Source organism: Sorex fumeus, unplaced genomic scaffold (assembly GCF_029834395.1).
Source record: "Sorex fumeus unplaced genomic scaffold, SorFum_2.1 ptg000086l, whole genome shotgun sequence".
In the NCBI taxonomy this organism is placed as follows: Eukaryota; Metazoa; Chordata; class Mammalia; order Eulipotyphla; family Soricidae; genus Sorex; species Sorex fumeus.
In genome coordinates, this window is record NW_026606143.1 from 27,673,340 (window position 1) to 27,817,518 (window position 144,179).

The 144,179-nt window shown below is 41.7% G+C and overlaps 2 protein-coding genes across 5 annotated transcripts; one reads left to right on the forward strand and one right to left on the reverse strand.

Moving 5' to 3' along the window:
* Positions 1 to 21,356: 21,356 nt before the first annotated feature.
* CUNHXorf58 (chromosome unknown CXorf58 homolog) lies at positions 21,357 to 48,803 on the reverse strand. Its single transcript, XM_056131124.1, has 10 exons — positions 48,770 to 48,803; positions 48,399 to 48,644; positions 45,668 to 45,794; positions 44,302 to 44,401; positions 41,676 to 41,770; positions 39,550 to 39,661; positions 32,350 to 32,481; positions 25,267 to 25,496; positions 22,280 to 22,424; positions 21,357 to 21,639 (listed from the first exon to the last, which is right to left on the reverse strand). Exons 1-10 carry the CDS (start codon positions 48,801 to 48,803, stop codon positions 21,427 to 21,429), a joined length of 1,434 nt encoding a protein of 477 aa, XP_055987099.1. The 3' UTR covers positions 21,357 to 21,426.
* APOO (apolipoprotein O) lies at positions 48,746 to 119,523 on the forward strand. Of its 4 annotated transcripts, none has more exons than XM_056131195.1 (9): positions 48,746 to 48,940; positions 76,238 to 76,345; positions 77,640 to 77,762; positions 80,182 to 80,236; positions 85,019 to 85,114; positions 95,840 to 95,931; positions 100,524 to 100,604; positions 115,125 to 115,190; positions 119,274 to 119,523. In XM_056131195.1, exons 1-8 carry the CDS (start codon positions 48,932 to 48,934, stop codon positions 115,158 to 115,160), a joined length of 600 nt encoding a protein of 199 aa, XP_055987170.1. In that variant the 5' UTR covers positions 48,746 to 48,931; the 3' UTR covers positions 115,161 to 115,190; positions 119,274 to 119,523. The 4 variants fall into 4 exon arrangements, with proteins under 4 accessions (XP_055987170.1, XP_055987171.1, XP_055987173.1 ...); XM_056131196.1 differs by having other exon boundaries at positions 77,643 to 77,762; XM_056131198.1 differs by lacking the exon at positions 115,125 to 115,190.
* Positions 119,524 to 144,179: the final 24,656 nt, after the last annotated feature.

Below are 144,179 nucleotides of genomic sequence, written 5' to 3' on the forward strand. Positions count from 1 at the left end.
AATGAATTCAAAGACTGAGAAAATCTGTTCATTTATGTATTGACTTTTTTTTTTTGGCAGTACCAGGAACGAAGCCCAGTTTCTCTGCATGCGAGGCGGGTTCTCTACTGATGGACCACCTGTGTGGTCCTAGCGCCTGAACCAGAGTAATACGGCTGTTGGTGGGTCTTGTGTCGGTTTTCACCAGAAGCTAACTCTCAGGCAAGCATTCTAGGCAAGTAATTTATTCAGTGGGTGTGTAAACCAAACAAAAACAAACAAAACCTCAGTAGCAGAAAAGGAAGGTGTTCGGGGAGGCGTAAGCAAAGTCATTAATGAGTGTTATTAAGTCAGTTCCCATTGTGAGTGACTGAAGCTTAATGGTGCTGGAAAATTCAGAGAACCAGTCTCTCTCTCTTTCCCCCCCACAGCCTCCCTCTCTTACACACACACATACACACACACACACACACACACGCACACACGCACTCAAGCATATATACTCTGTCTCACACTCAAACACACAGTTATTCCACAAACAGCAGAGGAGCTGGGATAGTTACACACCAGCTTTCTTTCAGGCATTGAATCTGCTCCTGAGGTACACACATCCCCTGGTTCCTCCGACCTGTTGCATAAAAAAACTACTTCAGAAGGTCCTAAACATAGGTCAGTCCGCTCACCAAAATGAACAACAAATGAACAGTGCTTTTTTTCTTTTTGCTTTTTAGGTCACATCCAGTGATGTACAGAGGTTACTCCTTGCTTTGCGCTCAGGAATTACTTCTGGTTGTGCTCAGGGGACCATATGGGATGCTGGGGATTGAACCTGCTACAGCCTCATGCAAGGCAAACGCCCTACCCGCTGTGCTATTGCTCCAGCCCAGATGAACAGTACTTTGGCCCCAAATACTTATTCCTTTATCAGGTCTGGCATTTGTCTCTTAATTCACCCTCTTGCTTTTTGAAATAAATTATCTACTTAGGCACTGTGATTTACAAAACTGTCAATAACAGGGCTTCAGACACACAACATCCCAACACCAAATCCCAGTGTTACCTTCTTGTCCCCAGAGTCCCAAGGTTCTCTTCCACCACCCCCGTTGACTTCCTTAACAGGTATCTTTTGTTTGTTTGTTTTGGGTTTGGGGCCACACCTGGCAGTGCTCATCGCTTACTCCTGACTCTGAGCTCAGAGATCACTCCTGGCAGGTTCGGGAGACCAGATGAGGCACCAGAATTGACCCGGGTCAGCTGCCTGCAAGGCAAGTTCTTTATCTGTTTTACCATCACCCTGGCCCTGACAGGCACATTTTTCAGTTGAGTTGTTATAGCTTGGCTCCACTTTTTTTTGTGACTTTGTGACTCTACACAAACATATTTTAGAATCTTGGTTTCTCAAGATTTAGTATTTAGTACACCGCAATAGTCTTTTAATGGTGTCATTAAATATGAATATATACATATATGTATGTGACCAGAGGTTAAGTTGGAAGTGGAACTGTATGTGACCAGAATGGTAAAGGCTTGGGAATTTGGACAGAGCAGGCTGACACCTACCTTAGCAAGGAAGGAGAATAACTTGTTTTGGAGACAGAGAGAAATCACTGTCCAGAGAAGGACTGGTATAATTTGGAAGGAAAGTATGAATACCATGATTTAATTTATTCAAAAGTAACTCCAATTATAAAAATATATTCCTAAGGGCGATATTGTAAAATTTTTATCCAAAATAATACTTTAATGCTATGCAAAAATAATCTGTGAAAGCAAAAGGGACTGGCAATGCATAATATTTGCATAGGGCATTTTTATTCACTTCAATGCACAATTGAATATTGCCATCTGATCCTATTTTCTTTGGCATTTTAAAAAATAGTCATTTGTGCTAAACAGGAAAGTACTCAGAATGAGAAAAATAGGTAATAGATTGCTTGCTGAGAATAACCTATGGATTAATATTTAAAGTTTCTCAAGAGATGATGTCATAATAAAACTCCCCAGTACAGATAGTATAATAGCATTACTCATAGGTTTCCGGAAATGCTGATCCAACATCTTTTTAATACTAGAGGCTTTTTATTTATAGAAACCTGTAATAATTATTGATCTAAACAAGCTCAGGGTTATATTTGATTTTTTTTTGCTTAGTAGTCCATGATGGAACCGTATAATTTGTTTTCAATTTGGTTCATAACCACATATTGCTATTTTTACTTTTAGAAGTTTCTTGTACATATCTCTGCAAATGTTAGAGAAATTTGGAGAATATAATTTGACAGGTTAGCTTTAATGCCAAAGACTGTCATAATTTAATATTACCAGGGAGAAATGAATATTCACTTTCCAAAAAATACAAAAGGAAATGACTTCTTTTGGAGAACTTTAAAAATAATATACATGAATATATTAAATTTAATGTCATTTCTATGAATCATAGCTGAAAAGAATACTGTAAATTTATAGTCTGGGTCTGAAAATTCTGTGGTATGGGTAAATCTTTTCTTTGATATAATCCTGGATCACAAACCTGATCATCTCACTATACTTCCAAGCAAAGACTTAAAAATTGAGGTAAATTAAGTTCTTGTTACTAAACTTTTGATTTAATAAATCTAGTATATATAGCACAAAATGTTCACTAGTACATAAAATAATCTTATTATTTAAAATTAATTTTTAACTGGGGGTGGGGGTTTGAGCCCTTTCTGGTGGTGCTCAGAGCACTGTATGTGGTGTCAGAAATCAAACCCGGGTCAGTTGTGTGCAAGGCAAGTGCTTTACCTACTATATTATTTCTCTGGCCCCTACATAAAATAATTTAAAAGTAAATCAAACTTTTTATTTTTTTGTTTTTTGGGTAACACCTGGCAATGCATGGGGATTACTCCTGGCTTTGCACTCAGGAATTACACCCGGCGGTGCTTGGGGGACTGTATGGGATACTGGGAATCAAATCCGGGTTGGCAGCATGCAAGGAAAATGCCCTATCCACTGTACTGTTGCTCCAGCCCCAATTAAGTCAAACTTAAAGCAAGTTATCTATGGGATTAGGAAGATAGATCAAGTGGTAGAACACATGCCTGGCATGTGCAAGGCCCTGAGTTCTACCCCGGCACTACATGACCCCCAGCACCACATTTGCAGCCCTAGTGGCCTGAGCATCACTGGCCTGAGCACTGTTGGTTAGATCCAGGCTGTGCTCTGCCAGGTGTGGCCTGGGGACAGAGCACTGAAGGTTGTATTTCCTAAAAATAATTATCATCCAAGTAATGTTCACAGAAAGTGTTGATGTTTGATTTTATCAAATCAACTTTTCTTCAAGTTGTCAATATCATTCTATAAATAATTAGCACTAGTTGGAAAGACTGTTCTTGGTTCATTAAAGAGAAACGTTATGGAAACCATCAAGTTATAGAATCATATTTTTCTGTGTCTTCTAAAAATTATTATTATTATTATTATTATTATTATTTTGATTTTGGGGGGTCACACCCAGTGATGCTCTGGGTTTACTCCTGCTCAGGGAATTACTCTGGCAATGCTCAGGAGAGCAGTTGGGGTGATTGAACCCAGGTTGGTCACGTGTAAGGCATCTGTCCTACCTGCTGTACTATCGCTCTGACCCCCTGTGTCCTTTTTAGATTGATTATTTAAACTTACATCATGAAGAGCTCAGGGATGTGACTCAGTGATATAGCACCTGCCTAACATGCCTGAGACTGCAAAGTTAGACCCCCTGAATCACCCCACATCAATAGGTGCAATCTCCATAACTACAAGTGTGACTCCAGCAGCATTAACAACAGCAAAGGGAAAGGCAGGGGTGGGGAGGATAAGAATACAATAAAATAAATATAATAAAATTTCCTCCTCATTTTTCTTTTTACTATTTTCCTTCCCTTCCCTTTGCTGTTGCTGTTGTTGCCATGACCAGGGATCACACAATCAGGTGCAGTGCTCACACACTTTAGTTATAGTGCTCGCCAGGGGTTGCACATTTCAGTTTAGTGTGCTCCTCTGATTGTGGTGGTCGCAAGCTTGGTTGTGGTGTGAGAGACCTTAGTACATAACAATGCCATCTACATCACACTAGGCATGTGGGGCATTTCTGTGGATAGAACTCATGGTCTCATGTCTGCACTGAGTTATCCCCAGGGGTCCTCTTCCTTTTAAAAAATCCTTTTTTTTAAATTTTTTTATTTTTATTAGTGAGACATCATGAGGTACAGTTGCACACTTACAAATTTTTTGTGCTTGAGTTTCAATTATACAATGATCAAATACCCATCCCTCCACCAGCGCCCATTTCCCACCACCACGAATCCCAGTATCCCTCCCACCACCCATCCCCCCCAACCCCTTCCCCCCCCCCCCCCCCCCCCCCGCCTCTGTGGCGGGACATTCCCTTTTGTTCTCTCTCTATTATTAGGTGTTGTGGTTTGCAAAAGAGGCAATGGGTGACAATCATGTTTGGTCTATAGTCTACTTTCAGCATGCTTCTCCCATCCTGGGAGGATCCTCCCAACACCTTTATTTGGCGTTTCCTTCTCTATCTGAGCTCCCTTTTCCCCTAGCATGTGTGGTTGGCCTCCAAGCCATGGAGTAAAATTCCTGGTGCTAATCTCGGCTATTCTTGGGTGGCGAGGAAGGGACACACCTTCACTGTTGGTGGGAATGCCGACTGGTTCAGCCCTTTTGGAAAACAGTATGGACGATTCTCAAAAAATTAGAAATTGAGCTCCAATTTGATCCAGCAATACCACTCCTGGGAATACATCCCAGAGAGGCAAAAAAGTATAGTCGAAGTGACATCTGCAATTGTTTGTTCATTGCAGCACTCTTTACAATAGCCAGAATCTGGAAAAAACCTGAGTGACCGAGAACAGATGACTGGTTAAAGAAACTTTGGTACATTTACACAATGGAGTACTATGTAGCTGTTAGAAAAGAGGAAGTCATGAAATTTACATACAAGTGGTACTACATGGAAAATATCATGTTAAAAAATCCTTTATAGCTGTGTTTCTGCAAACTATGACATTTGAGGTCATTGTCATTGGTGCTTGCTAAATGTTACTGCTTTGTGAGGGGGAGAAGGTGGTTTAGGCCACACCTGGCACTGTTCAGGGTTTGCTCCTAACTCTGCACTCAGGACTCACTCCTGGTAGGCTAGGGGGACCATATGTGGTATCAGGAATCAGTTCCAGGTCAGCCATGTGCAAAGCACACACCTTAACCCCTGTACTATCACTTCCACCCCTAAATGTACCATTGCTAAACTAAGTTTGAAAAATGAGGTTTCCATATTAGTGGTTATACAGTTAATTATTCCTTTAGGAAGAAATTATTGCATTACTTCTGTGCTGCTATCAAGAGTTTGTCATTCATATATCTTATGCATAAGGCCTCATACTATTGGCAAGGAGTTCTAAGTTGGTGACCAAACTAATGTACTAAAGCCAGTTACAACAAGCTGTTCCTCCAAAAATAGCTCTGTGGCTGGAGAATGTGGCTCTAGTGAAAGTACAAACCTAGCATATACAAGGCCCTGGATCTGATCCATGGCACCACATGGCTCCCTGAGCACTTCTGGGTATGGCCCTGGTGACTCCTGAGCACTTTCGAGTGGCAATTGTTCCTGAAAAAGTTTCTTTTATGGGGTCACACCTGACAGTACTCAGAGGTTACTCCTGGCTCTGCACGCAGGAATTACACCCATCCATGCTCAGACGACCATATGGGATGCTGGGGATTGGTTCAGCTGTGTTCAAGGCAAGCCCTACCCGATGTACTATGACTCTGGCCCTGAAAAAAATTTCTGTTGTTTGGACTAATGAAAGTCCTGAAAACTTGCTTCATATTGTGCACAGCATCTCATTCAGGCAGGTAATATTTGTTCTATGTATATTTGCTGATTATTTTTAGTATGAATGTGATGTTTTATAAAATTAACAAAGATTGCAACAATCACAAGAATCCAAAGAAACGTACCTGTCTCCATTAAAATATTTTCATAGGATATAGCAGATACAATATTTTCAATTTAGGAAAAGACATTGAAAAAACATTTTTATCCTTTTTTTTGAGGAGTGTTAGACTATGCATGGTTGTGCTCAGAGCTTAGTCCTAGCTCTGTGCTCAGGATTCACTCCTGAAAGTGCTCACTGTCACTGTCACTGTCCTCCCGTTGTTCTTCGATTTGCTTGACCGGGCCCAGTAACGTCTCCATTGGAGACTTTGTTGTTACTGTGTTTGGCATATCGAATACATCACGGGTAGCTTGCCAGGCTTTGCCTTGCGGGCCAGATACTCTCAGTAGCTTGCCGGGCTCTCCGAGAGGGGCAGAGGAATCGAACCCGGCTCCTGGCTGCATGCAAGGCAAATGCCCTACCGCTGTGCTACCGCTCCTATTGTGCTAGGGATCAAACCAGGGTTGGGCACATGCAAGACAAACTCCTTAACTCCTGGGCTATCTCCTCAACCCCTATCTGTTTATCTTAACTTGAACATTAATACACATGCTATTTCACCCATGACATTCTTAGTCATGATTGTGAAGTTAGAAAAGGGAAGAAAAGTTACAACTTCTGTTGTTGTGATTATTATTACCAATGTAACCATTGACCCCACTATCAATTTACAAGAAACACAGATGGCAGAACCTACTGAGTAGAATTCAAGAAGCAAAATCCAGAACATGGGAGATACTACCCATGAATAATACAGGTTTATCAACAATTTTAAGGTGGTAGAGGAGAGAAGTATACAGGAAACCTACAGATAAAATTGTTATAAAAGTCATATAAGAGGCTGGAGTGATAGCACAGTGGGTAAGGTGTTTGCCTTGCACGCGGTCGACCCGGGTTCGATTCCCAGCATCCCATATGGTCCCCTGAGCACTGCCAGGAGTAATTCCTGAGTAGAGAGCCAGGAGTAACCCCTGTACATCACCAGATGTGACCCCAAAAGCCAAAAAAGTCATATAAAATAATAGGCACAATTAACCCAAGTGTTTATAGACACAGGCTTAGGTAATGAAACTATAAAGCAATGAAATCCTTACTTAAAAATCAATAGTATAGGGGCCAGAGAGATAGTACAGAGATTTAAGACAAACACTTTGGGTGTGGCCATCCCAGGTTGGTGGAGCACCATGTGGAGCACCACAAGGTCTTTTGAGCATTTCTGGGGTAGCCCAGGAGGCACAGAAGCACCCGTGTGGTTCTGATAATTGCCGGCACTGCAGGGACAGAGCAGCTGTACAGCTGCTGCACCTATATCGCACCACCTCCCTGTTGGCCAAGAATTTCCAGGAGGGGCTTCCAGGCCTCATGAGCACTGTTTTGGAGAGCACTCCTCAAATCATTAAGATAAGGGCCAGCAAAAAAGCGCCAAGGGGTTGGAGTGCATGTTTTGCTTGCAGGTGGCCTGGATTTGATACTTTGCACTGTCTGCTTACAGAGCACTGTCAACAGTAGTTTCTGAGTATTTCTGGGTGTGTTCCCCAAACCAAAAAATACTTATAACTTAAGTATGCTTACTCTTAATACAGGAGTAGTAGGGGGGCCGGAGTGATAGCACAGTGGGTAGAGCATTTGCCTTGCACGTGGCCAACCTGGGTTCGATCCCCGGCATCCCATATGGTCCCCTGAGCACTGCCAGGAGAAATTCTCGAGTGCAAAGCCAGGAGTAACCCCTGAGCATTGCTGGGTGTAACCCAAAAAGGAAAAAAATAAATAATACAGGAGTAGTAGGTAGAGAGCTTTCTGGAATAGTCATTCATTCTTTATTTTTTTTATGTAAAAGTACTGCTCCCCACATGCAAAGCATTCAGTTAGTTCATTGAGCTCTCTCTCTGGCCCCAGATACATATATTTTCAAGCACAAGATAACATAACACAGGGTTGAGAAAAGATGCCCAGTGGGGCACCATTATGTAGCATATTTAACCAGACAAATAAAATAGATTTTTTAAAAAAAACATCAAGATCAGGGGCTGGGGACATAATACAATGGTAAAGTATGTGCTTTGCATGCATTAGACTTGTTTTTGATTCCCGACACTGTAAAAAAACAAAACAAAAATCAAGACGATGAATCACACTAAAATGCAGAATAATAATTAGGCAGTGATGAGTTTTGAGTAACTACTGGTGCTTCTAACAATTGTTTACTTTATTGTAAATTTATACAATATAATTTTTAATAGTGGCTGCACTTAACCACTGACTTATGAAATTCCTGGAAATTTAACAAATAGCTTGAGCAAGCTATGAGCTGCTCCAGCGCACTCCTGTCTGCATTCCAACAATTCCCCTGCTTTCTGGTATTTCTGAAAAAGCATAGTTTTTAAAATGAAATGCATACTTGCATGGCATTTAAAAAGTCAAATAGTTCTACAATGATTGTTATAGAAACCCTTTGACTGCTTCTTTCTCTCAATTTCATTTAAAAAATTGAAGAGCTTCTGGTTTACAATACAGTCTAGGTTTCATGTCTACAGTTTTTCACCTCGGTGACTGTGTATACCATGCTCACCACCAAATGTCCAATTACCATCCACCATCAACCAAATGCCTTGCCCTCTTCTCTGCTTGTAACCGTCATTCTATTGTCAGAGTCTAAAGGTATTTTGTTTGTTTTGTTTGCATCTAAAAATTGTTTTGTTTGCTTTTTAAGAACAGCATCACAGATATGGTATTTGACAACATCATATGGTATTTGACTTTATCCTGCTGACTTATTTCTCTTAGCACAGTCCCTTTAAGGACCATCTGTGTTGTCTCAAATGGCAAGATTCCACTTTATTTTTATATAGCTGAGTTGGTCTTCCGTTGTGTATAAAGACCACATTTCTATCCAAGTATCTGTTGCTGGGCGCTCAGGTTGTTTTCATATCTTGGCTACTGTGACTAGTGCTGCAATGGACACTAAAGTCATGTAGGGTTTTTTTTTCAATATTGCATTTGTATTCTTCAGATAAGAACCCAGAAGTGGAATTGCTATATCATATTGTAATTCTAGTAATTTTTTTAGTTATCTCTGTAATGTTTTCCATTGTGACTATGCCAATTTACATTCCCACCAACAATGCAACAAAGATTCTTTTCTCTCTTGACTTTTTGATTATAGCCTTTCTAGCTGATGTGAGGTGAAATTTCATTGTGGTTTTGATTTGCATTTCTCTAATGATAAGCTACAAACCCTCTATTTTTTTAACCTTAAGGGTAATTATTTCAGTCCTTTTAACTGAATCTTTGTCATTTTTTAAAAAGACTAATTTTTTCAATTTAATTAAGGAACTGTGTTTTACAAAGGAATTGATAGTTGGGTTTTAGGCATATAATATTTCAACACCAATCCCACCACCAGTGTCAACTTCCCTCCACAAGTGTTCTCATATTCCCTCTCACCCCTAGTTCCCTCCCCATCCCCTGCCTGTCATCTTGACAGGCACGTTACAAACTTTCAGTGGTGGTAGCTTAAACCTCATGTTTTCAGTGTTGCTGAGTCTGTGTTTTGGATATATGGCTCTACCTCTCCCCCATATCACTAGTATAACTGAAATCCTCATGCCTGTTTACCAATTACTTTCCATTCTTTTCTCCCCCCTTGATTTCTTTCTTTCTCTGACCTTTTCCTCTCTAAACACTGGGGTCAACAGTGATCTGGTATTTCCCCTTAACTACATTTACTCACCCAGTACCACAGATAAGTGAGATCACTCTGTGTTTTTCTTTCTTTTTCTGGCTTACTTCACTCAACATAATTATCTTCCACTTCCAACTAGGCTGCAGCAAATTGCATGATTTCATCATTCTTTGCAGCTGCATAGTATTCCATTGTGTGTGTGTGTATATATATATATATATATATATATATATATATATATATATCACATCACATCTTCATAATCCATTCACCTGTCATTTGACACCTCGGTTGATTCCATATCTTAGCTATTGTACTGAGTGAAGCAATGCATAATGACGTGCATATGTCCTTTTGAGAGTGGTTTTATATCCTGGGGGTAGATGCCTAAAGGTGAAGTTGCTAGGTCATGTGGCAGTTCAATTCTAAGTTTACAGAGAACTCTCCATACTGGTTTCCAAAGGTGTTGTACCAGATAACATTCCTACCAGCAATGGATGAGAGTTCCTTTTTCATCACATCCTTGCCAATATAGATTGTTATATTTTTGATATATGCCATTCTCACTGGTGTGAGATGGAATTTCACTGTCATCTTGATTTGGATTTTTCTGATAATAAAATAAATGATGAATCTTCGCCATTTACCTACATTCCTCTACATTAGATGGTTCTCTTTTTTTCAATTTTGGACATAATCTACTAAATTTCCATTATGGAAGGAGGGCTGGAGCGATAGCACATTAGGGCTTGAGTGATAGCACAGCGGTAGGGCATTTGCCTTGCGTGCAGCCAGCCTAGCTGAGCCGGGTTCAATTCCTCCACCCCTCTCGGAGAGCCTGGCAAGCTACCGAGAGTATCTCGCCCACATGGCAAAGCCTGGCAAGCTACCCATGACGTATTCAATATGCCAAACACAGTAACAACAAGTCTCAAAAGTGGAGATGTTACTGGGCCTGCTTGAGCAAATCAATGAACAACGGGAGGACAGTGTTTGTTTGATAGTTTGACAGTACGGAAGATAAGGAGTAAACTTTCATTTCTTACTTACCTGCATAGTTACACAACACACATTTCCTATGCCTTCATGCTTTCCCTATGGTTATGTTGTAATTTTGGTTAGAGCAATAAATGTGAATGTTATTCACTACTTAAATATGTAATATATTGTGATTAGTTTTCCTTTCCAACTTTTTGGTTCCCCTTGCCGAAATTATTATTCATCTTATTTCCCGCATTTCTTTGTTTTCTTCAGACTCTTTGAGTTGGATAAGAGCAGTTAACCATTTCATCTTCCTAAAAAGTGTCTCCTGGAGCCATCTGATTGATCTCTTCCATCCTCGACTTATTTCTTCATGTCTGCAACATGGTTTTTATTTGTGGATCTCCCCATTATCTTAGGGCTTCTTTTTACCTCTCTTGCTTGGGGTCCCCTGTTTCTTTTTTTTGGGGGGGAGGTCTCCCATTTCTTGAATTGCATGTTTATTGTCTTTCTTGGTTTATATGCTTGTATTGGTCAAGCTATGGCCTTAAGAGTTTCCTAAGAAATATAGATGGGAGGTAACATTTCTACAGTCCTGCATGTCTGAAAAGGTAAAGGTAAAGGCCCTCCCGTTGATCGTCGATTTGCTCGAGCGGGCCCAGTAACGTCTGAAAATGCCCTTATTATTTGCTCACACTCATTTGTGAGCCTATTTTAGAATTCTATGTAGAAAATAATTTTTACCTGAAGCCCAAAACATTATTTTGCTGTATTTTAACTTTCAATGTTACCATTGAGAAGTGTGATCTTGATCCTTTCTCTAAAATGGGGCTCTCTTCTCTGGATACTTATAGGATCATTTCTTTGTTTCTTTGTTCCCATATTCTAAAATATTACAGTTAAATTTGTTTTACTGTTGCTGGAATTAGCTTTAAATTCAAACCTCTATATTTTTAAAAACCAAAGACTTCTTTTATTCCTCTTAATTTATAGATACCACATATATCATATAGAGTATTATACTTTTCTTTTTATTTCCTTTCCATTTTTTCTTTTCATTTTTTAAGTTTTGGGATCACATCTGGGGTGCCAGGGTTTACTCCTAGCTGTATGCTCCTGTATATGTTTTTTAAAAATTTAAGCTCTCTTTTATTCATCATAGTTTATAGATGTCACGCAAATCATATATACTACCATACTGTTCTTTTTCCTTTACTTTCATTCCCATTTTTCTTTTCCTTTTTAAAAAAGTTTTTGGGTCACACCTGTCAGTGTTTAGGGTTTACTTCTGGATGTATATTCAGGGACTACTCCTGGTGAGGGTCAGGTACCATATTTGGTACTGGAGATCAAACTGAGATTTGCTACATGCAAGGCAAATGCCTTAACCCCTGTACTATCTCTTTAGTCCTGCTGTTATTTTTTAAATGAGAGGCCCCCTTTTTAAATAAAAGCAGCATTAAAATTATGTTATTTATGTACAATTATTTTACAAGAGTGTGAATGTATGTTTTAGGAGCTAAATCTCATTTCTTATTAATTATCTTTTTCTTTTGTGAAGAAAGGTGGGTTGTTGTTGTTGTTTCTGGAGGGGGGGTCACACCCGGTATGCTCTGGGGTTACTTCTGCCTCCGCCCTCAGAAATCACTCCTGGAGATACTCAGAGGACCATATGGGATGCCAGAGATCAAACCAGGGTTGGTCGTGTGCAAGGCCAATACACTACCCACTGTACTATCACTCTGGCCCCAAAGCAAGGTCATTTTTATTGAGTCAAACTTGCTTAGAAATATGTGAGAGGAGAGATAGAGTGAAAATGTGTAAGAAAGAGCACACAGGGGCAAGAGAGTGCATTTGCTCTGCACACAGCTGACCCAGGTTCAATCCCCGGCATCCCATATGGTCCCCCAAGTCCCTCTAGGAGCGAGCCCTGAGAGCAGAGCCAACCCTGAGCAGCACTAAAAAGTCAATTAGAAAAAAGAAAGAAAACAGGCTTTTCCAGAGTAAAAACAAGCAAAGAAAATAGAGACAGGCAAGTGAGATAAGTGTATAAGGGAGAACATGGCTGGAAGAGCAAGCTAGTGATCTTATTTTAAGGGCTTCGTTTAGATACACTATTTCTTTCAAGTCCTTCACCCACTCCCTTCCCCTCTGTCTTCCATGCTAAAATTTTCTTCAGATCTATGGTGATGCCTGGTTATCTGCCCTGAAGAGGTAGGCACTAAAAGCCAGACTGGAATCTGGGCGTATCTGTGAGGCTAGTAAGTTTAGGCTTCCTTGTTTGTCTGCCCATTCATTGTTGGCCTTCCCTCTGTCAGACCAGTATTCTGAAGTTTTTGCCCTGGTTGTCTTCTAAAACCTCCTGGAGGGTGTAACCCTGGCTGCCAGCATTCCTGGAATCAAAGGGTAGAGCTACCAGGTAGGGCTCTCAATGTGCATGATGTAAAAATTCACTTTTACTTAATACCTGTTTTCACTAAAGCACCTGACCCTTCCTCGTTTCTTTGTGGGCCTCTGTCTGTATAGGCTGTGTTCTCACAAAGATGCAGGTCACATTGGATTAGAGATTATACCCTACTCCAGAATGACCTCATCCTGCTTAATTACATCTGCAATCATTCTGTTTCCAAATAAGGTCACATTCTGAGGTACCAGGCATCAGTACTTCAACATATCTTTTCTGGGGGATTGGTGGGGGGGACAGATAACAGTAGTGAAGGGATTTGGTGCTGTAATTGCCTCTTAAGCAGATTTTCTATAGCCAATTCCTTACCATCCACCTCTTGTTTTCAAAGGTTACCCACTGTAGTAAATTTCTTTTCTTTCCTTTAAACATATTTTATTTAGAAATCATCATTTACAAAATAGTTGACAATAGAATTTCAGGCATGTAGTGTTTCCAGATTCAATCCCACCACCAGTGGCCACATACCCCCACCAATGACCCCAGGTTCCCTCTCACCCCATGAGTTGTATCATTTGACAGATACATTTTAAAATATAATTATTGTAGATTAGGTCCTATGCTTACAGTAATGTTTGGCATAGTGGTTTAGATATATACATATGCTTCAACCATGTAGTCAAATTCTGAGTCTTCTAGGAATGTACAAGCTTCCAGCTATAAGACAAATAAGTACTGGGAATGTAGGATACATGATGATTATAATTATCATTGCTGTATGAATTACAGGGAAGATGTTGATTTTTAAAAAAGATTTTTAAAAAGTTAGTTTTATCACAAGAAATATTCTCCTTTTATTATATATGAGACTATGTGTCTTAGCTGAACTCATTGTAATTATTTCACAATATGTAAATCATTATGCTGCAGGCAGGCGGGATGGTACAGCAGTCAGGTGCTTGTCTTGCGGCCAATCTAGGTTTGATCCCCAGACCCCCATATGGTCCCCTGAACACACCAGGTGTGATCCCTGAGCACAGTCAGGAGTAATTCCTGAGCATCGCTGGGTGTGGACCCCCAAAACAAAAAAAAATCATTGTGCTGTATGCCTTGTATTTATACAGTGATATATGTGAATTATTCTCAGTAAAACTGGGGAAGATTCTCTTAACTATCATTTTAGTGGTGTTTCAGGGTACAACATATAATAAGATACAAATTCAAGCAAGTATTTTTGGTCAAAATTTCTCTTACTGGTATAATCATTTTCTCCTCCTCAAATGACATCTTTCATAATTCTCTTGAACCTCCAAACCCGCAATGAAACCTCGAAGGAAAAGAATTTCTCTAACATCTATATATTTGAATAGAGGATGACAAAGAGAGAGGGTGGAGAGAGAGATAATAAGATTTGAGATTTGGTTACGTCAAAGCCATGCTCTATTACACTACTTTGCCACCATAAAGTGGATAAACAAACATTGATACAGTACCTCCCCCTCAAAAAAGAGAATGGGTGGAAAGTGTGCTTATGATCAGCTAGAAAAATGTTTAAATTTCCAATGCAGTGAAAAGTACCATAATCAAGATTTTATACTAAGGGTATAATGTAATAAAATGGAATGACAATTTGACCTTTTGCTAATGAGAAAATGAGGGACTAAATATTCTGAAAAATTTTTCTGAAAACCCTTATCACTGCAAACATAGAAACCCTAGATAAACTAGAAGAAATAATTTTTAAGGAGCTGGAGCAATAGCACAGTGGGTAGGGCGTTTGCCTTGCACGCGGCCCGACCCAGGTTTGAGTCCCAGCATCCCGTATGGTCCCCCGAGCACTGCCAGAAGTAATTCCTGAGTTCATGAAGGAGTAGCCCATGTGCATCGCCAGGTGTGACCCCCCAAAAATTAATTTTTAAGGGGCTAAGGATATAACTTGAGTGGTAGAAAACATACCTTACACAAGTGAAGCCCTGGCTTCCATCTCCAGTGTGGCATGGCCCCCAAGGATGGCTGGGTGATGCTGGACCCCGAGCATCACCAGGAGTGGCCCTCACAACTAACAAACCCCCATATTTTAACAAGGTTCATTGAGCCTGGAAGAAGGAAAGTCCTCATGAATGAAGGAGAGAGACAAAGGGGTGGGGAAGGTGAGGAGAGAACACTACAGACTCAGGGTGAAAAGAGCCAGAGCACATTCCACTCCCAGGGACCTACTGTCACGTTCATTTGTTTGTCGTGGCTGGAACAGGTATAACATGGCAGTGCCTAGAAGTCATTACTGGATGTGACTGGGATCCCACATGCAAAGTATGCACTCTTGCCCTTTGAACAACCTCCTTGGCCACCCACTGATGGGTCTTAATGCCCTGGTGGTGGTGGTGGTGGTGGTGGTGGTTTTGTGTGTGTGTGTGTGTGTGTAGACAAGATATGGGACTCAGGGAAGATAGGGAGTTAAGACTGAGACTTCTGGGGGCTGGAGCAATAGCACAGCGGGTAGGGCATTTGCCTTGCATGTGGCCATATGGTCCCCCGAACACCACCAGGAGTAATTTCTGAGTGCAGAGCCAGGAATAATCCCTGTGCATCACTGGGTGTGACCCAAAAAGAAAAAAAAAAGATTGAGAAAACCAGAGTCTCAAAGGATGGTAAGGTGAAACTACATGAAGATGGATGGAAGGGAATCTTCCTCACGGAAAGAGTCAATCTTTAATATAAATGAAGTGCACTAAATTTAGAGAAACCAGAGAGATCGTTTAAGAGGAACAACTAAATTTGTAGTGGCAGAAGTCTGTGGAATAATAATTTCAGACTGCTAAGAGAAAACTACTGTCAATGTAGACTTTGATACCTAAAGTTTATATTTATAAACAAAGGGGAAATGAAATTTTCAGAAAAACAAAAACAGAAATATTATTCCCACCTGGAGGTGTTCAGGGTGGCATGTGTGGTGCCAGGAATCAAACTTGTACTTCCTAAATGCAAAGCAAGTCCTCCAGCCCCTTGAGTTCTATCTTTAGCCCCATTAAAGAAAACTTTAAAGAGCATACATCAGGATAAACAAAAATGATTACAGAAAGACAGATTTATGAACAGCCACTGTATCTACTTTGGAGATTAACAACAAGATGATGCAAATGTGTTGAATTATAATAATCCTTTAGGCTAGAGGCAGGTGATTAGCATGCTAAAGCAGTTGGATAGTTGGGGAGGATGGTATACCTATTGATTTTGACTTTAAGTGCACATGATAAAATTTAAGAGTATCACTAAGAACTGAAATAGAATGTTTAATTCTAAAAAATAGAGGTGAGAATCTGGAATTGAAAAAACAGAAATAAAACTGTAATGGGTGTGTGGGGGGGCGGTAAGAGATAGAAAAAGCAAGACAGCTCAAAAGAAAATGTGAAGATGATTCCACATATCAACAACTATCACTGTCACTGTCCTCCCGTTGTTCATCGATTTGTTCGAGCGGGCCCAGTAATGTCTCCATTGGAGACTTTGTTGTTACTGTATTTGGCATATTGAATACACCACGGGGAGCTTGCCAGGCTCTGCCGTGCGGGCAAGATACTTTTGGTAGCTTGCCGGGCTGTCCGAGAGGGGCGGAGGAATCGAACTCGGGTCGGCCATGTTGGCTGTGTGCAAGGCAAATGCCCTACCGCTGTGCTATTGCTCCAGCCCATAAAAAACTATAGTTATAATAAAGTGTTAAATAGCCTAAATTTAAAATAAACATCAGGCACACTGATTACCATAATTGACCTTCACCAGGACCTGAGATGTGTTCTTTTGGCATTCCCTTCTGGAAAAGCCCGTGTTGTCTTTTGCATGCTCTCACCCAACCCCAAACATCTTTTGCTAAGAAAATTTCTCTAAATAGAACTATTTTACTTCACTGATAGTCATTGTATTAAAGCAATATTGTAGGGGGTATGGTGCTGCCAGCAGGTCAGTCTGTACCTGTGAGGCGAGTGCATCAGCAGCCTCATGGTGTCTTCAGACTTCCAAATACCCCAAAATTTCTGCTGTGCCTTTGGCCAGACCCCAAAAACTTGGGGCAAAGTTTACCAAGAAAGTAAACAGCCAAAAGTTAGGTATGTGGGAGACATACCCACAAACCACCTCCGGCTCAGCTATATAATTGGAAGTATGGCCTCTCTGGTTCTTGATCAAACTGCTTAACAGCCATGATCCCAAAGACTCAGAAGCAAATCTTGAAACCCAACGGCTTTTGGCAGAAATGCGTCCAGTCCCTGCAGTACGTTACCAGCGCTGGGCCACCCAAGTTGGGAATAGGCTTCGTGCCTTGGCCTGTTCCCCCTGGTAGCCCGGTGGCCACCATCCTCCAGAAGCCACTGGACAGTCAGGTTTGGGCCCTCAGTGACGAGACACACAGGGACTCACGGGATGGGGGTGGAGCGGGCCCTTTCCTCCCCATCCCAACGAGACTCTGAATCGCTGCCCACAAATGGCCTCTCTGGCTCCTGATCAAGCTACTTAATGGCCATGATCCCAGAGATTCAGAAACAAATCTCGAAATCCAGCGGCTTTTGGCAGAAATGCATCCGGATTGCGCAGTAGGTTACTCTTCCCGGGCCACTCCAGGGGGGAAAGGGTGCTGTCCCTCCACCTGCTTTCCCTAGGCGGCTTGGTGGCCGCCATCTTCCAGAGGCCATTGGACAGTCAGCTTTGGTTCTGCAGTGATGAGACACGTGGGGCCTTACGGGATGGGGGTGGAGCTGACCCTTTTCTTCCCATCCCAAGAAGACCCCGAGTTGCCTCCCACAAACGGCCTCTCTGGCTCCTGATCAAGCTACTTAACGGCCATGATCCCAGAGACTCAGGAACAAATCTTGGAACCCAGCAGGTTTTGGCAAGAAATCCCTCCAGATTTAATTGTTAAAATTTCGGAATTTCAAAATCTCGTGGCCACTACTGCAGCCACGGGATATCATATGTTATTCATAACCAGCAATAGAAAACAAATTGTCTACTGTTGCCTTTTGGGCAGTTCTGAGTGTTGGGGTAAAATCCCAAATAATAATGGTGGGTCTGATGTCAAAATATTGTATGTAATCAAAGTAGAGGGAGTGTAATTTGGAAATCCTCTGCCCCACAGGTAGGGGGAGGGTGTGAGATGGGGGTATACTGGAGTTTTTGGTAGTGGAGTGGAACTGGTGAAGGTATGGGTGTTTCATTGTGTGACCGAGACTTAAACCCAAAAGCTTTGCAACTGCTCTCACGGTGATTCAATAAATAAAATTATTAAAAATGGGGAAAAAATAAAGCAATATTGTATTAAAGCAAAACAAAAATACTGTATTTTGGTTTTTGTTTATTTGGAAGCCACACTGAGTGGTATGGTACTCAGGGCTGACTCCTAGCTCTATACTTAGGGATCACACCTGGGCGGGCTTGGGGGGACTATATAAGATGCCAGGGATTGAACCCAGGTACACCACATGCAAGGCAAGCACCCTCCCTGCTGTACTGTCTCTCTGGCCCCAATCAGATAATTTTTATGTCCTAAAGAACCTAAAATAAATAATATTAGTTGGTCTAACAAACAAGCCCTAAAGAGCACTACAGTTCTATACAACAGTATTTAGTTCTTGCTCCTGTCACAATTCACAAAGTCAGGCTCCTGTTCTGACTACAGCTCTTTCTCTCTAGAATCTTTCAATTACAGCTCTTCCATCTTGGAGTTCATTGCCTAGAGTTACAACAAGGAAGTGAGAATATCAAAGACCATGTACAAATGCAGAGGTCGAGACCAGATGTGGAATATTTTACGTTTGTCCACATTTCTCAGGTGACCCCAATGTAACTAAAAAAAAGCTGGAAAATGTAATCCTGTATTCTCAGGAAGATGAGATGGAATTATTGAGCATTAGCTAGTTTTTGACACACAAAAAGCTTAGAAATATGAATAGACAGAAAAGGATATTCCAAGCAGACATTAACCAGCAGAAAGCAAGAGAAGCTGTTTAAGATGAAATGTGTTATTGGCAACTACATAAAGAGAAATGATTTAACTGACCACGAAGAGATACCAATTCTGAAATTATACATACACTTAATGAATATCCACAAATAATATAAAGCAAAAGTGGAAAGAATTATGAGAAACTGACAAGTTCATCATAGTATGGAATATATTGTTCCAGTCAATAATATCGCACAGAATAATAATAAAATAGAATATAAAAAACCTAAGTGCAACTAGCCAGCATGATCATAAGGACATACCAGTTACAGAGCATGCACATTTTTAAGAGTGCAAGAAACATTTGTGAAAACTTGACTACAAAGCCAGGCTCAACAACTTTCTCTGTATCAGTATGATGCGAGTCATGTTCTCTGATTACAGTAGAATTAGATGAAAGATAAATGACAGGAAAAAATGCTTTATGCAAAGGTATTCACTCTGGTATTAACTACAGTAGTGAAAAATTAGAATTGAAATAATCAATGACCTGGGTATGGTTCAGTAAATTATGCCTCAGCAACCCAATGTGTTATCAGGTAGCCATCAAAAATTATTTTTAAATGAACTATGTTGAAGATATAATATTACATGAAAGTTTTAAGTATTTTACATATGATTACAAGCATGTGAAAATGTGTGCCTTTTGGCAAATATTAGCAAATGAAACAGCTGTTATAGTATGATAATGATTTCATTTTATTTTTCTTAAAATTTTTTCTATGATGTAGTTACATTGTTTCTTGCATGTTAATCAATGAAAGGACATGATCTTTGTCTGGCAGCTAAAGTTAGGTACCTTAATATTCATTATTCCTTTATTCTATAGCAATAGAATTTTAGTTGGTTATATAGCAAGACTACACTCTCCAGCCTCCCTGTATCTAGGCATCATGATGGGATGAAACCATAGCTGATGAAATATGAGAAGAGTGTTCTTTAATGTACTTTCTCTTCCCTTTGTTTTTCTTCTTCTCCTTCCTCCCTGAAATCATCCTTAGCTGTTATCGCACACGCAAGGGATAGAGATGAACCCAGTATGCATTTGATTGCATAAGGGACTGCTTCCCAATGTAATGAATGAAAATATGTATAGCTCATGAGGATGAATACATGCTTTTCTGTTCAAACAATATCCAGAAGAAGCTCTGAAAACAGGAGGATTATCTGTCCTATTTTTGGAAATCAAATGAGGATGTATTAACATCAAAGAGTGAATGTTTGTATAATCGAGTGCAAATAATACACATTTACTGCAATATTCTTTATCACTTAAAAGAATGCTTTAGCAGAGATGAGATCCATTTATAAACTGCTTTGTCTGAGCTAAATCAGCAAGTAACCTCCAAATCTGAAATGTCAAATAAAATCAAAATTGCATTTTAAATAGCATGCTTTGTTTAATTATCACAGCCCCTGATAAAGCTTGATATAATCCAATGGCCTGGATTACAATAAAAAATATGTACCATATCAGGAATTAGAATTTACCAATTCAATAAGAAAATTGATAAATACAGCTTAAAAACAGTCCTTATAGTAGAAAAATTACCAATGTACATTAAAATAGATGCAACACTCTGCTTCAAGTGCTTATAATGTGCAGTAATGACTAGGTATGCTATATAATGCTTACGATAGCAACCAATTAATTTAATTTTAATTCAGACTAGGTCAGTCACAAGCTGTTCTGCAAACCAACATGTGCTTTAAATAAAAGGATATGGAGGCTAACTTAAGAACAGTCGTTTATTCCATAAATTCTAATACTTATGCTAAACATTTCTGTTCAGATAGTTTTTTTTTCTTTTTGGTATTGTGCTCATACCTGGCGGTGCTCAGGGCTTGCTCCTAGCTCTCTGCTCAGAGATTATTCCTGGTGGTGTTCAAAAGGGACTATGTGAGTGCCAGGGATCAAAATGAGGTTGGCTGCTTGCAAGGCACATACCTTAAAGTCTCAGGAAATAATTTATTCATCACTGCTTGAATAGAATTGTATAAGGCTAATTTGAAAGTATCTACTTGTAATATACAGTTTAAAATTTTGTCAGTAAAGGGCTGGAGTGATAGCATAGCAGGTAGGGCATTTGCCTTGCATGCGGCCACCCCAGGTTTGATTCCCAGAATGGGAATATATGGGATATATATGGGATATATGGTCCCCCGAGCACCACCAGGAGTAAATCGTGAGTGCATGAGCCAGGAGTAACCCCTGTGCAACGCCGGGTGTGACCCAAAAAGGAAAAAAAAATTTGTCAGTAAAAATTGATTGCACCTATGTGATACAAATAGTGCTAAGAAAAAAATGACACCACACATTTTTTGGATTGAGTTGTTTTAAGAAGTTGCCTTACAGTTTTCTAGTTCTTAACATGCATGTTCATTTGCAAATAGATTAGAAAACAGTGGAGTTTTCTTATGATTGAAGATTCCTTAATCGTTTAGTGGCATTTAAAGTTTTACTACTGAGCAATTTTTCGCACCAGTCAAGTAATTCCTTTTTATCCTTTTTAAAGTCCTCACTAGTATATATGGGATCTGTTGTAATTTCATTAGTTTTCACAAGGTCAAACGATGAATCTAAAAGGATGATTTGTTTCAAACTTGGTTTCTCTCCCAGTTGTATTTTCTAGGTAGAAACATAAATAAAGGCAGAATATGAATATTTGGTATTTTTAATACTCTTTTGTATTTATATATGACTGCTTTAATATTAGCCTCATTCAAAAAATTAATGGTAGCTTTTTTAATCACAAAGAAATCTATGAAAACACGTTCATTGTAAATATCACTATCGAGTGGGAGTATACTGGGGCACAATTGAAACTTTTGATAGAGTCTGACAAAACTGACTTCCGTTTTGAGAAAAGCCCCATTTGCAATGCGCTGAATCAGCTATACAACATGTAGGTTCCCTTTCCACGTCGTGCGGATAGGGAGCCAAAACATCTGGCTGGTCTTTATCAGAATAGTTTCCCATATTGTTTATATAAGTTTGAAAATATAGATTACTGAGAGGGATGTAGTTTTTAAATTAAAAAAAGACTGTCAGGCACCCTGATTTACAATATTACATCCGAACACCATCCCCTCCACCAGATTGTCCCATCCCAACCTATCCCAGCCCCGACTTCTGAGGTGTATACTCTCCAAGTTATACACCAAAGGTGTTTCATCCGAGAGCTTGTAGATTAGGAAAATTTTACAAAGAGAAGTAGAATTAATTACGTACTGTCCCAAACAATGAATTCAGCACAAGTGAAACTTACCATACTTTTCTTTACAGGAGCCATACAAGGTTTTTTCACATTTTTAGCTTCCTTTTGCGCATGCTTAGATTTATAAACCATGTATTTAATTTCATCGGCTACTTGTTTTGCAGGCAGTTGTATAAGAGCTGTTGGTTCAGTCACCCTAAAAATGTATTAAATAAGATTTTAAAAATAGCACAAAATAGACTTAAATGTAAAGCAAGTTCCAATTTTTTTCTTTTTGGTTCACACGCGGTTATGTACAGGGGTTACTCCTGGCTCATACACTCAGGAATTACTCCTGGCGGTGCTCAGGGGACCATATGGGATGCTGGGAATTGAACCCGGGTCGGCCACGTGCAAGACAAACACCCTACCAGCTGTGCTATCACTCCAGCCCCGCAAGTTCCAAATTTTGTCCAAGTATCTTCTAGGAAATATATAATTTCCCTTAGTACTTTGGGAAATATCGCATATAAGAAATTTTTAGTCAAAGCTATCATCTCTGCTTGAGTTCACAGCATACTTCCCTATCTGCGACTTAAGAAGGGGACATTTATATATCTATATTTTACATATTTATAAATTTTGCATTGCTCGAGCGGGGCCCAGTAACGTCTCCATTGGAGACTTTGTTGTTACTGTGTCTGGCATATCGAATACTCTCGGTAGCTTGCCAGGCTCTCCGAGAGGGGCGGAGGAATTGAACTCGGGTCGGCCATGTTGGCCGCTTGTAAGGCGAACGCCCTACCCGCTGTGCTATCGCTCCAGCCCAAATTTTGCATAATAGATGACATATTAGATTTTGTTTATATTATGTTTGTATTTATACCATAATATAAACATAATATATCGTAAGTTTTAAGATGATTCTGAGGGTGATGATAAAAATGATAAAACCTGGAATCTATTTAAAATTAGTTGTCCTGTAAAATATTAAACATTTTAATACTATTACTCACATAAGTATTACATTTCATTTGACTGGACTAAACCCTTTTTAAAGTAGTACTGGGCTCAGGTACGGTTGGTACCAAGTCTACTGTCCCTTTGGTTTTACCACTGCAGGGCACATAGTTCAACTTCCAATTGCCAGAACTGACTTCACCCTGAGAGTTTTCTTTAAAAACAAGAGTTCACGTGCAGGGAAAGTGCCCAAGATTTAGTATCTCCCATCCTAAGCAACCTATTAACCAATAACTGAGGAGTGTTGGTATATAAATATCCCAGTTCCCTTTTCCTCTGCAGGATAACTGAGTAACACTGTTTTGGCTGCTTGCCCTTCCGTCTTTCACTTCCCTGTAGCACTGTAGCACTGTCCTCCCCTTGTTCATTGATTTGCTCAAGTGAGCACCAGTAACATCTCCATTGTGAGACTTGTTGTTACTGTGTTTGGCATATTGAATATGCCAGGGGAGCTTGCCAGATTCTGCCGTGCAAGCGGGATACTCTTGGTAGCTTGCCGGGCTCTCCGAGAGGGATGGAGGAATTGAACTCGGGTGAGCTGCGTGCAAGGCAAATGCCCTACCCACTGTACTATCGCTCCAGCCCCTTCATTACCCACTCTTTAAAAAAATTTTTTATTAGTGAAACAATCATTACCCACTCTTATCATCGGTTCCTAGGATCACCTACTGAATAAATATGCATACTCAAACCATTCTCTCAGGCTTTATTTCTGGGAGATCCAAAACTAAGACTACATTAAACGGTCTTTAAGAAATGTTTTTACCTCTTGAACTGATTTATAATGTGGCTACTTATTTGGTGCTTTAAGTGATGCATTCTTGGATAATCATTAGCATGAATCCATAGAGTTGGGAGCCTAAGGGTTATAGACGGTGGCAGGGAAAATTACATCATTTATTTGCCCTTGGTGGTAATAGGGCTAAGTTCTATATTCAGTGCTTATATGGATGCGTTACAGAAAATCTATTTCATGATGACAAACTGTGCCCTACACCAGACCATCTGTCTTCTGGCGAATATATAGCCTTGATCATAAAGTAAACAAGATAAATGGTATTATTGGGTCATCATCGCTCATCTGTACTATTTAAAAGCTCCGGCAGGTTTGTGACAGAGAGCTACCAATGTTTTCTATCTGTACTAAAGGAGAATTTTTCATTTCAAATATGACTTGTGAAAACAGGATACCTAGGTCCTCTTTAGTCTCGTTATCTTTCTTTCCAAGAAAGCAAGCTTCATTTGCAAATAAAATGGCTGAGGTGAGCCGAGGAAGGGAAGCAAAGGGACTCTAATTGGAGCAGTCACATTCTGTCCATGTTTCAGTTCACAATATAGTTCGTGTCGCTACCACATGCATTTCTAAAATGTGACTGAGTCACGTGCTACCGGTAAAGAAGGGAATAGTGCCACTGTAATTTATATGCAATTTCTCCTTGGCAAGGAGAGCCAGAGTAACAAGAACAGAATGATAACTTTCAGCAGAGAAGGACACCTTCAGCGGTGTAAGGCCAAGGCAACGACAGGAGCCTCTTTGGCTTTTTTTTTTTTTTATGAAACCAATTTAGGAAAACAAAACTTTTTTCCCAAAGAGGCACCCTTATGCCACAGTCGACCTTTCCTGCCCTTCCTTCTTGCTGCCTTGGGTGGTTCTTGGTTCTTGGGAGCTTGCACCCCTCATGTGTGGGTTTGACAGACAACCACACTGTCTGGGAACTCCACTCCCCTCGGCACTGACTGGCGCCCACTATCTGCTCTAATTAGAGAGTCGCCAGCATTTCCACTCCATTGTTAAGCGTTTGTTCTATTTGCTGGCCTCTAGGCATCCCGAGCTCCCTATCTGGCTGTACAAGTTAGATCTCCAGGTACCAATTGTCCTTTTTGCTAGTGTTCTGTTTGCGAAGTTGCTTAAGTTTAAGCAATCTGCCCCAATTCAATTTTCCCCATATGCCCTATTACTATCTTTGGTAAGCTATTCAGCAGAATATGAACATCTTCAGAAATGCCTCTGGTATTGTAACCTGTGTGAGCGATCTTACCTCACTTCGGTAATAATTTCTAGCTGACGCTGATGCATTTCTTCTGACAGTGGTTTCTGTACCAAAAATTTCAATTGTTTAAAGAGACGACTTGAAAGAGTTCCAGTTTCTATGAAATTAATTATGTCATATATCATCATTGACTTGGGGATGTGTTTGAGCTCTAGTCTACGCCAAGGGTTATTTTTGCCACCACGAGATGCAGGAATCTGATCTAAAAGATTGGAATACTGGATGGGAAAAAACAGTAAAAAGTACTGGTTATAGTGCCAAGCATGTTTTTGTGTTTTTCTATGTTTCTGTGCCCCCCCCAGTGGAACCCTGGGGCCTACCAGAGCTATATCTGGCAGTGCTTGGGAGGCCCTGTGGAGCTGGGGGTTGATTCTGGGGCCATGTGCATGCCTGGCATGTGCTCTAGTTTTCTGAGCTACATCCCAGCCCACTAGTATGTTTTTAGACACATCTCCCAAAGTTCCTCTTATATACAACTTCCTTAAGAAAATATTTTTTTGGAGGGGGCAGGGAGATAACACAAAAGGTTGAAGGCATGCTTTGCATGTTGGAGGCCTGGGTTTGATCCCTTGTACCACACAATTCTTCAAGCACTAAAGGGAGTGACCCCAGAGTGCTGAGTCTCAGGCAGGGCCTGAGCACCACCGGTTGTGGCCCCCAACAAACCAAACCAAAGCAAACCAAACGGCCACCTGCAGACTGGGCTGAGCAGATGTCTCAAGGGGCTGGAGTGCTTGCTTGGCACGTGGGCGCCCCAGTTGTGATCTCCAATATTTCACGGTACCCAAGTACTGCCAGAAGCAAGGTTCTCTGAGCACTGCCAGGTGTGATTTCAAAACAAAATAAAACAAAAAAAAGAGTACATTTGCACAAACCTTTTTAGAAATAAGGAGGTTATCAGTGGTGCTAAATGGCAAATTTCACCTGCTTTAATTTGGAGTCTTTGGAATAGTTTTTAACATACAATAAGATCAAACACTGGGGCATGGAGATGTGGCTTAATTGGCAGAGCATAAGCTTTGCAGGAGCAAGGCCCTGGGTTTGATCTCTGGTATTGTTTGGTACCCTAGAACCACTGATGATGGCCCCTGGGACCTGAGGAGGAAGGAATCAAAAGATCTTATAAAAGTGAACTCTAAAGATCTTATAAACATTTACTTTAGAGCTGGAGCGATAGGACAGCGGGTAGGGCGTTCGCCTTACAAGCGGCCAACATGGCCGACCCGAGTTCGATTCCTCCGCCCCTCTCGGAGAGCCCGGCAAGCTACCGAGGGTATTCGATATGCCAAACACAGTAACAACAAAGTCTCCAATGGAGACGTTACTGGGCCCGCTCGAGCAAATCGACGATCAACGGGAGGGCCTTTACCTTTTACTTTAGAGCTAAGGATAGGGCAGGAGCCAAATGCTACTAGGAAATGGACAACCAGGCAGTTAGGGTATAACTGTTCCCATCCACAAATGCCCACACTCATATACAGACCAGCATTCCTTTCCTTGTGTTATTTAGGCATGTGCTAATTTCAGTCACCACTGTTTAGCTGAATAAGCCCAGTCCTCTAACAATATGGTTCACGTTTCAGTTACTACAGTAATAAAGAGTAATTTCACAAAGTGAAAACTCAGCAGTTAGCTCTTTTGTCCATACATCATCAAATATATGACAAATGTGCATGATGATTCATGACAAATCATGCTATTTCTCTCACGTATGTCAGTGAGCAGTCGTCAGGAGAGACGTGTTATTCAGTTCACACACAGCCAAGTGCATATTTTGTGACCTCTTTGTCTCCTAGTGAAAAACCCACATAGCATTTTATAAAAAAAAATAATCAAAAAAGGGAATGGGCCAACAGAGACAGAAAAGGTGGTAAAACTGCAAGTAAAATTTGAATCAATAGAAAATGGAGTTCTAGAAGAAACAGGTGCCATCGTTCACACAGAAGGTCTCAGAGTTCAATCCCTGTCAGTGAAAAGCAAACAAAAAAGCACTGAGAGGGTGAATGTCGAGAAAGACAATATGAGGGGTCTTTGATATATTGCTCTTCCGGTGATTCAGTCTCAGTAATCTGAAAGGCCACAAGGGCATGGAGAAGATGCTCGCTCTATGCTGTCAGGTATATGAGAAGAAAAGGGAAGCACGGTGCAAACAACCCTTGAGAAACAGCTTTGAGATTCACATCCCACATGACACACCTTTATACATGTACAAGTCAAAGGATTTTAGTATATTCTGAGCCAAGGGTTTTATTCCCCAATAGGGAGCACTTCTGAGTGAGCTCAGGCTGGCTACATTGGTGAAGGCCTTGAGGCCACACTGGCAGTGCTGGGGGTGACCAAGGATGCAGCCTTGGTGCGGGAGGGGAGGGGGCTAAATGATGCCAGAGTTCAAAGCTCGAGGGCCCTGAGCATGCAAGGACTGTGCTCCCCTCTTCTGAACTATCTCCTTGGGCCCCTGCATGATCACTTTGATGGTCCTGTGAGTTGAGCACTGCTAGTGTGAGTATGTTATTTCTGGAGAGTGGAGTAGTCGAATGAATAGACAGCTCCAACTGTCAGTGCTCGGTTCTACACTAACCTTGGGTAGGTTTTTTGTTAGTGGTGTTGTTTGGGGGTCACATTTCTCAGTGTTGAGGGCTTACGCCTGGCTCTGTGCTTGGGGATAGCTCCTGGCGGGGCTCAGCTGACCTTATGGGGTGTTGGAGAGTGAAAACAGGTCCAGCTGTGTGCAAAGCAAGCGCCCAATCTGCTGTGCTATCGCCCTGGTCCCTAACTTTTTTTTTTGCATCACACCCAGCAATGCTCAGGAGCTACTCCCAGCCCAGCACTCAGGAATTACTCCTGGCAGTGCTTGGGGGACCATATGGGACGCCGAGGATCGAACCCAGGTTGGTCGTGCAAGGCAAACGCCCTACCAGCTGTACTATCACTCTGGCGCCTAGTCGCTAACTTTCTATGACAAAGACATCTGTTTCTTTTCTGGCCCATATGTGACTATGCAAAGGACTTACTCCTGGCTCTGCCCTCAAGGATCACTCCTGGTGGGGCTTGGTGGGATCGTATGTGGTGGTGGGATTAAACCCCTGGTCTGCTATGTGCCCTACCTCTTGCAGTACTCTCTTCTCCCTCTCTCTCACCTATGTTTTAAAAAAACCTCTCACTTCACCTTGTTTTAATCATCTATTAGAGTCACTTACAAATTTGAAGACTGGAGGGAACTATTTACCTATCTATCTGGCTAAAAATCACTTATATCTCAATTCTTAAGAAGAGCTAAAACCTATTTGTGTCTAGAAACTGATTCAAAAGATGACAGCAATCACCACAGTTCTCTCTTCAGAAGTGTCAAACTGAGGACACCTTTGTCTCAGACACCAATTCTTTTTTTTTTTTCGCTGTCAGCTGCCACTTTATTTATTTATTTATTTATTTATTTTTTATTAGTGAAGCACCATGAGGTACAGTTGTAGATTTACAAATCTTTGTGCCTGAGTTTCGGTCATACAATGATCAAATACCCATCGTTCCACCAGTGCCCATTTCCCCCCACCCCCCCTCCCACCCTGCCTCTGTGGCAGGGCATTCCCCTTTGTTCTCTCTCTCCTTTTGGGTGTTGTGGTCTGCAAAAGAGGCATTGAGTGGCAATCATGTTCAGTCCATAGTCTACTTTCAACATGCATTTCCCCTCCTGGGAGGATCCTCCAAACACCTTTCATTTGGTGTTCCTTTCTCTATCTGAACTGCCCTTTCCCCTAGAATATCCGGCTGGCCTCTAAGTTATGGAGTAATCCTCCTGGTGTTGATCTCAGCTATTCTTAGGTATTGATCTCATATTTTGTTGCTTTATATCCCCCAGATGAATGCAATTTTTCTATGTCTATCCCTCTCTTTCTGACTCATTTCGCTTAGCATGATACTTTCCATATTGTACCACTTGTATGTAAATTTCATGACTTCATCTTTTCTAAGAGCTACATAGTACTCCATTGTGTAGATGTACCAGAGTTTCTTTAACCAGTCATCTGTTCTTGGGCACTCAGGTTTCTTCCAGTTTCTGGCTATTGTAAAGAGTGCTGCAATGAACAAACAAGTGCAGATGTCACTTCGACTACACATTTTTGCCTCTCTGGGGTATATTCCCAGGAGTGGTATCGCTGGGTCAAATGGGAGCTCAATTTCTAATTTTTTGAGAAACGTCCATACTGTTTTCCAAAAGGGCTGAACTAGTCGACATTCCCACCAACAGTGAAGGAGTGTCCCTTTCTCGCCACATCCGCGCCAGCATCGGTTGCTTTTGTTCTTTTGAATGTGGGCCAGTCTCTGAGGTGTGAGATGGTATCTCATTGTGGTTTTGATCTGCATCTCCCTGATGATTAATGATGTAGAGCATTTTCTCATGTGCTTTTTTGCCATTTGGATTTCTTCTTTGAGAAAGTTTCTGTTCATTTCATTGCCCCATTTTTTGATGGGGTTGGATGTTTTCTTCTTGTGGAGTTCCACCAGTATTTTGTATATCCTTGTTATCAACCCCTTGTCAGATGTGTATTCGGTGAATATCCTTTCCCATTCTGTAGACTGTCTTTGTATTTTGGTCACTGTTTCTTTGGAGGTGCAGAAGCAGACACCAATTCTTGGCACAGTCACTATCTGCAAGTATGTAACCTATGTCCTCAGCAAAGACAGTTGGCATTCTGAAGCTCTACTTAATTCCTGGTTCCATTCCTAATCATCTAAGACTCAAAAAAGGAGAAGGCTCAGTGAGTACAGCACTTGTGACTTGCATGTATGAAACTCTGGATTTGAGCCTTGGCATCACCAAAAGAAAATTGGGATCTTTAAGGTACTACATTACATTAATTTCATATTTCACATGGAAGCAAGTGTGTGGGCTATATAGTTATGGCCATATGTTATTAGGAACTAAAATTTTTGGATCTCTTATTTCTTTAGACTTTGTAAAATGGGAGCTAGTGAGATATTACAGTGGGTAAGATGCTTGCCTTGCATGAGGCGGGTGCTGAATCGCACTAGTATATATGGTCCCCAGAACCCCCACTAGGAGTGACCCCCGCAAACTGCCAGAAAACAAAAACGAATTTGTAAAATGGGGATACTAGCAATACCTACCTCTTAAGGTTTTTATGAGAATAAATGGGATTGGTATTAGATCAATATTTGCTTTTATTTTTAAGATATCTAATATAAATCCCGATTCTGCATTCCATTTTCTTTTTCTTTTTTTTTTTGGGTCACATCCAGCAATGCACAGGAGTTACCTCCTGGTTTTGCAGTCAGGAATTACTCCTGGTGGTGCTCAGGGATGCTGGGAATTGAACCTGGGCCGGCTGCATGCAAGGCAAATGCCCTACTTGCTGTACTATGGCTCCAGCCCCTGCATTCCATTTTTGCCACAAACTAGAAAGCTAAATGCTGCATTGAACCCCTTTCTTTAGCTTACCTCCCCATCCAGCATCTAGACCTACTGCTCTAAGTTCCTCATCTCTCGGCTCACAACCCTAAACTGAGCTAGTTCTCCGATATTACTTGTGCTTCAGACAAGAAGGCTCCTGCTGGCCTCTAATCCATTCCCTGCCGGTCTCTAAATCATTCCAGCCTGATGGATCCCTTCTCTCTTGAGATGACCTCATTACTGGTGCCCAGACTCGAGGAAAACCGAACACCTCTCTAAGGTTGAAGGCCCACCCTGGTAAGAGTACCAGCCCTCCAGTCTGACAGCACACCACACCCTCCCTGTTCACTCTTCTCCAGTCTGCAGACCCCCTTTTAGGCCCTGGAGCATTTTTTCCTGCTATAGAGTCTTTGCCTGGGGTGTGCCACCTGCTCAGCCCCAGGCTGATGCTGTGACACATTGTTGATTGCCTGCCCATCAGACACTTCCCACTTCTCCCTTGCTTGCCGAACTCTGACGGGTTAGTCTGTTTTGTTTTGTTTTGTTTTGTTTTGTTAGGAACCTGCAACAGCTCTGGGAAGGAGACCCCAGCACATGAACCATGATGGTTTAAAGAGTGAGAAATGATCTCATTCCCTTTTGCAGTAACTGGTTTAGGGGGAATACATGGTCTAGTCCTAATCAATGAGAATGGGGCCAGGGGAGGGGAGTATGTTGGGGAGGTCTGGAAAAAGATTTTTTTTCTTCTTGAGGGCTAGGAGTTCCCCTCTTGCCTTTGCATGTAACTGTGAACGTGACAGTCATCTTCTTACCAAGTGAGGGAAGCTAAATGCATGTTAGAGAAGCCAACCCAGAATTCTGATGTCTACTAGCTAGCTCAGGGACCCCCCACAAACACACACACACACAATCCAAGTAGAAACAAGTAGGAACTTCTTATAAGGAAAATTAAATAGCTTTCACAGTTTAAGCCTCTCATAGCTGGGAATATTTTGTTCCTTCTAGCAGAGCATTTCCACATCCTCACCGGGTCAAATCCCTGTCATATGCTCTCTTAGCACCATATATTCAGATTTGATGTTTTGATTTTTTATGGAGATAAAATTCACATAATACCAAATTCATCATTTTAATGCACACAGTTCAGTGCTTTTCAGTAAATTCACACTTTATAGCTCTACTACTTTCAAAACATTTCCTGCATCCCTCCAAGGAGAGCTCACATTCCTTAGCTCTCACTCTCCAGACACAAAAAGCCACGCGTTATAAGAGTCCACTAGTAGGAAATCTCCAAAATAGGCAACTTAGAATGGCAAAAGCAGATCAGTGGTGGACAGTGCCTAGAGGGAGGGATGAAGAGTCACTGCTAATGGACGGGTAGGACCGATTCTTCTGAGGTGGCAAAAACCTTCTGAAACCAGATGGTGGTAATGTTTACACACTACTGGGAATGTCCTTAATTACAACAGGACCACACACTTTAAAATGGCTAAAATTGGGGGCAGGGGGAGGTGTACAAAAATAAAATGTTCGAACAGTGAAACTTATATAGTGTGGGCTTTGCCCCCCAGTAAAAAAATAATGTATGATTCCTTCTTCTTGGAGAATAAGGGCCAGGAAGGCTTTTGTTTATTTTCAACATCTAAGTCTAAATTCCTTACCTGCATATAATCTTTTGTGGTGACAACGTCTACTTCGTCACTTATTTCAAACTTCTGGTGAACAAGCTCATCTTCCATCATTTGACAGTAAAGCTTTTTCTCCCCCACAAGCCTGTAAGTATCAGCTATTGCCTATAAAAAGAATTGAAAGTAGACTTTTGAAATAGAGGCACAACAGAAATAATTAGGCTTGTCCTTCAAGCCAGTGTTCTCCCTCAAACACTTACCTCGCTTGCTTGTCTCTATGCTTCATTACTTTTTTCTGCTCTGGAGAAGCCTGTGTTCGCTCTTGAACATGTACTTCTCTCTTTGTCTCTCCTCACATCTTTCTAAATAAATTTCAATAAAACTATCTTGCTTCACAAAAAATGATAGCGATAATTATCAGCACATGCTTTGTATATTTTTCCTAACAAATATGGCTCCTTCTTCTAGCAGCTTGCTTGTTAAAAAAAATTCTTTGTTTTCAAGGGAAAGATTCTATAGGGAGGTTTTTTTTTATAACCACTGGACATTTGTTTCCATATCAAGATAGTTTTATAATGTAGCTAGGGGAGCAGAGTCTATAATCATAGAGACCCAGTTTTGTCTATTATCTCCCCGAAAACATTTTTCTCCTTACAATACAAAACAAATGTACGATCTCATTCATGCTGTGAATACCAAGAAAACTCATACAGTTAATAAATAGGTTGCCGTAGGAACTGCAAGGAGAGGTGCTGTGTGGCAACTTTCCTGTATGTCAGTTTAGACATCACCCCAATTGAAAACATGCTTCAGGCTGCTTACGATCTCCCTTCTCTCTTTCGAGTCTTTCTTCTCAGTAATCAAGGAGTAGCAAATAATAATAAAAACAACAACAATAATAATGATGTTGTTTTCTCTCCCAAAGTGTTGCTACCTTATACTTAAGAAACGCAACTTGGGCTGGAGTGATAGCACAGCGGGTAGGGTGTTTGCCTTGCACACGGCTGATCTGGGTTCGATTCCCAGCATCTCATATGGTGCCCCGAGCACGGCCAGGAGTAATTCCTGAGTGCATGAGCCAGGAGGAACTCCTGTGCAATGCTGGGTGTGACTCAAACATTTAATAAAAAAAGGGGATAAGAAAAGCACCTAAGAGGACAGAGAGAGAATCACAGGCACCAGAGAGGTTCAAACCCTGTTTGGCCTACTTGCGCTACCCCCTTCATGTAAACGCAGCCTCCTGCTAAGAGCTATACATAGACTGTGAGTAGAGCCGTAAGTACTCACCACCCCCCGTAAGTATGTGCTGACTCTTCTAACACATATTTATATTACGTATCTGTGCTTTTGGCCACAAAGGGTATGCTTATGTGAAAGGCAGCTGGCGTCTAGGAAAATTCAACTATTTTGATTCCAGATTCCCTTTGCTTCTGTATAGCAGAATGTGGTATTTGTGCATGTATGGGCCTCAATGCTGATATGGCCCTAAAAGAGTGGTGGAGACAGCAGCAAAACTCAGAAACATTCCTTTTGATGTAACACACAATACAACAGCAAGCTTAGTGATTTTAAATGAGTTTTCTATTACGTTTCCTATTCTAATTTGGCATTTACCTTTTGTTTGGTTTTTGGGCCATACCTGGTTCTGCTCTGGGCTTACTCCTGGATCTGCACTCAGGCATCATTCCTGGCAGGCTCTGGGGACCATATGGGATGCCAGGGATCAAATCCAGGTCGGATGTGTGCTAAGCAAGCACCTTACCTGGAGTACTATCGCCCTGGCCTTGGCATATCCCATTTCATTTATTTTTTATTCTAAGCTTAGAACATACACATATGGAAAAGAAATGAAAATATTCAAATGGTTGTAGTTCTATTCCAAATGCACTAAATTGAAGGAAAAAAATACGATGGCACCTTCCTTTAGGCAGATCATTTTTGTTGCCATTTCATTAGTTGCTTTATACATCTAATGTAAAGGCACTATGTGCCAATAGTGCCTTCTTGCAATTAGTTCCCTGGGGGTTCTAATTAACCATCCTGATTCCCCATCCTGATTCTAAAAGTGAAGGCTGCTAGCTGTACACTAAGCGGGTCTGAAAAACCATCTAAGTTCTGGCTTGAGCACTTCTTTAGATGTGACATTTTACTTTAGCTCAAGTTACTCAGAGGATGTATTTACTGTCAGTTCCTACCTACTCTAGTCCACTCAGCCGCTGCCATCAACCTCTCCAAGTCCCAGTTTCCTTATTTGTGCAGTGCCTCAGCTGTGTGGCTCAGCTGTGTGAGGCCCGTTCCAGTCCCGAGGCCAAAAAAAACGCCAAGCCTGGCAGCACAGGGCAGGCTTGCTGCCCACTTGTGACAAGAATTTGAAAAAAAGTTTGCCCTCCAATAGCCAAGATGTTCTTTCTCAGAGTAAGGCTGGATAAGGGGAAGGATGGGAATGAAGAACTGGGTCCAGGAGAAAGGGACGGGGCAGGGTTGTGGGCTCCAGAGGCAGGTTCCATTCCTAGTGGGTGACTTGATGGGTCAGAGGGGGCATGTCTCAACTGAATAACTCCACTGAGACCCCATAGCCCAGTGGCTATATGCCAGACACCTACTTGGGCTTATCCAACTGCTCTGATAAGCCACTAGCCTGTCTGGCCGGGAATTCTTATTCATGAAGGTAGGAAGGGCTAGCACCCCCATGGTGGAGGTAGTTTGGTGGTTTGGAGCAGTTTGATCATGTACAGCCTCAAAACTCAAAATGATCAAAACTGGTTTCAACTTTGAAATGTGCATAGTACGTGGAAACACAAGAAGTGTTCAAGTGTCAGTTCTTCCCCCTGACAAGCCTCTCCAAGTTCCAGTCTCTTCACAGGCAAATCGAGAACAGCACATACCTTCCCAGAGCCACTGAAGGAACACTTAAGGCACAGTGGATAAAAAAATTTTTTTTTCTCCAGTGAGGAGTCTTGGTCAACTGGGCCAGCAGTTCAATGGAAGGGCCTGAGGATGAGCTCTGGCCCTGGGGTTCCAGGTTTACATGGGACAGTGCTTGATGTCCCCAAGGGTGGCACCCAATGATGCTTGGGGGAGCCATATGATGCCAGGGATCGGGACTGGAGCAATAGCACAGCAGGTAGGGTGTTTGCCTTGCACGCAGCCTACCCTGGTTCGATTCCCAGCACCCCATATAGTTCCCCGAGTACCGCCAGGAGTAATTCCTGAACGTAAGGCCAGGAGTAACCCCTGAGCATCACCGGGTGTAACCCAAAAGGCAAAAAAAAATGATGCCAGGAATTAGTCACTGTGCTATCTCCTAGCCATCTTGTGGCCCAAGAGATGGCGTTAAGCAGCATTCTTGACTCAGGAATGATTCAGCACGGTTAAGGCCCTGGATGTTGATGGGTATGGATGGCAGACACTTTCCTAACTATAAGGCTTCATGCAAGTTAATTTTTCCTTTTTAAAAAACTGCTTTGTTTTGGGGGAACAATTGGTAATACTCAGGGGTTACTCCTGACTTGTACTCAAGAATTACTCCTGGTGATGTTCAGGAGACAATGTGGGATGCCGGCGACCAAATATAGGTCAGCAGTGTGTAAGACAAGTGCCCTGTTCCCTGTACTATTGCTCTCGCCCAAGTTAGTCATTTTCAAATGAAGTCAACATGGAATCTACATTCTAGAATTTAGGAGCATTAAATGATAATGCACATAAAATATTTAAATAGTATCATACTTGATAGTGCTCAATAATGTTTCTCCTTTCTACAAAAATGCCAAGCCCTCAAAAAGACTGGCATCTGGTACCAGAGCGATAGTACAGAAGGTTAGGTGCTTGCCTTGCTCATGGATGACCAGGGTTTGATCCCCAGAATCCCGTATGTTCCCCTGAGCACTGCCAGGAGTGACTCCTGAGTGCAGAGCCAAAAGTAACTTCGAGCATCACTGGGGGTGACCCAAGAGCACAAAAAAAGAAAAGAAAAAAAAAGGCAGTGATCTTCAGTTTAAAGTAACTATTGAGGGGCTTGTGATATAACTATGAGGCAGAATGCATACTTTCAATGTATGAATGAGGCTGTGGATTTGATCCCTCCAAACCACTGAAAAAATGAAATAATGTATGTTTGATGTTGATTTTTATTTATTCGATTTGGGGTACATGCCTGATAGTGCTCATGGGTTATTCCTGACTTCTGTGCTTGGGGGACCCTGTTGTACCCAGGGTTAAATGGGGGTCTGTGCCATGTAAGGCAAATGCATTAATCCCTGCCCTGTATCTCCAGCCCTAATATTGATACTTGTTAACTGTCAATTACCCAGTGGTATTCCAGGCCCAGTTGGTGGGGATATGGACTTTAGGACAGTGACTGTCAAACAGTACCATGCACAGGGTCACTTAGGGGTCGTCAAATTTCAGTATGAGTCTGCATTTATAATATGTTCTTATGATGCCAGTCATGAGGGTCTGTAGATGATGCTTTGAGTAGCAAGGGTTTAGAATATTCTAAATATAGTTGTTGGAATAACTACAATAGCAACCTTTGGTAAATAGGCATCACTCTGAAAATAGATCATCGAAGGAGATAAGTGAAACAAGATCTGTGTTTTATACACATGACTATCCAATTGTTCTAGCACCATTTGAAAGACTTGGCATCTTACTGAAGTGCAGGTCTATTTTTGAATTCTCTATTCTATCCCATGGATCTGCATCTCTATCAATCACTGCACTGTTGAGATTATTGCAGCTTTGTAAGTCATGAAATCAGATGGTGCAAAACCTTCAAACTTTGTTCTTCTGCTCCAGTGTTCTTTAGGCTGCTCTATATCCTTGTATTGGTTTTGCTTCATGTGCACGTGTATATTATGGGTATATATGTGTATGTGTGTGTGAATACATGAGGAATGCCAATGAAAAATCAAAGGAAATGAAATGGAAGAATGAAGGAAAAGATGGGACAATAAAAATCTGTAAAACATTTCTCCTTTATAAGTGAGCTTAGATTAAACACTGGAATGGACCAAAACTGACTTGTTGCTTTCATCTAAAGAAATAAGCAAACTTATGAAAGTTGAAACTATGGGGCCAGAGAGCTAGCACAGTGGGTATCGCTTGTACGCGGCTGACCCAAGGTTCAATCCCTGGAATCCCATATGGTCCCTGAACCCACCAGGACTGGTTCCTGAGGTACAGAAACAGGAGTAACCCCTGTGTACTGCTGGGTGTAACCCCAAAACAAAAAACAAAAAGTTGGATCCATCTTATATACAGTTTCTACAAAGAGCAAAGAAGTTGAGTAAACTTACAGTGAGAAAAATTCATTTCTATGGGTATTCTACAAACATGAATCCAATCGTTACCAGAGTTTGTTTGAAGCTGAACTAAGAGCAAAAAAGGAACTCTAAGTTATTCTCTTTAAGCTGGGCATGTTCTTATAATTAAAAAAAAAACCATAAGAGAGGGGCCGGAGCAATAGTACAGCAGGAGCCAGGAGTAATTCCTGAGCATCGCGGGTGTGACCAAAAAGCAACAACAAAACAAAACAAAACAAACAATCCCCCCAAAACCATGAGAGGCTGGAGAGCTACATAATGCTTTTTTTTAATTAAAAAATTGTTTTCTGCCACAGCTAGCAGTGCTCAGGGCTTACTCCTTACCCACTGTACTCTCCTTGGTGCCTGTGTGGCCTCTGATGATGTATTTAGTGAGTCTTACTTCCCATGTGAACAATTTCTAGAAGGCTACTAGAAAATAACTTTTAAGCTGTGGTTCACCAAAGGCCAAAGAATGTATACATTTGCTCAATTGTAATCATGTAGAAGGGTCAAAGGAGTGAAACCCATGGTGTAGACCCTTGTAATGGACATGGCCAGGCTGCTGCAGCATCTGGGAGCTCGTAGAAATGCAAAATCTTAGGCACCACGTCAGATCTACTGAACCAGAAATTCCATTTAAACAAGATCCTCAGGTAATTTCCTAGGCTGTAGACAGAATTCTGGAGAACAGCCATGAGACTTACAAGCATGAGAACTGAAGCAATAGTTATTTTTAAAATATTTTAGACCCAGGACCCAGGACAATAGTATAGAAGGTAGGACGTTTGCCTTGTATGTGGTTGAGCAATCCGGGCTCATTCCCTGACACCCCATATGGTCCCCTGAGCCTGCCAGGAGTGATTCCTAAACACAGAATCAGCAGTAAGCCCTGAGCCCTGCCAGGTGTGGCCCCAAAACGCACAAAAAATGTTTTAGGCCAAGAATGTAGTTCAATCAAATTTTATTTATTTATTTATTTGCATTTTTGGGTTACACCCAGTGATGCTCAGGGGTTTACTCCTGGCTCTGCGCTCAGGTATCATTACTGGGGGTACTTGGGGGACCTTTTGGGATGCCAGAGATTGAACCTGGGTCAGCCATATGCAAACAAACACCCTACCCACTGTACGATCTTCAGACCCCTCAAATTTCATTTTTTTAAAAATTTATTTATTTATTTATTTTTCTTTTTGATTAGTGAAAAACCATGAGGTACAGTTATAGGCTTACAAATTTTGTGCTTGGGTTTCAGTTATACAATGATCAAGTGCCCCTGTCAAATTTCATTTTTTAAAGTTCATTTTGAATAGCCCAGCACATTAAAAAATATGCTAACAGAATCAAAGAAATAATGACAAAATGTCATTAAAATAAATGATATTAACTAGTGCTACCTCAAGAAAATGTATTTAGAACAACTAAGAACAAAACAAAAACGTAAATAAACTTTCCTCACTTTCTATATAATTTTCAAATCCTGATCAATAGGCCATTTATTAACAGACCAAACTTTTAATATGAAGAAAGCGGATGGTATTTCCAAGAGCAGGGCTGGAGAGTCTTTCTCTGCCCTGGACCACTTGGACATTTATAACATGATTTGTGGGCCGTGACATCAGGCAGACAGCTGTGGGCAGCCAAAGAGCAGTAGACACATCTGTCCTGTCATGCCCTGGGGCCAGACCAAAGGATGTCACTGCTGTGGTTCCCACACCTGTTCTAGGACCGTGGATACGTGATTTGTCTCAAATATTTGTTATCTGATAAACGAAAATACTTTGAAACATGATACTTAAAGGAAGTACTATCTGCCTGCAGGGCTGTTTAGTAGTGAAATACTGTAGTCCATATACTTTGTACACATTTCAGATATTACGTGGATGTCAAGAAGCTCAAGTAACATAAAATGCACATCATTAAATATCACCTTAATTGACGACTTCAGTATATTTCTTCCACAAAAATACTTGTAACCATGGCCATCACTATGCAGAAAAATTTTAAATACGATGTAAGGTGGAAATGTTTCACCACTGAATCTAAAATAAAGGACAAGAATTAGTCTTTTGGCATCAAGTTTTAGGTTCAGGTCTAGGCTTAATTCTCCCCTATCCTTGAAAAGTCACCTTTTTCTACAAGCAGGGCAAAGGCTACATAAGAGCATTGAAAGCACCGGCATTGAAATGGGTCGGAGAGAAGGAAAGAGCCCCAGGTCTGAGCTCCCAGTGATTCCCATACATGTATCAGAATGGATAGACTATGGGAGATAAGAGCTGCTTTCAAGGCCGAACTGTTCTTCAGTTTCTTTTTTAAAACATGAAAACAAATATATTTTCTGTTTTTACTGAGGCAAGAGTGGACTGGAGTGATAGCACAGCAGGTAGTGTGTTTGCCTTGCACAAGGCCAACCCGGGTTCAATTCCTCCATCCCTCTCGGAGAGCCTGGGAAGCTACTGAGTATCCCGTCTGCACGACAGAGCCTGGCAAGCTCCCCATGGCATATATGCCAAAAACAGTAACAACAAGTCTCACAGTGGAGATGTTACTGGTGCCAGCTTGAGCAAATCGACGAACAACAGGACAGTGCTACAGTGCTACTGAGGCAGGACAGTTTACAACTTTGTGATTATTGATGATTTAGGTATTCACTGTAAGATAACATTGGTTTGTCCTTTCTCCCTTGCCACAGGGAGCATAGGTTTATCGGGCTATACTCATCACAGTGCTCCTGAGTCACTCCCATTCCTATGTGTTTATCTGTAAACTCTGTGCTCTCCTCCCCAACCAATTAATCACCTTGTTCCCCTAATCATATTCTGTTAGCCTGTAAGATCAGATCCTTCTAAAGACACTGAACTTGTATGTTAAATATTGCTTTTCCCCATCTTTTGCATAGTTTACTTTAAAGCAATGTCCTTTCTGTATGGACACAGGAAGACAGTTAATATTATGCTTTTGTAACTTGGTAGTTGATTGACTATGAATAATATTTACTATTGGGCATCTGCTTTCTCGACTCAGTTGCCCTTAGTTCCTAGCACTCCAAAAGCAGAGACCCTAGGAGAGACTGAATGTACCCAGGGCAAGCTGTGAGCTACACTGGTATCAAAATGGGCCAGGCCAAGCACCATAATACTTAACTATAAGTTAAGAGCATGGTCATGGACAAATGCTGTCATGATCCAAAAGTAACAACGAGGCTAGGACACTTTTGGGGTTAGGAAAACTAACCTGGCCTGAGGACTACGGTCTGGAATATATAGTGAGATGTCCTCAGGAAGAACCAAACCTTAAGTTTATACCTCTTACTGTGCTCATACAGAATGACATTGCTAGAAACATTAGAAGTAGATTTACTACAACTATTTAAGTGGATTACTAGCTGAGGAAAGAAGAAAGCGACACACTCTTGTTGGGATCCCACCCTTGAGCGGATCTCCTAGTAATCCAGAGTCATCTCTTTAGATGAGATTTTATTCTTGAATTAATGTCCTTGAGGAGTGGAAGCAGAAAGAGTGGGAAGCAGGAAGGAGAATGAAGGGGGCTCTAGATAGAGAGCAGAAGGGGAATGGAGAATGAAATAAACTACAATTGATACCAAGTAGCCTGGCCCTCGTTACTTCCTTCCCTCGTTTCTTCCTTCGCCTACCTATCACCATCGGCTTCCCCGGGGTGGGGGAAGCGGCCAGAGACCACCCAACGCAGGCAGCAAGAGAGATAGAGCACTGCTGCCCTTTTGAAAACACACAATGTACCACACCCACCACCAAAGGACCAATATCCCTCCACTACCACCCCCAGGTCCCCTTGACGGGCCCCCCCTCATCTACCCTCATGCTCAGCTTGGTAAACTCAGTTCTACTGGCAGAGTCTAAGGGTTTCATTTTATTATGCCTCAGTTTTTTTTCACACAATGTCAACAAGAACAAGATATTATTTTGTTACTATGTTCTGAGAAATTATGAGAACTTTAGAAAATTAAGTTATGACTTCTTTATATGAACTTCATATGAACAAGTTCTTCTTGAAATGAATCAAAATTAGACATATTACCTGAATTTAACTTTATGCTTCATGGTAGGATCTTTTATAAGTTCAGCTTCTGAGGGGCTTGCATTGTGGAGTATTTCAGAAGTCACATACTGTTCCTGAAGTAGATGATGGAACTATAAATGGAAAGTAGTGCCCTGCCCAGGTGTAATTTACTGAAAATAACAGAGGCAATGAGGTAAATTGAACTTAACACGGGACTTGGAGTTCTAGTCTTGGCTTTTCTGCTTACCTTGTCTGTAGTCTTCAGCTGGTTATTTCATCCTTTTGAGCTCAAAGTGTGTGAATCTCTCTCTGAAGTGCTAAGCACGGTTATTTTTACAACAGATTGTTATTACGTGTTAACTCATCTATGTCTCCTACCAGAGTTACAAGCTTCATGAAGATAGGGGGCAGTGTCTTTCTTCTTTAGCACTGTATTCCTAGTATCTAGTAGAGTGTCTGGGATATAGCAGGTGCTACCAAAAAGTGATGCTGAAGCTGCAACCACTGGAACTTTGTAATGGGCCTGTCAAGTTCACAGGTAGGGGGTGGGATGGGGGCTGGAGGGGTAGGCATGGTATATAGTGGAGGGAAGTTGACACTGGTGGTGGAATTGGTGTTAAAATATTATATGCCTAAAACTCAACTATTATCAACTTTGTAAATTACAGTTCTTTAAGTAAATTGAAATAATTGAAAAAACCCTCACCCAAAAAAACCCCACATGTTGAAGTTGAATGAATCACTGTAAAATTAAAGTACTATCTCTTAATTGTCTTTTACATATGACATACTCCCTTATGTGCCATATACACACAACCTCATTAAGTCTTTATAAATCAGCATTATCATTTATTATTATTATTATTATTATTATTACCCTTTTAAAACTACGCAGCTGAGGCTCGGGAGTGTCTGTAATGTATCCAAAAGCATACAAGTAGTACATCGGGAAGCCTAGATTGAAACTTGGATCTGTTTCTTTAAAGCCCCCACCCTTTCCTGAGTTCCTTCCCAACTTTCGTTCCTATAACAATCATATAAAATGTGTGCCAGAGTAACAGTACAGAGGGTAGGGTACTTGTCTAGCATATGGCCAACTCGGGTTTGATCCCTGGAACCCCATATGGTCCTCCAAACCCACCACGAGTGATCTCTGAGCGCAGATCTAGGAATAATCCTTGAGCACCACCAGGTTTGGCCCCCCAAACAAAAAGAGAAAAAGTATACACTAGGACTTTTAAATAAGAGGCCAGGGAGATGGCTCAAAGGACAGGAATGCATGTATGGCAGGCATGAGGCCCTGAGTTTGATTGCTGGCAAGCTTCATTGGGGGGACCCCCCCACCAAGAAAAAATGGTAAAGAATTACTAATGTAAACTAGTAGTAACTTGTAGCATTAAGACAGAAGATAAAAAAACAGGATTTCCTTCTTTCTGTCTAAACTAGAAAAAACCTAAGTTAGAAAAAAATACTAACATTATGACAATTAAATACAAGTTTCATATGTGAAGACAATAGAACAATGAGAACTCACAAGTTTACTGGGTGGATTTTCTGCTTTTACTAATACCAGCAATGTATGTAAGGGTCAAACAGTAAAGAAGTATACACATTACTCAGATTTTATTATAATTTTCTAGAACTACTAAAATTCCCTTAAGGGAACTATTATGAATTAAAGTACTGTAAACATGGGTGACTTACTAGGTAAATTTTGCATTTTATGAAGAAAGGTTTAATACTCTGCTGAAGTACCAGATTTGTTACTTTGGGTAATGGGGAGCAGGCATCTTTTGTTTTTTACTCAAATGGGGCCATAATATTCATAACATGGGCCCCTTTTCCGTTAATGAGATCTTAGCTTCTGCTGCTGAATCATATTAATGACTACAAGGTGTAATGCTATGAAAATACCACGCTAATTTAGTCAGCAGTCTACCTACTGGACATTACGGAGTTTACTTTTATTGCTGTTACAAATGATGCCAGGAGGAAATTGTACATATACTGTAGAATGATTGCTAGAAGTGAAATTGCTGGGTATAGGTAAGGGCACTTTCAGTTCAGATTTTTCTGGGCCATTCTTGGGGCTCTAAGAGAAATTCTTTCCAGCAGTAGGAGGATCAAACAATGCCAGACTGAAAGACTGAAGCCAGGGACTCTTCTTTCACTTGAGCTACATCTCTGGTCCTAGTTTAGAGATTTTTTTATTGATAGAAGATCAATATTTCTATTTTATATTCTCAAATAGGAAGTTTGATTGAAAAATTATATTGGCTTCAGAAAAAAATAGAGCTACCCATGGGCCAGAGAGACAGTGCAGCGGGAGAGCCATTGCTTTGCACACTGCTGACCTGAGTTTGAATCCCTGCATGGCATATGGTCCTCCACACACCAATAGAAGTTATCCCTGAGTAAGCCTTGAGCACTGCTGGGTTTGGCTCACTGCTTCCCCCCCCATATTAAAAATCAATCCAGAAATAATCATTTAGGGATAACACAAGAAGCTATCCCAGAACCTCATACACTATTATTACATTCAAACAGTAGTGATTAGAATCAGTTATATAGCCTGTATCACACTTATAGAGCTTTAGCTTGATAAAAATTAAATGTCAAAGCAAACATAAAGCAAAATACATACCACTGCACAAATTGTGTGTCTTAGAAGTCGAAATATCACTCTATTTGTGTAACCAAGCCAAGCTCTCTGTATTATTTTTACTTTTTCTTCTTTGTAAGATCTGAGAGGGAAAAAAGAGGTACAGATTTGCAAAGTAGTTTTAATTTTCCTAAAATACTGAGGAACTCTGAACTTGTGCTTCCTCTTCCTGTATGTCCCAACCCTCTCCCCAAGAATGACTGAATAAGGTACATTTGGATGTAGTAACTGGAACTGGTCATTTGCAGAATCTAGTCAGAATGAGGATTTGAATACTTGAGACTATTTCCTTGGGCTAAAAGGAATCTTCATAATCTTTATAATTAAAATAAAAAATCATAATTTATATGTTATGAATAAAAAGTGAGAGAAGACAAATTTGCTTTCTAAAAACACCCATGACCCGAAACAATTCTGTTATAGTTAAAAACACTGTACAACTAGTTTAAGTGCTCTGAAAATAGAATGTGGGATAGTTGAAGCAACAATAGGCCTAATGATCTGGGAGGGGAGAACCATGGTCCTCAAAAAAAACTCCCTTCTTGGATCTTTGCCTCTGAACTGGGCTCATCCAGGTCAGGTCTGAGAATCGTGCTCCTTATAACTTTTGGTCATGTCTCAGCACTGGCAGACTGTGGGATCTGCCTCTCCAAGACCACCCATTATTGCCCCTTCACAGGGTTACATGCAAAGAAAGCTACTTCTACATAATGTCACTGCTGATTTGCAAACTGAAGACTGTAAGAAGCAGAGTAGAAAAGGCCTGAAGTATTGAAACAAACTTTTGAATCCTAGCAAATGCTATTTATTGACCCTTCAATCTTCTACAAATCACTTACTGTCTTCCAGTTGCCACCTCCTTGATTTTGGATGGGAATAAGACCATTTCCAAAGTTGTTTCAGGAGAGATGTGTGGCAATCACTGTCACTGTCTTCCCATTGTTCATCGATTTTCTCGAGCGGGCACCAGCAACGTCTCCATTGTGAGACCTGTTGTTACTGTTTTTTGCATATACGCCATGGGGAGCTTGCCAGGCTTTGCTGTGTGGGAGAAATACTCTCAGTAGCTTGCTGGGCTCTCCGAGAGGGGTGGAGGAATCGAACCCAGGTTGGCCGCATGCAAGGCAAATGCCCTACCCGCTATGCTATCGCTCTGGCCCATGTGTGGCAATAGGCTTTGTAAATGATGAGATCCTATCATTATAGTAATTATTAATCGATTCAAAAGTAATTTTAACACACACAAATCCTCTAATTCACAAAATAAGTGTTTTATGTCTGCTGTGTCAATACCAAATGGAAACTCTCCAGGTGTGGAAAATGATACAAAGTGAAAGATAGTACTGACCTGAGCTCAGGAAATGGGTCTGAAAGATAGTCTAATCTGAAGTCTTTAGTGAGTGGAACAGGTGATTTTGTGACAACAAGAGGAGGGTTCTTGAGGTAAATATTCATTTTCTGAATTTTGACATACTCTGAAAGTATAATAAATAAGCATTTGAGGTATAATTTGTATTATTACAGTTTGCATAAAACTCAACAGTCATATGATGATGCTAGATCTAGCACCTGTTCAAAATGAAGGCATAACTGATCTCTCTTTTCTTTTGACTTTTTGGGTCACACCTAGCAATGCTCAGGGGTTACTGGCTCTGCACTCAGGAATCACTCTCCTGGCGGTATCAGGGGACCATATGGGATGCCGGGGATTGAACCTGGGTTGGATGCATGCAAGGCAAACTCTCTACCCGCTGTCTATTGCTCCAGCCCTGTAATTGATCTCTTAACGTTGCTCACAGTTTACATTTTTTTTTGGGGGGGGGGAAGGGGACATTCCCAGAGGTGCTTAATCTTACTCCTAGCTCTGTGCTGAGGGCTCCCTCCTGGTCACTTGGGGGAATATATGTGGTGCTATAAATTGAACAAAAGCAAAGCAAATGCCATAATCGCTGTACTATCTTTCCAGCCTGGTTTATATTTTTTTGTGCTCTAAAACTACTAGGAAGTATAGAAGGAAAACAAGTGAATCTATCATAGCTTTTAAAATAATCTCCCTGCCTCCAGTTTTTCGTCTTCCTATCATCATGCACACGACAGTGGAATTAACTTTCTTCTATAAGAATGACCCAGCTGGGGATGTGTCTCTCTGGTAGTACCTGCCTTAATGTGTGAGGCTGTGGGTTAGATCCCTGGTACTGCAGAATGATCTAGAATAGTGTTTCTCAAAGTGGGTGATTCTTCCCGTTTGGGATGTTAGAATGATCCAGTGCAGACAGTACTAGCTATGGATGCAATTGGGGGTCACTTTTCTTGGGGTGTTAAGTGACTTTTTTTCCTGGAAATGGGGAGTTAAGCCAAACAAATTAGGGAGCCTCTGATTTAGAGACTCCTAAATCAAACCTTATCAGTCATCAGTTGAATATCTTTTAGGAACAACTCAGCTTCCCCAAGCTGAAGTTCAGACTCTAAACCATAACCACAATACTCTAAACCCTCTAAACCAAAACTAAGCTAATAACAAGATACAAAACAGAATGAAACTAGATTGTGAAAGACTTCCATACAATTCTTAATTATAATTGACCACTATAGCAATCATGGGCTGGAGCGATAGCATAGAGGTAGGGCGTTTGCCTTGCGCGCAGCCAGCCTGGCTGAGCCGGGTTCCATTCCTCTGCCCCTCTTGGAGAGCCCGGCAAGCTACCGAGAGTATCTTGCCCTCACGGCAAAGCCTGGCAAGCTACCTGTGATGTATTCAATATGCCAAACACAGTAACTACAAGTCTCAAAATGCAGATGTTACTGGGCCCGCTTGAGCAAATCGATGAACAATGGGAGGACAGTGACAGTGACAGCAATCATACCTCTTTAATTGTCATAACTCCCATCAGCAAATTTCCAGTACCATCCCACCACTAAAAAGACATTGTACTCATCCCTCTTACACCTCTATAAACCATAAGTGTTCACCAACTTTAGGATTTAAAGTTGTGTTTAAATTCTAAAGTTTTGTGTTTCTTGGTATTCTCTTGGTAATCAAAGTACCAACTTTCATCAACATTCCTCTCTATATTTTGAGAGAACAAGAACTTTTTGCCAAAATCAGTTGTTTACAACTCTGTGCTCAATTCATATCCTTTCCGTTTCCTTGAATCCTCTACCACCTGCAAATCAATTCATCTTTCAAGACCCATCTTATTGGTGATATTCTCTTAAGTTTTACACCTTATTTTACCATTGGGGTCTTTTATATCGTGCAAGGCTCCATAACACTGTTTATATCCCATAACACTGTATACACCCTCACTTTTCTGTGACTTGCTAAAGGTCTCAACCACCACACTTACAAAGTCTTGCTTTAACACATCTGACAACATCCAACCAAAGCCCAAATCTTATAAATCTTTCTAACACCTTAACCTCTGAAACGCCCCACTGTTGCCAAAAGTGTGTTTTCCTAGAAACAAATCATTTAACTACAGATGAGTTCCTCGGGGTCTTCGGATAGAGCACTGTGACATGAGAGGACCAAATCCCTGGAGTCTACTGAATACCCACCTGAATGGGGTCTATATGTCTTTAAGTTGGGACATAAGGTACAGAACCACTAGCACTCGCCCCTTCCCCCATTATAAGGCAGTTTAACAATTGTTTCAAGGCCTTAAAGGTGGACGATTTGGTATTGGACCCTGACCTCCCACTTTCTCTTATATGTGGCTTTGTCCAAATTACTTTTCTGTGCCTCTTTAACTTTTCTCTTTTCATAAGATCTGATATAATAATGTGTACAGCTATTTGGCTGTTGGAAAGACAGGGTCAGAGTGGGTTACATATGAAAGGCTGCATTTGAGCTTGCTGTTCTCGTTCGTAAGATCATTGACATTTCTATTTATTTTTATTAGTATAGGAACAAGCATTGTAGTCCCTGGGAAGGGGATTCATTTAGGTGGTCTAAAGAGGCTTTTTAAAAAGAAACGTCAGGACCTTTCGAAAGTAAAGGGCGTGAAAAGTTTAGCTGTAAACCTCAGAAACTAGATCGTAGCCCACAGAATTTAAAAAAAACCACACAAAGCAAAAACCTGAAATTTTTCTAAGAGGAATATCCGGCTTCAATCGGCTACTTCCGGTATCGGTGTTCCGAACATACTGATTGGTCGACAAGCGCCCCCGCGTGGCAGGGGTGTCGCCTCGGATGCCTCGTCCTTGGTTTTGCCCAACGGCTCCCGGGACGTTGGCCGCCTGGTGGTGAGCGCCGCGGCGCCCGTGGCGCCGGGTACCTCCCTTCGCATCCAGCGTAGCAGCTCCGGGAGTTGCCGCCTCCCGGGCTCTTAGCAACCACCGGCACGGGGGGGCGGAGCCTCGCGGGGGGCGGAGCCTACGTTTGTTCACCGCGCGCGCAGCGCGACGCGCATCTTTGCGACGTCGCCGGTTCTCTCCCGAGCGTTCTAACCTAGTCGTCGCGGGATCGTAGCGGCTTTACACATCGCCGCCCACGCCGCGGTTCGCGAGCGGTCGGAAGAATCAGGGCCCTTGCGGGCTGCCGTAGCCGCTTCTCTCTAGTGGGCGGGGCCAAGGCCGGGGTGACCCTGCCGGAGCCGCCGCTGCCAGAGACATGTTCAAGGTGAGAGCGTGGAGCCGGGTCACAGCTGTCACCACCCCTTCCCGGCCTCCCGGAGTCCTCCCCGCGCTCTCGTGGGCCTCTCCGGGGACCAGGCCCGGCTCGCTGCGAGGCCTTTCCCCCCTCCGGGCTGGCTGTGTCCCTACTTTGAAGTTCATTCACCGGGGCCGCTTCCGGGTGGAGGCGTGACCGGGGTGGGGGGGGTGGTGAGTGGTGGGTGGACCTTGCGGCTGGCCTCCTCGGGAATAAAGCCTGGGAAAGGTCGAGCGACTCCCGCAAACTGCCCGCCGCTACCACCACCCCTCCCCCCCCCCCCACCTGCGGGAACCCCATCGGGTTCAGGCGGAGGGCGAGGCCAGCTCGGAGGGGGGGCGGTGGGTGCTGTGGGGTTCGACTTTGGTTGCCGGGCAGAGTCAGGTTTCCAAACCTACCGCGTGGATGATGGAGGGTCACCTTCCGAGACGCAGGGCGCGGGGCCGGCCGCAGTGGAGGGCTGCGAGGGCAGGGGTGCCCCCTGCCGCAGGGAGCATCATTCGGTATCGGCGAGGTAGCCCCCCTTTCTGTTGGGGGAGTTGGTGTCTCAGAAAAAAAAAGCCGCTTGGAAAGACTTTCGAAAGTCTTCTTTTTGACGCGAGTCCCTTCTGCTACATCAGACTAGCCAATTCGATTGTCCAGCAGCCAACCGAAAAGTAGTGGACTTAAGTCGAGTGGGTTTAGTGACTGGAGCTAGTAGTACCTGAGAGTACATTGAGTTTCGTTGAGCTCCTGCGAGGTGCTGTGGGCACAATCGCATAGACTGGAACGGGGATTCTGCGTCCCAGCGCTGAAATTATCCCTGCTTGATTGTGTGACCTTGGGCAAGTCACTTCTCTGCCTTGTGCCTTTGGCTGAAATGGAAGTAGCATCTACTTCATAGGACCATTACAGGGAATAACCACGCGTGTTTGAAGTGCCTGGACTAGGCAAACGAAGTGCCGCCTAATGGTTTTGCTTTTGTTTTTTAGCAGCTCAGAGTTTTGTCAGTAGGATATGTCCCACAAACAACTTGCATTCACTTGATAGATTTGTGTCCACCCTATTACATCCTAGCGGCTCAGCTCACTTTTAGGGTTGTCACTCAGAAGACATGCTTGGATTCGTGTGTGAGTCTCAGCAGTGTGCTGGGGTAGTGAGAAGAACAGCATCTACTCCATCTAAACCCAGCAGTTCTAACCCCTGTGGTCCGCAGCCACTCAAAGGGTTTCTGGGTAGAATTCAGGGGTTTTCCGAACGGAGGGAGAAAAATTTTTTTCACTAGTTACCAATGGAAATTTGCCTTGTTTTAAACAGAGGTATCTGTTACAGTTATCAGTTGCTGAATAATGAGCTACAACAAAACCAGTGCCATAAAACTATAATAACTTCTTATTTCTCACCTCTTTCGGGTCAGTTTGTGGGCATGTTTCAGCAGCTGAATTTGGCTAGTGGCTGAATTAAAAGATGACTCTCGGAGGCTGGGTGCCCCTCAATTTGCCTGGCTTTGGGTTCTCCATTTGACTACTGGATTCCAAGAGTGCTGCACTACCAATGTAAAACACCGTTTGCAAGCACATTTGCTGATGTCAGTATGATGTGACCCTGCACGATGAGCAGGGATATGATAGCAGTGTTGTTAATTTGGGGGGAACATTAGTGGGTTTTTATAGCAACAAACCACAGTAGTAGTAGTAGTAGTAGTAGTAGTAGCAGTACTTGTCACCAATAGAAGTCACAGAACCACTAGTAGGTCACAGACATTTTCTTTTTCTTTTTAATTGAATCACCCTGAGATAGTCACAAAGTTGTTAATGATTAGGTTTCGGTCATACAACTTCTAGCACCTGTCCCTTCACCAGTGTACACAGACATTTTCATAGCACTTTACTATTGTGCATCTCAAAGTATCATTGTTGGGATGGGAGGATAGCTCACGTGGTAGAACACATGCATGTATGAGACTCTGAGTTTGAGCCCCAGCACCACATACCCCCCCACACAAGCACTGATGCATGTAGTTCTGCTGACCACCCAGCATTGCCAGGTCCACACCACCAGGGCTAAGCTTCACTGACCTCACACTAGGAGTGGCTCCTATAAAAATATAGTTATTTTCATCAACACTTCAAAGTTACAGTAGTTATATCTTCTTTGGGGGGGAGGTTGGTTTTGGGGCCACACCTGGCAGTGGTCAGGGGTGACTCTTGGCTCTGCACTCGGGAATTACTCCTGGCAATGCTTGGGGGACCATATGGGATGGGTGATGCAACCTGGGTAGGCTGCAGGCAAGGCAAGTGTCTCACCCACTGTAGTTTAAGTCAGGCCTCTGTATCTTCTTAATGAGTTAATAAGGAAGCACATGTCACCATCTTGTATCTGGCGTTTTAACAACATTCCTATGCAGTAATATAATTGGTATTTTATGCAGTTAGACTCTGTTTTAAGAAGGGGGGTTGCCCATAGGACACAAAAGGGTCAGGAATCCCTGGAACTTCAGAGGACACCTCAGAGAAGAGACATGTAAGTTCAGTTTTGAAGTACAAGTAGAAGTTCTTCAGGTGGGTTAGCTGGGGACCATCTATAGAAGTCCTGCTTTGGGGCAGTGTCAGTAGTGCAGTTCCGTGTTAAGGGAAAGAGTCCTGAAATTATTCAAATGCGTAGTTTAAGGGGCCAGGGGTTGGCACACTGGTGGAGCTGCCTGTCCTGTTTGAGGCCCTGGCTCCGTCCCTTGGCATTGCATAAAACAGACATAGTTTGAATAGGAAAGATCAAAAGAAACCATGGAGAAGATAAAATATGTTGGTAGGAGGCAGGGGAAGAGGTGGCCAGAGATGTTAGAGAAACGACCTTGGTTTGGACTCACACTTGGAGGTGCTCAAGGGTTTGCTCCTGGTGGTACTTGGGAATCAACCCTGGCTTTTTTTTAAGCTTTTTTATTTTTTCCAGTAGTATAACATTTATTTCATCATTTCAGTCAAATTACTTTTTTTTTGTATAAAAGACATACTTCGCATGCACTCAGTACTCAGTTCATTGATCTTGCTCTCCCGGCCCCAAAAGGCAACTTTCTTTAGGTATATTTTGGGAGTACACAAAAGTGATATTTAGAGAAACAAGGGAGGAAAATTTCCTGGTGTTCATTGTATGTTAGGATGCTTTCAGCCAGGAAAACCTAAGTGCTTAAGGAAAATTATCTCACAAAGTCCAGAGGAAGGATGGACTCTAGTGAGCCAAAAATGTAATCAGGATGTGTCTCTTGGCTCTACACACTAAGACTGATTTTTGTGGTTGCACGGGGACTACCAGTGACACCTGCTTTCCCATTCACTAAAATGAGAAGATGAAGACAAAACTCTCACACTTGGATTATAGTCAACTATACTTCAGTCTGATTGGACCAAATTAGATCAGTTTGATCTGATTGGCTTAGGTTGAACAGGATCAGCTTGAGATGGGATTACTTAGGAGAGAAATGAACACAGGGAGGGAATGGCTAGCAATATTCATTACAGAAAGATGAGTTAGATGAGTTGGAGAGGTGTTCCTTTGGGCAACTGGGAAAGCTTTCACTTTTATACTTGTAAGTTTCTGCTGGAAGTGAAAACTAAATAAATGTGGGATGGTGTCATGAATAAATGGACAAACAATGTTTGATATACTTGACTGTCAAGGAGCGAGACTGATAACTAGAGAGATATGATGGGTCACAATTTTAGTTTCGTCTTTCCTGTAGTCAAGATTTTGTTTTGTGGCATAGGAATGTAGAGCAGTTAGCAGCTTTTGAAACATTCTTTAACTTTTTTCACAGTTCCTGGGGGAGACCCCAGGGCCACACACATGCAAGACAAGTGCCCCTGTCCAAGAGTCCCTCACCTTTATTAAAAAAATTGGTAGAGGGGAGGTATTGGGCCACCCCTGGCTTTGTGCTCAGGAGTGACCCTTGACAGTGCTCCAAGGACCTTATGCAGTGCCTGGGATGTAACTGGGTCATCCACATGAAAGCACCTTACCTCTTGTACTATCTTTCTGCGCAGGTCCTCAGCTTTAAAAGAAGATTTCTTCCTGTGAGATAGGAAGAGGAAAGGGGGTGGAATGATTCCAGCCAATGATTTTTGTAAACCCAGTTGTTCATTGTATCTTTCAATGGTGTTATTTATATACTGAAATAATTCATACTATAAATCTTTCCTTTTCTCCTTTATGTTATCATCAAATCAGTATACTGATCTCTTTTTGTCCTGTTTTTGGCGAATAATTTTTATTGAGATACAGTTTACAATACTATTGAAGTCATTGTTTTCAATTTGAGGAGCTACCACACCATTTTTTGTTTAATGTTTATAGGCGAATGATGAATTTTTATCTCGAGATATGCAAAAGTGTTTGGCTTAAAATGGCAGTATTAGGTCTGGTAGTGGTGCTTCTCAAATTTTAAATATGGCTCTTGTGAAAATGCACATTCTGATTCAGTAATTCAGGGGTGGAACCTCATAGGCACTATTTCCTAACAAGCTCCTGGTACACAGAGATACTGCTGGGTCCTCGTTATACTTAGGATAGCAAGAACGGAGGCAAACGGAGCTAAATAATTTCTTGTATTTTCGAAGTGAGTGATTTTATGTGCATAGTGGGAATTGGAAGAAGCTCTCACTAAGGGACTCAGATATAGAGAGGAGAGCTGTGAGGGCTTTGCTGAGAGTCGCTGCACCTTAGTGGCCATGCCCAGGTGTATGATTAAGCCCGGGAGTGTGGACCGAGCAAACAGGTAGGATTAATCTGGGTCTGAGCATTATCAGCTGGGGTCAACTAGGAGTTGAGGGCAAAGGTGTTGATAGTATAGGCGTTAGTGGGCAAAGTACAGTTTGTGTGACTAGTTATGTTCTTAGGAATACATTTAAACGAATAGTTTTGATTTAGCTATTAGGCTTTGATCAGTAGGGGGCACTGGTGGATTAAAAACACGTTTGAAAAGCTGTCCTATATCTGCATTCTGTTGCAGCATGCAGTGTTGTTTTGCCTTTCTTGCTACCCGCCCCCCCCTTTTTTAGGGGCACACCCAGCGGTGCACAAGGACTTCTCCCTGCTCTGGGCTCAGGGGTTGCTACCGGTGGTGCAGGGGTGGGGGGTGGGGACTACACGACTGAACCCGACACTGCATGCAAAGCCTGTTCTCAGCCCTTTGTGCTGTCTCTCTGGCCTGCCAAGCAGCCTTTTCATATGCTGCTGCAGGAGCTTGAATGTTGAGTACTACAAATCCAAGCTCACAGATTCACATTTTTAGATGTCAGTCATCGTACAGATTTATTGTTTTCCAGATAGATTTGTTGTGTCCTGGCAGGTAGGAATGAAAAGATCTACTTCTTACTGCAGAAAGAACCCCTAGCGTTGGCCACAGATCAAAATATTCAAGAGGCAGATTCCAGAATCCTGCCCATGTATCAGATTTCGTTCTGGGACTACCAGGGCCATACCCGAAGCTGCTGGGATGTGAGCACATGTGGTGCCGCAGAGGAACCCAGATACTGCAAGGCATTTGCTCTACTGCTTGAGCCCTAGCCCTAGCCCCAGATTTAGTTTTTTTTTTAAGGGGTCAGTTTTGGATCACGCTCTGTGGTACTCAGGGGTTACTCCAAGTTCTGGGCTAAGTGATGGTTTTCCGGGGTGCCTAGGGGATCGAACCTGGGTCACCCACATGCAAAGCATGTGCTCAGCCCTGAAAATTATCTCTCTGGTCCAGATTTAGTATCTTTGTTGGCTTGTGTTTTGATTTTAGGTCATACCTGGTGGCACTTGGGGGTCACTCTCAGCAGTGCTTGTGCCAGATATAACTGGGATCTGCCACATGTGTGGCAAGCACCTTTACCTTGGTACTATGTGCCCCTAGATTTAATTAAAATTTTTGTTGTAGTGAAGTTAATGTGTTTATAGTAGTGTTAACTTTTACGATCTTAATGTACAGTTACCGCACCCCATTAACACCACCAAAATCCCCAATACTTTTCGTCAATGTCATTACATTACTTCTAGTTCACCTCTTTATTTCTTCATGCCCTTCCACCCCTGCAACTTCCCCTGTTTGCCAATCTCAGTTTTGTAATCCAAGGCCAAGGATTTGTCCTCGTTCATTACGGTCTATGACCTTGTTTTGTTTCTATAGATACCTCAGATGAGACATCCGTTTTTTGTCTTAACCTGACTTATCTCACCTAATGTGTTTCATTCCAGTTCATCTAAGTTGCACCAGACTGCAAATTTTCTCTTTTCTTGTTGCATAGGATTGTACTGTGCATACAAACCACAGCATGAGTTTTCAGTTCACCAGACTGAGATTTTTAGTGAGGTCTAAGAATCTCTAGTTGTTTTTATCAAAACACCGTGATTTTTCAGGTTGTTCGTAATGCAGCTGTTTTTTGGCATTCAATGTTCCAACATCAACCCTACCACCAGTGTTACTTTTCCTCCACCGATGTACCCAGTTTCTCACCCAACCCCAAGTCTGAAGGTACAAACAAATTTACTTCGTAGTACTTGTTACAACACAAAGGCAAGTAGAGTTATAAAAAAAATCAGTAAAAGCCAATTTGTAATAATTGTTATATCCCATAGTGGTATTAGTAAAGTCATTTTCTGAGGATCTACTGTGTTGGTTGATGCTAGTTGAGCCTTCTGTGTTACTGTTTTTGCTCATTGAACGTGGTGAGCTTCTGTGGAACTTTCCCATCAGATTTGTTGTGATCCTACTGGCTGATAGTACTCTGAAATTTGGATGTATCACATGGCCGCTTGGTCCAGGATTTATGGAGATGGAGCAATTTTGTGGTTTTGTGTCTTGATGAGGTTCAGTTGTGGAGCTGGGCCATTTCTTTTTTTTTTAATTTTTTTTAATTGAATCACTGTGAGATAGACTCTTAAAAAGCTGTTCATGATTGGGATTAGGTTTCAGTCATACAGTGTTCCAACACCCATCCCTCCACCAGTGTACATTTCCCAGCACCAGTGTCCCCAGGTTCCCTCCCATCACCCCTCCCCCACCTTACCCCAGGCTGCTTCTATGGCAGGAACTTCTCTTCCTCCCCTCTTTTGGGCATTGTAGTTTGCAATACAGATACTGAAAGGTTGTTGTGTGTATCCCTTTTTTTGTTTGTTTTGTTTTTTTGCTTTTTGGGTCACATCTGGAGATGCACAGGGGTTACTACTGGCTCTGCACTCAGGAATTACTCCTGGTGATGCTCAGGGACGCTGAGCTCAGGTGATGATGCTCAGGTGATGATATGGGACGCTGGAAATCGAACCTGGGTCGGCCGCATGGAAGGCAAATGCCCTCCCTGCTGTGCTATTGCTCCAGCCCCCATGTATATCCCTTTACCTACTTTTAACACTCAGTTCTTGTCCAGAGCGATCATTTCCAACTCTTACTGTCATACTGATCCCTTCTCTGTCTTACCTACCTTCCTCCCAGAACCTCTAATTTTGGGGTAAAAAACCCTTTCCCTTTTCCTGCCCTCAGGTGGCTGCAAAATTTCTCTTTAAGTGTTAAAAGGAAAGATATAAATGTCTACTTCTTTGTAGTGGGGTAAATATTGTGAAGTAAAAGAGGGAATATAGAGCACTGATTCCCAGCCCTGACTGCACATGAGAATGAATTCCTAGGGCGCTTTCATACATCTCCATATTCAGGCTCAGCAGTACCATTAGAATTTCTATATATCCCACATGTGAGAGATTTTTCTCAGTCTGTTCCTCTTCCTCTGGCTGATTTCACTCAACCCGACACTCTCCGGATCCATCCAGATTGCCGCAAATTGATGCCTTTATCTTTGTTTAAGGCTGTGTAGTATCTCTTTGTGCACATGTACCATAATTTCTTCATCTGGTCATCTGTTGGTGGGCATTTGGGTTGTTTTCGTATTTTGGCTATTGCATATGATGCTGCAATGGACCCTTGGGGTATATTCCCAGGAATGGAGTTGCTGGCTCATATAGAAGCTCAATTCCTAGTGTTTTGAGGAATGTCCATATTATCTTTTAAAAAGGCTGGACCAGTTGACATTCCCACCAGCAGTGAATGAGGGTCCTTTCCCCCCCACATCCTCACCAGCACTGGAGGCTGTTATTTTTGATGAGTGCCAGTCTCTGGTGTGAGGTGGTATCTTACTTGCGTTTCCATGATTATTAGTGACATAGAGCATTTTTTTCATAGGCTTTTGGCCATTTGTATTTCTTCTTTGAAGAAGTTCCTGTTGATCTCTTCTGTGAAATTTTTTTATAGGGTTAGACTTTTTTCCTTGTAGAGCTCTACCAGTGCTTTGTGTATCTTGGATACTAACCCTTTGTCGGATGAATGGAGGGCAAACAATTACTCCCGGTCTTTATATTCTGGTCATTTCCTAAGTTTAATGTGGTCCCACTTGTTTATTTCTACTTCTACTTGCTTGGTCAGTGGCATTTCATCCTTAAAGATGCCTCTAATTTTAATGTCTTGGAGAGTTCTGCCTATATTTTCCTCTATATACCGTATGGATTGAGGTTTGATAACTAGGTCTTCAATCCATTTTGATTTGACTTTTTTTCAAGGCGTTAGAGGTCTGAGTTCGATTTTTTTTTGTTTTTGCATGTGGCCAGCCAGTTTTCCCAACATCAAATGCCCAATGGCAATAGGAACTAATTGCAGAACTGTTCTTCAGTAGAAAGCTTGGCACTGGGGCCAGGGGTAAGGGAGATAAGTTAGGGAAGGGAATATTAGGACAGTGAGGTAGGGGAAAAGTGCCCGCCCCAGAGGCAGACTGAGGGGTGGAAGGAAAACTGGGGACAGAGGTGGAGGGTAGTGGGTACTGGTGAAGGGATTGGTATTGGAATAATATATGCCTGAAACTCAATTATAAATATCTTTGTAACTTTGTAATTCACAGTGATTGAATCAGGTACACAAACGCGTGCGCGCGCATACACACACACACACACACACACACACGAAAAAGGAAAAGAATCTCTAGGCCTGGGCTCTATCTAGGCATCTAGTATTTATTTTTTACTTAATTTTTTTGTTTTGTTTTTGGGCTACATCTTGCAGTTCTCATGGCTTACTGGGCTTACTGCTGGATCACTCCTGGGATCACTCCTGGTAGGTTTGAGGAACCATGTGAGGTCTCGTGGGTCTAACCTGGGTCGGCCCCATTCAAGGCAAATGCCCTACCCATAGTACTATCGCTCCAGCCCCCAACCCAGGCATCTAGTATTTAGAGCAGCGTTGTTCAGCCTTTTTAAATATGTAGATCTCCACCTTTCTTGCAGACTGGTCCATGGTTAGTTAAAAACTACTGCAGTAAACAGTGGTTTTCAGCCTTTCTGTATCTGTGTAAGGCCACTGATTTAGAACTTGGAGCCAATTTTGAGAGTGATTTAGTGGAGTGGTACCAGCAGGGGGCATCAGGAGACTTTATAAAGAACTTGCTTGGTCTGACCTTGAAAGCCGTGCCAGCTGGTTGAAGGACTTTCCAAGCCTAGAGGAGAAACACCTGCAGGGCCCCAGATGTGAAGAGCATTCAGTGCAACCTCGGGGCTTCACCAGGTTACCTGGGGTAAGAATTAATGGTTTCCATCGCTCTATCCTCCTCTTCAAAACAAGTGGAATACTAGGGATTAATTAAAGGAACTCAGACCCAAGCTTAGCACAGTGCTTAGTACAAAATTGTGTACTTGCTCTCCTTGGTGGTGATTGACAGTAACTTTATACATCCATACTATAAATATTAACACTCATGTAAACATGTTACCTAAACTATCATAAAATGAATTAAAAAATAAAGTGCTGACGGGGCGGGGAGAAGCTGTGGTGTCAGGCCCGGGTAAGGGCAGTGAGCAGCGGCGGGGTAAAATAAAAATAAGAAATAGAGTGCTCATACACCAGGAGAATTACTCCATAACTTAGAGGCCAGCTGGGTATTCTAGGGGAAAGGACAATTCAGATAGAAAGGGGAACACCAAGTGGAGGGTGTTTGGAAGATCCTCCCAGGAGGGGAGATGCAGGTTGAAAGTAGACTGGACTGAACATGTTCGCCACTCAATGCCTCTTTGGCTGATCACAGCGCCCAGGAGGAGAGAGAGAACAGGGGGGAATGCCCTGCCACAGTGGCAGGGGGGGATGGGGGGATGGGAGGATGGGGGGGGAGGGATATTATCCTGGTGGTGGAAAATGGGCACTGGTGGAGGGATGGGTATTTGATCGTGGTATGACCGAGATCCAAGCACAAAAATTTGTAAATCTACAACTGTACCTCATGGTGTCTCACTAATAAAAATTTTTTTAAGAAAAAGAAAAAAAAAAAGAAATAGAGTGCTCATGCCAAAAAGAAAGAACAAAGTGTGTACTCTAAAAATATGAACTGTGGCTCAGCAGCTGATCACTTACTTTGCATGTGTGAGACCCCGAATGCCACAAAATGAGCCGTTGTCATGCTTGTGTGGCATCCTGTCAGAGGCTACTACCACAGTGTTTGGCGGTGCAGTCTTGGGGCTCTCCAAAAGTATTTAATTCAAAATTTGCCAGTCAGTCAGATGTAGCCAAGGAGGGACGAAGAAAATTGAAGGATACTGCCCAGGCTTTTGGCGGCAAGATAAGGGGCTCTTAGAACATTACTGAGATGGGAAAGTGGAAGAAGACTCAGTTTGTTTATTGTGTGGGGAGGGGGAATCATTTGGTTGTTGAGCTGAGAAAGGGGATGGTCATTTGATTTTTGAGCCGGCTGGACTTGCAGAATCTGTGGATAATCTGATGTTAATCAGGTGATTTAGAACCAGTGTGAAGTTTTCTCTGGCTTGATCCGGACTGGGGTTGGGGAAGGGTGGTAGTTAGGAGGTCTCGTGAAAACAGACTTGGGTGGGTTCCTTTTGGAAGGACAGGGATTGATTTGTTCCTAAAGCCCACCTCTCAGAAGCACCTAAATTCATTGTGTAGGTGGCTGTGGGTATTATCACATATTCTTTTGGCTATTTGTCCTGACACACAGCCCTTATTGCTGTTTTTTTAAAGTTTAACATTTTTTCCTTTATTTAAACACTGTGGTTTGCAAAAGCTGTTCATAATACAGTTGTTGCAGGCATTCAGCATTCCAAGACCAAACCCACCACCAGAGTTTCCTTGTCCCTAACATTGTCACCATTTTCATAATCATCATTTGTTTGTTACAAATACATGACTAAAGGAATTATTAAAAAATATTTCAGTTATATAAAATTTGTGAACATTGTTATATCTCACCATCGGGTCATTAAGACCTCATTGGAGGTTTTGCTAAGCTGTTCTTTGCTAAGTTAAGCCTTTTGTGTTGTTGAATGTAGTTTGCTTCTCTGTTCTTTTCCCATCTAATCTGGATGTCAATAGTGTAGAATTTGGAGATGTCACTCCAGAAACTCCAGGGTATGTAACATGTACATTTAGGTGGCGACGGCTGTGGGTGTGGCTGCCAGGGCTTCCGGAAGTAGTGCTGTTGTGAGAGGCTGCCCGCCCCCACTCCAAGAAGACCACAGAGTTCTCAGCCTGAAACCCCAGTGTGCCAGGAAATTCTGGCAGTTTGGTATCTCTGCAGAGATTAGTCGGGAAGCACTGGAGTTAGGCCCTTAATGTGGCGACAGCTGTGGGGTTTGGGTGTGGCTTTGGTAGGGTGGATTCAGCCTGTCCCCCTCCCAAGGGTGCCCCAGAGTTTTCAACTGGGTGATTGGTGCACCCATGAATTTTTGTGGCTTGGCATATATCTCTTCCGAGATTTAATCATGAGTCTCAAGCTGGGCTGATGGCTGAGCTTAATGGTGGAGCTTGTGGGATGTGGGTCTGAAATTAATTTTTTATCACGAATAGTATGTTACTAATAATACAGATGGGAAAATTGCTTTGCTAAATGGAAAATTATTTGTAAATTGGAAAAGTACTGCAAGTTGATTTTACTTGCATATTATTTTAAGCACCATCTATTTGAAAAATAATAAATATTTCCCTCTTAACCAATGTAAGCTTCTCTGAGGGCATTCTCCTTGATGAATTGTCATGAGCATTTTTTGTTTGGGGGCCACACCTGGCAATTCTTAGGGGTTATTTTTGGCTCTTCACTCAGGGATCTCTCCTGGCCATACTCAAGGGATACCTGGTTTGAACCTGGGTCAGCTGCGTGCAAGGCTAGCGCGCTACTGGCAGTCCTATCTCTCTAGCCCCGTAGTGAATACATTTTCACCTGGATAAATCCAGTGAGGTGTAGCTCTGATTTGGTTTCCCTGCTCTTCATCAGAGGAGAACATTGCCCTCTACTGCTGGCCCAGTCATGAAGATAGGCTTAGTTTCTAATCGTAGTGTTCCTGGTTTCTGCTGGGCAGCTTTCAAGAGGGCTCTTAACCTAAGTCACCCTCTGACTGACCTGTGGGGATAGGAACGTTCCCCTCCGATTGCGTGGGATTGTTGGGAGGTTCCAATGGCACAGCATGAGAGAATAGTAAACCGCAAAGCGTGGCGTGACTCTCAGGCATTTTCAGTCCTTTTGACTTCACATCCGCCCACTGAAGTGACCTAAAGTTGCAGGTCAGCAGTGTGAATGTCGGACTGTTGAAAGTCACTGGCGCATGCCTGGCCAGGGGTGTCTCGGGAGTGGAGCACCTGGTTGGCAAGTATGAGGCCGTTTCCGTGCCACAGCAAAGAGGCCAACCCCCTGTCTTCGCGGAAACAACAAAGGGAAGGGAAGAGGGAAAATAAGAAAAATAATCGATTCAAACTTGAGTAGATTCACATTGGTTGATCTGGAAGTGAATTCTGCTTTGGATGCCAATACTCTTCCACCTGTTTCTAAGATAGAAATTGTATCTGAGGGACTGGAGTGATAGTTCAGTGGGTAGGACATTTGCCTGATATGCGGCCCACTAGGGTCTGATCCCCGGCATCCCATGTGGTCCCCTGAGCCCTGCCAGGATTGATCCTTGAGTGCAGAGCCAGAAATAACCCCTGAGCACAGCTGGCTGTGGCAACCCCCCCAAATAAAACAACATCCCCCAAAAACGGAAAAGAAAGAGAGGAGAGTTTTAGCTAACACTAGGAGACAGAAGAAGTAGATGAATTATGTCTTAAAAGAGGAGAGCAGAGAGCTAGAGGGACAGCTCAATGGGTGGAGAAGAAGCTTTGCACGCAGGAGGTCTGGGTTTGATCCCCGGCACCACAGGGTCCCCTGAGCACATCCACAAGCAACCTGCAAGCACCACTGAGTGTGGGCTCCCCTGCCAGCCCAAAAAAGAATTGGGAGCAGAGGCAAAATGGAAGACAAAATTAGATCATGCTTTAGACACTTTCGATTAGTTTATCACCACACGGCGACTGTGCATATTTATAGACTTTTATGATATGAAGGTTTAATTTGTAATCTATATGTTTACCACACCCATGTCCTTTCTAGGCTAGGCTGGAAATTCTTAGAGGTTGAGAAATGAACTTTAATAGGTTTTTAATAGTACATCTAACGTATCACATACAAGTAATTTGTATGTATATTTAATTTGGGGGGAGGGCTGGAGTGATAGCACAGCAGTGGGACATTTGCCTTGTGCGCAGCCAGCTCGGCCGAGCTGGGTTCGATTCCTCCACCCCTCTCGGAGAGCCTGGCAAGTTACCAAGAGTATCTCGCCCGCACGGCAATGCCAAATACAGTAATAACAAGTCTCAAAATGGAGATGTTACTGGACCTGCTTGAGCAAATCGATGAACAATGCAAGGACAGTGTTTGTTTGCTTTTTATTTTTATTTCATTTTTTATTTTATTTTGCCTTTTTTGGGGGTAATACCCACTGCTACTAAGGACTTGGGTTGGAGCGATAGCACAGTGGGTAGGGCTTTTGCCTTACACGCAGCCAACCTGGGTTTTATTCCTCCATCCCTCTTGGAGAGCCCGGCAAGCTACTGAGAGTATCCCTCCTGCACGTCAGAGCCTGGCAAGCTCCCTGTGATATATTTGATATGCCAAAAATAGTAACAACAAGTCTCACTATGGAGATGTTACTGGTGCTCGCCCGAGCAAATTGATGAAAATGGGAGGACAGTGCCACAGTGCTACTCAGGACTTATTCCTGGCTTTGTGCTCAGGGATCACTCCTGGTGGGGCTCAGGTGACCATATGCAGTACCGGGATTCAATCCTGGTCAGCCGGATGCAAGGCAAAGGTATGTACCCACTGTACAATATTCCTCTGACCCAATTCTGTATTTCATGACAGAAAAGTGCCCAAGTATTTTTTAAATTAAGTAATTAAAAGAGTTTGTATCACTTGTTTGTCTTCACTGTCACTGTCCTCCCATTGTTCATCAATTTGTTCAAGTGGGCCCAGTAACATTGTGAGACTTGTTACTGTGTTTGGCATATCGAATACGTCATGGGGAGCTTGCCAGGCTTTGCCATGTGGGTGAGATACTCTCGGTAGCTTGCTGGGCCCTCTGAGAGGGGCAGAGGAATCCAACTCGGGTTGGCCCAGTTGGCCGCTGTGCTATTGCTCCAGCCCTTGATTGTCTTCAATAATGCTTAAATGGAATTCAGTGGGTAGTGTATACAACATGAAGTTTTATGTAGATATTTTTAGGAGGGTGGAATCTAAAGATAATCTAAAGATATGGTTCAGAATTTGCAAGTTACTTTTTTTCTATTGTTGCTGAGTTTTCCCTAAGTTTTGCATGACTTCATGCTAGTTTTATTAGAAATCACAACAGTGCTAACTTCTTAACATAATTAAGTTTTAGACTTGTGTTCATTGTATGCTAAAAGCTTTTGGGGGTAAGAGTTTAGAGCAAGGATTATAGTTTTCAATATACTGTAAGCGTTTTAACTTTGAATATTAAATCGTATTTTCATGAGTATAGTATATAACATACACTTTTACATAATATAGTAATACTGTATATAACACAGTATATATAATGTGTAGTATATTATATAATGTGTGATACAGTACATATGATGTCTGAAATACAGCATATTTGTAATATAAATGATATATAGCACGGTTGTATTTTGAACGAGTATTGTTTTAAATGCATTTTGGATATAGTCACCCTTTGTCTTCCTAGTTTTCTCTGACTCTCTGAAGCACTGAGGTGTGTTTTATTCAAAACCACACTGACCTGACTTAAGACCTTCTCTGCTTGGGTGAGGAGTCCTCAGAGCTAAAGATAAATTCACAAGTATGTATTTGTTGTTTTAGTTGGGGATACCTTGTGGTTTCTCTTTTCAGATGTGTTTATTCGTTCCTGCGATCAGTCTTTTAAAATAGGATCTGTAAAACTTAAGAAAGGCTCATTTTCCTGTTTATCCCATCCCAAAGAGTTCTATGTGAAGGAGCAGCCTATTTTCCTTGGTGCTGTCTGATTTTTTTTCTCAAGTAGAGGTGCTGATTCATGTGTGTCTTATGTCATGGGTTGAACTGGTGACTGACCCAGAAGTGATAGGAAGACTTAAGTTTCCTAATTCATCCATTGATAGCATACCTCACTTAGCAAATATTCACTCAGCTTGTTCATGGAGTCACATAATTTGGGAGCTCTGGTGAAGTTGCTATGTATGGTCCAAATATTGACTTTTCCTATTGCTTGTGTTTCGTTGCTTATTTTTACCGAGATTTTCATTACAAAGTCAGATTATCATCAGCTGAGTTGAACCTTGCACATTTTTCCCCCTCAGAGAACTCTGCAGATTTTTTTCTGTAAAGAATAGGAAACATGTGAATAAGTGAGATGAGGTTGAAGGCCTTTGTGGTCAGTGAGTTTCGCCTTTGCTGTGTACACAGTGTGTTCTGGTAGGAAATGAAACCTGAATTGACTTTAACAGAATAGCTCTTCGTCTTAGAAGATGGAGGTTTTGCAGCTTTGAAAATGTAATAGCATCTGAAAGGAAGTCGAGCTAAATATTCCCCTGTGATTTCTCCTTCGTTCTACTTTTACTTAACTCCCCCAAAATTCTGCCATTCTGCAGGGAAAAAAAACAAAAGTCATAGGTGTGTACAAACACATTCCTCCCTTCCTTTTGCATGTTCCCTCTCTCTGTCTGTCTCTGTCTGTCTCTCTCACCCTCACATTTTAGGTAAGCAGCTGTAAATTTGTGTCTGGATAAGGAAGTTCAAAATAAGTTTGAAACATGGTAAATTAAACATAATCTCTGTTCCAAGTCTGAAATAAGCTGAACCAGATGACTTAAAACTTGCCTGAAGGAACAATTATCTCACACTTTGGCCCTGAGGTTTCCTTCCTGTTTATGAGACAAGTGTATTTTTTGCATTAATATAAAAAATTAGGAACTATTTTTAAAGAGTAGGAAATAAAACAGCTGCAGATGAAACATTTTCTTTGTTCAGCTGACCTAACTTTGTGGAATCTTTCAAATATAAAGTAGATTTTTTGTACTCTTTTATTGAATCACTATGAGATAGATCCTTATAAAACTGTTCATAATTGGATTTCAGTCGTACAGTGTTCCAACACCCATCCCTCCATCAGTGTACATTTCCCAGCAGCAGTGTCCCCAGGTTCCCTCCCATCACCCCCACCCCCCACCTCCTGCTTGCCTCTATGGCAGGCACTTTTCTTCTTTCTCTCTCTCTCCTCTCTCTGCCCCCTCCCCCCCTCCTTGGGCATTGTGGTCTGCAATATTGTAGATGTTTTTTTCTTTTTTTTTTTTTAATTAGTGAATCACCGTGAGGTACAGTTATAGACTTACAAACTTTCATGTTTACATCTCAGTCATAAAATGATCGAGTACCCATCCCTCCACCAGTGCCCATTTTCCACCACCAGTGATCCCAGTATCACTCCCACCACCCCCACCCCCCCCCACCCCACCCCACCTCTGGCAGGGCATTCCCTTTTGCTCTCTCCTTTTGGGTGTTGTAGTTTGCAATAGAGGCACTAAGTGGCCATTGTGTTTGATCTATAGTCTACATTTGGCACACATAGATTTTTTTTAAAGAAAAGAAAATGTTGAAAACATTTTTTAACTTTTTACCTTATAATTTTAGTTCTAGTTTTTTTTAACTGTGGGTTACACTATTTAAAAGTTTGCTGTAGAATAGATTTATGATATATTGTCAGCAAATGTTTGATTTATATACCTATTTTATGTCTTTACATTCCTAAAGTTGTGTAACAATTTCTCAGGTGAATAGGGGTCACAAGTGGAATAAGCTTAAGATGCCCTGCTTTAGGGGCCGGTGCCACAGTACAGTGGGGAGGGCATTTGCTTTGCATGTAGCTGACCCTGGTTCTGTCCTGGCATCCCCTGTGGTCCCCCATGCACTGCCAGGAGTAATTCCTGAGCATACAGCCAGGGGTAATTACCCCTGAGCATCAACGGATGTGGCCCCAAAACAAAAAAAGGTAAAAAGCCATCCTTTTAGATCACTTTTATGGTAGATGAGGAATAATTTACAAATAACACTTATTCAGGGGCAGAATTACAGACTTGAAATTTTCTCATAAAAAAGTTTTATGTCATAGCCAGAGAGTGCTTTTCTTCTTGTTGGTTAAAGTCTAAAAATATTGCCTTCACAGTCACCTTTCACTATGAAACAGATCAAAATAATGGTTTCTGTTGTTGTTAACGCACTCCCAACTTGATACATCCCAAAGGTGCCCATCAAAGTAGTCTTTTTGAGAGGGCAGATTTAATTTTCCTGTCAGTGTATTTTTTTTCAAACATATTGTCACTGGCCAATATATTTATTCCAAAAACATCATCACTGATCAAAACATGTTGCTTCCCTTCATTCAAAATTATTTTCCTACTTTTAGGGGCAGACTGTTTTTGTTCTTTGTGTCTTACAAAACAAATCAAAATTTGTTGTAAAAATTTCAGGGGCTTGGGGCTGGAGTGATAGCACAGCGGGTAGGGCGTTTGCCTTGCATGCGGCCGACCCGGGTACGATTCCCAGCATCCTATATGGTCCCCCGAGCACCGCCAGGAGTAATTTCTGAGTGCAGAGCCAGGAGGAACCCCTGTGCATCGCCGGGTGTGACCCAAAAAGCAAAAGAAAAAAGATTTCAGGAGCCTGGCATGTGGCTTAAGTAAGTAGAGCATAGGCCTTGCATGTTTGGGGTGGCCCTGGGCTTGACAGCCAGTACCATATAACCTCACGAGCACTGCCTGAGCACTACTAGGTGCAGCTCTGGGACCCCCCTCCACACACACCCCCAAAAAAGCTTCAGAAAATATGGCCAGTACTAAGGACTCACCCTTAGGTAACCACTATTAACATCTCTTTCAAACTCTCTTCTGGGTCTAATTACATACATCCTCTGAATTACATTAAAATAAAAAACCCTTACAAATCCCTCCTACCCACTCTGCCAGTTTCTAATCTGTTCTCCTAATTTTATTTTCAAATATATTGAGACTGATTTTCTTAAATGCCCAACATTTAATATGAAGGCATTTGGAAACAAACCATGCATACCCATTGAGAATAAAATTGGGTAGACCCCCAGTGACATTCAGGGCTTACTCAAGGATCACTCCTAGCAGTGCTCAGGGAAACCTTATGCTGTGCATGTGGGAACCAGGTCAGCCATGTGCAAGAGCAGCACCTTAACCCCTTGTGCTATTTTCCTATACCCAGAGTACTTGTTTTGGGTTAATTTGATATGTTGAAGTTGCAACTTGAGGTGGAAAAAGTTGAGGGCATTTTTCTTTCTTTTTTTTGCAACTTTATTTTTCTTGTATGCTGTCTTTTAATTTTACAAAGCTACTAAACCATTTTTTTAAGTTCCATGGATCCCTTTTTGTGGGGACGGACAGTCCTCCTGGGGACTGGCTGTTCCCAGCTGGATGCCTTGGTACTGAACCCAGGCTTCCCTCATGCAAAGCCTGTGCTTCGGCCCTGTGAGCCATTTCCTCAGCCTGTAGTTCCACGTTGTTTTATTGTGGTTTTTAAAAACTATAGACTTGGCCATATTAAGCATTTTTCTGTAGTAGTTAAGTGATATTAAGTATATTCACATTGAGGTGGAAAAATTTTACAGAATTTTTCACAAAACAAAAACTATTCTCATTAAACAGATCCCAGCTCCCAATAGCCCTCACCCTGCCCAAACCACTATTGTATTTTGTTTATATGAATTTGACTACTTTAGATATCTCTATAAGTAAAACACTATATTTACTTTTGTGACTGGCCTATTTCACTGAAGGACATGCCTGGAGGTTCTGTTCTATTGTATGTATGTGCCACATTTTCTTTATCTATTCGTAAGGGGACACTTGGGTTGCTCCCCCCCTTTTGGCCTTATGAACAGTAATGCTATGAACATGGGTATGCAGATTTATCTGTAAGACCCTGATTTTAATTCTTTTGGATATATCCAAATTCTTTTGCATTACATTCTTTTGGATATGAACCGAGAAGTGAAGTTGTTGGCTCATATGGTGGTGGTTCAATTTGTAATGTTTTGAGGGTCTTCCACACTGTTTTCCTTAGTGGCTTCGCCATTTTACATTCCTACCAAACACATGGCCAGTTTCTCTTACATCCTTACCAATGCTTGTTACTTCCCTTTTAATCCTGGGCATCCTAAGGAGTGTGAAGTAAGGAAACGATCTCTTTTTCATAAAAAGTACACTACTGAAATACCCTTTTCTCCTTATATTCTTGTAAACAAAACCTACAGTTAAGATGATTGTGAAGTTCCCACTAATCTGATAACAGGTTAGAAGAAACTTTCCTTTCACCCAATTCCCAGAGAAAGCTTCTTTTACTAGTTTGGTGTGTTGCCTTTTACATTAGAAAAGATTGCTGTATTGCTGTATAAAATGTAGGCAGTGTATTGAGTGCTCTGGATGGGGGGTAGTCTTTTTTATGTTTGAAAAATTGGGGCTCATTTAGCTTCTTTTCAATTCGATTTATGACTCATTACTAAAGATAGCAGTATATGGCCTGCTTTGAAAAAACTGTTGATTTTATCATTTTGTTTTTCTCTAAATTATTTTGCATACCTTTCTTGTTTTATGGTAGTTAATTTGAACAAAAATAACTTCAAAACTATTGCCAGTTTTCATATTTGAAAAAAATCAAATTTTTACTTATCAGATTGAAAAAATGAAAAATGTTTTGTTTTTAAATGAAAATGCTTTCAGATTGAAATTATTTTAAGAAGGGTTGATTGAAGATCAAAGAACATTGGGGAAAAACCTCATAATTGCACTTCATTTCCTCTAAGTGGGAAAATAATCCAATTTTAAATCACATTTACCTAAAAATGTCTTTAAATCCATTTATTTCCCACAATAGTAGATATAAAAATTAGATACTAAAAGCAAGAAAAAAAACCTTTGAAAGCAGCTGCACATTTTAATGTGCAGGTTATGATAGCTATCTTAGGTAATTACCTAACATTAGATTTTTGGACAACAAATTATATTGAGATTATCATCAAAACCCCATCTGATCTTGATATCATGAGAGTACATCTTAATTGAGAATGTTTTTTTATATTATTAAAGTAGCAGCTGTGGAGTGGTTGCCTATATTTGAACCATATAAAAATCGCACTGATTCATGTGTGTAGCTGAAAAGATCTGTGGAGAGTCTGAAATCATCTCTGCTTCTAAATCTTTGTCTTCTTTTGTTACTGTACCTGGTGACTAGTGATTCTTAACATTGAAGGACTATTGAAGAACTTAACTGAAAATTTTTAAAAAAGAAATGTATAAACGTTCTTGTGAATTTTACCTTTTCTGCAGTTGTTTCCCAGAATTTTTCCAGTGGTATAGTACATTACTTCTTTTTCTGTGTAACTCCTGTCTTTTGTCTGTTACTTCACTTATCACAGGTGGTGTAATTATTTATTTATCTGCTTTATTACGCTGTGGAGGCAGGGATCCATTTTATTGTCTTTGAAGTTCATATTCATTGTTTCATTAAAGAATTGCTTTGATGTTGTCCTTTGTGTGACTTGTACGGTCATTAAATGAGGTAAGTAAACTGAGAAAATCACAGTTTTGGAGACAGAGGATTTATTTTTAGGTCTCAGTTAAAAAACTTGGTGAAGTCCAAGGGGCATTAGACATACAAGCATGAGGCTTATGGAGAGACCAGTGCTGAGAATACTGAGTTGGGCATTAATAGCATAGATGGGAGTTAAATATGTAAACTTCAGTGAAATTACTCAGTGGGACAGAGAACAGATTAAGGACTACTCAGACTCATTAACTTTGAAGAGAAGCCCCGAAGAGTTAACAAGTGCCTACAAAGCCTGTAAAATGAGCTAGAGTCGAATACCGAAAACCGAAGAAGAGAGAGTTTGAGATGATAGACTGGTCATAGACAGGAAGCTTTACCACAGATGGAATAGAGAACTAAAGATGAAATAGTTTAGATAGAATAGGGAACAAAGATGGCAGATGTCTGTTGGAATGTAGAAACTGGGAGACCACCAGTGGCTTTGAGAAGATTGGTTTTTAGGTCCCTTGAGTAGTGGAGACACAGCAAGAGAAATAAAGTAGACAGAGAAAATATTTGGTGTTGAAATTTGACAATTCAGAAAAGTACATGGGTCACATGAGAATTTTTTTCAAACTGAACGTAATAGTGTATTCTCACTCTTCTGACCTTTCTAATCACACCACAGTAAGGGACTATTCCGCTATCTCTCTATGGTCTGTTCATTTATTTTTTGTTTTGGGGCCACACGTGGCTGTGCTCAGGGATCACACCTCCTGGGCTTGGGGAACCATATATGGTGACCATATATGGTCAAATCAGAACCTAATCAGAATATTAATTATAGGCATTCAAGAAGCATTCCTATTTATTTATCTAGAAGAATGATCTAATGGCACTTGTACTTTCCATGGTTGTCAGCATAAGCATAAATTGTTTAGTAATGTGAATGTATGGATGATAAGACATTTTAGGAGAAAATAATCTCAATGAAAATTACTTTGGCCATATTGAATAATATCCCAGATTTCTATTTATTGCTGTTTAAAATACAAGATTTTTATTGTCATGCAGCATCAGTTTTTTAATGAACAGTCGGTGAAGCTGTTTAAAATTCAGTGTTCCGGGCTGGAGTGATAGTACAGCAGGTAGGGTGTTTGCCTTGCACACGGCCAACCCGGGTTCGATTCCCAGCATCCCATATGGTCCCCCGAGCACCGCCAGGAGTAATACCTGAGTGCATGAACCAGGAGTAACCACTGTGCATTGCCAGATGTGACCCAAAAAGCAAAATAAATAAATAAATAAAATAAAATTCAATTTTCCCTAACTTTAATATAAAGAGTGATACCCTGTATACTTCATTTCTTATAGCACCATTATGAAGTTACTATAAATAGCATCTCCATTCAGATAGTCTCCATACCTTGTAAGCTTATATGTTCTCCATATATTGTTCATTATAGTGGTTTTCCATGGGAAAATTCACATGAATTAGTATCACCTAATAGAGGTTATCTTTCAGAGGTATGAGATGGTAAATTAACTTACATGAATTAACATGTGAATTAACATGTTTTCACACACATAGAAGGGTTTTTTTTTAGATTTTTATTAGTGAAACACCAAAGGGTTAAAGGCATAGTATAAAGTGACATGAGTATTGAATTCTATTAATAGAATTTTTTTTACATCCCAATTAGGGAAGCTATAAAATTTTATTTTAAAATTAAATATAGGGGCTGGAGAGATAGTACAGTGAGTAAAGTGCTTGACATGCATGCAGCTGACCGGGGTTTGACCCCGGCATTCCATATAGTACACTGAAAGTCACCAGAGGTGATTTCTGAGCACAGAGCCAGGAGTAAGTCTTGGAGATTGTCAGATGTAGCCCCAAAACCAATCAAAAATAATTATAATGTACCAAATTAATTTTCTTGATCTTTAAAGCCTGCTACTAAGAAATTATCTAAATTTTGAAACCTTGGGTTGTGTTCTATAATATATATTCTAGTTTGGAGTACTAATTAGACTTTTTTCCTTCTGTGTGCTCCTAAAACTATTCTGATTGATACATAGATTTGATTTTAAATTTCCCACTCTTTGATTTTTTTTAAATTTTAAAATACATTTGTCAGTGGAGAGAGATATAGGGTGATAGGGGAGTTAGGATTAGTGGGTATTGGTTGTGTTTTAAGACAAATGATTTTCTTTTTTCCTAAATTAAAATTATTTTGGGGGGACATACCTGGTAGTGCTCAAGGCTTACTTCTGGCGGTGCTCAGGGGACCATATGGGATTCCAGGTATTGAACCTGGGTCAGTCACATGCAAGGCAAACATCCTACCCATTGTACTATGTTTCTTGCCCAAATTAATTATTTTTAAACTAGTCAGTGTTTTATATTGGCAGTGCTATTACACCATAAGATTTTTCTTGAAGACTAGAGAGATCATACAGTGGGTAAGGTGGTTGCCTTGTATGACCTGGGTTCTCTCCCCGACATTGCATAGCATCTCTCAAATCCTGCAAACAGTGATTCCTGAGCACAGAGCCTTGAATAAGCTATGAGCACAGCTGTGTGGGGTCCCCAACTCCCCTGAATGTGAATAGAGCCCATAGCTTTTCCAGTGTGTGGCCAGTCACATATTTTGTTTTCTGCTTAGGTAAATTCTAATTTATTTCCTTAAAACAATGTTTTTATTTTTGTTTTGGGGCCATACCTGGCAGTGCTCAGGACTTACTCCTGACTTTGTGCTCAGGGCACCATATAGGATGCCGGGGATTGAACCTGCATTTGCCATACAGAAGGCAAATGCCGTACCCACTGTATTCCAGCTCCCTAAAACAACTTTTTGAAAGTAATTAATTTGAGTTTTTTATATAAATTTAAGTTGAAGACTCCTCCCCAAAAATCTACCTATGGAATAGAGGTCTTCTGAACTTGACTGATTGTAGGTCTAGATTATTGGACCTCTCTTAGGTTTACTGAGTCAGACAGTCTTGGGAGGGTGTTGGAAACTATGTTTCTAAAAATCTTCCCCAAGTTCCCAACAGACTGATGCTATAAATTAGGGGACTGTAGTGCAAGATCAGGGTTTAAGATGATTGTCGTGCATATGGCCAACCATGGTTTGGTTCCTGGTCCCTGGACTCACATATGGTCCCCTAAGCACTGCCAAGAGTGACCCCCTGTGCACAGAGCCAGGAGTAGCCCAAAGCCTCTCCCTCCAAATGTGTTTCACTAGGTACAGTCTCTATGAGACGTTACAAATGGGATTGTGAAACGTCTGTTGTACTTAGGCCTGAAATCAAGGCTTACAAATTATTGAAAAGGAAAATGGTATATATTTTAAATGGAGGGTCTCATATAGAGGTTCCCAGGCTTATTTGACTTATTCGGCCCCTTTTCAGAAAACAAACCTTTAAGTGAACAAATGGAAAGAGCCTCCAGTGGAAGGAGGCTGTTTCTGCCCCTCTGGATCATTCCAGTGCCCCAGGGAATATAGCCCGCTTGCCTAATAAGACAGTGGATTTGTCATTACAGGAGAATAGAGTCACTCTTCTTAGAAGTGGGACAGATTCTATTCTGGATCCCCCATGGAAGTGAGAGGAAAACAACTTGTTAGGGACTTGAGCCCCCGTTATTCGGAGGAGTCCTTGAGTAATTCTGAGGGGTGACTTATGTTACCCAAGTTAGTTATTTATCTTTAAAGAGTTTTCCTGGGACACAATCAGAAAGTGGTCCCGGAGCTACAGAATTCTGGAGAATGCACACAAGCACAGTTTGGCCTTCTGCGTACCCGTTTTGACCTGGTGTTTATGTCAACAGAGTCCTGTCTAGGTTGACTATGCCAAGACTGCCCTGGCTGCTGGCACTGAAGGTGACACTCACTCTTCCTATGAGTCTGTTTTGAAAAGGAATTCTTATTTCAAAAATTGTGACCCAAGTCTTTTGAGTAAACTCCTAAGATTCCTGGAAACTCAGAAAGGGCAGGGACCACGTCTGCCTAACTGTCACGTTTAGCACCGTGCCTGACTTGGAGGAGGTATGCAGTCAACATTTGTTTTTTGAAATAAAATTCTAGCTGACCTCCTCGGATTGTTTAGTACAACTCTGCTTATCTCACCAAGATTTGCTTTGCTCTCATTAGTACTCGGTCAGCTTCAGTGCCAGCCTGCCGCATTTCTTGCTAGGGTTCCACTCAACCAACTGTCAGTCCTGGTGCTCAGTCTCCATGATGTCTCTATTGATCTTAAGGGAACTTTCCCTAACCAGCTTTTGTGATGCCATCCTGCTCCTTTGAGTTATATAAAATAAAAGTTATAAATCTGAGTCCAAAGGTCCAAGATAGAGACTAGATGTTGATAGGAGAGTATTAGATATCTTTCTGGGGAACAGACAGCAAGAACTTCTAGTCACACGAGGAAACTCGGTGGCACTTCTGAGTTGTGTGAAGCTAAGCATCACCAGCTCACCTTTGTGCCACAGTTCATTTTCCTTAAGACTGTGGGTCTTGTATCATTACATGCAAAACCTCAGACAAATCAGCACATTGGAGTCCTTCCTAAGAGCTAACACCCCATCCCTCCCAGTGAGCTGAATTCTAGCAGAGACATCTAATAGCTGAAGGGAGCACTCCAGAGGATATGCCAGATCTAAAGCTAAGTAGCTTTCGGGTCTGGGGTTTTGGTTCTAGTCTTTTGATATGGCTTCACATCCATTGAAGATGCCGCTGTTAACAGTGTGATCTTGACTTTGGTCTAGTACACCAAACTCAATTAACCCAAAGTAGAGCATGTCTGATCAATGCTTGGAAGGTGGGACCCATTTTTCTTAGTCAAGTCAGCTGCCCTGGGTGGGGAATGAGCCTGGCAAAGGATTCTTATAGCATCACTTGGGACTGAGGTGCTCAGGCCATGGTGCACACTATTTGGAGCTGAGGTTCCCTAACTTATATGGCTTACTGCTCCCTTTTCAGAAAAAAGTCCCCCAGATCTACCTTTACCTTCTTTAAGCAAACAAACAGAAATCATCCCTCAGTGGCATCTGAGCCTACTACCACCTGGTTCATCGCAGCACCCCTGAAATAGGCGCTTTCACCCACTTTGGTTAACATTGCTATGAAACATTTCTGTCAGCTCAGGAAGTTTCCTTGTGCCTCTTTCCAGTAAGCTCTCCACTGCCTCCACTTCTTCAAGCAGTTATGGTCTTGAGTCCATGAATTAAAAAACCTACAGATTTGCTTAATGCTACAGATGCTAGAAACTGTTACTTGAGTAAACTGTACTTTTCAGTGAGCAAAGCTGTACCCCAGGAGATCTTTGAAAGTGAAGACTTTCTTTTGTTTTTGTACCATACCCAGCTGTGCTCAGGGATCACTCTTTGCAGGGTTTGGGGGACCATATGGGATAGCAGGAATCAAACTTGGGTCTGCAGCATGCAAAGAGCAAGCACCCTAACTACTGTACTATTCTCTGGCCCCCAGAAAGTGAAGACTTTTGTGGGGGGTTGTTTTGTTTGGGGCCATCCCAGTGATGGTCAGAGCTTACTCCTAGCTCTGCACTCAGGAATTACCCCTGGTGGTGCACAGGGGACCATATAGGGTGCCGGGGATCAAACTCATACCCACTGTACTGTCATTCTGGCCCCAAGAAAGGGAAGATGTTTTTGAGTCATGACTGGTGTTGCTCTTGGCACCTAGTGGGTAGAGGTCAGGGTATTGCCAATCTCGTGGTAGCACAAAGGACAGGCCTGTAACAAAAAAGAATCTGCCTGGGAGCAGATGGTGTCAACACCATAGCCAGGTAGGGGGTGTGAATGGGAGAAGATAAAATTAATTAAGGTTATTTTGTGATGTAAAATTCATTCCATAGCATTTTCTCTTTCTGAAAGTACATATACTTTATATTATTTTAACTTGAAAAGCAAAGTAGTAAAACTTCAGCCTTTTGGATATTAAGATAAAGATTAACCAAAATTTTAAGTTCTTATGAAAATTAAATTTTTTTTCAATTATAAGGTTTTATTTTGGGGGGGAGCACACCCAGCAGTGCTCAGGGCTTATTCCTGGCTCCACACTCAGGGATCACTCCTGGTGGGCTCAGGGGACTGTTAATGTGGTGCTGGGGATTGATCCCAGGTTGGCCACGTGCAATCCAAGGACCCTACCTACTGTGCCATCGCCTCAGCCCCTATTTTTTTTAAACATCAAGAATACCTTTATTTTTCATAAAGCACAATGAACCTTTCTGGGCAGGAGTGACTGAGGTTATGAATATACTTACATATGTACATTCAGTTTCCAGTGTTGAGAAAAGGCTTAAGATTGCTTCTATGTTTCAGGTAATTCAGAAGTCTGTGGGCCCGGCCAGCTTTAGTCTGCTCACCTTCAAAGTCTATGCATCCTCCAAAAAGGACCCACCCGCCAAAGCCTGTCTGAAGGTTAATGAGGTAACCTGCTGTTCATGTTGTGGTATATTTTGAACATCTGATTTGGTTAATGTAGAAAGTAGTTGATACATGCTAATGTACAACTTGTGTATCAGGAAAACATGACAATTTAGGAGACATTTAAAAGGAGGAATATATTTCCTTCGAATTAGTGTGTGTATGAAACTACTAAAGTATGGCATTTCAACAGATAAACTTTAGTTAATGACCTTAGTGAAGGGCATAATTGGGGAATTTTTCCTAGACTTTTCGCTGAGAATGTGCTGTGCGTCTGTGGTTGGTAAGCTCAGTTTCCGTCTAAGTGATCTGCCCAATTCTAGCCTGTTATCAGGCCAAGAAAACATTTGCATTTTTCCCTCTCATAAGAAAATAAAGGCCTGGGTTCATTTTGCTTCTTGGCTAGATTAGAGACTCATAAGTAGATACTTAATAAATACTAAGCAAATAAAACAAGAAGTCTTTTCTCCATTGTTTACATTCTTTTCTGTCTGTACTCCCCAGTGATTATTTTGGACTGTTGGTTTCTGTTGACTTTGAATAAAATGACAGAGATCTACCTACAGTTCTGGACTAGGTTACTTGAGCAGTGTTTACATAAAGTTCATTAGCTTATCTTTGCCCTTTTTCTCTCTTCTCAGGCCTTGGGCCAGTGGCATTTTTGAGGGTGAAGAAGAAGCCAGTAGTGGCTCTGAAAAGATTTTTTTGACTGGGTGGGACCAGACTGAACATTTGAACTAAGTAACTTGCTCTCCAGTTACTGTCAAGATGTATATCTTCATTTACCCTTTCGAAAAATACAAGCCTTTTATTTCAAGCCAAATCTAAGCAACCCAAAGTGTGACTATTTTGTTCTTCTAGAGACAGGGTGAGGGTAGGACCCCAATGGCCCTGCCTTCTGGACTGCACCTGTATTAAGGAAATAAGGTTACAAAAACCTTTTGAAATAGGCTTCAGAATGCAGGTAACCCTTCAGAGACACTGTAGTTTGTGGGCTAGAGTGATAATGCGGTAGGTAGGGTGCTTGCCTTCCACGTGACCGACCAAGATTGCATCCCTGTGGCATCCCTTATGGTCTCCTAGAGCCCGCCAGGAGTGATCCCCTGGGCGCAGAGCCAGGAGCAACTCCTGAGCACCTTCCTGTTTGACCAAAAACCAGACAAACAACCCTTCCCCCAAAAAACACACTGTAGTTTGTAAATTGATAGAAATAAAATGTTTACAAATCTAAGAGTGTATTGTTACTTCATCATGTATAATCTCCTTTGTTTCTCTTTCTTTTGTTTTTCAATGTGAGCAGCTTTCACTCTACACCATTCCTGAGGGTCAGTCTAAATATGTGGAAGAGACAAAGACCCAACTCGAAGAAAGCTTCTCACATCTTCGACATCATTGTGAGCCATATGTAAGACGGTGTGAGGTACGGCTCTTCTGAAAGTGGAGTTAATGCATTTCTGTATAGACTGGGTGGTGAGAAACCTATGTCTGCATGTTTTCAGAAAAGGACCTGACTTGGAAATGTTCGTCATTGCTATCCCTGCAGGGGACAGAGAGCCTCACGTCCTGGTGGCAGCTCTTCTCAGAGCTGCAGACTCTCCTTCCTACTGGGCAGTGTGCGCTGCCTTCACTAGAGAGAGCAGAGGGCCACTAACTACCCCGTCTGCTGGTAATGGGGAAGAAATGTGTGATAACTATAGTAGGGGAAGGATACAGTGTGTAAGCATTATACAGAAATTAGGGAAACTTTCTCCCAAGAACTCAACAAAATCAATACTCCTTCAAACAGAAATGCTTATAGAGCACATAAGTAGTTTATAATAGTAAAAAAGGTAGCATTACATATTTCAAATACTGAAGTATTTGCCTCAGTGACCAAAGAGTTATATGTACAGTTGATCAAGCCGTTTTGTCATTAACTTTGTGAAAGCATTTGTGTGATTTTTTTTTTTAACATCTAAAGCTGAAGTTTACAAATCTACTGAATGCTTTCCTGAGCCATACTTGACCTTGATTTTGAATATTGATGATAAAGTAGTAAAGCAAATACGTAGTTATGCAGTATGGTCTCAATAGAATGTAAATGTTTGACATATGCAAACTCAATCCAGAACTTGTTATAGAATTTTAGATTTCCATTGTTTATGCCAGTGCTAAAGTGTTAGTCTCCAATTTAGAAATAAAATAGTAGGAATAAGCTAGATCAGCAGTTTAAATTAGGACATCCTATTAAATTATCTTACTGAGTTATGTAATGCCTAAAAATTATACAGAATGTATTGTAAAACATTTAGAGTTTATTCTCTTGTTCTAGAAGATTTTCAGCAAATTTGTGAAAATATTTTTGTATCGTGTAGACACAACTTCTGTTATTCCTCTCCCTCCTTTTATAAAAGTACTTTATCTCTTTAGCTTTCAATCTAAGCTCTTTTTTACTTTTGTGTGTCTGATACTTGATATAGAAGAAAAACAAAAAATCCACTCTAGATAATAGAATAGTTATCAACATGTTTATTTGCACTGTTTCAAAATTTAAAAGCTTTTTTTTGATTAAAATGATTTATCTTCTTTAGAAATATTTCTGATTCCAGGCTCCTTTTTCAGTTCAGCATTTTCTAGCCTCTTATTTTAAAAACTAATTTAATTTTTCTTTATAATAAGATTATGCCAGCGGAAGAAGATGGCAGTTAGTTTAGATATCTACTTGGTTTTTCTTTTTTCATGAGCAAAAAAAAAAATAAGGGATTTAGTGAAGCAATATTCCATTGTTTTTTAATGTTCTTTTTGTACTCCCCACAGCCAGCACTTATTGTTAAAACTATACAAAAGCAGTAGCATAACTTGTTCTAACTTAAGGGAATTAAATCCTTTTCCAAATGGCAATTAGTTGATAGCTTCTGATACCCAACTATCTCTTTTCTCATCTTCAATGTAGACTTCAAGAAGGTGGGTACCTTTTACCTGTCCCTTGCTCCCTAATGTTTGTATACACTCTCTTTTTATTATTGTTGTTAAGAAAGTGATAATGCTTTATTTGCGTTAGCATTTAGGCATCTTTCCAAACTTCATTACTGATTCCTTTGTCTCACTGAAATTAATCACTCTTGCTTCAAATGAGTATTTTTCAGATATGGGCTCTAAAATCATAGCAAAGTGTGTGTATATACATATATATACATATAAACTTACTGATTCAATGTCATGGGGAAAGCAGTACCACTTTAATGATCCAGAGTACTGATCTTTAGTTTGTTTTTCTTTAGTTTTTAATAGTAGCCTGTAAAGGCTGGGCTGTTGAACCCTCTCTACTTAAAATCTTTGTTTCCTGTGGCAATAATAAGCTGTTATGCTTAGCAGTTTGCAATGAAGGGGAAATTACAAAGAAAAAACTATAATAAAAAAAATGAGATAGTATGTCCCTTTGTTCAAAAAGGATTAATAACTCGATTCTTTATTCAGTAAAGACAAATAGTTAAGTCTTCAGAAACACAGAGATTGGGGCACTGACCCCCCCTGTGCAGAACTTGAGTGTATAGCTTTTTATGCACCCCAAACTTAACCACAAATAGCCTGTGTTGACCAAAAGCCCTGCTGATAATGTAAATGGTTAACACAGATTTGTATACGATAGTGCAAACTTTATTTTTAAATTAAATAGGCTAAGCAAAAATGTTACACAGAATGTCAGAGAAAACATACTTCCAGTTATACTGTTTTTATCCACCAAATTCTGCCTGTAAGTGAACCTGCACAGTTCAACCAGTGCTTTTCAAGGGTCTTCTATATATTATTACTTTCTAATTAGAAAAGTCAACTCATTCATTTTCTTGTCACCTTTTTAGGAAATTTATAGCCAGACTAAGCCCAAGCTGGAAACGCTCATTCAATTGGGGTTTGGTAAGTAGATTTGGGGGGTAGAATGGTTTGGGCCACAGACATTGATGCCCAGAGTGTGTGTGTGTGGGGGGTTACTCCCAGCTTTGTGCTTAGAGGTCACTACTGTAGTTGTCTGAGGGACCATGAAGTTCTGGGGATCAAACTGTGGTTGACCAAATGCAAGGCAAGCACCTTCTTAACCCCTGGTAAGTTGATTTTTAATTAAGTTTCATCAGGTTTTTTTTTATTAACACTAAACTCTAACCAGGACTCCCTGCACAGGCTTCAGGAGATCTGTGAATTCCTTAAATTTGTATGTAGCATTTTAGAACTGTGTGGATTCTTCTGGACTGAGAATCTGTTGTTTTCATCAATTTCAGGGCACTAGAGTCCCTGAACAGTCAGGTCCATCTTTTCAAGATCATTAGGATTGTTGGGCTAGCAATTGAAGTGATACTGGATATTTTTCCTTTAAATTTGTTTCAGCGGACTGGAGCAATAGGACAGTGGGAAGGGTATTTGCCTTGCACTTGCCTGACCTGGGTTCGATCCCTGGCATCCCATATGGTCTCCCAAGCACTGCCCAGAGTTTTCCTGAGCACAGAGCTAGGAGTAATCCCTGAACATTGCTGGGTGTGACCCCAAAAGAAAAACAATGATGAAATTTGTTTCAGGGACTGGAAATAATGCCTCAGTGTTAGAATACATATTTTGCATGTGAGGACCTGGGTTTTGTCCCTGGCATTGCAGAAAAAAGGGAATTATTTCCAGGCGTGCAGCCTGGGAGACAGCTCAGAGTTTTGGAGTGCATGTTTCATTTGCCAAAGTCTCAGATTTGATCCCTAGCACCACACAGTCTCCTGAGCTCCACTGGAAATGCCCATTTTCCAGTTTTATTTCTAGGTGTAATATTCCTAAATCACACAGAAAGTCATGAGTAGGTTTTCAGAGTCAGGGTAATTCATTTGCTCAGCAATTCATACATAGTATAGAATATTAGAGGCAGGAAGGAACTGGGCTCAGGTGCCTAGGAGAGATCTTACTGCATAATTAGTGATTTTCTTACTATTTTTCTCATTTGGTTTTTATTGATCGACCTCACCATTTTTCACATCCACTTGTCACATAACTCAAAGGGGATTCATGGTCTGTGTTCTGAGTAATTTCAATCAGGAACTAGTGAATTACTTGACACTGATCATATATTATCCCCCTTGTTTTTATCTTGGCAAGTTTACATCATGTTTATATAAATGCTTGTTTCCATGATGGACTAAAATGAATATGAGTTTTTCATGCTTGAGGGTTGAATTCAGGGCCCCACACAAGTGCTCTACAGCTGAGCTACATTCTCAGCCTGTTTTCTTTCCCTTTGAGGATTATTGTAGAGTGCTGACACCCTTGAGGCAATCAGATACTTTTTTCATATACATAAACTGCCAGTTTGGGCTGGAGCAATAGCACAGCAGGTAGGGCGTTTGCTTTGTACACAGCCGACCTGGGTTCGATTCCCAGCATCCCATGTGGTCCCTTGAGCAATACCAGGAGTAATTCCTGAGTGCATGAGCCAGGAGTAACCCCTGTGCGTTGCCATGTGTGACCCAAAAAGAAAAAAAAAACCTGCCAGTTCTCTTTAGTTATGCATGTAAGTTAACAAGTGACATCTAAATTTTATTTATTTTGTAAATACCTACTTAGTACTTGGTTTGTACCAGGTAGTAATCTTCAGTGCTTTTAAAATATTGGTATGTATCACTGTCATAATACTCCTGACAACCAGGTTCTTTCTTACCTTAATTTATTTTAATTTGGAGTTTAAAAAACTCATCATTTATCTGTACATGTGTGATAAGGTTGTCTCTCAAGCATATGGTCCCTTGAGCACTTCCAGAGGTCATTCATGAGCACAGGGCTAAGAATAGCCCTTGAGCACCACCAGGTATGGCCCAAACCTTCGCCTGTCCAAATGTATTCATCTGTGACTTCCATTCTTAGGGTCCAGGGAGACATCTTCGGGGTCAGGGGTGCATGACCACTGAGCACTCCTGAGTGTGGCCCATGGCCCTTGTGGTTCCTGGCACTGCTGGGCCCAAGCAGTATCATATTGCCAAACCTGAACATTGAGTCATCTTTCGTGATTGGCTGAGTATCACTGGGTGTGGCTCCTGAACACCCTGAGTACTGTTTGGGTGCCACCCCTCCCCCCAGATAAAGGAGTTGTCTTGCTTGCCAAAGCAGTCCATTTCTCAGCTCTCAACCAAAGCATGTTAGTAGATGTTGGGCTTCTTTCCTATTTAATGTTTCATCTACCTGCTTTGGTGCAGTTCACCCAGAACATCTGGGTGTCCTAACTACTGCTTTGTGTGCAGTAAATGTTTAGAATTAAAACCCCCACATTGGTAGCCTAAAGTAAAGGGGAGTAGGAAGTTGCCTCAAATGACCCAGACAAGAGGATGGAAAGTAAAATTTAGGTTAAGGCAAAATAACCAGGCAGGTATTAGTGCCAATAGCACATGCCCTAGAGCAGTATTTAAAATGATCATGTCTCCCAAAGAACCCAGGAAAAGGAAAAAACTGGCATATGTCTGGTATTGGGCTGGAGCAATAGCACAGCGGTAGGGCGTTTGTCTTGCAAGCCGCTGGTCTGGCCAAGCCGGGTTCGATTCCTCCTCCCCTCTCTGAGAGCCCGGCAAGCTACCGAGAGTATTTCGCCCGCATGACAGAGCCTGGCAAGCTACCTGTGATGTATTCAATATGCCAAACACAGTAACAACAAGTCTCACAATGAAGACGTTACTGGGCCTGCTCGAGCAAATCGATGAACAACAGGAGGACAGTGCTACAGTGACAGTGCTATGTCTGGTATTATCTGGGGGAGAGAATTGCTAAATATTCCAGTTAGTTCATTTTCATGTACATTTGTTAAATCAGCATCATGCCAGGCATTGATGATTAAGAAGGTGGTCAAGCACTGAGGTGCGGATAATAAATTATTCAACGCTAGTGCAAATTCAGGGACTCTTCCAGACCACTGTTGAAGGTACAGAGAAAGGAGACTGATTTTATAGAGACTGGGAGCATGGAAAGTCAGAGGAGGATTTGAATGAATCCTTAAAGTTTTGTTAAAACAAATAATGCAAGTAAAACAGAAGGAAGGGATTTAGCCATATCAGAACATGAGGGCAGGACTTGGGCAGTGCTCTACGCAGCAGCTAAAGCCTGATCAATACTTCGAAGGTGACTCAGTGTTGTCTGTGCTGAGAAAAGAAGCGGGGTGTACTAAACTTGAGGTTGAGAGAGGCACATGCCTCGTTGCAGTCCATTTGTTAATTCAGTCAGTATCCATCAGCTCCTGTTTTCTATTTTGGGTGTGTGGGGGTCATACTCAGTGCTGCTCAGGGCTTACTCTTGGCTCTGTGCTCAGGAATCTTCTAGACATGCTCAGGGTATAGTATGGGGTACCAGGGATTGAACCCAGGACAGCTGCTTGCCAGCCAAGTGCCCTGCCCAATCTACTATAGCTCTGGCCCCATAATAGCATTCTTGATAAGTACCTGCTAGATGAGCATCCACTGTTATGTTATCTCTGGACTGAGGGAAAATAACAGCCTAAGAAATAGTTCACCATGAAGGAGTTGTATTCTCTTTGTTTTGTTTTGTTTTGTTTTGTTTGGGGGGCGAGGGCATTAGGTAATACCCAGCTGTGCTCGAAAGTTACTTCTGGCTCTCCACTAAGGAATTTCTTCTGGTGGAGTTCAGGGGACCATGTGGGATGCTGGGGATCCAACCTGGGTTGGTCATGTGCAAAGCAAGATCCCTACCTGCTATACTGCCTCTCCAATCCTGAGTTATATTCTCCTTGAGGAGACAAAGTATTCCTGAGCAACTAAACACAAGGTATTGTAGGGTTAGGTACCAAATGAGCCATACAAGGCATAAATGTCAGACTTCTGGCACAGAGGCTTTCCCTCACCCCCACTACCTTATCTAATGCATGTGGTGCCTGGGTTTTGGAGAACAGTCAGCAGCAAAGCTTCAGAAAGTGCCAGGTTTATTAAAATATTTTCTGGTTTTGGCGGGAAGGGGAGACAGAGATGCCTGACCTGGTGGTGCTTGGAGGACCTTTCAGGAGACCAGACCCAGGGCCTTGCCCATACCAGACATTTGCTTTGCCACTGGAGCCATCTTCCTGACCCCATATCCGTTGTTTTTGTGTTTGGGTAGCAAGAGTTTAGATAGTGAGTGATCTCTGTATTTCTTTTCTGTCCATGTGGATGCTTGATTCAGATTGTTACCTTCAGGAATTGCCAGTCCTAAAGTGTCTGAAAATTTTAGAAACCTGCTTTGTGAATCGTGTTTATATATTGCATAAAAAGAATATGCTAAAAGGATGCGTATTGACAGAAAGCAAAAAGTACATTATTTGAAAAGCATTTGGTACTGTATGTACCCATTGCATTATAAGGTTAGTTGTGGGACCTCCCAGGTGATACTCAGGATCTACAGGGGCCCCAGCAGTGATTCTTGCCTCTCTGGGCTGTTGGTTCAGGACAAGTGCCTGAGGATGTAGTGCTACATGGGCCTTGAAGTGCTGGGGCTACCTGGGCCATCTGGGCAGTTATGGGGACCTCCAGGGACTCAAGCCAGTTGTATATTACTTGGGGAACCATGTTGTACTGGAAATTGAAGCTCAGTTGGGCATATGCCTGGGGTGTGCCTTTGATGCTGTACTATCTCCTAGCCCTTGTTTTGTCTTCTAATGAGCAATTTATGGAATTGTTACCTGGTATGATTCTATTGCAGAGAGCTATGACTTTCTCCAGAATTCACCACCTGGATTTTTTCCAAGACTGGGTGTTATTGGATTCGCTGGCTTTGTTGGACTCCTCTTTACTAGAGGTAGGTACAATTTTTTTTCTAAATGATCAATTCATAAGGTTATGTCATGTTGTATACATATATACATATAGATATATATGATTCATTTTATTTAGCAGTTTTTACAATGAATTGGTTCATAGATTTTTTTTATTTAATCACTGTAAGATAGCCCCTTACAAAGCTGTTCATGATTAGGTTTCAGTCATAGTGTTCCAACACCCTTCTCTCCACCAGTGTACATTTCCCAGCACCAGTGTCCTCAGTTTCCTTCCTATTACCCCACCCACCTCTCCAACCTGCCTCTATGGCAGACACTTCTCTCCCCCACTGCCTTTTTGGGCATTGTAGTTTGCAATACAGATACTGGAAGGTTATCATGTATATCCCTTTACCTACTTTTAACACTCAGTTCTTGTCCAGTGAGATCATTTCCAACTATTATTGTCATACTGGTCCCTTTTTCTGTCTTATCTACCCTCACCCCTCATATGGAGAGTATCATGCTGACTGAAATGAGTCAGAAGGAGAGCAACAGATATAGTATGACTGCATTCATTTGTAGTATATAAAAATAGTAGAACACTAATATCAAAGATCAGGGAAACAGAAGCGAGGAGGATGACTGGTCAATGGTTATAATAATTTTTACACTTTCATTATTGTTTAAGCAACATGGTTACAGTAGTATTGATGTTTATGATTTTGATATGCAAAATTACTGCAGTTTTACCACCGTCAAAGTGCCTAAGACACTCCACCAATATCCCTATGTCACTTTTAGTCCACCTCTTCTTCCCTCCCCAAGTCCCCTTGCCTTCCACTACATGGTAATCTTAGTTTTGTAATCCACGGCCAAGGGTTTGTCATCATATAATGTTGTCCATTCCTTGTTTTGTTTCTTTATATACCTTTGATGAGTGAGACTTCTCATATCTGTCCATCTCCCTCTGACTTACTTTGCTTATATAAATTCAGTTCTCTCCTACTTGCAGCAAACTGCAAGAGTTCATTTATTCTTGTAGCTATGTTCATGAGTATGGTCTTCTTATGTTTTGATTTTGACTACAGCCAGCTGTGCTCAGAGTTTACTCCTAGCTCTTCACTCATAGATCACCCCTGACAGGCCCGGGCAAGGAGCACCTTACCTGCTGAACTATCTCTCTGGCCCCTGAATGTCATCTTTTTAACATGGAATCGATGTGCTTGTTTTCTTCAGTATATTTGATTTTAAGAATATATAGAAATTGTAAAAGAAATTGTATGTTCTTGGTTTAAAGAAATTGTATCTATAAAATATATCCTTTATATATTTTTATTAGTGAAACACCATGAGGTACAGTTGTAGACTTACAAACTTTCGTGTTTTGGTTTCAGTTATATGTGATCAAGTACCCATCCCTCCACCAGTGCCCATTCTCCACCACCAATGATCCTAGTAGCCCTTTCACCCCCCCCCCCAAGCCCCTACCCCCCACCCTGCCCCGCCTCTGTGGCAGGGCATTCCCTTTAGCTCTCTCTTTCCTTTAGGGTGTTGTGGTTTGCAATAGAGGTATTGAGTGGCCATCATGTTCCGTCTGTAGTCTACTTTCAGCACGCATCTTGCATCCTGAGCGAATCCTCCAAACATCCTTTACTTGGTGTTCCCTTCTCTATCTGAGCTGCCTTTTCCCCCAGCTTGTGAGGCCGGCTTCCAAGCCCTGGGGCAGACCTCCTGGTACTTATCTCAACTATTCTTGGGTGTTCGTCTCCCATTCTGTTACTTTATACCCCCCCCCCCCCAATATCCTTTATAGATACATTTACTTGGCCAACTCACTGTCTGTGGTACAGAAAGAGTAAGCTTTTGTTGATGGAAGTTTTTTTGTTGTTAATGAAGTTTCAGGTAGGAGCATCAAGGAAAATTTGGAAATGCTTTGGAATTAAGATCAGGAAAAGACAATAGAACAGTGATCATATAAGTTTTCTTAACTTCTTGATATGGCATGGCTTCAGTTGGTGATGATATAAAACTTTAAAATTACTTAAAAGCTAATAAATGTTGGCCTAAAAATACTGCTACATTATACTGAGAGATCATAAAAGATTTATAAGAAATAAAGGATGATAAAATACTTTCATCTAGTAAGTTGAGTTTGTTTGAAGTATGATTATAAAATTCTGATTATAAAATAAATGCATTATGAAATTCAGACTTTACAAAAATTCCTAAAGTTGTTTGTGAACCCTATAATCAGACCCTTATGAGAGAGAACTGGATTTTTTTTTAAATTTTTAATAAAAACACTGTGATTTACAAAGTTGTTCATTATATAGTCATTTCAGGCATTTAGGGTTCCAACACCACAAGTGTAACCTTTCCTCCACCAGTGTCCTCATTTTCCCTCCCATCCCTAATTTGCCCCCTTAGGAACATGAAAAATTGACTTTGTATTACTTGTTTTAACAAAACTTTAAGAAATGGCAAATAGAATGATCAGAAGATAAATCAGTAAGAGCCAATTTGTGATTGCTATATGATTTTAACCTATGTAAATAAAACCCTTTAGAGTTTAAAGTATATTGCACTAAGGTTTATTTTATATTTGCATTTCATTATGGTAATAATCATGTCTTCCCTGTCTTTAATAAAACTTTCAAAGCAAATCTGTGCTAATATATTTTGGAGTTTACATGAAGTAGGTAGGCCTACTTATGTAAATTTTGCCCCCTACGCTTTGTATAAACACTGTTGTTTGCAAAGTTGTTCATGATGACTTGCTATAGGCATTCAATATTTCAACACCAGTTCGATCACCATTATCACCTTCTCTTTACCATTAAGTACCATTACATTAAGTCCTTTAATGAGGGATGACTAAGGTGTTGTTACAGTTCAGCATTCTGTGTTACTGTTTGGTTAGTTGAGATCGGTTGCCTTCTATGTTACATCCCATCCATTCTAGAGTGCTTCTACTAGATTATCAGTGTTGTAAGTTTGGAGATGTTGCCTCAGGAAGTCCAGAATTTTTAACTGGTTGGTATAGCTGGAATTGGTATAGCAGCAATTTTGCACTATGGGAGCAAGCTGCCAGGGCTCTGTTTGGGTGCTCCCTGAGCTGGCCTGCTCCCCTCAGGGTGCCCCAAATGAAGAGAAAACTTGAGAGTCTAGTTTGATACGTACTCCTCCCGCCACACACACACACACACACACACACACACACACACAGTTTAAAAAGCCTTTTCTGTACAGGACTTAACCATTATGTTAGCATCTGGAGAAATGCTGTCCCTACTCCGGCCTGAAGAATGAACTCCTGTCATAGTTTCAGTGCCCTCCTCCTGTTCTCTGAAGAACATGTAAGAATTAATGGAAAGCTCATCTAACTTGCTAACAGTTATTTGCCCTGAACGTCTTTTCTCTCCTTTCTGCAAAAAAAACTATCCTGAAAAGCATTCCTGTCGTAATTACATGGCGCTTGTAATTCACAATGGTCCCAAGACCAGGATGTTGGAATCTTGGCTACAGTAAGGGACTCGGGAATGTAGAATCAGAGAGATAAGCATCCCCCTCTCTCTTCCAGATTAGAGCCCAGCTATGGCTTCAGCCATAAAGAAAGCTCCCTGTGCCGTGCTGCGTGTACATGCATAGATGTGTAGGTTCCTGCCCAGTTGAGTGTTGGATTCCCCCCCACACACACACACACACACTGGGGCCAGGCTCGCTGGGCGGAATGGCTCCATGAGGACACTACTGCTGTGGGTCCTTTTGTTTTGGCTTATTTATTCCTATTTTTCTTATCCCAGAAGCGCTTGATATTAAAAATGATTGAAAACCTTCATTTTTTTTTTAAAGTACACACACAGGGCCAGAGCAATAATACAGTGGGTAGGGCGCTTGCCTTGCTTGTGGCTGACCTGGGTTCAATTCCCAGCACCCCTTAAAGTTCCCCCGAACCTGTCAGGAGTAATTTATGACTGCAGAGCCAGGAGTGATCCCTGAGCTCTATGGGGCGTGGCCCAGAAAACAAACGAGATGCACAGCCACATGTACATACACTCTCGTTCACACACTCAACACCATGTTTTTCTCGTGGCCACTAGTGTAAAAAGACTGAAGCGAGCCATAGCAGGAGTTTGCAGGTCACAAAGCAAGATGAGTGGTTTGGTAGGTAGATGGTCCCCCTTGGTGGCAGCAGCAGGGTGGGCTCTGATGGTCTCTTGAGGTAGATTTTTTCCTCAGTCTGACTTGTACACATCTGAGAAGTGTGACACAGTGATTTGGTATACATAGCGGAGTGATTTTGAGAGCAAAGTGAATTAACATATCATCTCACTTATTTACCTTCTTTTGTGATGAGAGCATCTGAAATCTATGTGGTAAATTTCCTGTATCTGTTGCAATGTTAATAACTTTAAATCAGCTTGTCATTACATTAGACCGAGTAAATTTCATTACATTAGTGGTGAATTTCCTGTATCTAATACAATGTTAATAACTTTAAATCCTCATTAGACCATTTTAACTCTTAGACCAGCATATTTCTATTTCCTCCACCTCTGCACCCTTGATAACCACTGTTTTACTTTTTTGCTTCTGTAAACTTGGATTTTTAAAATTACGTATCAGTGAGATCTTGCACCTTTTTAAAGAATTAACTTTTTGATGTGGCGTGTTTTTTTCCTTCTGTACCTGCCTAATTTCACTTAGCATGTTGTCTTCCAGTTTACATCCATGTTGTTGCAAATGCCAAGGTGTCATTTTTTAAAGTTGACTAAAGCTCCATTATATAGAGATACAGTTCCTTTATCCATTCTTCTGTTCATGAGCACTTATTTCCCTATCTCGACTATTGTGAGTAATGCTGCAGTGAATTTGGGCATACAGATATCTTTTCCAGATACTTTTTGTAGCTCTCCAGTATATATATCCAGAAGTGGGACTGCTGAATCATGTGATATATTTGTTTTAGGGTGGGGGAGTACCTGGCAGTGTTTGGGAGACCGTGTTGCTGTATTTTCTCTCTCAGGCAAAGCATTGGGCAGCTCCCTGGCCAGGATGGATTTCCTTTAGTCTACTAATTGCTCATTTCCTTAAGTGCTTCCTGAGTTGATGAGGGTGGCTATGACTTGTGGTGGTGCTCAGAGGACCCTGGGGAAGAGAATGGCTGATCCTTCAGGAAGTGGGCCCAGCATGCCACTCAAGGGTAGCAGGTGTTTGTCATACACTGTTGTTAGCTTCTGGTGGTCCCCTTCCGGCAGTGTTAAGAGCTCATATCACTGGCTTCTTGAAACATGGAGATGGGAGATGGGGTGAAGTTGGAGGATTGCACTTACCTCTGCTGGGGTACCCAGATGATTGTGTGAACCTCTTGGAACTGGAGACCCAGTAGCTTCTGCTTATCAGCTTTCCCCATAGTGGAAGATGACCGGAGCACAAGTTTGCTGCTGTTTTCACTTGTGTGAGGTCCCAAGGTACTTAAACCTTCGAGAGTACAGGTGGGATCCCAAGGATGTTACAGGCATTTCTGTTATAAGTACATCCTTTCATTAAGACATTAGGACAAAGTGGGAAATTTTTTTTAGTCTAGGTTCTTAACATTTGTTTTCTATAACCCCAGTTTCAGTTTTAGGGATTTGGCTCCTTAATGTTTAGGCCAATGAACTGCAGTTACAATATTGCCGGTAACATACACTGTCCCACTGTCTACACAGTCGCGTGTCAAAACCCCTGTGCTTCGGTGGAGTCTGCTTTTAGGGTCACTTTTTTATGTAGGAGTACTGCTATTTATTCAGCCACTGATTAGGCTGATTGAATCGGGCATGAACTCCACTTTTAGGGTCACTTTCTAAATGCATTCTCTGCTCTTGCCCCTCTGCCGGTTTTCTTAACCTCACTCAGGTTTCTCCCTGCAATCTGTCTCGCTCGCTATTCCATTGATGCCCCTCTCCCCAGGGCTCTCTACCCTCTCCTAGGTAGAGATTGAGACTGGTCACAGCTGTTTCTCAGGATATGGCTCTCTTGGGTTGGAGTTCCATTAGCCCGGTTTCATGTCACCATTTTAGTTTGCCGTGCCATGTTATTGAACTACATATGTTAGTCACTTTTTTCTTTTGTTGGCTTTGGGACCACAGCTAAGGTGCCCAGGAGTTACTTCCAGCTCAGTACTGGGAGGAGGCCACACAATGTGGGACTTGGGGGACCATGTGCTGCCCGTAGGGGATAGAACCCAGGCCACCTGAATGGAAAGCGCATGCACTAGGTTTTTTTTTGTTGTTATTTGAGGGCCACACCCAGCTGTGCACAAGGCTTAGTCCAGTGTCATTTCTGGTGGACACAGGAGACCATATGGGATATCAGGGATTGAACTTGGTCAGCCGCATGCAAGGCGAGCACCTTATCTTCTGTATCAGCTCCCTGGCCCCTGCACTACTAGCATTTTAAATTATCTTTTGATTCTTTTTGTTTTGCTTTTTTGTTATTGGAACACACCTGGCTGAGCTCAGGGCATACTCCTGGCTCTGTGCTCAGGGATCACATCTGGGCGAAGTTCAAGGGACCATATGTGCTGCTGGGGTTTGAAGCTGGATTGGCTGCATGGAAGGCAAGCATGCTGTACTCTCTCTGCACCCCCTGTTTTTTGTTTTTAAGTCACTTTTTCTTTAAAAAATGTTATTGTGGGAAACTTTGCAACTCTTAATAAGTGTTAAAATTCCTGCTTTTCTTCACAGAAGGTGAGGTGATAGTTTGCATGGGTATAGAGTTTGTTTTCCATAAACACAAGACTATGATAGCAGCAACCAGTGTTAAAGATGTGAATTAGCAGTCACTTTGTTGTTTTTTTTTTTTAATTTTTATTAGTGAAACACCAGGAGGTACAGTTGTAGACTTACAAATTTTTGTGCTTGGGTTTCAATTATACAATGATCAAATACCCATCCCTCCACCAGTGCCCATTTCCCACCACCACGGGTCCCAGTATCCCTCCCACCCCCATCCCCCCATCCCACCCTGCCTCTGTGGCAGGGCATTCCCTTTTGTTCTCTCTCTCCTTTTGGGTGTTGTGGTTTGCAAAAGAGGCATTAAGTGGCAATCATGTTTGGTCTATAGTCTACTTTCAGCATGCTTCTCCCATCCTGGGAGGATCCTCCCAACACCCTTTATTTGATGCTCCCTTCTCTATCTGAGCTCCCTTTCCCCCTAGCATGTGTGGCTGGCCTCCAAGCCATGGAGCAAAATTCCTGGTACTAATCTCAGCCATTCTTGGGTGTTAGTCTCCTATTTTGTTACTTTATGTTCCCCAGATGAATGCGGTCTTTCTATGTCTATCCCTCTCTTTCTGACTCATTTTGCTTAACATGATACTTTCCATGTAGTACCACTTGTATGTAAATTTCATGACTTCATCTTTTCTAACAGCTACATAGTACTCCATTGTGTAGATGTACCAAATTTTCTTTAACCAGTCATCTGTTCTCGGGCACTCGGGTTTTTTCCAGATTTTGGCTATTGTGAATAGTCAGAATAGAACATAGAAGTGCAGATGTCACTTCGACTATACTTTTTTGCCTCTCTGGGATATATTCCCAGGAGTGGTATTAGCAGTCACTTTGGATGCTTCTTCCTTCTGGATTGACTTTTTTTTTCTGGAAGCTTTAAAGATCATTTCTTTTTTCACTCTCCTTTTAACTGAGAGGTAATTGACATTCATCACAGTATAAGTTTACAGTACACAGCCTGTTGATTTGATTTGCATATATTGTGAAAAGTTTATCACAGTCGGTTCTGCTAACATCCATCTTCTCAGATAGCTACAATAAAAAGACAATAAAGAAAAAAAGGAAAAAAACTTTCTTCTTGTGATGAGAACTTGTGGAATTTACTCTCAACTTAACAGCTTTCTTTGTATCATGTTCATTGTCAGGTTTGGGGATGGCCTCAGTCTTCAGTGTTGTGAGTTTTTATGGCGCTGTGAATACATTCAGGTGTTTCTCATTCTTTGTTCGTGCATTCGGGGGCCTTGCAGCTTTCCACTATAGGAGGAAGCTGTTTTGTATTTCTTTGAAATTTTTGTTCTCGTTTATCTTCCTTCCTCCACTTCTTTAATTAGCAGTTGTGTTTAAACTAACCATATTGGCTCATTTGGCTCTGGAATCGACCACATCCCAACTCGGAGTAATTCCTTTCTTTTACTCCATGGGGTTCTTGCTTCTTTCTCTCTTTCATTTAGTATTTCCTAAATAAAACTTTTTTACTTTAAAAAAATCAACTAAAGCATACTTTTTGATTATTTTGTTTTTTCTGATTTTCTCTTTTTTTTACTTTGTCACTTCCAAGGGCTCTTTTTTCTCCATTGGGGGGGGGTAACTTTTGGGCTACACCTGGCAGTGCTAAGGGTTTTCTCCTACTCTGTGCTCAGGGATCACTCTTGGAGGGGCTTGGAGAATCATGTGTGATACCAGGCATCAACCCAGGCCAGGTCAGCATCCTGTTCACTGTACTATCTTTCCGGTCCCTTCAGTTGTTCCTTTATCATAGAATTCTCTCTCTCCGCCCCCCCTCTCTTCCTCCTCCCTCCCTCCCCAATTGCTGATCTATATCCATGAGCCACATAAAATTATTTTTCTCCTTAATACAGTAGCTTCTTTAGTGTTTTCAATGACACTTAATAACAGGTTTCATTTTGTGCTTAAGTCCCTTCTGTTTCCTGTGGGGTCATTTCTGTCTTCTTGCTTGTCTTGATCTTCTCTTTTATGAAGCAGGCTGTTCTCAAATGACCATTCCCAAGTGTTTTAGATCCAGAGAAAATAAAGGTAATTGCTAAACCTTGGTTGCCCAGTCATGTTTAAGAAGAAGGCCATTGAACGCTAGTAAGAACGTTTCATGTCTAGATGGGACTTGCTGACAAACAGATTCTCCCTTAGGGTGAGCCAGAGGGAAACTGACCTCATGCTGGGTGGTACCTACACATATGAAGGGGCTGTATTCTTTGGTTCTAGCGCACATATACATGTGTACATGTACCTCCCCCAAACACACACCACACACATGCGCAACACATACTAGCTGTCTGGATTCTCAGCAGAAAATCTGTGGCATTGGTTGAGAGATATTTCCCTCCCTTTAAGAATTCACCCTAGTGAGGGATGATGGCATAGTGATGGTGATTACTTTACCTGTGACAACCTGGCTTCGATCCCCAGCACCCCCTGTGGTTCTTCGAGCCCCACTAGGAGTGATCCTTGATCTCAGAGCCAGGAGTAAGCCCTGATTACTGCTTGGAGTGCCCCCCAAACAAACAATGAGTTGACTCAGAGACTGTTTGGCCACTGGAATTTTTATTGTAAGACGGCAAAGGGGAAGCACGGGGTCACCTGTTTCATGCTCAGGGTGTGTATCTGTCCTCCTGTCTTCATCTGTGGTTGCCCTACCAGCCTCCACAGTGGCTGCCTTCCCTGGAGACGCTCCTAAAGCCCCTCCTGGGAACTTGGCTTCTGTCCCTCTTTATACTCTGACAACTGGTTGACATGTCTTCATGTCTTTTTTTCTTTTTTTCTTTTTTTTGGCTTTTTGGGTCACACCTGGTGATACACAGCAGTTACTCCTGGCTCTGCACTCAGGAATTACCTCTGGCGGTTCTTAGGGGTCCATATGGGATGCTGGGAATTGAACCCAGGTCAGCTGCATGCAAGGCAAATGCCCTACACACTGTGCTATTGCTCCAACCCCTGGTTGACATTTCTTAGTACCCATAGCTCCTCCACCCATATTTCCTTGTCAGCCTGTCATCTATATCATCTATTCATTTTACTATTTAACATGGTATTAGGAGAAGAATACTTGAGTATAGTATTTAAATAGGAAGCCATTTTCCTGTAAAGGAATGCAAGTATTAGAAACAAAAATAATGCGTGAAATTGATTTTGAAGTGGTCTTTCCCCCCTGTTCCTTTAGAAATAGTGGGTCTGTTTTTAAAAAAAGAAGCCAGTCCTCTCCTTTTGGGTGTTGTGGTTTGCAAAAGAGGCAGGGGAATGCCCTGCCACAGAGGCAGGGTGGGGTGAGGGGGATGGGGGGGGGGTGAGAGGGATACTGGGATCCGTGGTTGTGGGAAGTGGGCACTGGTGGAGAGATGGGTACTTGATCATTGTATAAATGAAACCAGTCACAAAGGATCACCTGGTGTATAATTCCATTTATATGGTACGTCCAGAGGAGGCACATCTATAAAGATAGAAAGGAGGTTAGTGGTTCCTTAGGCTTGAGATGATGAGAAAATTAGGGGTGACTCTAATGGATGTGGGCTGCTTTGTTTTGTTTTGGAGCCACACCCAGTGGTGCTTAGGGCTTAATTCTGACTTGGTGCTGAGGGAACACTCCTGGTGGGCTTGGGGAACCGTATGGGGCACTGGGATTTGAACTCGGGTCAGCCGTGTGCAAAGCAAGAATCCTACCCGCTGTACTATGGCTCCAGCCCCCAGAGTATGGGTTTCTTTTCTGAGGTGATTGCAGTGTTTTAACGTGGACTGTGTGGTGAGAGTTTCCACACCTCTAAGAGCCACTGAATTGCACACTTTGGGTGAGTTGTGTGCATTGTATCTCAAAGCGATGAGAATGTGGTAGCTCTTTTTGCTGTGCATGATATGATTAGGTATGTTCTCTGTCCTTTGAGACCAACAGTGTCTTACTCATTATTAGAAGTACATGGTAAATTATTATGGAACGGATAATGACTACTTTGATGACATCTACAACCTTTTATTGAATAGGTTCAAAAATAAAGAAGTTGGTGTATCCACCTGCTTTCATGGGACTGGCTGCTTCTGTTTATTATCCACAACAAGCCATTGTGTTTGTCCAGGTAAGTTAGACCCAGCCAGCTAAGATATTCCTCATTTCCATTTATGCATGTTTGGGTTTACTTCCTAATTTTAGGTTGCAGGTTTTTATAACAACAGACTAAAACTTTTTTTCACTTGTAGAAGAAGCACAGCAAATTGAAATGTTTTTGTCCCTTACATATCTCAGTTCTGGCCTGCCTTCCTTTAACGTTAGTGTTCTGAGAATGCATATGTGCTACTTTGAATATTTAAGAAATCTTTTTTTTTCATATTTACAGAGTCAAATCCCTAAACTGATAATTAGAACACATCCTCAGTTTGGGCATGTCTGGTTATAGGATGTGTTCTGTGGTGCTGTAGGCATTGGCTATGTTCTGGCCCTTAATACCTTGTCCTGGGTCCTGGCTCTGCTCTCGCTTTCCTTGCTGGGACCTTTGGTGAGGGCAGTCACCTCTGCTGGGAATATCCCTCTTGAATTGAGTGACTGTTCCTTTCTTACCTACCAGGCTTCAGCTAGATGATGTCCTAGTAAGTAGGACACGGTGGTAGGCATCGTGAGTAAAGCTGACCTCTTGGAGGGAGTTACTATAACAAAGGATCATGAACTGCAGGGCTTAATCCTCCGAAATTAGTTTTCTCACAGTTGTTTTTGGAGGCTTCATGTCTTAAGATCAAGGTGCTGGCAGCTTTAGTTTCTCCTTGACTTCGCACTGTGTCCTCACATAGCCTTTTTCACCGTGCATATACAGCCCTGGTGTCTAGTCCTCATCTAATAATGGCCCTGGTGATACTGGGTTAGAGCCCCACCCTTATGGCTTTACTTAATCTTAATTACCTGTTCTTTAAGGCCATTTTGTCACATTGCAGATTAGGGCTTCAACGTATGAATTTAGAGAGACTCAATTCAGTTCATTAGAGCTGGACTAGCCGTTCTCAAGATGTGATCTCCTGAGAACTTGTTAAGTATGCAGATTCTCAGGCACGACCCAAGCCCGACTGTCACAGATGCTCTAAGGGTTAGGGTTGGCCATTAGTGTTTTAGCAAGCCCTGCAGGGAATTTTAATCCCCAGGTTTGAGAACACTGACATAAACTAGGCTCCCTCAGGCGGTGGTGGTGCCTGGACTTGGAAGGTGAAACATAGAGTCCTTGGGAAGCCTGCTAGACAGGCCCCAGATCCTGAGACCCTGGGCAGCTTACAGTCAGAGGGATCCAGTGGCCAGAACTGACACATCCCAGTGGAGGAGCAGCAGCCAGGCCAAGTGGACCCTGAACTCCCCGGGTGGATTTCCTGTGACAACACTGGGCCTGTCACTCTCAGATCGGCCTGAGATTGTAGTCGTGTGTCCAGTGGCCCCAATTGTGGGAAACTGTTGACTTTTGTGGCAACTGCCAATAAGATCTTTCTAGCATGGGCTTGACATGGTAGCAGTATCGCACTGTCCTCCCATTGTTCATCGATTTGCTCGAGCAGGCACCAGTAACATCTCCATTGTGAGACTTGTTACTGTTTTTTGCATATTGAATACACCATGGGGAGCTTGCCAAGCTCTGCTGTGTGGGTGGGATACTCTTGGTAGCTTGCTGGGCTCTCCGAGAGGCACAGAGGAATCAAACCCAGGTTGACCGCATGCAAGGCAAACGCCCTATCCACAGTGCTATCACTCCAGCCCAAGTCCTGAGTAGCAGTGAGGCTTGACATGGTAGCAGTCCTAAAGGCTAATTAAGTCTTAATGTTCAAGTTTTAAGTTCAATGTTTAAGCTTTACCCACCATTCCTACCACCGTGTCCTACTAACTAGGACATCATCTAGCTGAAGCCTGGTAGGTAAGAAAGGAACAGTCACTCAATTCAAGAGGGATATTCCCAGCAGAGGTGACTGCCCTCACCAAAGGTCCCAGCAAGGAAAGCGAGAACAGAGCCAGGACCCAGGACAAGGTATTAAGGGCCAGAACACAGCCAATGCCTTACATTGGTTTTGGTGCCTGATTCTGCCCCAGCTCAGAATGACTAGTCATATCTGTATGCCTTAGATCATAAAAATAATTAAGCGTCATCTCGGTCTGTTAGAGTTGAATTAGAAAATGGATAAGATCGGGAGAGTGAACTTAGCTGCTGGTTGGGAAGCATATACGGCTGCATTCAGGGTAGATGTCAGTTTCATCTTAAATAAATAAACATATATATATGCAATTATTGCAGAAGATCTTTTGTATTCACAGCCAATGCAAACCTGTGTTCTTATTTTTCATGTCAGAAAAAAGGGTTTTGTCTTTTGTACCTAGAGCAAGCCAGGACAAATTAATTACCTTTCTTTTTACTAGATTATAAATTATTAGTGGATCTGTTTAGAATGATGGAAACATTTTGGAAATAGAAAGTGATAATGGTTGCACAACTTTGTGAATGTCCTTAAGTCCTCTGAATTGTGTACTTAAAAATGGTTGAAATGGTAAATTTTATGCTTTGTATATTTTGCTGCAATGAAAACAAGTCAGTGGCCAAGATTGATATTCATTTAATGTTTTTTTAGTTCCTATTTCAGTTTTTATTTTATTTTCATGAATGCCATGACCTTGGACAAGCTGCTTACTTGCTTGCATGCTGTTGTCTGTAAGAAAACCTTTAGACTGATGGGAAATGCTCTTTGGTGCTGGTGAGGAGCCTCCCAAGTGGTACTCAAGGGGCTGAGGGTCCCTTGTGTGCGATTCTGAGCCAACCTGCCTAGCCGGTTAAATGCTAGGGCCCGATGGTGCATATGAATGCTATTTTAATGTCAGCAATTCTAAACACCGTGAACAGTAACATACATGGTGAGTGCTGCCTACTGCTGGTCTCAGGATTATGTCATAGCCTATTTTAAGAAACAACAAGTGATTTGCTTGTGGGAAACCTGGGTTTGATCTCTGGCACCACATGCTCCCTCAGGCGATCTCTGAGCACTGCTAGGTGTGTCCCCAGAGTGCCCCCCCAGTAAAAAAGAGAGGACAAGTTATGTAGCTTTTCTGTTTTCTTGGGTATCTCCTCTGTATACAGAAGACATACAAGTTATTAAACTTGTTTTTCTCTTCCTGTTAATCTATTATTTATTACAGGGATGTCTCGGCCAAGAATCCTGATGAGAGAAGGAAATATATTTCCTTTCCTACGTTGCTATAATTTATAAATTATGTATTTTTACTATGGAAAGTTATACATATATATTATTCATTTTTCTCCTAATGTTAGTATCTGAGGAATCTATTGGCTGAATATGTGTAAATAGAGGATGCTACTTGCTTGTAATCAAATTTATCTTACTGTAGGGCCAGAGATGTGACTCAGCAGTAAAGAACATGATTAGCATGCATAAAACCTGGGTTTTATCCCCAGTACCACAAAAAATAAATCCAAATTTATTTTAACTTATTTTTGAATTTTTTCTTTCATATATAACAAACTAGATTTTGTCAGGGAAATCCTTTGAATGAAAAACATGTCACTGGGTCAACAAACATTGTTAAAAATAACTATTTTAGTCATTCTACCACGGCAAAATATGTATCACTTCTGAATAATAGAAATGATATTAATTTTTTTATAAAAGAACAGAAGTTAGGGATGTAACTCAGTGCTAGACACATGCTTTGCGTGTGTGAGACCCTGGGTTCAATCCCTAGCACCACCTTTCGAAAAAGAACAGTTGGAGCAACTGGAAGAATATACTTTATTAGAAATCAGCACCTTGGGGCCAAAGCGATAGTACAGCAGGTAAGGTAGTGGCCGACTTGGATTCGATCCCGGCATCCCATATGGCTCCCCAACCATCACCAGGAGTAATTCCTGAGTTCCCAGCCAGGAGTAACCCCTGGGCACCACTAGGAATGGTCCAAAAAGGAAAAAATAAATAAATGAAAAAAAGTTTCCATCATGAAAGCCAATTAGCCGAACGCATTTTAAGGCAGCGAACTCCCAGACCACAGAACATTCTCTGACCCTGGGACGTGACTGGGGAATGTTGGAGAGAAACTTCTGCATCAGAAGGCAAGTTCCAACAGAAATCTTGAGCATATGTTGGGGAGGACCTGGGAAAATTGAAAAACTGATAGCAACTCCACTTAGGTTCACCTGTTTTCTGTTTTTCAAATCTAAATCCCTAAAAGTGAACAATTGATTTTCAGTTTGGCAGATGAGACTTGGCTGGCTTTCATGTGCTAGACAAGAAGGGGAAACGTGCTGTGTCTGGTTTCAGATGGTCTTATGGCAGCAACAGTCTTTCCCCTCCAGTGCTGGGGATTGAACTTGTGTCAAGGCATGTGCTTTTCTGCAGAGTCTCCTCGCACAACCTGAACTCCCACAGTTTTTCCTTTTAAATTGTGGATGTTTACAATATTACAGCTGTAATTTATGATGCTTTTTAAAGAGAGAGCTGTGCACACTCAGACTTTTTTCTCTCGTTTTCACATCTTACTGTCTCTTTATTTGCTTCTGTTGTATAATGTGTATGTGTGTGCTCCAAGACTTATATGATCATCATATACATAATTTCCATTCTTTTGGAAACAGGAAATAGGAAAGTTTCCTTACCAGTCACATACAGATCAGCAAAGTGATCTTTTATATTTTATTTCAAGGTCAACGGAGAGAAATTACTTGACTGGGGTTTACGTGGATTTGTTCTCCTAGAAGATAAGTGGAAGGAGAATTTTCAAAAGGTGAGAAAGATCTTTTTCATTAGCTTTCTTTTGATTTAAATACATGGCTTCTAGGGCCAGAGTGACAATACAACAGGAAGGGCGCTTAGCCTGCATGCCACCAACCCGGAACTGTACCCAGGACTACGTATGGTCCCTCGAGTTGCAAGGGGTGATCACTGAGTGATGAACTCAGAGTAAGCCCTGAATACCTTCAGGTGTGGCCCCAAAACCAAAACCCAAAAATAATGTGACTTCTCTAGGACTTTGTAAAATTCTTGATTAAGCATTGCGTGAGTTTGTCTTTTGTTTGCTTTTAGTTACACCTCTAGGTGAGGTTCTCTGGCGGTCTTTATTGAAGAAACAATTGAATATCCTCACATTTGGTTATTATCAGCAGGGATTGAATGAGTGGCAACCATAAAATGGAAGCAACAGCAGCTTGAGACCATAATTTTCACTATATATATATATATATATATATTATATATATATAATTTGCTTAGATCATAGCATATTGTCTCATACATTTATTTCAAAGCTGGACTCATAAGAAATATAGTTTGTACCCAGACAAAAAAACAATAACCAAGACTCCTTTATGGTGAGAATGGCTGGTCACACCTGACAGTGACTGGGACCAATCCCGTTGGTATTTGGGGAACCCTGTAGAGCTGGGGGTGGAACCTAAAAAGGAGAAAGCATGTGCCATATCCCTGTCCCCAAGACTCCCAAGCTCTTGCACTTCTCATCAGCTCTGTTCTTTCCTGTAGCAGGGCAACATCTGCTCATCCCCAAGCTGCCTTGGTCCAGGTCAGGGCATGAACCATGGTGTGTTGCGCCGGCCAACTTCTCTGCTGGCTGGTGGAATTAGTTGCAGAAGGGAGGAGGTTGTGTAAGGACATGCCATATTTTATCTCCTCGAGCAGCCACACAGCTGATTGATGGTAGCCCATATTTTCTGGAATATTCTCTTTCCCCTGATAACGAAGAATGAATACAGAGCAAGTTATTATTTCCCCTTCTAGCAATCAGGCCAAAATCACTAAAGAAGAATTAAAGTTTTTTTCTGTCAATATGCCCTTTCCATCATATATTGGAAGAAACTGACTTTGACTCCATTCCCAAACCCACGACAAGGGCTGAAGAGATGGCTCAAAGGGCTTTGCGTGCAGGAACCCCAGTTTCTACCTCCCAGGTTCACATGGAAAGTTCCTTCCCCCAACACACACCACACTAGAAGTAGTTCCCAAGCACTCTTGACTGTGGCTCCCCACCCAAAGAAACTCAAAAATATAAAACCAAACTATATTTACAAAAACATAAATATCTCAAAATGAATCCAGAATTTTGAACTGGAATTTAGAAGTAATGTGGAACAAATTGCAAGTCCTCCTTATTGTTTACATAAATACTCTCCCAGTGAAATCTTGACTCATTTTCTACTGGTGGTTTCTAAAGGAATTAGTCTCTATGAAGCCTGTTTAAACTAGCTCTTGAGTGCAGAGTTCTATATTAAGTGCCCTGTGGCAGGCCCTTTTAAAGAATAAACACCCCCTAATTTTATTTTCGTTTTGCTGACATTTTCTTTGGAAGCTTTCTTTCCTGTTTTAAAAAAAATTCCGTAAGCCCATACTGAGTTTTATATGGGAAAGGAAATAACAATGTTAGGAAAATGATCCACAGCCCTCGATAGAAATGAGGAAAGTGAAACTCAGAGTGAAACTCGGCCTCGGTCCTGAGCTATCACTGTGATGTGACCACAGCTGAGTAGCCCAGACCGGGGGGGGGGGGGGCTCCCTGGAGCGTGAGTGTTGCTGTGCCCTGCGGTGTGGGGCAGAAATGCTCACACAGCAAAGCCCAAGGGTCCCCCCAGAACTGTTCACCTGAGAATGGCTTTCCCTGCTCGGAGAACTCAGCCCCGTGTAGAAGTACCGGGACTGGTTGGAATGCAGGTAAAAGAGGCCAGCATTTTGTGGTAATTTGAAGACATCAGATATTAAAGCTATTCAAATTTATGATTTTTATATCTTTGGGGAATGAGATGGTAAAGACCTCTAATTATCGGCTTTAGGTCATGATTGTCCGGCAATTATTTTTTAATCTCCTCTGCTCTTGCCCTCTTCAGAGTCATTCAAAACATAGTGTCCTTCTATTTGTTCTGAAAACATCATTTTCCTAAGAGCTGATGGTTCTCAATAGAAATCAGTATTCACCGCTTAAACATTTAGCAGAGTCTTAACTGACTAGTAGGCCCTATTAATTCAAGACTCAGTATTGCTGAAATTTCTTACTAGATTTCTGTGATTTTCAGAGGTTTTTGTTTTGTTTGATCAATGGGATCAGAGGTACAAGCTACCTGAAGGAGTAACCTTCCAGGGCCCTGTCTCTTTGGAAGGAATGAGAGACACTTCAGAAAGGAGGCTTCTATTTGGAAGTTGGTTTTCAAGTCGTTTCAGTTAGCATCTCACGTGCAATCTAATTTTATAATGTACTATAATGATGTAAATGATGTACATAAATTATCTGAGAAATGCACAGATGTGTTTAAAACAAGGCCCCAAATTTTTTAATGCTAGGAATTCCTAGTTCTCAGTGGTATTATTTCCCATTTGATTGTTGTACTCTCAGAGACCCTAAATAAATCTGGAGCATTTAGCTGCTCTTCCACATCCCTTTTTCCTCTTTTAGGAAGGAATGAATTTTAAGTGTGTGCAGTGCCTCTTCTTGTAAAATCTTTCAGTCCATTATTATCATTGGTTAGTTAATAGGAAGTTTTCTGCTTAGCCAAAAGAAGCTCTTGTTGAACCTGTGAAACAAAGATGAGTGTGTCTAGAAATAGTGTCCTCCTAAGTGGGGCCTAGAGTTTGGTTTTATTTGGAATAAAGAGTACATGTAAGATATGTACTATATTGTAATGTTACAGTTATGACCATACATACCTCTGCCAACTCTCCACATTTAAAAATAGAAGATGACCTTATCTTCTGTGTTTCCTTGAACTCCTGTGTCTCCTCATAGGGCTCCATCAGGAATTTTGTGTTTTTCATTCCCTTGGTTTTCTTTAAATGTTTCTTTTAACACTTAATATATTTATGTTCTAAGAACTTGTGCAATTAACCTTTTTAAACTTATATACACCGACTATAAATATATAAAGTTTATCTAGACTGGTTTCTTTATACCTTTGTTCTAGACTGAGTTTTATTATGTATTGATTTGCAATTGTTTTGTTCCTCTAAATGTTGTTTTTATGTTCTATGCATCACTAGTTTATTCTTTCTCATAGCTGTGGAATGTTTCTTTGTGTGAAAATATTGGTGGCCAATTGGGTGGTTTTTAGTAATAGTGCTGTTAGACACACCTTTGTGTTTTTAGAGATGTGTCATTATCTATTAAGAGTTCTTAATTTTTATTTTGGGGACCATACCCAGCTGTGCTCAGGGCTCACTCCTGTCTCTCTGTGCTAAGCTTTCACTCCTGCCAGGACCTAGGGGACTATATTGGGTGCCAGGGATAAAACCTGGGTGGGCCATGTACAAGGCAGAAACCCTACCCACTGTATTATTTCTTCTGCTCCTTAAGTTTCTTGGGTTATTTTTGTTGTTGTTGTTTGGGTTTTTTTTTCTTTTAGTTTATAGCACACACGTGGTGGTGCTCAGGGCTTACTTACTCCTGGCTCTGCCCTCAAGGATCACTCCTGGCAGGGCTCTGGGGACCGTAAGTGGTGCCAGAGATTGAACCTGGGCCTGCTGCATGCAAGGCAAGTACCCTACTCACTGTACAAGCTCTCTGGCCCTGCCTTAAGTCTTTCCATCTATAGGTTCCTTTTCTTTTTTTTTTATTAGTTTTTTTTTTTTTTTGGCTTTTTTGGGTCACACCCAGCGACACGCAGGGGTTACTCCTGGTTCATGCACTCAGGAATTACTCCTGGCCGTACTCAGGGGACCATATGGGATGCTGGGAATCGAACCCGGATCGGGCCGCGTGCAAGGCAAATGCCCTACCCGCTGTGCTGTCACTCCAGCCCCTATAGGTTCCTTTTCTATCCTTTCAGTTTTCTTAACATTTTGTCTCTTAAACAATCTGCCATGTTGGAGCAGAATGGTTCATAAGTGTGTGGTTGCACCCTTAGGGCAAACAAATATATTCTTTTCTTCTCTCAGATTGCCATCTGGATCCCAAGGCTGCTTAATCGGTTCATGTTTGATTCCAATGACAAGAATATCGGCCTCTGTGGGCACTTGTGTCTGTTTCTTGCCCTACTTTGGTTTTCTCAGCTGTTGATGCTCAGTAGCTAGACCTCTTGGGAATAGTGATATTCTACCTTTGTCATTTTATTTCCATTTCATATATTGTCTAGAATATTTTAATAGGGAACCATCTATTCTCATATATGATTTGCTCAGCTATATTTCATAAATGAAAGGATATGGTGCAGGAGAGATGGCTCAAAAGGCTCAGTGCAGGCTTTGCATACGGGAGTCCCTTGTTTCATTCCTGGTACTACATGGGCCCTTGAGCAGCTCATGAAGCGACCCCTGAAGGAAGAGCTGGGAGTAGCCCTCGGACACCACTGAGTATGGCCCCCAAAACAAAACCAAAAAAAAACCACGAAACGTGAAAGAGAATAAATACTTGATCTCCCCTCCCCCTCCCATTTATCCATTTTTAAAAAGAACGAAGGGCTGGAGAGATAGTACAGAGGTTAAGGCATATGCTTTGCACCTGACCATCCCTCACTTATTCTAGCATGTTCCCACAAGCACAGCAGGATGCCTGAAACACCACTAGGGGCAATCCATGGCCTGGGTAATCCTCAGGACCTCAAAGCCTGTGCACTGTCGATTCCTTGAGTTCTTACATTGAGCTGCTGGCCCCATTAGTTGAGAGTTGCTGGGAGGGGCCGCTGGGTCTCCTGAACACTGCCATCCAAAAGAGTGGCTTCCTCTTTGTCAGAAAGTCACCGAATGGGTTGGAGCCCATGCTTTACACGCAACAGGCCCAAGTTCAGTCCCGGACATTTTGTGATTCCCCAGCACCACTAGGAGTGAGCTCCAGCATTGAACCCAAAGTAGCCCTTAGCACCTCTGTGTTTGGCTCAAAAACTGGAGGGTGGAGTCACTGATTAAGATTTTTTAATGTCATCATGAATATGTAGAGTTAAGCACATTTGACTATTTTGTAATCTTATCCTTATCCTTATTTTTGTTTTGGGCCACACGCAGTGATGCTCAAGGCTTACTCCTGCCTCTGAACTCTGGGATCATTCTTGGTGGGCTCAGGGGAACATACAGGGAGCTGGGGATTGAACTTGGGTGGGCCTTGTACGGTGCAACTGGGGATTGCACTTGGGTGGGCCTTGTACAGGGCAAGCACCCTACATACTGTACTGTCTCTCTGGCTCCTCTTATCCTTATTACAATTAAAATTTTCCCACGTGAGCTATTAGAAGTTGGCCGTGAGACCTTTTGACATGACCCAAGTAGTTTGTGATAGTTTCCTTGCTGTCTGACATATCAAGATGTTCCCACAATTTTTCTTTGTGATTTTAATTTACATTTCCTTGATTACTAATGAGGTTTGGCATCTTATTGCCTGTTTACTGGTTTCTTCTTCCTGAAATGCCTGTTCACATCTCTTTTTGGTATGGGTCATAAGAGCTTTCTTAATGATTGATAAGGGTTCTTCCCCCCCCTAGATAATATTGTTTTTGATTTCGTGTTTGCAGTTATCTTTTCCAAACTTGAGACTTATCTTCTTACTTTTTGTCTTTTGATGATCAAAGCACTCAATCTAATTGATTTTTATAATATTTTTCCATTATAAAATTTTATTTTTTAATGCTAGATATGTTAATTAAATCAAGAAGCCATTTGATTTTTTTTTCATTGAGGATCTGAAACACTTTCAGAATAAACTCAGACAAAGTATTAGAAATGGAAACTAGCTGTGGGTGTCAGGCCTAGGCTCATAAATGACTTTCCTGGAGTTATCTCATAATCAACTAAACACATCTGTGTATCCCAGCAAATGTCATATTTTAGTTTTACACTGTTTTTTTAGACCAGTCTGGCAGTGCTCAGGGATCACTCCTGGTGGTGCTTAAGGGATTATATATGATGCTTGCGAATCAAACTGGTGTCAGCAGTTTGTAAGGCAAGCACCTTACTCACTGTACTCTCTCTCTCCAGCCCTATACTGTTTCTTTCTTTTTTTTTAAATAAAAAGCTATCCATTTCCTACTCTCAAAGAATTGTAGAAGTACAGGCCATCGGTAACCAAAGAAATCTCAGTAATTTCTTAAAGGTCAGGCAAATACACGAAGAAATATAAACCTATGACTAAATGAAAACTGAGCAGAACTTCTGAGGCTGAGCTTTCAATAGCTGGATTCAGGCCCTTGCTGGCTCAGCAGGAAAATGAAAGGGAAGCAGCGACTGCCAGCCTGAGTAAACATGCCCTGCTTTCTCTCTTCATTCGAAATTCCTCCGTTTTCTAAACATACTCAAGGTCAGCTATAAGTTATGCAGTTTAGAAATAATTGTCTTTGAAATAAGCCAGTCATAGAAGAGCAAATACTGTGTGGTTCCACTTATGTAAAATAATGAAAACAATCCAGCTTACAGAAGCAGAGTTGCTTGGTGGTTGCTAGGACTGAATGGGGGCAGGGAATCCCTGTGGCATGAGAATCTAAGTTATGCAAGAGCAAGTTCTAACAATCTGTATCACACTAGACTCATAGTTAGCGATGTTGTATTGCATACTTAAAACTTTGTTAAGTGTTCCTACCACAATACAGTAAAAGTCAAGGATAGTGTGGTTGGTTTTCCTTAAAGCTAAATTTGTTCTAATTCTGTGTCTGTCTAGTAGGTTTTTTTCTGTTTAATATTCTAAGTGTTGTTACTGTGTTTGGCATATTGAATACGTCACGGGGAGCTTGCCAGGCTCTGCCGTGCAGGCGAGATACTCTCGGTAGCTTGCCGGGTGAGAGGAGCCAAAGAGATTGTATAGCTGGTAGGGCACTTACCTTGCATGCAGTCAACCCAGGTTTGATTCCTGGAATTCCATATGGTCCCTGAACTCTGCCAGGAGTAAGTCCTGAGCACTATTTGATGTGACCCCAAAACCAACCCCACCAATAAAAACCCAAGAAAAAATATTAGAAAGGGATTGGACAATTATTTTTTCTTTTTTGGGTGTGTGTGTGTGTGTATAAATTTTATAATTCAGTAAATAAAAGAAATCCTGAGAGGTGGATGAGAGAAAATGATCATGTCCTTTCTGAAAAGGCATTTAAAAATTGGACTGAGCCTTGTGTTGAAGAAGAGAGTGGGCTTGGGGCCAGAGCAAAGCCTCTTCTTAGCTTTGAAACCTTAGGCAGTTGCTTTGACTCTTTGGAAAAACGGGGTCATAGTATCGGGGCTGTTCAAAGATTGAATAAGTTTATTCACAAGAGGAACACAAAAAGGACAGACTCTTAGTATGTGATAGCAACAGCAAGTTTCATGTGACACAGCATATAATCACTTCTGCCCGAGATGATACTGTCTCCAGGTGGAAAAATGGAGCCTCAGGTCTCAGAGCCATTAGTGAGGAGTGCTCTTATCAGGGCTCGAATTTCCTACAGCCTAGCAACTCTCAACAACACATTTACTGGCCAAAAGTAAAACAAATGTATTTTCTTAGACTTGGAGGTCAGAGGTCTGATACTGAATCAGGGTGTCAGCAGGGCTGCATTCCTCTCTCGGGGCTCCTGGGGAGAATGCATGCGCCTCCTCTTTCAGGTTGTTGACAGAATTCAGTTTCTGCAGGTTGTATGACCAAGGTCTGTTCTAATCGCACTTACCTGACAGCTGTTCCCCACTTCTTGAGACTGAAGCATTTATTTTTTTTTTAATTTTATTTTTATAAACTTGTAACAATTGAGGCTGAAGCGATAGCACAGCGGTAGGGCGTTTGCCTTGCGCACAGCCAGCCTGGTCAAGCCGGGTTCGATTCCTCCACCCCTCTTGGAGAACACGGCAAGCTACCAAGAGTATCTTGCCCGCACGGCAAAGCCTGGCAGGCTACCCATGATGTATTCAATATGCCAAACACAGGAACAACAAGTCTCAAAAAATGGAGAAGTTACTGGGCCTGCTCGAGCAAATCGATGAACAACGGGAGTACAGTATTTGTTTGACAGTTTGTTTTATTCACAATAATTTATTACATTTAATATTCCAACACCAATCCCACCACCATTATACCTACCCACCACCATATTTCAAATGATTCCACCCTGGCCCCCAAATCCTGCCCCCAAAGCAGGACCTAAATAACTTATTTTGTATTGCTTGTTATAAATAATCTGCTAAAAATGATCCAAAAAATTTATTAGAGGAAAGTGTCTGAAAATTGTTGTATCTCACCCTGGAGCCAGTAAGCCCTTGTATAAGAAATTACTAACATATACTATGTCACACAGCCACATTTGCAGCCATTTGCTTCAGGAATTCTAAAATTTTAAATAAGAAGTTAATTTAATTTTTTTTAACTGGATGGAGACTTTGGGGTTCGGAGGCATCTCTGTGGCATATCGTTCAGTGTTGCTCTCAGAGTTTTATTGTGAGTCTCTGAATCATGACCATTGATGAGCTTATATGGTGTCAGAGACAGTTTGTGGACATGACTGCGAGGCTACGGGAAACACAGGGAGATGAGGGGAGATCACCCATCCCAACTCCACGTGAGCCTGGAGATTTCAGTCACAAGTCCCGCATACCTGGTTTTTTTCAGCAGATTCACTCATGGCTGAAGCTGTCTGAGCCTGATGAGAGTGGCCATGAGCATGCAAGCTCTTGAGTTCTGGAGGTTTTCAGCTCCCAAGGCTTAGTTGGGGTGGGGAGGGGAACTCACCTGCCCCACTCTGGGTTGCCCGGAATGAGACAGCCTGGTGCAGGGTCTGGAGGCATCTCTATGCAATATTTTTCTGTGTTGCTCTCTTCTGGAGGCTGAAGCATTTCTTGCCTCAGAGTATGTTTTTTTCACCTTCATTTCCCATTTCTCTCTCCCTGGTTTCTGCCTCCCTCAGTGTGATTCAACCGCCCTGTTGTCTAGTCACTGCTTAGCAGCCTTAACTTCCAATGCCCTTCCAACCTTAATTGCCCTTTCCCATTTAAGATCAACTAGTCAGAATCTGGGATTAGGAGGCAGATGTCTTGGGAGGGGGCACTATTCTGCCTATTCCTTCCAGGTACTGGGCGTTCTTTTGTGTCTTTAAGAAGTCATTGTTCCCACCTTTTATTTCTTCATCCAAAAAGTTAGGCAGGGTCTGGGAAGATAGCGTAAGTTTGTGGCCCTGAGTTGGTTCCCTTTACTGCAGGATTGCCTCCCCTAGAATTGCTAGGTGTGGTCCTGTTGGCCTCTAGCACTGCCAGGCCAAGCAGTGCTGCACTAAAGGGGCCAAGCATTACTGAGAGCAGCTCCTATTCAATAAATGAATACCCTATGATACTCTGCTGAATCAGCCTAGGTAGATCAGGAGGCCTTCCTGGAATGGGTGCAGGCAGATTCCCATGTTTCCAGAGAGTCCCAGCAGCTGCCATATCCAGTCTCCTTTGACATCTAAATGGCCTACCTTCATATCTCCTATGCTGCCACATGACAGCTCCTCCATATTTCACAGTACTAACAGTCCAGTTGGAACACAGCAGATATGATGAGGAAATTGCCAAGAGGCCACCAAGCTCGGTGAGCAAAAACAAGAACACAAAAGACTCAGCCAGCACCAACCAGCTCAACAAATCTTTAGACAATGACTTGAGCACACCATTATGAGTTATAACAATTATCATAGCTTGACTTTTACTGGTTTATTTTTTGATTATCCTATTTTCCATTTCGTTATAAGAACAATATGAAGTGAATTTGCTTGTTCCTGCTAAGGAGGCAGGTTTGGAAGGTGGCAGGAAACTGGGAATATTGGTGAAGGGAAGGTCACACTGGTGGTGGGATTGGGGTTGGAACATTTAGTGCTAAATCCTGAAAGAACTATATTAAGAACTTTGTAAATCAGTGTTTAGCTTTAAAAAAAGAGCATTTCAAAAGAAAGCCAGTTTCTGGCTTGTGCTTAATAAACTGCCTTTATTGTTTCTTTTCTGAGCACATGATGGTTCCTGCCAAAGGTAGATCTGATTTGTAATAGTGTAGATGGGCTCAATATTTCTCTAGAGAGATATTTGACTGTCATGTTTTGATATACGGTAATGGTTACATAACTAAGTAAGGAAATTGTCCTACGAACATATTTTTGCCCTAAATTAGAAGGAAGTTTTTGTATTATATTTTTATTTCTTTGTAAAACCATTTTATTAAGGTACTGCCTTTATAATACTGTCAGTTATACTTTCCATGTTCCAATTGTTCCAATGCCCTACCCATCACCAAGGTGCCCGCTTTTCTCCATCAGTGTCTCAGGGGCCCTCACTTCCTACCAGATGACTCAGTTCTGTGACAAAATCCACAGTTCTGGTGCCTTTAGCCATTTGTTGTTCCTTTACTATCTTTCTTTGTATCCACATTGTTGTTTTTTTTTAATGTAGAGGTGGTGACCCCTACACACATAGATGATTAAAGCTAACTTCTGAAATTCCATAAAATTGTAAATCAATAAGTTGATCAAAAAATTTAAATTGTATATATTTATTTTCTTACAGGTATACAAGTTTTAAAAATTAACAGTATGAATAATCCTATGCTAATACATTTTAAAATTTACATGAAATAGAAAAACCCGACAGCTATACAATTTAGTATGAGGAAAGGAGAATTAAAAACACTTCAAGGACAGTCTAACAGGGAATGTTGGCTTTATTTGAAAATACTACAAATAATTCTTAAATGTTGCATTGATAAATAAAAGAAAGATTTCTATAGATATAAAGAAATCACCTGAATAGGCATAGAAAGACGATTTGCTACAAATGAAACAGTAATTCATTACTGAGAAAGGGTAAAATCCTTAGCAAGCTAGGAATACACAGACCTTTCTGAGTCTAGTAGAGGGTAGCAATAAGTGCTATGAGTGAATGCCATGCTCAGTGCCACAGTGTTAAGCAGTTCCTTTAATGCTTTTTGCAAAACTGGATTCAAGGCTTTGAATTCTGGCCTGGAGAGATAGTACAGCATAGGACATTTGACTTACATGGCCAGTCCGGGTTTGATCCCCTGCTTCTTATACGGTTCCCCAAGCACCACTAGGAGTAATTCCTGTGTGTAGAGCCAGGAGGGAACCCCTGAGCATCACCAGGTGTGACCCTAAAAGAAAAATAAAAACAAAAAACAAAAATGGCTAAGAATTTCCTGAGCTGTTTCCCTGAGCTGTTGCTAGAGATCAACACTGTATTTATACATTCATATATTCATATATATTCATACATATACATGTATATTCATATATACATATATTTATATATGTATATATGTATATTTATATATTCATATATATGCATTCATATACATTCATTCCTTCAAATCTGAATGATAATCTAGCTGGATAGAGTATTGTCAGTGAGGTGTTAATTTCATTGAGTTTTTTTTTTTTTTTTTTACTATATTCCACCATTCTCTTCTGGCTGTAGAGTTTCATTTGATAGATCTGCTGTGAATCTTATGGGCGTTCCTTTGTATGTAAGTTTCTTCATTGATCTTGCTGCTTTCAATACTCTGTCTCTGTCTTTGGCTTTTGTCATTCTGATTACAGTAATGTTTTTATGTGCTCGTTTTCTGTTATCTAAAAGATTTTTTAAAAAGCATATGAATGTAGGATTTTGTACTTTTGAGATTATAGTGCTGGTGTATATAGACAGTGGAATATGTCAAAACTTTACTAGAACTTCTTTGAAAGTGTTCTATTAAATATTTGAAGTCTAAAATGCATATTTGTTTGGAGGGGGTGGACATACCCCGGAGTGCTCAAGGTGTTCTCCGATTGTGTGCTCAGGGGACTGCATGTGATATGGGGGTTGAACTGGTGTGTGCCACTTATAAGGCAAGCACCTTAGCTCCTGGGCTGTCTCTTCAGACCCTTTTGGCTAGACTTTGATGCTGGACTCAATTGCATAAAACCACGTGGTTTTCAGTGCTGTCCCCCATAGATAGCCGTGTGGATCTTTCATACTCCTTTGTAGGTTCCACCTCTTTGCATTTGCTTATTTAACAATTGTTTGATTCATTGAATACTATATGCGGGAAGATTCTAGGGATTCTGTGCCCTTGCAAAGCTCATAAATAAGTTGAAGGGTTCACTTGTGAGAAAGAGAAAATTAGACAGATTAAGAAGTGCATGGTTCTCATGAATATGAATTAAATGTTCTCATATAAATTAAAGGGCAGGAAACAGGGAAAAGCCTTCATCTAAAGGTTGAGCAGCATTTTCACATATAAAATATCGGAACTGACCAATTCAGGTCAAGGGAAACATTGCCGAGGTCTCATCCCAGAAAGGAGCCTGGCAGGTTGGAGCAGACTCTGGGAGGTGTTAAGCTTCACCCCTGAAATTTTCTAGTATTATCAACTAGTGACAAATCAGTTAAAAATGAAAGGAGTGAAAAAGGGGTGAAAAAGAAAGGCAGCTTCTGGAACAGGTCTGTAGATAGAGTGACCATGGAATTTATGTTGATATTCAAGGATGTTCTTTTTCTCTTTGAGGCACCATGGTTTATATGATTTTTTTAAATAACAGATTTGGGCATTCAGTGTTCATTCTCTAAATCTACCACCAGTGTCACTTTTCCTCCACCAATGACCCAAGTATTCCTCCCTCTTCCTATCCTGCCTCCTTAGCGGACTTAAAAAATTTTGTCACGTATTAAAGTTTGGGTCACATGCTTACAATCGGGTTAACTCTGTGACTTTGGTGTATGTAGTTACCTCACCTTTAAGCCACCAAAATGCCTGGGACCAGTGCCTTGACCAATGTCCCTCAAGGATATTCTTGAGAGGAAATGGGCACTATCTGTAATGCTGGTACAGTGGCTATAAATAATAGAAGCTGGGCAGGTCAGGATGTTGGATCAATACTGAGATCAATTGGAAACCACTCCAGTAAGCTTGAAATTGTCTAGAAAATATGTTCTGAAGTGACAAGCTTGGTCACGTGTTCCTGTATTCTCACTTTCTTCACTCCTGCGCATAAGGCCACCAGGAAAATCTGTACCGAAACCACAGTATCACAGCCCCTTGCCGACTGAGCTGCAGCCTAGCGTTTTTCACACTGCCCTCTCAGATCGTTGGCGTCCATCTGAGTTAATGTGTTCTCAGAATAGAAGTCACAGGCGCATATAGGAAAGATAGCAATATTTAGCACATAAATTTTATCCCACAAGAGACTTTCCTGTAGCTCTTCTCATGGATGCCATGACCTAATTATATGTTTCCAGATGACTACCCTGCAAAAATGGGTGTGGTCCGTTTATCCCCATTTAAAGTAAACATGTTTTAAAAAACAATAATAAAGTAAACATGTTTTGTGAAGCACCATCACAAGACGCCATCACAGTTGGCCCCTCTGATGGATGATCCACAGAATAGGGTACCTAGAAGAGGCATTTCTGTAAGTTAACGGGAGTTGGTTTTGACCCCACAACTGGCACATCTGGGGCCTACTTTCTAATTCTGTACTTGAAGGATTAACCCTAGGACTGTTGGGGCACCCTGCAGTGCCAGTAATCAAACACTAGACGCTAGACGAACAAAGCATGTTCTAAACCATGTGAGCTCTCTCTCCAGCCCTAAAGAAATTATTTTTAGAGCCACAGAGATAGCTCATAGGGCTGGAGTAATGCTTTACATATGGCAGGCCGAGGTTTGATCCCTAGTGAACTCTGAGGAGGCTGGAGCAATAGCACAGTGGGTAGGGTGTTTACCTTGCACGCGGCCGACCTGGGTTCAATTCCTAGCATCCCATATGGTCCCCTGAGCACCGCGAGGAGTAATTCCTGAGTGCATGAGCCAGGAATAACTCCAGCGCATTGCCATGTGTGACCCAAAAAGCAAAAAAAAAAAAGCCTAGTGAACTCTGAATAACAAGCCAGGAGTAGCCCCTGAGTACTGCAAAGTGTGGACCCAAAACAAAAAACAGTAAAACACAAAAAGGATAGGCAAGAAAAACCGTACAGTGGATAAGGTGCTTACCTTGCAAACAGCCAAACTAGATTCAATCCCTGGCACTACATATGGACCCCAGAACACCACCAGCAGTGATCCCTTGAGCACAATTGGGTGTGGCCCAAAAAAAAAGGAAAGAAATGTTTTTACTTTTTTTTTTTTTAATAAAATAGGCTGTTTGGTGAAATCTGTATGGTAGATGTTAATGAAGCTTATTTCTTCCCCTCCTCTCTGCTACCCCTACTAATTCCTTCAGTTTACTAGAAAATGGGCCTCTTTGAATTATAATAATTAAATGTTTATATTGAGCCAAATACTGAAGATGGACATTTTTGAGATGTTTTTGCTATTTCTTTTCAACCTGCATTAATACTCTTTTTGTTTTACAAGCCAGGAAATGTGAAGAATTCACCAGGAAATAAGTAGAATACTCCATGCTCTGCCCATTTTAATCAGGTAAAGAATAAGAAAACTGGTCATGTTCAGCATTGTTAGAGCCAGCTGAAATGACATAACTTGTCTTTGAAATTAATTATAAAAATTTTATTTGATATGGAAAGATAAGAGTTCAGGTGATAGTTCATGACAGATCTTTAGTTTCTGAGCTTAAATATGTTTTGAGTTTTTTAGATAAGCTATAACTGAACCATTGGGATCTGTCTACAGATCTTCCAAACAATTAAAAAATGCCATTATTTCTTGCATTTTTTCGCATACTATTATAGTAAGCACACCTGTATTCATTTGTAGTCATTTAGCAAGCATTTGTTGAATGCAGTACTGGTGTAGAAAAGATCAAGATTGTATAGAGTTAATATTTTAAGTGACATGGAGAGTTCATAGGTATAATTATTGTTATTTTAAAGATTGAGTAGCCTAAGGAAGGCTAGCAAAATTTAAGGTGATATTAGATGGAGTTCACCATTCAGTTCACCATTTACTTTAATTCATTTGTTCATTGTGTACCTGCTAAGTACATACAGGTTTTATATTGCTATTATAATGTCACTTGATTTTCTGGTAATTAGAAGGTTATATGAATTTGAAGTCCAACCTACATATTCAATTATAGGAGCATGGTTTTATTTGTGATATATTCATAAAGAGGAGTATTAGCTTCAGTAGTTTTTAATTGCATGGGAGCATGTGCAAAATTATTATTAAATGAAAATGGGGGTAGTAAGAGTATGGATGATGTAAGTTGTTTTTTATCTATTTATAACTTTTTAATTTAGTTTTTCTATGAATATGAAATTTCTCTTTTTTTTTTCAGTTTCTTTCTAGGCACTTTGATTTACAGTAGTGCTAATAGTACTGAGTTTCAGGCATGCAATATTCTAACATCACACCATCAGTATTGCAGGGCTAGAGAGAGAGTACAGTGTTAAGGCACTTGCCTTGCAGGAGGCCAACCCAGGTTTGATTTCTGGCACTGCATGTGGTTCACTCAGCACCGCTCAGAGTAAGCACTGAGCATTGCTAGGTATGACCCTGGAACAAAACAACAGAATAGTGTCGCCAATATCTCAAGGATACCTCTCAGTCTCCCACCCTGCCCACTTGGCAGACTCAGTTTTGTAGTTCAGCTTTCACTTTGTTACCTGTCCAATTGTTTTTCCTCTTGCTGTGTTTCTTAATGTTCCACATATAAGAGCAATCATTCTATATGAATTTTTTCCTAATAAAAAATTTTAAATCCGTGTTATATTTCTTGTCAGTCATAGCTGCTATTTAAAGTCATGAAGGTCCTGGTTTTGAGGTTTTTCTTTATCAAGCTGTATCCACATATTTGGTGACCCAGAAGGTCATGTAAACTGAGAGGGGGCCTCTGACTCAACCCCCAGGTTCAGCTATTAATTCCCTGTAACCTCACCTCCATAAGGCCAATTATCCCACAGGGTAGCCATCTTTGAACAGTTCTGATGCTCAGAGAACGGTTTCTTACAAGAAGTAAAATAGGTCTCCTTGTGACATCTCTATCTGCAGTGGTCCTGTTCTCAGAGTCACAGAAAATTGATTCCTCTTTCACACCACAGCCCTTACTGATCTAAATCAGTAGTTTTCAAATTTTGTTACCAAACAGATTTCCCGAGGAGCTTGTTAAAAGGCAGAGACCTAGACCCCACCTACAGAAGTGTAGAGAATGGGCCAGATGTGCTGAGCAAAGGGACATTAGAGGCTGACTAGCCAGGAAGTAACACTGGACTGTGCTAGCTGTCTACCGAATAGGGTCCTGTTTCCCTGAAAAGACAGCAAGCCACGGAAACTAGGGTTCCACAGTAAGAAAGACGTACACTTCCTTCTTCAAAGACAGAGGCTAGAGTTCAGTTTACAGTATATACAAATTTGATCTTTCATTTCTTAGTTTCCTGGTCTTTGGGCCACCCCTGGCAGTACTCAGGGCTTACTCCTGGCTCGGTACTCAGGCGGGGCTTGGGGGACCATATGCCGTGCCATGAATGGAACCTGGGTTGACATACACCCTACCTTCTGCGCTATCTCTTTGGCCCCTCATTCTTTAATTTTTTAGTTTTTATTGAAGATGTAGTTTTTAATTATGAAATTGATGTACTTTTGTTTTCAGAATTTTTTTAAGATAAATATTTTGGGTAGTATGGAAGATCAAACCTAGGACCTGTTTATCTGTGCCAAGCATATCCTCTTTCACTAAGTTGTATTCCCTGGTCCCTAGTTAATTTTTCAGATTTTTTTTTGGTTTGGGGGCCACACCCAGCAGAACTCAGGGCTTATTCCTGACTCTGTGCTCAGGGATCACTTTTGGAGGGAATTGCAGGACACTTTGGGGTGCCAATGATTGATCTGAGTCAGCCGCAAGCAAGGCTTTACCTGCTGTACTCTCTCTCTCTCTCTCTCTGGCCCCCTCTAGATAAATATTCTTCAAATGCCTTTTATTATTTTTTTTAATTTGAGGCATTGTGATTTACAATACTGTTAATGATAGGGTTCATGATTCCAGCACTGCACCCTCTTGTCTGCCTCTCCCACCATAGTAGATGAAGATTTCTGGAGCTTATTCCTCTCTTCTTATGCCCTCTCCTCTTTCCCCAAAGGCAATTTCTGTTTATAGTTTGGTATATTAGTCCTGATTTTTTTCCCTTTGTAAATATGTGTGCCGTATATACAGGGTTGTTGTCAGTAGTGGGTGTTTTTGATCAAGAATGAGTTTCCCTGATGCTTCGCACATATGGTCAGGGCATATCGCTATTTTATTATCATACCTAAAGAAATTAACATTGATTTCTTTTTTACTTTTGTTTTTTCCTTTTCTTTCTTTTTTTTTTTGTTTTTGGGCCACACCTGGCTGTGTTCAGGGCTTACTTCTGGCTCTGTGCTCAGGGAGCCATATATGGTGCCAGGGATCAAACCTGGGTCAGCTGCTTGCAAGGCAAGTGCCTTATCCACTCTACAATCTCTCCAGCTCCAAAGCTTGCCCTACTCATCTCTTTAATGACTTTTCATAACTGGCTTGCTGAAATTAGGATCCATACAAGATCTTCTCATTGAATTTGTCTTCTAGCTACATTGAAGTCCCTTTTAGACTGTAATAGTTTTCTTTCCCTTATGATTCTCTTGGTATTGGTTTGTTGAAAAACTTGATCATTTAGAAATTTCCTTTCAGGCTGTGACTGAATATGTTCAGTCAGTGTCATTTTGTTTCACTCTTGGTTCCTCTCTCACCTGCATTTTCCATAAACTGATAGTTGGATCTGAACATTTTATTAAACTTAGATTCAAAACTTTTTACTGAGAATTCTTGTTGCTCTATGTTGAACAAGTAAATTAAATTGCTTTTTTTATTTAATAGATTTTGCTTTCTCTGTCAGTAGTTACAGATCTACCACATGGACTGCCATGATCTGTTGAATCCTTATTAATATAAGTTATTTCCTTTCTGTAATTTGTGACAATGCAGTAGATCATTTAAATTCTTATATCAATCCAAAAGTGATTATAAAGTTGAAAAGGTAAGTTAGTGGTTATGTGTTTTAATTTTATATATTAAAAGTTCAAGTGAGTAACCACTAGTTGTAGTCGTCTGTTTGTATAGCAGTAGGAAGAAAGCGACCTGGAGAAGACAGTTTATCTTCATTATGCCTTTGGATTGATGTGCGTTTCTTTCTAGAAAACAACGTTGGTATGGGATGAAAATTTATGCTCTCCAGGGATGGATAAAAATCTAATTGTTTGGTTTTCAGAAAGGGAGAGATACAGTGTGTGCTTTCCATTTAGACATTTATTTTTGTTTATTCATCCATCTGTCTGTTCAACTGTGCTCAGATATACAGCCAGTGTAGATTTTTGAATATGGCATTGGTAGAATGTAAACCTTTTCTGGTGTTCTGTTTATCCATTTATAAAGTGAGGATGATTTGTTGGTTTGTTGTTTGAATTGTTATGATGCTCTCACAGTTGTGTAAAGGTAATTCAAATATTTACCATGGTTTCTCTGGTTGTCAAAATACAGATATTTATATTTTTTTCCTCTTGCACATTTATTTACATTTTTCTTTCTTTTAGTTTTAGGTAAACATTGGAAACTCCATACAGTAAACCAGTATTTCTACAGAAAATGGCAGAGATGTTAATATTGAATGTAGCAAATGGCGTTCTTCAGGAAAAACTTTACTAGTCCTCTTTGTTATCTTGGATGATGTCATCTAAGGGGACTAATTTAAAATCCTTTTACCAATACATAATGTACAAGCCTTAGAACTCCATGTTCTCATGTTGCTATTTATGTACTAATTAAAAAATCTAAGTTAAAAAATTGGCCCTTTTTCTTTTTTATATGCTTCAGTGATATTTGAAGCATATATGATTCTTACATGTGTGGTGTGTCGGTGGTGCATGTCTCTGGGTGTAACATGTATGTGTGGTGTGTATATATGCTAACGCTCTGACTCATCGGGTAATTTCAGCAGGCATTCTGCAAAGTCAAATCACCACAACAGAGTCGAGAAGAATGACTTTGGAGCTGAGAGATAGTGATTGAGTGACCAAACAACAAAATGACTCATAAGTAATACTTTGCCTGACACTGATTAGAAGCCATATCAAAGTAAACATTGACTGTGACACCTTGTCATATGCTCTCGCCTTCCAGCTTGTACAAATCTTCCAGTTCTTGAGTACCAGACAGAACTGTATAGTGTAGTCTCTGAACTCTGCCAAAGAATGAGTGGTATGTGGTTTCTGTGTTGGTTCACTGTATGTATGTGTTGTGTTCCTTTCTTGTGTGTGACTTCCATCTCATTAAACTTTATATTTGCATTGCTGATGGGAACAACAAGAACCACTTTGGATTTATTGGCCAGCTAGGAGAATAGAAAGGAATATTTGGCAAAAGAGAATCGCAATTTCTGGATTTCAGTCATATTTGGGAAATAGTAGTCAACTTAGTGTTCTTGTTACACCAACTTAATTCTTAATTGTTGACCTCCCAAGTTGATAGAAATGAGTAAGATGGAAATTCATAAAAGGAAACTGTATTTTAATATATTTGATAGAGCCAAAATAGCAAGAGCAGTGCCAGCACTGCTACCAGATTAATGAGCGGAGGCAGATTTCTTCCTAGAATAATATCCCTTGTCACCCAGAAGTCTACTGTTTCCTTTTATGTTCAGATACTTTTGAGGGGGCAGAGGGGATCTCCCAAGTGGTGCTCAGGAAACCTGGTGACCCAATCTGTGATTCTCAGCCAACCAGACCAGAGGTTCAATGCAAGGGTCCAAGTATACAATGATGTTTGGGTCCTATGGTGTTTGCGGAACCATGTGGTGCCATACTATGTCCCAGCCCTAAAATGCTCTTTCGTTACCAATCATCCAAATATATTAAAGCTGCACCTAAGAGTATGAGGTCATGACAGCCAAGTGTGCGACCCGATCATTTCAGCAACAGCAACCTCAAAGGAAAGGGAAGGGAAAATTTTAAATCTGTGCTTATGTTGAAGAATCTTATTTAAATATACTATTATCATCTCAGGCTTTCCCTATTAGCTTGGCTTTCTACATCACCTCCAGAAAAGAGATTTCGTACTTCCTTACTCTTGAAATTGTTTGTTCTAGAGAAGATGAAGAAATGGCCCATACCACTCTAGAGATCATAAATGAAAAAGTATTTGAGTTCTTCCTAACTCTAAGGTATTACTTGCCATTTTGAACCCTACAGTCAGCGTTGAAATGTTGACTGTAAACTCTCTGCCCCTTTGTGTGGGAGGGGGTCGAGGGGTTACAGAGGTGACTCCTATTATCTGGCTCATATTTAAGACAGCAAGAAATCTCCTAGGAAGTATAACTCATCTATCATTTGTTTCTTTATTGTTGTGGGGAATATACCTAGTGGTGCCCAGGGTCTGGGGTCCTCACTGTTTCTGGAGGGGCACACAGTGCTGGGGATCAAACGCAGGGCCTCACCCATCAAAGGCCTGTGCCCTACCATGTGAGCCACATCACTCATCATGCCCTTTACACTATGATCTTTTCCATGCTTAGGGGACATCATTCAAAGAAAAACAATGTTTGAGTGGAGCCAAACTCCTTAGATACATTATGGAACTTAAGAAACAAGAAGTATGTTTGAGGGGGCTGGAGCAATAACACAATGGATAGGGCGTTTGCCTTGCACGCGGCCAACCCGAGTTCGATTCCCAGCATCCCATATGGTCCCTTGAGCACCTCTGTGCATCACTGGGTGTGACCCAAAAAGCAAAAAAAAAGTATGTTTGAGATAACTTTAGAATCTTATTTTGAGTTTTATCAAGATACCATAACAAGGGCCTGGGGATGTAACTTAGTAATAGACCGATCGCCTTGCATGTATGAGGCCTTGGGTTCAGTCCCCAGCACCACCCAAAAATTAACAATGGCATTGTTAAGTAAAACCATCACCTTATGTTGTCATTAAAGTATGATAAATTAACACTTGACTTTGTGATACACTATGAAACAATTCTGTAAACAAACATGAAAATATGATCTTTTCTTTCTTGGTTGTTTGTATCTAGAGTTGCTTTCTTTTGATATTTGGTGCTTTTACTTTTTCGCATCTCCCGAGTAGTAGGGGGATGATTCTTGGCCAGTCAGACAGGTGGTTCAGAGCAAGGATCTAAGGATGAGGTCCTGCTCAGGCCTCTCAGGCACTGGGATTACCTGAGCCACCCCAGAAGTGTTGGGCTCTCTGGGGCCGCACCTGGCAGTGCATGGGAGTCTCTCCAAAGTTGCACCCAGCAATGCTTGGAGATCCCATGTGGTGCCAGGAATCAAACCCAGGCTAGGTGCATGCTAGGCATGTACCATCTCCCGTCCCCTCTGTTTATTTAACATGTTTTACGTACCTTCCATGATCTCTGAATGACAGGAAGTCTAAAATTTGCATACTATAATATCTTTTATTTTTCCAGCATTTTATGTTTTTCAAAATACTATTTATTTTTATTTTCAAGGTACAATTTTACATACTTACCTTTCTGGCTTTTCTCCATCAGTACATTTGTCCTGTTTTTTTTTTGTCACTCCCTAAGTAATGCTCTCTACTTCCTTTTATACTTTTTATTCTATCGTATAGGAGCTTTCACCTTTTAGTGAAACTATTACTCTCCATCCATTTGTAATTTAAGGGCCGGAGAGATAGTACAGAGGGTACAGCACTTGCCCTGTGCATGGCTGATCCTGGTTTCATCCCAGGCATCCTACATGGTCCCCCTAAGCCCGCCAGGAGTGATTCATGAGCAGAGAGCTAGAAGTAAGCCTTGAGCACTACTGGGTGTGGTGCAGAAGCAAAGTAAGTAACAACAAAACCCTAGTTGTAACTTAATCCATCTAATAACTTAATCAGCATATCTCTGAGTAACATTAGGGACTTTGAAGGGAACAAGGTCCACATACAGAGTGATACAATCTCCTTTGATCTCTTCGGAGGAGACAGACAACTGAAGTGGAGAAAATAATCCAAACAGGGAAGGATGTAAAATGGTATAATCTGTTCTCTGATAATGGCCTAGTTGAGTTCTGAAGAAAGATTGTTAAAAAGAGATTGAACTTCAAAGACAAAAAGGAATATGGGGCACTGAGGAATGCCTGCAGGAAATTTACTGGCTTTGTCACCCCTGGTACATCAAAATAATAGTAGATGGAAAACCAGGGCAGCTGGATGACTGCCCATGAGGGCAGTGGACTGTAGCAGATGCCTGGACAGCTAGGTCAGTAGTTTTTGTCTTCAGTGAAGCATTGGATTCCGGCCCAGTAGTGGCTCAGAGAATGCAAAACACTTTCCCTTATAGATTGGTAGTACTGCACGATTTGCTCGAGCAGGCCCAGTAATGTCTCCATTGTGAGACTTATTGTTACTGTGTTTGGCATGTTGAATACGTCATGGGTAGTAACATAAGCCAGTAGCCTAGTGAAAATTCAAACTAAAGGCAGAATACCTGTGTTTGCAAGCATAAGTGGAAAAACAATCCTGCTTGAGGTTAAATAGCAAATCAATGACAGTTCGGGAGAGGAGAGAGCAGGGTGGCAAGATGGACCGCGGAGAGGCTAGCAAGGGGGTTAGAGAAGAAAGTAGAAGAAGAATACAGGACCAAGCATGTGGGGAGAGAGAGCCCAGGCTGCGAGATGGAGCGGAGAGATGAGCGGGAGAGACAAAAGGAGACAGGAATGAGAGGCTCAGAGAGACTGGGGCAGGCGCGTGGGGAGAATGGAATAAACGGCATCTGATCAATCTACTGTCTTGGCCCTCGTTTCCTTCTTCCGTCTGCCCCATGGCCCGGGCCGCCCTGGCTGGGTGAGCGGCTCGGGCCCACCCCAAACGCTGGCGCCCCTGGGCTGCCCCACAAAGATTTTTTTACAGCTGGCATTCCTGGAGCGAGCATGAACTACCAACTAAAGGTTGCACATCTATGATTGCCAAGGATCCTGACCGGAGAATGGCGGGATTCCCCAACTGAAGTACTCCTGCCAGAAGTTGTGATGCTCCTGTTCCAGTGCTCCCCAACTGATCCAGTGCTTCCTGAAATTTATCGGGCTCCTAATAGCTGCTCCCCTGGGACTCATTGCTGCAACTGCTACTGATGCTGTTACAGGAACAACTCTTCAGTTTTGATCAGTTTTGACACTTCATGTCTTCAGAATGGGACTAATGACTCTCATCATTGGTGACTCTAATCACCCCTGGACAGTACAGGACAATTGGACGCTTTACTCAAGCTCTGCCCTAGGTCCAGGATTGGACTGAAATCTTAGTAGAACTAATGAGACTGTTTTGTGTTTGGAATTGTTCCTCTGTTTCAAATTTTGTGGTTTTGTAAAAAGAAAAAGGGGGATATGTAGGATAACACTGTTTTTGTCCTTCCTGCATAGCCTCAGGTAGTTTAGGTTTACTGGGTTGCTCCCGTCACAGTGCTCGCATTCCTCTGTGTTTATTTGTAACTTCTTTCTTTGTGCTCTGTTGACTTGTAAATGTTGTTTTTCTCTTCCCCCTAAGTCCTTTGCATAGTTTATTCAGAGCAATGTCCTTTTTGTATGGACACAAGAAGACATGCTTTTGTAATGTGACTCTCAGTGATATTTCCCTCCTGGGCATCTGTTCTCTCACCTAAGCCTCAGCTGCCTTTACTTCCTAGTGCCCCCAAAAGCAAGGTTCCGACGAGGGACTGGATGGAACCAGGGCAAGCAGTAAGCTATGTGCTACTCTGGCATCAAGATGGGCCTGGCCAAAGTGCCATAATGCTTAACTATGTTAAGAGCTTGGTCATGGACAAATGCTGTCATGATCCAAAAAGTAATAACTAGATTTGGACCCTGCTAGGGTTAGGAAAGATTAATCTGGCCTGAGAGCTGTAGTCTGAGTCTGTGGCAAGATGTTCCCAGGAGAGCGGGCCCTACAAGCCTCAATGTCATCTCTTACTGTGTTCATACATAAATAATTAGTATTGAGATGTTGATAGAGTTATTGGACTAGGGAAGAGAGAAAAACACTTTACGGGGTATTTTGCCCTTGGGCAGTCAGGAAGGGCTTTGGAGTATCCTAGGTGCCGTTCCCTTTGAACTTGGTGGGCCCTCAGGAAGGGCTTTCTAATGTTCATTAGACTACCTGACTGGCGGAGTGTCAACCTGGAGAGAGGGGAGCCAGGAGTGAAGAGAGGATTGGAATAAACTGCAACTAAGACCAACCAAAAAAAAAAAATCAACGACAGTTCAAATTAGGCCATTTAGAAATTGTTACTGATTTTTATTAGTGTAAAGATGAAATTTTGAAACCTTGAACTCAACAAAAGTGGCAGATAAATAATGTTCTCCTCAGAGACGCATTTTACTCATCCTTTTGCAACATTTGATAAGAGAAACACTGCTTTGTGACCGACAAGTGTTCGTGATTATTGTAGAAGCCAGTGGGCTTATTTTGGTGGGGGAGGCGGCCACAGCTGACAATGCTCAGGGGTTATTCCTGGCTCTGCATGCAGGAATCATCCTGGTGGTGCTCCGGGTTTCATATGGGATGCTGGGGACTAAACCCAGGTTCGCTGCATGCAAGGCAAGTACCTTACCCACTGTACTATCTCTTCAGCCCAAATTTTTCACTTTGTAATTCAGTGCACCAACCCAGCCTAATGTAAAATGACTGGAGAGGACACAGCAACATGTTTGTTGCTTAATTTTCACCCGAAGCTTAATTTTAATTAAAGGTAAATATAGGAAATAATGGTTTCATTTACCACCAGTTGAAAGAACCTTGTTGGGGCTAGAGCAATAGCGCAGTCGGTAGGGAGTTTGCCTTGCATGCGGCCAACCTGGGTTCAATTCCCAGCATCCCATATGGTCTCCCGAGCACTGCCAGAAGTAATTCCTGAGTGCATGAACTAGGAGTAACTCCTGTGCATCGCCGGGTGTGACCCAAAAAGAAAAAAAAAACTTGTTGATTTTTTGCTCTGTACACCTCTTGTCTGGTGTTTTGTTTCTTTTTTGATAGCTTCAGATTTCAAGTCAATAATTAGCTGGTACTAAAGGTGCAATTAGGTCAAACTCCAGACATGACTGAAGTTTAGGCTTATGTTATGTATAGGAAATGATAATCAAGGGCATTTTTGGGTGGAAGAAAAGCATGTTTTCATAAGTAGGCAATTCACTGCTTCACATTTTGTTCAGTTAACAATGCTGAATGAACCACCTATATTTCACATTTTTTTATGAATTCTAGAAGCTTGCTGCTGGGCGTAAGCTGTAACTGTGGAAGATGAAAGAGGAGCAAAAGAAGTGAATCTTAATACCCAAGAATAGCTGAGATCAGCACCAGGAGGATTACTCCATAACTTAGAGGCCAGCCGGGTATCCTAGAGGAAAGGGAGTTCAGATAGAGAAGGGAGCACCAAATAAAGGATGTTTGGAGGATCCTCCCAGGAGGGGAGATGCATGTCGAAAGTAGACTATGGACTGAACATGTTTGCCACTCAATGCCTCTTTTGCAGACCACAACACCCAAAAGGAGAGAGAGAACACAGGGGATTGCCCTGCCACAGAGACAGGGGGGATGGGGGGATGGGGGTGGGAGGGATATTATCCATGGTGGTGGAAAATGGGCACTGGTGGAGGGATGGGTATCTGATCATTGTATAATTGAAACCAAAGCACAAAAAATTGTAAATCTACAACTTTAAAAATAATAAAATAAAGGGAAAAAAAATAAATAAAAAAAATTAAAAAAAAAAAAGAAGTGAATCTTGTATGGACCCTCCAATGAAATAATCCTCAGATTTGATATTTACAGAGTTCGTCTGTAAACTCCTCAGGTACATCTTTAGTCATCTTTCAGTACTGTCCTATCTTGGGACTGTAGAGGGATGGAGAAGAAAAAGTAAAAGACACACAGAAAAATACAGCTAAGAGTACCAATACACACATGCAACAGTCATTGTGAATCCTTCAAATGCTTATATGACAGAATACTGGGATTTTCTTTTTTTTTCTTTTGCTTTTTACATCAAACCTGGCGATGCACAGGGGCCACTCCTGGCTCTGCACTCAGGAATTAGTCCTGGTGGTGCTTGGGGGACCATATTGGATTCTGGGAATCAAACCCAGGTTGGCCGCATGCAAGGCAAACGCCCTACCCACTGTGCTATCGCTCCAGCCCCTGGGTTTTTTTTAAGACTCCTAATTTGAGTATTGTCTGGAAGAATGAGTTTACATGCTTATGACAGAGAAATGCCAGTTTTTAAGTATCCACCCTCTGATTTGTCTTTCATATCGCTCCAAATGAGAAAACGGGCTTCAGGAAATGAGTGTCTGAAAGCATACATTGCTTTGTTTTGAACCCCAGAGAACATTGAATAAAGGACTTGTAGTAGCATGCAGGAAAAAGATTGAGAGAGGATAACAGTGGGACTCCTGCGTTGTTATTTGTTTGTTTTTTTGTTTTTTGCAGCAGATATCAGATATCTCAGGAGTCTGTGCTTGTATAACATTGAGACAGAAATAACAGTAACAAAAACAGACTCTAAGTGCTGTGAGTTTGATTTCATTCTTGTACTTTTACAAAGGAAACTAAGAGGCCGAAGAAATAGTTACAGGGGTAAGGCATCTAACTTTGCACGAAGCCACCCTGGTTTGATTCCCATCACCACACATGGTTCCCTGAGCACCGCCAGGAGTAACCCCCGAGCACTGCTAGATATGTCTCAAAAACCAAAACCAAACCAAAAAGAAATGAACAATAATAATGAAGAACTGGAAACAAATTCTATGGAAAACACTGTTAATTGTGAAAGTCTCACATTGACTTAGTAACCTGTGGATCCATGTCCCCCAGGAGACCTTTCTGTAATCGATGCAATGTGGTGCATTTTTCCTTGATTTGATTTGACTTTTTGCGGGGGTAAGGGGTGGTAAGCTGCACCTGTGACATTTTGTGGATCACCTCTCTTGATTCATCTTTTGAACTTGTCATGGGGGCATGCACCCCATGATCAAAATTCCTGTCATTTCATGAAAAAAAAAAAGCAGAGGCCATTGGTGTATTCTTAGCCTTGCTGCAGCTTTCAGAACCAGAATCAGCCACATTGCTCCTCTGGCCCTTCTTGTCCCCATTTGCCCCCTGTTGGTGAGGGCCAAGGAGAGTCTACTTTCTGTATCTCCTTTCCATTTTGGTAAGCAAATGTCGCGTTATTGTCCATCACTTTGTGTTTCGGTCTGACTGACCTAAGACTCTTCACACCAGTAGATTGATTTATGTGAGTGCCGTTTTCCCCAGGGTTTGCCTTCTGTTCCTGTTACTTATCTCCAGACGGAATGCACAGTGAGGAAAAAGCTTGTACCCATGCAAAATCTTTTGAACTTGTTTCTGCTCCTATTGCCATGACTCTTAGGTTTCCGATGAATGGAATTTCCAGACATGAAAATCTTTCTCTGAACTCCCAGGTCGTTTTCTGGATTTCCTGTGGCCTCACGAGCTAACCTTGTTAGCTCATACTTGATCTCTAATATTCTCGAATCTCTCTGAGGCTGGAGCAAGTAACTTAGTGTTTCTACAGTGTTGAATAGTTATCCATCAGGTTGAAAGTGTATGCTGAATGCATTTCTTCAAGCTCAGAATTGCATTATCATGTTTTCATTCAAACCTTTGAGGGTACCCCTAGGCAATTGATTTATTTGAAAACTAAGCAACTTGAGATCATGTCACTTTGTTTCTCCTTCCAAATCTAAAAACAGGAGGTTGGCATATACTCAAATACTCTCTAAAAAGCTTTCGATCTTTGTGATTCCCCCCTCCAGATTTATTAAGAACCCGTTGAATACATGGGCTAGATATTTTGTCAGGAGCAATCTTACAGTCGGGAAGGAGAAATAACTGTATGATTCCCATGCAAAGATAAAGCAAGTACAGAAAATAATAATTATAGGACAGCTTTCTGATAATGTGCAGATGGATCTGCATATCATTCTTATGCAGGAAGCATCCAAAGATAATGTCTGAAGATTGAACATTATGTACAAGGCATTGACTTTACCTCTGCTGTCATCTATTTTTTTGGAATGCACTTTTTAAAAGAAAGATAATAATCAGATGAAAGAGCCTGGTAAAATGGGGCATCGGCATTGGTGGTTTTACTGCATCAGGAACTAACTTGCACTCTCTGTGAGCCTGGAACACCTGTTCGTAGTGAATCCAGCAAAGCTCAGCCCAAGCTGTTGGGCTGTTGGTATCCCTTTGATATATTCCTCTAGGCTATTTCTTTTTTTTTATGTAGGAGTACTGCTATTTATTCAGCCACTGATTGAATTGGGCATGAACTCCACCTTACTTTTTTTCCATAATTTTTTTTTATTCTTATATTTACTTATTGAATCACTGTGGGAAAAGTTACAAAGCTTTCAGGTTTAAATCTCGGTCATACCATGATCAAACACCTTTCCCTTCACCAGTACTCATTTTTCACCACCAAGAACCCCAATATACCCCCTCCCACCACTCCCAATGCCTGTGAGGCAGATGATTTCTACTTAACTCTTCTCTACATTGAATACATTCATTATTTCGACAAAAGATGCACCATTATTGTTTAGAATTCCCCCCCCCAACAATCAGAATTGCTGAAAAGGCATTGTGAAATACTTTGTTTTCTATAGCTGGTTATAAAAACCATATAATGTTGCGCGACTGCAATAGCGGCCACGTGATTTTGGATTTCTGCAAAGAGCCAGATAATTACAAGATTGGTTTCTGTGCGTCTGGTGTTATGGCTATGCCGGAGAGCCACTTGTGGGGGGCAACTTGTGACCTCAGTAGGGCATGAAGGACGAGCCGGTACCACCCCCCTTCCCATATGACTGCAGTTGCCCCGTCACCGCTGGCTTATACCTGGCTTTCCCATAAGCTCTAAGGCGGTGGCCACCCTGCTGCTGGGGGGGGGGGGGGGGGCGGAAGGGAGCAACACCCTTTCCCTCCTGGGGAGGCATGGTGCCGAAGTTTAACGCACGGTCCATTCACTTTTCTGCCGCAAGCTGCCGGGCTCTGGACTAAGTCCTTTTGCCTCTGGAGCCATGGCCGTGCTGAAGAGCCGCTCGTAGAGGGCAACTCGTGACCTTGGTGGGGCATGAAGAATGAGCTGGTACCGCCCCCCTTCCCATGAGACTGCAGTTGCCCCGTCACTGCTAGCTCATACCTGGCTTTCCAATAAGCTCTGAGGCAGCGGGCACCTTGTATGCGGTCCAGATGCATTTATGCCAAAAGCCGCTGGGTTTCGAGATTTGTTTCTGAGTCTCTGGGCTCATGGTCATTAATCAGCTTGATCAGGAGCCAGAGAGGCAGTTTGTAGGCAGCAACTCAGGGTCTCGTTGGGATGGGGAGGGAAGGGCTGGTTCCACCCCCATATGGTGAGGCCCCGCATGTCTTGTCACTGCAGGCCCAAACCTGACTGTCCAGTGGCCTCTGGAGGATTGCGGTCACCGGGCCTCCAGGGGGAACAGGCCAAGGCACGAAACCTATTCCCACCTGGAGTGGCCCAGTGCCAGTAATCTACTGCAGGAACAGGACACATTTCTGCCAAAAGCCTTTGGGTTCTGATATTCCTTTCTGAATCTCTGGGATCATGGCCATTAAGCAGTTCGATCAGGAACCAGAGAGGCCAGGCCTCCAATTATATAGCTGAGCCGGAGGTGGTTTGTGTGTGTGTCTCCCACATACCTAACTTTTGGCTGTTTACTTTCTTGGTAAACTTTGCCCCAAGTTTTTGGGGTCTGGCCAAAGGCACATCAGCAATTTTGGGGTATCTGGAATTCTGACGGTGCCATCAGGCTGCTGATGCACTTGCCTCACAGGAACAGAATGATCTGCTGGAGGCACCATACCCCCATAGGCTATTTCTTAAGGTTTTCATTGCTGTGGGTAAGGTTTGTCTTCCACGTGTCAATATGATCCAAGTATCAATAGGAATTGGAATACTTGGCTAAAGAGATTTGCTGGTTGAGATCCTGCAGATCCTGCTTTAATGAGTAATTTTGTTTAATATGACATTGATGCCTTTAATCCTGGTACCACATATAGTCCCCAGAACAGAGCCAGGAATAACCCCTGAGGCACATTGGACATGACCCCCAAAAAACCTCAAAACAAAGCAAAATAAAATTAATATGCTCAAAAGATTTTTGGCACTTGGGTGGTGGTGCTACAGTAACTTTGTACAACAAAAGCATAAATGTTAGCATTATTATAAACTAGATTATCTTGGGCAAGAGTGGTAGTACAGCAGATATGGCATTTGCCTTGCATGTGTCTTACCCAGGTTCGATCCCTGGCACCCCATATGGTCCCCCGAGCACCGCCAGGACTAATTCCTGTGTGCAGAGCCAGGAGTAACCCCTGAACATTGCTGGGAATGGCTCCCAAAACAAAAATAAATAATATTACCTCAATAAAAATAAAATTTTTGATTAAATTTTAAACTAAGAAAAATTAAAATTAAATCAGAGAGCCTGGCAAGCTACCCATGACGTAGTCAATATGCCAAACACAGTAACAACAAGTCTCATGATGGAGACGTTACTGGGCCCGCTTGAGCAAATTGATGAACAACGGGAGGACCATGACCGAATTAAATTTTTATATTAAAAATTATCAAGTAAACTTCTGGTGTTATTTGAAATGATTGTATACCATATACATAATGGAGTAATTAAAGCTTCTCAGTTCATGATTGAGAATGATATACTGATTCATCAAAATTTATTAAATATTGGGCTGGAGTTAGTACAGTGAGTAGAGCTCTTGCCTGGGTTTAATCCTCTGCGCCATATATGATCCCCAAGCCCTGCCAGGAGTAGTCCCTGCGCACAGAGTCAGGAGTAAGGCCTGAGTACAGTTGAAATGAACCAAATGCCCCCCCCCCAAAAAAAAACAACTGAATAATGATCAACATTAAAAAATTCTAGGAGCCAGAGAGATATGATAGAGGTTACTTGCCTTGAAGCAGGAAACTCCAGTTTGATCACCAGCACCGTATATGGTCCCCTGAGTGTTGCCCAGTGCAGCCATGGAGGCGCACAAGCACCACTAGCATAGCCTGGGCAACGCCTGGCACTGCAGAGCAGCACTGCATCCTTGGGCTCTTACATGGACCCATGAGCCTGTTGGCTGAGATCGTTAGATAGGGAGTGCAGGCCTCTTGAGCACTGCTTGTGAGATCGCCCATTGTTTCTACATCAGGAATTTCATCAAACTAAGTTTATTATTCAGCTAATTGCTATCTGGTCCTTGAGTGATCAATAGTATGTGGCAGGGCACTTACCTTGCACGCAGCCAATTCAAGTTTGATCCCCGGCATTTCATATTAAATGGTCCCACATACCTCTCCTGAAGTGATCCCTGAGCACAGAGCTAGGAGTAAGCCCTGAGTACTGCTGAGTGTGGCCTGAAACAAAACAAAAGCTAATTACTATCTTGGTACGATTAGTTATTTTCTAATAGCTATTTTCTGTCACTGTCACTGTCACTGTCACTGTCCTCCTGTTGTTCATCGATTTGCTCGAGTGTTCCAGTAACGGCTCCATTGTGAGACTTGTTACTGTGTTTGACATATCCATTAGGTCACAGGTAACTTGCCAGGCTTTGCTATTCTCGGTAGCTTTCTGGGCTCTCCAAGAGGGGCGGAGGAATCGAACCCGAGTCAGCCGGGTCGGCCACGTGCAAGGCAAACGCCCTACCCACTGTGCTATCGCTCCAGCCCAGCTATTTTCTAAATAGAACAATATGAGGGACCAGGGAAATAGCTGAAAGGATGAATGTACATGAGCGCCCCATGTACGTACAGGTTTGAGGCTGTAAGTCACTGTGCCAGGAATAGCTCCTGAGCACTTCTGGGCATGGCCAACTCCCCACTTTAAAGATAAAGTTAATATCTTTTTGCATAAATTATGCTACCATACTTTTGGGATTTTGGGGGGGTTACACCCTCTGCACCCAGGGATCACTCCTGGTAGGGTTCAGGGCACTATATGTGGTGCCAGGGATCAAAGCTAAGCTGGCTTTGTGCAAGGCAAGAGCTCTACTATTGCTCTGGCACCACAGTCCTTTCTAAAAACTTCCTTTTCTGCTGCATTGCTGCTGTTGTGATGATCAGTGAATGTGCACACATGGTTTTGGTGCTTGCATCTTATTCTTTAATTGTGCTCGAGCACATTTTGGTTACTCATCTCAGCTGTGCTCACACGTGGTTGAGATGTACTGGAGATCACACACTTTCTTGTGATACAGGGATCCCAAACAGTAGAACCTCCAGGATCACACTTAGGTATGTGGGGTGGTGCCAGCAATTGAAAGCTGGCATCAGGCTTTGGTGTGGCAGGTACATTGACCACTGAGCATCCTGACCCTTCATTGTCCTTTCAGATTCTCTTATGGCTGAAGGTAGGACTCAAGGTGGAGCACATGCTTTGCATATGGAAAGCCTGAGTCTTGATTCCTGATCCTGGGTGCCCGACCTAGCACTGCTGCGAGTGGCCAGCATATTAAATGAAAATCTCTCAGTAGCTTAAGCCTGTCACCAAACACACTTGCTGGGTAATTTTTGGGGAGTGGTGGGGAATCCCTGGCAATGCTCAGGGGTTACTCCTGGCTCGACACTCAGGAATTACTCTGGTGGGGATTGCGGGACACATGGGGTGCTGAGGATTGAACTCGGGTTATGTGCATGCAAGGCAAATGTCCTACCTGCTGTACTATCTCTCTGGCCCCATATTTGCTATTTTAATGTACTTTTAAAAGTGCATAGATAGAAAAAAAAACAAACTTCGACTCACTGAAATGATGACAAATTCAGAGTATTGCTAAAGGCCAAAATGGATTGTTTCCTTAAGTGAACTTCAGGCTCTTGATTTGGTGTGGTGGGCTGTGTGCAGAAGAGAATTAACATAGCAGGCTGGAGATTGATGTCTTTTTGTCTGTTTTTGGAGTAAAACAAGTTTATTTGGGAAATAAAGGGAGGGAAAGAGAGAGAGAAGTAGTGCACCAGAGAGAACATAGGCTTCTCCAGAGTGGAAGGAGCCTACATTGGCTTTTTGTAGACAGCCATCTTTTTATTTGGGAAAACCAGCTTGCATGATTGGAGTGTCCTGTTGCAAGAACATTCAGCTTCTCAAAATTTCCTCAAAATGACAAAAGCTGGGCGCCAGATTGGGTCACATGGATTGTGCAAATGACGTGATTTATGGCAAATGCCAGGTCTCCTCTGGGGACTTGGGAATTTTAGTGAGGGAATAAAGAAAGACCCTATTGTGAGAATCAGAAAAAAACATAATCACTAATTTGGTCTAAACAAGGAAGCTTTGAGCTTTCTGTGTTTTCAAAAACTACTTTCTCTTTGCTTGATGAAGATGAACAAAGATTTTTTTTAATGTTTTCTGACCTGGAAACAGTCCATGTAAATATTCCTTTTATTTGTTTTCCTCTAGAGCTAAGGGGGAAGATGCTAGACAGGGTTTACCCAGGGGACCAGTCCTCAATAAAAACCTTTGGGTGCTGAGCCTCTTCTGAGCTTCTGTGAGCAGAAGCGTGACTAATATTTGGTTGTTTCTGCTGTTGAATAGAGCACACACAGTGTGTCCATTCCCTGCTGGGAGGCAGGGAGCAGGTGAAGTCTGTGCATGACTTTCTCCAGACTCGGACTCTTGCTGTCATTTCTTCCTGCCTGTCCTGTTGTGTGCTCTTTTCCGTAATCACCCTGAGCCCTGAATGCAACTACATGACAAGCTCTGAGTCATTTTCAAAAATCTTCAAACTCGTGGATAATCCTGAAGATTCCTCCCCCTCCAAATAACATGTTGAAATGGTACTTGTTTAATTTATATTATATCATCTTCCCCCTTAGCTCTAGAGGAAAACAAATAAAAGGAATATTTACATGGACTGTTTCCAGGTCAGAAAACATTAAAAAACAATCTTTGTTCATCTTCATCAAGCAAAGAGAAAGTAGTTTTTGAAAACACAGAAAGCTCAAAGCTTCCTTGTTTAGACCAAATTAGTGATTATGTTTTTTTCTGATTCTCACAATAGGGTCTTTCTTTATTCCCTCACACTATGGAAGCAAGCTGTTTGGGCTGGTTCATAAGTAAATAGGTCATAAACTGCACTCCATTCAAAAGCGGCATCCTTATGAAAGCATTTATTTGTACTACGGGTAGAACACTGGCTATTTGCAAGTCTTGTTTTCATCCTATATCAGAGTGCTAAAGAGCACACATGACATATTTTGTTTTAAACACAATAGTTTAATTGGTTATCTTTTGATGGCCCCATAAATATTTCCCTGGGAAAGAACTACTAAATAGGTAAGCCTTGAGGAACCGGCCGGGATGGGAGATGTGTGCAGAAAGTAGATAAAGGACCAAACATGATAACTTCTCAGTGTCTGTATTGCAAACCATAATGCCCAAAAGTAGAGAGAGAGTATGGGGAATATTGTCTGCCATGGAGGCAGGGGGAGGGTGGGAAAGGAGGGTATACCGGGGATATTGGTGGTGGGGAATGTGCACTGGTGGAGGGATGGGTGTTTGATCATCGTGTGATTGTAACGCAAGCATGAAAGCTTGTAACTATCTCACAGTGATTCAATAAAATAAAATTTTAAAAAAAAGTTCCACACCAGAAAATAAATAAATAAATAAATAGCTATGCCTTTAGAAGACTGTGGGATCAAAAATCTTTTAAATACAAGAATGAATACCATAAAATGCTCTTAAGACAACCTATGAGCCAGTCTTGATAAAGAAGTAAGTCATGACTTTGGGTTCCTTAGTGGTTTCTTAGATACAAAAAAAAAACACAAGTTTCAGTAAAGTCATATTGAACTATCTTATTCTAAAAACCTTTGTTCTGTAAATGCTATTATCAAGAAAATGAAAAGATAGCAGCCTACAGAAGGTGGGAAAATATTTGCAACACAGATATCTGATCAAAGACCATATGCAGATACCTAAAGAATTTTTATAAGTCAACAGTAAGAGACAAATTGTTCAATTAGAACTGGACAAAAGATTAGAACATTTTCAAAGAAGATAAACAAATGGCCAGCAAACACATGAAAAGATATTTAGTATCATTTTGTTATTAGGACAATGCAGATGAAAAGCACAATGAGATACCACTTCTGGGAGAGCTGTAATTAAATAGACAAAGCAAGTGTTGATGAGTGGGTGGAGAAAACAATCTGGCAGTCTCTCAAAATGTAAAGCATGAACTAAAATATACAAGTCCTAGAGGCTGGAGAGAGACTACTTTATTTAGAGATAGATATCTAAATAATAGAAACCACTCAATGTCCATCAGCAGATGAACGGATAAACAAAATGCATTTTCACAATGGTATGTTTGGCAATCAAAAGAAGTGAAGTGGGGCCGGTGTGCTAGCAGCTGATCCAGGTTCAATCCTGGGCATCTCATATGGTCCCCCAAGCACTGCCAGGAGTAATTCCTGAGAGCAGAGGCAGGAGTAACCCCTGAGCATCGCTGGGTGTGACCGAAAAAGCAAAACAAAGTGAAGTACTGATATGTGCTTACATTGATGGTATTTGAAACATTCTGCTAATTGAAACTAGTTATAAAAGCTCACATATTGTATGATTCTGTTTGAAATGTCCGAAAAGGACAAATTTAGGGAATTAGAAAATAAGGATGGGAGTAGAGTGGAATCTAATAGTCAGGGTTCAACTAGAGAAACAAAACAAGTAGGAGATAGTATGTTGAGAGGTTTATTGTAAGAAACTGCATTAAGTAACAGGAGTTAAGTCCAAAGTCCATAGACCAGGCTCAGGAAGGGCAGCCTAGGATTCTAAAGCATGAAATGGAGCTGCAGTTCACAAGAGGAATATCTTTTCCAGGGAAACAAACCATTGCCTGCTTGTAGACCTTTAGACTAAATTATATCCATCCAGATTAAAGTCAACAGATTATGGGAAAATGTGACTTCAGTCACATCTACAAAATAACTTTTACAGCTACACTTAGACTAGTGTGGGAATCCGAGGAGACTGGTCTAGCCATGTTGACACATAAAATTGATCACAGGACAGAACATGGAAGAGGAGTGAATGCTGAATGGATTTCTTTTTGGATGATAAAATGTTCTGAAATTGTTGGTTTTTATTTGGTTTTTATTTTGGGGCCCCACCTCACCATGCTCTGGGGTTCCTCCTGGCTTTGCATTCAGGACTTGCTCCTGGAGGCACTGGGTGCCGGGGATCGAACCCGGGTTGGCCATGTGCAAGGCAAACACCCTACCTGCTGTACTCTCTCACGGGTCCCACATGTTCTGAATTTTTGATGGTTGCACAACTCTATGAACATACAGAAAACCTCAACTTTGTGCTTGAATTGGGTGGTGGGTTAGACAGTGTGTGAAATATACCTCAGTAAAGAGTTTTGATAGACACAGTATTTGCACCCCCTTCCCTTCTTCATCGCAGCACTGGTCACAATAGCCAGAAGGTGCAAGCACCCTGCAAGTGTTCAGGGCAGATGAATAGATAAAGAAAATGTGATATATCCATACAATGGAATATTACTCAGCTTTAAAAGGAAGGAAATTCCAAACAACAAAGAATGTTTTTGCAGGAAGGAAATCCTGTCAACCTACTACAATATGGATGAACCTGAGGGCATTATGCTAAGTGAAATAAGACTATCAACAATGGACAGAGACTGTGCGGTTTCACAAGGTGGTTTGTCCAAAGTTGAGGAGAGGTGGCAATGGGGGAGTTCAACGAATAATTGCAGACTTGTAAAATGGGAAACTCCTGGAGATCAGTTGTTCAACCATATTAGTATATTTAGCACCACTGGACTTGGACTCCACATCCTGAAATTGGATGAGGTGGAAAATTCTATCTTATATGTTTTATTTAACACAATAGAAAAAGAAAATGTGTCTGTCCTGCATTCACGTTTTGAACTCTGGCCTGACACCCTATTCTGTCCCATACAGTTCTGAGTGGTCTCTAAACTAAGAATTTTCAGAGGGAATTTCTTGAAATGTTGTCAAAAGTATACTTGAGGAGTTTGGGTGAGAATGGCTCAGCTGTTTTCTTTGTGGCTTAACTTCATTATCCTGATTCTAAGAGGCTGGTGATGTTTAGGGATTATGAGTTTATGGGCCAGGGATGTAGCTGAGTGGTAAAGCACATGCCTTACATGTGCAAGACCCCGCTTTAATCCCCGGCACTGCATGCCTCCCACCCCAGCAGTGCTGGGTGTGGCCTTCACAATAATAAAAATATTAGAAGTGATAAGTTTAGAGTAAAGTTTGAGGCAGAATTGTTTCTATTTATTTCTCCCAGTGACCTGAGAAAGTTGCCTAAAGCAGGTCTGGGGTGATAGAAATGTGACTGTCTGACCATTCTGTGTTTGGTTGATGGCAGGGGTAGTGGGGTAGTGGTGGAGTTCTCTTCAGGGAAATGTCAGTGCCAATTGTGACAGGTGACAGATTTATGCAGAGGGAGAACTGGAACTGGTGAGACTAGATAGGCTGGGGGCCTTGTTCCTGATGCCAGCAACTTTGCACCTTAGTCTGGTGGTTCTTAATCAGAATCGGAGCCTCTGTCTTCCAGGTGACATTTGACAGAATCTGGGACCATTTTCGGTCGTCTCAACTGTGCGGTTGCTACTGCAGTTTGTTAGCAGAGGCCAGGGACAGGACAGCCTCATAACAATGACCCAGCCCCAAATGTCAGTAGGGCTAAGGTGATCAACTCTACTCCAGACCTGTGCAAGGCTGATCTTGTCATCTGGATCTTGACAAGCTGGACTCTGACCAGCCTGATTAAGAAATCCTTGCTACACTATTACTATATTTTACTTGCCTGTGTTTTTTCTTTTCTTTTTCATATTTTGGACCATACCCATCTGTACTCAGGGCTTACTCCTGGTGGGCTTAGGGACTATATGAGGTGCCAGGGAACGACCTCAAGTCATCTGTGTTTAGTAAGGTAAGTGCCTTATTCAATGTACTATCTGTCTCCCCTACCATTTGCCAGTATTTTATCAACATTATCTTCCGATCCCCAACTTTTCAGTTGTACAAATGTCTGCATGTGAGCAAGCCGGGTTCCGCAAAGGATTCAGCACCATCGACCATATCCACACGATAACCAAGCTCATTGAGGTTTCTCGGGAGTTCAAGATGCCACTCTGCTTAACGTTCATTGATTTAAAGAAGGCCTTTGATTCTGTTGAGATGGAAGCGATCATTGAAGCCCTAGCCAATCAGGGCATTCAAGCTCAATACATCAGGATCCTCCGTGAGCTGTATTGCGGATTCACTACCAGGATCTCACCATTCTACAAAGAAGTAATCATTGATGTCAAGAGAAGGGTTCGGCAGGGTGATTCCATTTCACCAAAACTCTTCAGTGCCACCCTCGAGAACATCATGCGATGACTGGAATGGGAAGAAATGGGAGTGAAGATAGATGGTCAGCAACTACACCACCTCCGCTTTGCTGATGACATTGTTTTAATAACACCAAACATCAGCCAAGCGGCACAAATGCTGGCCGACTTTGACCGTGAGTGTGGAAAGGTAGGACTACAGCTGAATCTTACGAAGACAATGTTTATGAGAAACAGCCTCGTTCCTGACGCCCCATTTACTCTCAACAGAACGACCATCTCCGAATGCAACAGCTATGTGTACCTAGGTCGAGAAGTCAACATGACAAATGACCTGGCACCCGAGCTGCGCAGGAGGAAGAGAGCGGCTTGGAACGCCTTCAGGAGCGTCGAAGAAATAGCTAAGAGGACGAAGAACCTCTGGCTCTGGGCACATCTCTTTGATTTCACTGTTCTTCCTGCATTAACATATGTCTCAGAGACCTGGGCCCTATGCAAACAGGATGAGAATGCTATTCAGGTCTCCCAAAGAAGAATTGAAAGAGCTATGCTTGGAATATCACATTTCACTCAAATGAGAGAAAGAATCCGGAGTTCCAACATCTGTCGAAGATCAAGAATCAGGGACACTGTCTCGTTTGCCAAAGTGTCAAAAATCAGATGGGCTGGTCACGTAATGAGATTTAGAGATGACCGCTGGACTAGAGCTGTTACCAACTGGATTCCACGGGATGTCAAAAGACCGTGTGGCCGCCCACCTACCAGATGGTCAGACTTCTTCATCAAGATCATGAATGATCGGTTTGAGGCTCTTCATGTTCCTAGAGCGAACAGATGCCATTGGGCTACACTAGCACGCGACAGGGACAAATGGAGACATTACTGGCGCCCACTCAAGCAAATCGCCGATTAACGGGAAGTTAAGTGATTAAGTGATTTAAGTGATCTTCCGATCCCCAACTTTTCAGTTGTAAAATGTCTGCAAAGATTAGAGACCTTATCCCTCCTTACTTCTGTATCCCCAGCACCTTAGGTAGTGTTTGGGACTTGAGTACAATCACTGTTTGCTTCATCAATGAATAAAGGTAAAAGGTAAAGGTAAAGGCCCTCCCGTTGATCGTTGATTTGCTCGAGCGGGCCCAGTAATGTCTCCATTGGAGACTTTGTTGTTACTGTGTTTGGCGTATCGAATACTCTCGGTAGCTTGCCGGGCTCTCCGAGAGGGGCGGAGGAATCGAACTCGGGTCGGCCATGTTGGCCGCTTGTAAGGCGAACACCATACCGCTGTCCTATTGCTCCAGCCCATCAATGAATGACAAGAATTTAATTTGCTCTAGTAGCTTGGTCTCCTTCCCCATGGTATACCAGCTCATCTTTCTCACTTAATCTGAGGCCCCTACTCTAACCCTGCTTTTCTCTGCAGTTGATGTTGTAAGGAGGGAGGACTCTTCTAAGAGCATCCTGGTGGGGTTGGGGGAGAAAGCACACCTACATTTGGAGTCGGGGACATCAGTTAAAATGTGGAAGGATGGAAGTTGGGTTGAATGTACAGGGGAGCCTGGCCATTCACCAATTTTAGGTAGACAAGGTAAAGGTAAAGGTAAAGGCCCTCCCGTTGATCGTCGATTTGCTCGAGCGGGCCCAGTAACGTCTCCATTGGAGACTTTGTTGTTACTGTGTCTGGCATATCAAATACTCTCGGTAGCTTGCCGGGCTCTCCGAGAGGGGTGGAGGAATCGAACTCGGGTCGGCCATGTTGGCCGCTTGTAAGGCGAACGCCCTACCCACTGTGCTATCGCTCCAGCCCAGGTAGACAAGAAAGGAACTAAAGAAATTCATTGAGTATCCTTTAGGTACAGGGAAAATTAATTTTATTTATTTTAACAATTCTGAGATAAGGACATTGACGTCTAGTGCAATCAAATAACATATCAAAGGCCTCACAACTAGGAAGTGGCAGAGGTGAGATTTAAATCCAAGGGTTGTATGATTTCAAAGACTAAGCTTTTTCTCAGGAGCTAGCTGATTGGCTTTTCTCATGTTGTTAAATTCTTCGTGGAGACCAGATGAATGGGTCCTGAAAAGACTTTCTAATCTGTGCAGGTAATTTCCCTATACTCAGAGTAATTGCAAAAACACCTATATACCTAATTAGTAGGCAGTTTATTTAGTATTGCTGTCTCTTCTCACTTCCCAAACCTTTCATCTTCCTTATCCTCTCTCTCTCCTCACTTTTTCTCTTTTTCCCTCTCTCTTCTTTTCTCACTTAATTGTATCCAAGAATCCTAGAAGTTTGCTAGTTCTGAATGGGTCAATCCTACATAAAACTCAGATGTCATCTTTACCACCTAGTCACTACTGAAATTAATCATTGCAAGGACTGGAATGATGCCCAAAGTTACCACTTGTCATACTCTATAGCTGATTTATATTATTGTCCCAAGGGTAGTACCCATGCCAAGGTGGTTCCAACCTCGGGCATGTACCACCGAACCTCCTATGATTAAATATGGCCACAGCAATATTTCTGGTTCCACCTGTTTTTACAAACTTAGTCATCATCCCTACCAAGACGTGGATTATACATCTCCTGAGTATGGGCCAACATTAGTGACTTCCTCCTAACAAAATAGGTGCAACAGAAGTGACATGCTATGACTTCTGACATTAGGTCTAAAAGGCAACGTGGCTTCCACTTGGCTTTCTCCAACTACACACACACACACACACACACACAGAACCCAGCCATTAAGCCATGTGGAAGCCCAGGTTGCATGGAGACAAAATATGTGTATCTGGACAGTTCTAGCTACTGTTTACTGCTTTTCTCTTATGACACTCATCATATATTGAAACTACTTGTTTCTGCTTCTAGGGTCACTTAGGGCTTTCTTAGAGGATGGGCCCCCATCATATATAGTACAACTATCAGCCCTGTCCACCTGCAGAATTCTTTTCATCTTCCCAATGGGCAACTCTGGTCCCATTAAATACAACTCACTGCTCCTTCCCAGTCCCAGGCAACCAGTCTTCTACTTTGTGTCTCAATGAACTTGACAACTAAAGGTGTCACATACAACTGGAGATACAGAATCTATATAAGCATATATAATCTTTCTTTATTGGTGTTGCATAAGACAAGGATAACTGTGCCTTCATGTACTTCGAACGCATGAACCAGAGACTCAAAATTCAAACCCCATGTACATTATCAGCTAGTTTTAAATCTTTGTGTATAAATATACATTATTAGGTGTATATTTTGTTTTCTTTAAACACAATTCCTGTATATAGCCATGTAATGGAATATTTATCATCCTGAGGTAGAAATAGAGTTCAGAACTTGGAGAAATGTTAAAGATATGCTAAGTGAAATAAGCCATTACACAAAAGGACAGATATTCTATATCTCCAGTTGTATGTGACACCTTAAGTTATCAAGTTCATTGAGACACAAAGTAGAAGACTGGTTGCCTGGGGCTGGAAAGGATCAGGGAGTTGTGTTTAATGGGACCAGAGTTGCCCATTGGGAAGACGAAAAGAATTCTGCAGGTGGACAGGGCTGATAGTTGTACAATAACATGAATGTACTTAATGACACCAAATGATGCACTTAAAAGTGTTGAAATGCTTTTTTGTTGTGCAACATTTAACATAGTTTTTATTTTTAAAAAACCTTGTTTTTTTGACTGTTACCAAGAAAATTGCAGACTCATACAAGAAACTTAGCACTGAAGGAAGCTAGAGAGATGCCTTCTGGACAGCTTCCTCTCCTCCATAAAGACTTCTGTGAAAGAGCCACACAAGAGAAACACATTCGCACAATGTAAGTCACTTCTCCTTCCCATTCTGCGCTTCACACAGGGCCCTGGAGGTGAAAGTGCAGACAGTGATGTGCTTCCCACTGCCGTGGCTTCCAAGCAAAGCTCCGAGCACAAACAACTGTGTCTGCAGATACTCTCTGCAGTGATCCCATGCTTGGTAGCCCCGATTGCACATCAGAGTGCCCACGGTGCCTGACCTTCTTGGCCTCAAAGGAAGATGATGGAACCACAAACTAGAAGGGCATCATTTGCATCTGCTACCTGGGCAAGTCACTTTATATCTGTGTTTCACTTTCCACCCCCGTCGGTTACAAATGCATTCTGAAGTCTACACTAGGAGCTGGAGCGATAGCACAGCGGGTAGGGCATCTGCCTTGCACGCAGCCAACTATGGCCGACCCGAGTTTGATTCCTCCGCCCCTCTCGGAGAGCCCGGCAAGCTACCGAGAGTATTCGATATGCCAGACACAGTAACAACAAAGTCTCCAATGGAGACGTTACTGGGCCCGCTCGAGCAAATCGATGATCAACGGGAGGGCCTTTACTTTTACTTTACACTAGGAGCATGTGTGCTATTAGCCTCCCCTAATAAAGACCACTCATCTTTCACTCTTTCACGGAGAATCAGTGTAGCTAGATTGTAAAGAGCGTGAACAGGTTTCCTGTATGGAGAAAGCAGGCCTAGAAGAGGTCGGGAAAGAGGGAGGCAGAGAGGGCAAGGAATATGGTAAGTTCCATGGCACTTTTTTGGTTTCCAGGAGCAGGGGAGAGGAGTCAGGAGCCAAGAGACAGCCAGTTAAGTTAAATTACCTTTGCAGTTGTGTAAGATATTATAAACAGACTTATAGAGAACATACATGCACACATATGTACAGAATGTTTATTTGTGTGTGTAATGGAAACTAAGCTGGGGCGCCTTTGCGGGAACTGATGCCCTTGCCAGACTGAGTTTGATGTCCTGAGGAGAGGAAGGAAGGGGACACAGTGTCTGAAATTTTTTCCTTCTTCCCTTTTCCCTGGGCTGGAGTGATAGCACAGCGGTAGGGCGTTTGCCTTACAAGCGGCCAACATGGCTGACCCGAGTTCGATTCCTCCGCCCCTCTTGGAGAGCCCGGCAAGCTACCGAGAGTATTCGATATGCCAGACACAGTAACAACAAAGTCTCCAATGGAGACGTTACTGGGCCCGCTCGAGCAAATCGACGATCAACGGGAGGGCCTTTACCTTTTAC

Coding starts and splice junctions, on each gene's coding strand:
- CUNHXorf58 (XM_056131124.1), bottom strand. CDS start 48,803: ATGTGTAAAGCCGCTACGATCCCGCGACGACTAG. Junction 44,402..45,667: donor GACCCATTTCCTGAGCTCAG/GTCAGTACTATC, acceptor TTTCCCTCTCAG/ATCTTACAAAGAAGAAAAAG. Junction 39,662..41,675: donor AAGCATAAAGTTAAATTCAG/GTAATATGTCTA, acceptor CCTTTATTTTAG/ATTCAGTGGTGAAACATTTC.
- APOO (XM_056131195.1), top strand. Junction 95,932..100,523: donor AAGCCATTGTGTTTGTCCAG/GTAAGTTAGACC, acceptor TTTTATTTCAAG/GTCAACGGAGAGAAATTACT. Junction 100,605..115,124: donor GGAAGGAGAATTTTCAAAAG/GTGAGAAAGATC, acceptor TTGTTTTACAAG/CCAGGAAATGTGAAGAATTC.